The sequence below is a fragment of the Rattus norvegicus genome, chromosome 12 (genome assembly GCF_036323735.1).
Source record: "Rattus norvegicus strain BN/NHsdMcwi chromosome 12, GRCr8, whole genome shotgun sequence".
Taxonomy (NCBI): Eukaryota; Metazoa; Chordata; class Mammalia; order Rodentia; family Muridae; genus Rattus; species Rattus norvegicus.
Genome location: NC_086030.1, coordinates 20,981,235 through 21,092,805, shown reverse-complemented (window position 1 = coordinate 21,092,805; position 111,571 = coordinate 20,981,235). Strand labels below are relative to the sequence as shown.

The following is a 111,571-nucleotide window of genomic DNA, read 5'->3' as shown; positions in this document are numbered from 1 at the left end:
ACTCATGAAAACAAGCATCCATTTTGAGTGTCAAGCATTACAAAGGCTGGCATGTGGCCCACTGTCAGACCATCCGTCGTGTCACTTACTCATCCTTTCAAATTCAGACAGGAAGCCTGCGTTTCCCACATGCCGAAATTAGGTGCAGTCAATTGATAATGCTCTCTTTGGTTGCATTCAGTAAACTAAATCTTAATCAATTTATTTTTAGTTTATCTTTGTATGCATGTGTGCAGTATATAATTCTTGTGTGCAAAAATAAATAAATAGAGCATGCACGTACCACAGCATATGTCTGGAAGTCAGAGGCAGCTTTGGTGGTATCGTTTGCCTTCCCCTTTGAGACAGGGTCTGTGTATACCAGACTAGTTTATCCCGCAAGCCTCTGCAGACACTCCTGTCTCCACCTCCAAGTTCACCATATGTCTTAGGATTTTATTGCTACGAAGAGACACCACAACCAAGGCAACTCTTATAAAGAAAAACATTTAATTAGGGCTGGCTTATAGTTTCCGAGGTTTAGTCCATTATCATCATGGTGGGAAGTTTAGCAGCATCCGGGCAGACGTGATGCTGGAGAAGCCAAGAGTTCTACAACTTGACCAGGAGGCAGCAGAAGGAGACTGTAACGCACTGGGTGTAGCTTAAACATAGTAGACCTCAAAGCCCACCCCCACAGTGACACGCTTCCACCAATAAGGCCACACCTCCTAATAGTGCCACTGCTGTGTGCCAATTACATTCACACTACCATGTCACGGGAGTGCTGAGATTACAGATGTGCGCTGTCATACTTTCCACCATGATGATAGTGGACTTAACCTCTGAAACTCTAAGCCAGACCCGATTAAATGATTTTTATTTATAAGAGTTGCCTTGGTTGTGATGTCTCTTCACAGCAATAAAAGCTGCATCCAGCTTTACATGGGTTCTGGCGATTCAAACTTGGGTCCTCGTGGCAAGCACTTTACTTACTGAGTCATCTCCTTAACCAAATTTTTTTGTTTGTTTGTTTTGGTTTTTTTAATTTTGGTTTGATATTTTAGTTGAGGGATTGATATATAGCCAATTCTGTCTTCAAACTCCTACTATAACTCTAGATAATTTCAAAGTCCTGATCCTCCTGCCTAGCCTCATATGTATTTGAATTACAAGCAACACTTTGCTTGACAAAATAGTTAACTTAGTACCTGAGCATTTAGAGACGATTTTGTAGGAACCCATGTATCAGAAAGCTATAGAAGAAAGGATCAATTCACAGAACTTGATGTTGTGGTTTTCTTTCTTATTTTATTTTATTTTATTTTACTTTTGGTGTTTGTTTGTTTGAGACAGGGTTTCTCTCTGTAGCCCTGTCTGTTCTGGATCCCTATAGACCAAAGTTCTATGTTTCAAACATATAGAGAGCCACCTGCCTCTGCTTCCCACATGCTAGGATTAAAGGTGTGCACCACCACTGCGTAGCCCGATGTTGGTTTTCAAACAGACTTGTTAATCATGGATTTTGAGTCACAGTTTAAATTATAGAAAAGTTCGCTAACAAAGAACCATAAATGGTGTTCTTCTGTTTCATACATGCAGGCGCACACGCACACACACGTGCACGCTCGCACACACACGCACACACGCATGCGCACACGCATGCACACGTGCACATACACGCACACATACATGCCCACAAATGCACACACGCACACATGTGCACACACGCACGCACACGCACACACGCACACACACATGCATGCACACACAAATGCACACATGCATGCACACACAAACGCACACACGCACACATGTGCATGCACACACGCACATGCATGCACACACACGTGCACACACGTGCACACAGGCACACACACACACGCACAGCTGTGTCTTATCATACTGGAGGCTGGTAGTTGACACTGAATTCCAATATACAAGCATGCAATTAAACAATGAACATTCCACATACCATCCCATACATGCCTTGAAGGAACCCACTATTACTGTAAGACAATATATATACAACAAACATTGCAGGAGGTATGAGTCTATCTCCTTCAGTGATAGGGTACATGCTTTTACATGTGTGTATCCTCAAGTGTACATATCCATCAGTATACATATGATAGATAGATAGATAGATAGATAGATAGATAGATAGATAGATAGATAGATAGATATGACAAGACACAGCTCAGTGTCTAAAACATCATTTACGATGGAGAGACCCAAACTAAAACTGGACAGGACTACCCCCTGAACCAGGATCCTGTACTGTATAAGAAGAAAAAGTTGAGCTTGCACCCATCCATCACTCTGCTTTCTGGTGTGGATGCAATGTGACCAGCTGCTTTGAGCTTCATCATGGCGAACTGTACCTTGAACTATAAGCTTTTGTCAGAGTACTGTATCATAGCAATAGGAAAAGGCTATTATTATAACAATATTGTTACAGGTTAAATTATGTCTCAAGATATATGTTAAAGTCATTGTCTCTAGTTAAAGAGAATGTGACCTTAATTTGATGATCAGTTAGAGAGATAATGTAGGGTGACTGGTCATTCAGTGTGAACGGAATCCATATATACAGAGGAAAACACTATGTGATAAGAGACCAATGAGAATGACAAAGCTACAGCCCAAGTATTACTGGGAAATAGAATACACCTGCAGCCACCATAGAAAGACAAATTTTTATCCTGTCTCATGGGATGCAAGAGACAGTAAAAACTTAATTCAATTTCTGTATTTCCAGTTTGTAAGAGAATGTGATAACTCTCAAGGGAAAGGATATAATGTACATTTCCAGTTAACAACAGAAAATGGGTGCCAATCACAGGAAAGTCACTCTTTCTCTAGAAGTGAAAGTGACTTTACTAAAGCTGAAGTTGCTACGTGCAGATATTGCAGATGTTTTGCAGTGAGTGTTCTGGGGTTATCACAGCTAACCAGAGCACTGGAACAGTTGAGACCCATCAAATGGCACACAAACCAGACTCTTAACCTTGGATTTGTACTTTAAGAGAGAAAGGGGCCATGTTCTGGGAATCTCAAGTATGGACCTGGCCAGTATCCAAAGACCTAGCCAGTATTTAATAAAGCTTGCTTCAAATGTGGTGAAGGGAGAGAAGGGGGGAGGAGTAGGAGGAGGAAGAAGAAGAGGCAACAGCAGCAGCTTGGTGCTGGTGGTCCATACCTTTAATCCTAGCACTCAGGAGGCAGAGATAGATGGATATCTGAGTTCCAGCCTTGCCTGTAGAATGAATTCCTGGATGGCCATGTCTACACAGATAAACCCTGCCTCAAAAATAAGTAAATAAATAAATAAATAAATAAGTGGTTGGCTTTCAAGAGTTCCCTGATATCAGTCATATCTGTTGCTTAGTAACTGGCACTTAAGAATGTGACTTCAAATTCATCATAAAATCTTCCATGTAACTGGATTTCTCCATTATATTTCTTTTTTTTTTCTCCAAAGGCTGTATCCTAGCTTTATTTTCAAAGGGCCTGCGCCGCAGAGTCAATATAAAAACACAAAAAGTCCCATCAGTTTAATAACAATAAAAAACCCCAAAATGGAAAACTGAGGGCGAGGGAACGGCCCCTAGGCGGGGCACAGGGATCCCTGCCCATGGCACCAGGCCTGGCTGCAGGGTCCCCCAGTATTGCTGTTGCTACGAGGTTGGGGGGCAGCGATTGTCCTGTGGGAGCCATGGTCATCTGAGTCAGGACCCTTACTTCTTCTGGGGTGTGCTCAGCTTCTGCATGCCCCGGATCTTGTCCAGCAGGCCAGAGATGAAGGCCTCAGTGGGTTTGTAACAGTCAACTAGCAGCTCCTTGACTCTAGCAGCCCGAGTATCATCACTTTCCACGTCCAAGAGTTCATCCACATCGATCTCCAGCTCTGGGATCTCCTCCTCCTGGCAGTCGTAGAGTCGCGTGAGCTGTTCTAAAATCCACTCCTCCAGGTTGAGGCGCTTCCGCAGCTCCTTGCGGTCGTACTTGACGGTGACCTTCCCTTGCCGTCTCACCGGGCCATCATCATCCGCGCCCCCCGGGCCTTCGCCTGCGGCCCCAGGGGGACTCTGGAAGTAGACTCGGGGCCCTGTGCTGCCACTACCCGGTCCGGGGGCCGGGGCAGCCAACGCCGCGCCCCCCGCGGGGCCGCTATCGGCCACAGCGGCCGCCGGGGCCACGTGCGCGCTCGGGCCCCTCCCTGCGCCGCCGCCTCCCGGACGCCCGCCGGCTGGCTCCGGGCCGCTGGCTCCGGTTAGCTCGCCGGCTCCGCTCCGCGCAGCTCCGCGGCGAGGGCGGCGGCGGGGGCGCCCGGGGGCAGCTCTCCATTATATTTCTTAAGCAATCTGAATACTGGTATTGCTTGGTGTCTTTGTGAGGTATTTAAAGCTTCTTAGTATGATCCCTGGTATGATGGTACATGTCCAGAATACCATCATTTGAGGAGTGGAAGTTCAGAAGTTCAAGGTCCTCCTTGGCTACAAGGGACATTCAGGACCAGTCTTGTCTACACAAGACCCTTATGCGATAGTCAACTTGATACAATTTAGAATCACTGGGGAGAGGAGCCTGAGGTGACTTTGAGGGACTGTCTTAACTACATCAGTTGATGTTGGAAGATCTACCCACTCTATTTTACATCATGCCCTGTGCTTGGGAATCCTGGACTACATAGTTGTGGGGACAGGACTAAGGACTAACATATACCCATTCTTTCGTCTCTCTCTACTTTCTGATGTGGGTGTTATATGACCTGTTCTTGGAGCTCTGCCATATGATTTCCAGGCTATGAAGAACTATAACCTGGAACTATGTGTTAAATAAGTCCTTTCTCCTGGAAGATGGTTTTGTTGGAATATTTTATCACAGCCAGAGAAGAGACTAAGACACACTGCCTCAAAAACAAGTTCTCTAGTGTCAAGACCAATGTCAGTTCTCACTGATGCCCTTACTCCTCCTCCCATGGTCCCTTGCCTTGCCTTCATCACCCAAACCATCCATTTCCATGTCACTCTGGAGTTTACATCTTTGGTGTTCACACTGCTGTTTTGCAACTCTCAATGAGACAAAAGTCACCAAGTTCAGCGTACTAAGTATCTAGATATTTTCCTTGCCAGCTACAGATGGAAGGGTCATGATGGCTGGCCATAGTGTTATCTGCCTTGATCTGTACTGCCATCCTGCTCAACTGAATCCTTTGACTGTAAACGCTACATTACTAAGTTGTTTTTATGGTGCTGGCAGTCAAATCCAATGACTCGGACATGATATGCTGATGCTGTGCCATGGAGCAACATCAATTCAGGTGGGTTATCCTATGAGGCCCAAATGAAAACACACGTAGCTTCTGAAAGCAGCAAACTATTTCAGTGACGCATTCCTGGATGTAGCTCAGTGACAAAGCCTGGGTCTAGGTATGTGGGAGATCCTGCGTTTGATCTAGAACCACAAATATATGGACCTAAGGCTGCATCAAATCAATGATTCTGGATTCAGTTCCTAGCGCCTACCGAAACATACAAGACAATAAATCTCATGTTTCTTTATTTAAAGAAGCTCTGGTACTCAACACTGAGAGTTTCTCTCTCTTTCTTCAGTCTGCCTGCCTGAATAGCCCCAGCTATCCTCAAATTCACAATCCTCCTGCCTCAGCCTTTCCAGTATGTGCTAGACTGACAAGTCCTAGGCACCAAGCTAGGGAAGACATATTTGAAAGCCATTTTTGAAAATGAGAATGGTATAGCTAGATCATCCACATCTCTGAAGGCAGAACTCAGGGGGAAAGATAGCAATCACAAAAATGAATTCAAAATATATGTCATGGTATAAGCTCATTTCAAACCTACATATAAAGTAATAATTAGTTAATGAATTAAAATAACTATGAGGTATAGTGGCTCACTTCTTTCACGGCAGCATTCAGGAGGCAGAGGACCACTGAAGTTCTGGCCAAACAGAAACAATATCTCACAAACTGTGTTTGCTATGTCAGGGCTGTCATCTCAGTCACTCTGATGACTGAGGAACTATTACAACTGATCTAGATTGACCTTAAGGCCAGCCTTATGCAGAGATTGTCAAACGGGACTCAGATAAAAATTAATGACAGAGTAGCACACATCTCGCACCACATGTCTGGCTAGAGGCCAGGAAAAGATGGTAGGTCCCATGGAACTGGAGTTATAGAAAATTAGGGGCTGCCATGTGGGTACTGGGAATGGCATTTGGGTCTTCTACAAGATCAGCCAATGATCTTAACCTCAGAGCCATTTCTTCAGCCCATAAGGAAATAATTTAAACATTAGTTTTATCATAAGAAGAAGGCTCCTGATCTAGATCCCAACAGTTTGCTCGCTGTTTGCATAAGTTTGGGCTTAGTAGGCCAGTTACTGTGTTTTAACTATCTCCTGGGGCTAGCAGGATGGTTCAGTGGGTAGAGATACTGCCAGCAAGCTTTAATCCCTGGAATCTATATGTTAGAAAGAGAGAATTGACTCCTTCAAGTTGACCTCTGGTCTCCACATATGGGTCATGGACTGTGTCTCCCAATCCATACACACAAACAGGATTAATTATTTTTCTGAAGTCATTTCAGTCATTTATTCAATAAAATCAAGTTAGTGAATGTGATCGTTTTTTCATTCCCCTTTGTCATATCTTTTCTTTTTTATCAGTATGAATTTTTACTCACTTTACATCCTGATCGCTGCCCCCTTCCCAGTTACTCCCTCCCACAATCCCTCCTCCTATCCCCTATGAGAGGGTGGAGGCACCCTGGCTCATCCCCCAACCCTGGTACATCAAGTCTCTGTGGGACTAGGGCAGCCTCTCCCACTGAGGCCAAACAAGACAGCCCAGCTAGAAAGGCATACTCCACACAGGCAACAACAGCCTTAGAGATCTCCCCCCTCCAGTTGTTTTGAGACCCACATGAAGACTGAGTTGCACATCTGCTACACATGTGTGGAGAGGCCTAGCTCCAGCCTGTGTACCCTCTTTGGTTGGTGCTTCGGTCTCTGAAGGCCAACGTCCATGACTTTGGTGGTCTTTCTGTGGAGTTCATATCTCCTCTGGGGCCCTCAGTCCTTTCCCTGACTCTTCCATAAGAGTCCCCAAGCTCCGAGGATGCAGAGAAAGAGGAACACTCCTCCATTGTTGATGGGATTGCAGACTGGTACAACCGTTCTGGAAATCAGTCTGGAGGTTCCTCAGAAAATTGGACATTGAACTGCCTGAGGATCCAGCTATACCTCTCTTGGGCATATACCCAAAAGATGCCCCAACATATAAAAAAGACACATGCTCCACTATGTTCATCGCAGCCTTATTTATAATAGCCAGAAGCTGGAAAGAACCCAGATGTCCTTCAACAGAGGAATGGATACAGAAAATGTGGTACATCTACACAATGGAATATTACTCAGCTATCAAAAACAATGACTTTATGAAATTCATAGGCAAATGGTTGGAACTGGAAAATATCATCCTGAGTGAGGTAACCCAATCACAGAAAAACACACATGGTATGCACTCATTGATAAGTGGCTATTAGCCCAAATGCTTGAATTACCCTAGATGCCTAGAACAAATGAAACTCAAGACAGATGATCAAAATGTGAATGCTTCACTCCTTCTTTAAAAGGGGAACAAGAATACCCTTGGCAGGGAATAGAGAGGCAAAGATTAAAACAGACACAGAAGGAACACCTATTCAGAGCCTGCCCCACATGTGGCCCATACATATACAGCCATCCAATTAGACAAGATGGATGAAGCAAAGAAGTGCAGGCTGACAGGAGCCGGATGTAGATCGCTACCGAGAGACACAGCCAGAATACAGCAAATACAGAGGCGAATGTCAGCAGCAAACCACTGAACTGAGAACGGGACCCCCGTTGAAGGAATCAGAGAAAGAACTCGAAGAGCTTGAAGGAGCTCGAGACCCCTTATGAACAACAATGCCAAGCAACCAGAGCTTCCAGGGACTAAGCCACTACCTAAAGACTATACATGACTGACCTTGGACTCTGACCTCATAGGTAGCAGTGAATATCCTAGTAAGAGCACCAGTGGAAGGGGAAGCCCTGGGTCCTGCTAAGACCAAACCCCCAGTGAACGTGATTGTTGGGGGGAGGGTGACAATGGGGGGAGGATGGGGAGAGGAACACCCATAAAGAAGGGGAGGGGGAGGGATTAGGGGGATGTTTGCCCGGAAACCGGGAAAGGGAATAACACTCGAAATGTAAATAAGAAACACTCAAGTTAATTAAAAAAAAAAAAGGAGGACAGAGATAAACAAAGAATTCTCAACAGAGAAATGGCCAAGAAACACTTAAATGTTCAAAGTCCTTACTCACCAGGGAAATGCAAATGAAAACAACTCTAAAATCCCGTCTTATACCTGTCAAATGGCTAAGATCAAAAACTCAGGTGCTAGCCCATGACGGTGAGGAACACTGATGGCAGGAGCGCAAACTTCCACAACCACTTTGGAAATCAATTTGTCTGGTTCTCAGAAAACTGGGAATAGTTCTACCTCACGACCCAGGTATACCACTCCTGGATATATGCCCCAAAGATGCCACACTACCACAGGGACATTGGCTCAACTATGTTCATAGCAGCTTTGTTCGGAAGTTGAAAAATAGCTGTCCCTTAACTGAAGAATGGATGAAGAAAAGGTGGTATGTCCACACAGTAGAATACGAGTCAAGACTTTTGCAGGCAAGTGGATGGAACTAGAAAACATCATCCTGAGTGAGGTAACCCAGACTGAAAAGGACATGCATGGTATGTACTCACTGATAAGTGGGTATTAGCCAAAAAGTACAGGTACCCGCAGACCAAAAGAAGCTAAATAAAAAGGAAGGGATGCTTGAATCTCACTTAGGTTAAATAGTTGTAGGAGGGAGATGGAGAAAAGGAACTGGGTGGAAGACAGGATGGAGAGGGAAATGGGGGTGGGGGTTAGGATCAGGTTGGGGGAGGGACAAGAAAGATGGCCAGGAGAATAAACGGGAATCTTTCTGGAGGGTGGGGAGGTGGGGGACATATGGAGGGCACGCCAGAGACCTGTGATAGCGAGGTGCCCAAGAATCAAAGGAGGCGACATTACCTGGGACCCACAGCACTAGGGATATGGAACCTGAAAATTAATTTTTAAAAATCACGACCTTTCTGACCAGAGTTCTGTGCTGTGTGTAAAGTCTTCCCTTTTGGGGAGAGACTAGGCATGGAGTTTGGGCAACCTCCTCTGGCAAACAGGTCTTCTTGCAGTTGTCCTGAGGAAATGAGGAGGTATATAGCAGGCCTGGCTGGCCACCTGGAGTGTGGCCTTTTTGTCAAATGTCATTGGTTGAGAAAAAACTGTAGAATGATTCCTAGGTGTATATTAACCTGAGAAAGTTCCCACAAAAATCCCTTCTTTTGCTCCACAGCCACACTCCCCAAAGGAGAACTGTGGGAGCTGTCGAGATGGCTCAGTGGTTAAGAACACTTAACTGCCCTTACACAGGATCTGAGTTCCCAGCACACACATCAGGCCACTCACAACCATTTAACCAGGAGATCTGACACTTATGACCTCCTCAGGCAGCTGTATTCATATGCACTCATGCACACACAAAACATGTAGTGTGTGTGTGTGTGTGTGTGTGTATACACACACATACATACATACATATATTTGTGTGCACATACGTGTGTGTGTGTGTGTGTGTGTGTGTGTGTGTGTGTAAAACTGTGGTCAGGGAAGAGCAGCACCATTGGCATGGGAAGGAGATCAGTTGCACTGCACGAGGCAGCCTTTCTACTGTGTGGTCATACTTTGATGTGGTGGGAGAAAAGACTTGTCCCTGTTTATCCCCATCACCCCCATGAAAGTCGATCAGCAAATGACCTCAAAATCCCTGCCCTTCTGGCTTTGTAAGTTCCTTCCTAGTATTGTGGAAAGTGTTGAATGGGATGGGACTACATTTGAATGTGGCTGGATGAGGAATGAAGGACTAAAGATGTGGGGGGGAAACCCTGCAAACAAGTTCTCTACACCAACCACCCACACCTCCACTCACCCATTCACCCATTCGCCTGATCACCACATCCACAGCCACAGCACTGCCACTGTCAGTAGTAACTCAGCACTGTGTGAAGTATAGCACCCACATACCTGGTATGTTTAAGTGTGCAAACATGTGCAGATCCCCACATATGCAGGCACATTATATGCATGCATGTACATGTATGTGGAAGCCAAATGTTGACTACTGTTTTCCTCAGTGGACTGGCACCTTATTTTTAAAGATGTTTCAATACTACTTTTAATTATGTGTAGGTGTGTGTGTGTGTGTGTGTGTGTGTGTGTGGTGTGTGTGTGTGTGTGCGCGCGCGCGCATGCGCGCACGCGCATTTGGGCATGTGCATGAATTCAAGTGCCCCAAGGCACTAGAGGTATCTAGCTTTATGCATAGATACTCAGATCACTCCAAGAGCTATATGTGCTTTCTTTAGGTTTATTCTGGAGCTCATATACAACATATCAGATAGTATTGCACATATGCATATAGATATGCATCTTATATAAGCATGACATATAAGACCTAATTATGTGATCTAAAATACAGAGGACAATGATGCTTCTATGTAAACATTGGGCCTCTACACATTCACACATTATGGCCTGCACACAGGTGCCCTCTGAGCACTGCCAGGATCATTTTGAGATCCACAAAGGGCACTGTGAGCTCCACACAAGGCACGATCACTTCTGTTCATCTATCAGTTCACACCGAGATCTATTCAAGGAGCTACGAGTTATGAGCAAGTGCACACGGAGATAGACACAGAGTTCTGTGGTTTCTATGTTGGCACTGTGACATTGTGCTCTCTTCACAGAGGCAATGTAACCTCAGCAAAGGTGCACTCTGTTCTACACAGGGCACTTAAGCTTTAGATGGGTACATTTTGGGAACTATACAGAGAAATGAGCTCAGCACAGAGGTTTTTACAGAGAGCACTGTAACGTCTAATTTTGTACTATGAATTCTATGTAGACAAACATGGCCTCTATGAAGTCCATTGCAAGCTGCATACAAGACATTATGCTTGCTATACAGTAGATGATCATGCCCAGGAAAACAAGTGCACAAATATACCTGTTGAAAGGTGAGTTAACTGCTAATGGTGTGACTTTGGTTCAAAACACTTCCTTATTTTTCATTCAGAATTAAAACTTCAGTGGAAATATACTGAGCTCATGAGACCACTGGTTAGCCAAGAAAGAACTCTGGCAAGCCGCAGAGGATTTGAATGTGTGTGTGTGTGTGTGTGTGTGTGTGTGTGTGTGTGTGTGTGTGTATGTGTGCATGTGCGTGTCTTTGTACCCTCATAAGCACCTGAGTTTGCTCCTAATCACCCCTCTTCCCTCCTGCTCACCTGCACTCTCTCCTGACCACCTATGTCCTCTCCTTGTGTCCGCAATGCTCATCAGTGACCATGACCACATCCCCCATTGATGAGCTGGGTTCCCTCCTGCTCACCCAAGCCCCTTCCTGCACTCCACAATGTTCCAGCTCACCCACGTCCCCACTTTTCTCTCCCATGCCCTCCCTCCATGCACACACCTGTGTAGGTGCTTGCTAACCTAGGTCCCCTCACACTCACGCACACAGCCTCCTGCCCACCAGTGCCCCTCCTGTTCACCAGGTCCTTTCCCACTCACGACTGTCTGCACCTGCTTCACCTTACCCCTCCGCTGCTTACCCATGTGCCCACCTACTCAGCTGTTTCTGTACCCACTCCTGCTGACCTGGGCTGCCTCTTGCTAACTTGTATCCCTCCTGCTTTCCTGTGCACACCCTGCCTCTCTCTGTCCCCCTCATATCCACTCACATTTCCTGTATTGTACTTGTGTTACCTTCTGTTAGCTTGGGTTCCTGATTACTCACCTACATGAACTGCTGACCACTGCCTCCCTACCTGATTAATTGTGCCTGTCCATTGCTACTCCATGTTTCTCCCTGCTCATCCCACGCCATACAGTTCACCTGTGTCTCCTGATGACCTCTACCCACCCCCTTGACCTATATCCTCTATTGGCTACCCATGTCCCCTCCTTTCCAACCTTGTCCCCTCAGTCTCCTCCTTGTCTCTCTTACTCTGCTGCCCCTGCCTGCTCAACATGTCCCCAGGCTTATTCACCAACGCATTCTGCTGTTCACCCACCGCCTAGCCCATCCCTTCATGCCCTTTTCTCTCCTACACACTGCTGTCCACTTCCTGTTCATCTGTGTTTTAACTTCCTTTTCTGCTGCCACTTCCTGATGGCCTGTGTCTCATCCCCACTAGTCCCCGACTACTTGCCCATGTCCCCACTCTTCTCCTGGATTCTATCCCACTCACCTGAGCCCACTGTAATTGCTGATCCCTCCTGACCTGTCCCCTCTTGCTAGCCCATGTTTCATGCTGCCTCATGTGTTTTACCTCCTGCTCACCTTTTCCCCTCCCTGATTTGTCATGCTGTCTCTGGTCACATGGGTTCTCTCCTGTTCACCTGACTCTAACCTGTTCCCCCTTCCACAAACACTATTCATGGATTCTTCTGCTCACCTGTGTCCTCAAATGTATCCCCTCATGCGCAACTCTGCCTATCCTGCTGACACTTAGACCTCCAACTCACCAGTGTCCTCTCCTCCTCGCCTCTTCCCTCTCCTGAGGACATGTCACCCAGTTCTCTGTCAACTCTGGCTCATACGTTATTGTTTGTGCAACTGTGCCCTCTTGTGTCCCTTCATGTTTATACTACACCACTCTGTCCCCTGGGTCTCCTGTGTCCCCTTCTGCACACCTCTGTCCTCTCCTGATCAATGGCGCCCCCTTCTGTAAACCTGTGTCCCCCCTCTATTCAAATATATCCCTTTCTAATTACCTGTGCTTCATCCTGTAAGCCATCACCCCTCTTTCTCACCCACCACCCCTGCTTACCGGTGTAGCCTAAGGCTTACCTGTGTCTCCTCCTGCTCATCCTTGCTTGTGACAATCCTCCCTGCCCCCCTTCCCTGTCTATCTCAGAAAATCCTAGAGCCACCTCTAGTGGACACTTAACTCAGTCTAAGAGAGGTAACCTGGCCTCTGGTCAGACAGAAACATGTCAGCAGGGGGTGCCCAAGGCCACCAAGTTACAGACTTCCCCACGCACATGTCCAGTCCACAAAGTGGGAACCCTCAGGAATCAAACAACCTCCTTATAAGAACCTCAGCCTCAGGTCAAACCTGATTTTGCAATCAGGCAAATGCCCCTGATTCCCAGGCAGAATCCCAGACAGGGAGCCAGCAAAGGAAATAAGTTTCCTCTGAAGACCAACCAGACCCCGACACTCTACAGGGTCCTATATTCCCTGTGTCTCAGGATGAGCTTAGATAACCCCAGATGTGTCAAGAAACAAGACTCCTTTCCTTTCACTCAGTACCAGTTTTTCAGTGCCGCTCACCTTTTCCGACTCAACCTTCCAGCCTCTCACTGGCATTGATGGCAAACCTCAACTGGCCTGGTTTTATACCCCCTTTGACATGCATAGTAGATAAATATCTATTCAGGTCCTACTTTACGGTCCTAGCTAGCTGCCAATGTCCCTCCTGTGGTGAGATACCATGTTTAAAATTCAGCCCTGGCTGAGTGTATTTGACTCTCTTGAGGCTCATGGTATTCCAGACATCAAATGGTCTGTCCTGGAATGGCCTAGAACAATATAGAGGCATCAGAGATCCTCCCTATAGTCTCTGTCATAGATCCCTACTTCACCCATGATCCCCCTGAAATCCATAGGATAGGGCTTAGGTGCCCAGGGAGGACCCAAATTCTATTATCTCTGTGAAGTTTGTGATTTCCCAACAGAAAACTACTGCCTCAGGTGACCTCAGGTTAAGGTGTAAAATCCTACGGATCAGACCTAGCACCTACAGGATAAGGTCAATTGTCCACATAGAGGAATGCTACAGAGAGTCCTCAGGGATAGAATCTGACAGTGGGCTAGAGGGATTGCCGTCCTGGACAGTACCCGGAGGGATCCTCCCATGGACAGATGACCCAAGAGGCTGCAGGCATGAAAGGAAGCACAGTACTGAAATCACAACCCTTCCAGCATTTCAAAATCTCTTCATGGTCGCCGTGTACCCCGAGCGCCGCCGTGTGGTCTCAGCGAGGCAATGCATACACTAGTCGGTCCTGCCGAGAGTTTGTGGAGCACGAGTGAGGTTTGTGGAGCAGAAATGAAGACATTCTAAAGAGACCCATGCATCTTTCCTTCTGGCTATCAGACTTTTCAAACAAGAGACCCCAAAGAAATGGAAATTTCCCCCGGGATCTCATGCTAGGTGAAGGGAAAGGCACCAGCCTGAGAAGGAACTTGCTTCCTGGAAAGCAATTTCACATAATTCTAACAACTCGTCAGACCACCTTATAGCATAAGAGTGAAGCCATGGCTTAGCCAGGACTGCTTAAATGTGCATAACCCTTGGCCCTCTGTGTAAACTTTCATTTCATTTCCAATGACTGGGGGGTGGGGGAATCTCTGAAGCCCTTTGACCCTTCCCAATGTGGCCACATTAAATAAACCCCCCTTTTCTTCTTTCCACTATTAATTTGACCCTTTCAATTGGCCTATTGAAAATGGGTGGAATGATGTTACAAGTCAATTTGCAATGGAAAATGCATACCCAGTTAAGATATGCATACTGTCATTTAGTGAAGCCAGACTAGAAAGAGATGTGAGGGCCACCAAACTACAGCTGTCATTTATAGATATAGAACTGGATGCCGTTTACTTCAGTAAGTAGTGTTTCTTAGTGAGAGGGAGGGAAGAAACAAAGAAATAAAATGTGTAGTCTAACCTGGCTTGGGACATCAGGCTGTGACCCCAAGTTCAGTATCACACATCTGGCTGTCCTGAAACTAGAGGGAGACACACAGCTGTCTCCAAAGTTCCCCCAGTACAAATGTGCAGTCATTCGGAGTCACGCATAGAAACATCCTCCCACGAACACCCATCCACACACTCACAGCCTCTGTGGCTCCGGCTTGCCTCTGTGAACCAGAACAGCCTGGCATAAACTGGATCACATGGCCATCTCTGTGGAAAGGGTGGAGAAACAGTCCTGTGGTTATGTCCTGGTACCACCTGGATGGCTCGAGGAAGAAGTGACTCTCTCCAAAAAAGCCACCCCTTTCAGGACACATGCCTATTCTCAGCAATATCCCAGAAACTAGTCTTGCCTCAGCTACACTGCGACCCAGTTACTCACAACTGGCTAGACAATACCCATCCTGTGCCAGAGAGAACCAGCTGTGTGTCTTCCAGGAATGAGGCCCAGCCCATCTTCCTGTGTCCAAAGTCTATCCCTGGCACATGCACCTGGAATATCAGCAAGGATGAAGCTGAAAACCAGATGGTGAGGACCCTCCGTACAAGACACCTCTTCAGATGCCAGCTTCTGTAATGAGCCGCCAGGGCGAGCCATTCACTTTCAGTGAGCTAGCTGGCTTTATGAGTATGAAAAGAGTCCGTCCACATGGAGGAAGAAAGAAGAAAGAGGTGACTCAGCTGTGATACTTGTGCAGAAATGTCTGGTGGTCAGACAGAGTGCAATTCACCCTGGGTCTCACCATAGTGTGTGTGTGTGTGTGTGTGTGTGTGTGTGTGTGTGTATGTGTGTGTGTGGTGTGTGGGTGGTATATGGTATGGATATGGTATATGTGGGGGTAGTAGTATGGGGCAGTTCCGGGTGTATGTGTAGTATATGTATATGCATGATATGTGATGTGTGTATTATGTGTGTTATGTGTGGTATGTGTGGTATATGTAGGGTGTGGGTGTGTGTATGTGGTGTGTGTGTGTGTGTATGTGTACATGTCTATGTGTGTCGTGTGTGTGGACTGTGTGTATGTGTATGTGGTATGTAGGGTGTGCGTGTATGTGTGTATGTAGGGTGTGTTAAATGGTGTGTCGTATGTGGTGTGTGTATGTGGTATGTGCATGGTATGTGCAGTAGAGTGGTGCTGTGTGTGTATATGGTATGGAATATGGTGTGAATATGTGTGAATGTGTGGTGTGTGTGTGGTATGTGTGGTGCATGTGTGTGTGTGGTATGTGGTATATGTGGTATGTGGTGTGTATGTGTGTATCTGCACACTCGAGTGTCTGTAGGTGGAAGTCGGAGCCAACCTCAGCTGTCGTTTCTCAGATGCTCTACTTGTTTTACAAGACAGGGTCGCTCAGTGCCTTAGGACTCACCAAGTAGACTAGAGTGGATAAGAATCTGCCCATCTCTACCTCCTCAGAACTCATATTAAATAAAGCGCCACCACCTATGCTGGCTAATTTCACGTCAACAAGTTATAGTCATCTGAAAGGAGGGAACCTAAATTGAGAAAATGCTTCCAGAAGACTGAGCTGTAAGCAGGCAAGCCTATAAGGTATTTTCTTATTTCATGATCGATATAGAAGGGCCCAACTCACTGTGGGTTGTGCGATCCCTGCACGGGTGGTCCTGGTATCTATACAAAAGCTGCCTAAGCAAGCCGGTAAGAGGCACTTCCCAATGGCCTCTCCACCAACTTCTGCCTCCAGGTTTTTGCCCAGTGTGAGTTCCTGCCTTGGCTTCCCTTCCTGCGGTTAGGACTGTGTAAACCCAGCAATTCCATTCCTCCCCAAGTTGCTTTTGGTCATTACAGCACTAATAACCCTAACTCAGACACCAACCATCACTCACAGCTATTTTTACATGGGTTCTGGGACTTGAACTCATGTCCTCCTGCTGGCACAGCAAGTCCTCTTACCCCTGAGCATAGTCCCAGTCTTTTCTCTCTATTTCAACCTCAGGTCAGTGTCCTGGAGCTCTTTTTGGGGTAGGAGTGTCTCTGGACCTCTTTGTTCCTCTTCCCAGTGTGACTACAGTGAATACATCTCCATTCTCTGCTTTTCACCCTTGTGTCTTTAATTGGCGTACGAGGTAACACTAGAAGGCGCTGCCTGCTGCTGCCAGTCTCACTGCTAGAAACTGGAAAGCAAAAGCAGCCAAGTGCCAGGATCATCTTGCTCAAAATCCAAGTTTGTAAGTCTCCAGCATGAATGCTTAAAGTCACAAGCTTCTAAATCCTGGAACAATTGCACCCAGATTCCCATGGCTTCGAGCTGTGACCTGCTGGGCCTGCTGAGCCTGGGTAGAGCAGAAAGATTGTGGCCAGATGATTGATAAAGCTCACAGGGCATTTTAGCATCCAGAGCCTCCCCTCCCACCCACAGGCAAAACCTCCTCCATTGGAAAGGGCCCTTTATGTTAGCCTTCCCCCTGCAGTCTGCCTGACAGCTCACAGGTTTGTATTCTCCCACTTCAAGAGTCAGGAGACAGAGTGTTTACTGCTTTACCCTGTGCCCCAGTGTGTGTATCGGAGTGTGTGTGTGTGTGTGTGGGTGTGAGAGAGAGAGAGAGAGAGACAGACAGACAGACAGACAGAGACAGAGAGACAGAGACAGAGAGACAGAGGCAGAGAGAAAGAGCATGAGATAGTTCCTCAAACTATGTTTATGTAGGTATCTGTGTATCTGTGTATGTGTGTATAACAGTGTTTCTGTTTCTATCTCTATGTCTGTCTGTGTGTATCCATTTGTATCTGTGTGTATCTAGTGTTTAAGTCTCTACATATGTGCATATCCATGGCACATGTCTATGTGTGTCTCTATGTGGGTAACTAATTGTCTCTGCGTGTATGTGCCTATGTGTCTTTATGTCTAGTGTCTGCATATGTGTAAGATCCTGTCTCTGTGTAACTGTGTTTCTGTGTATATATATCTCTGTGTATATATATCTCTATGTATCTGTCTCTATTTCTTTGTCTCTGTGTCTCAGTATGTGTGGACCTCTGTGTTTGTATATTTCTAGGATCTATATATGACTCCATGTTTCTATCTCTCTGTGTCTGTCTTTGGGTATATATTTTATATTAGCATGTATCTACATGTCTTAATATGTATCTATGTGTCTGTATGCATCTCAGTATGTGTGCCTATGCGTCTGTGTCTCAACGTCTGTTTCTGTGTGTTTGGCTCTAGTGTCTACATGTGTCTCTATGTTTGTGTATAATTCTTCCCACAGGACAGTCAGAACTCAGGGCCCACCCATATCTATCCTTCTTTTAGGGACACAAGATAGTCAGTGTCCTCAAAAATAAGCAGTAAGTGTCTCTGACTCACAGAGCCACTTCCTCATGCCCACACACCCACTCAGTGGTCAGCACAGGCACCCACAATGCACAGCCACAGAGTGACTCACCCACCTGATAATCTCTAGTCAGTGGTTTTCTGGGATGTAAAGTGGAAGATATGGGAAGACAGCCTGGAGAATGGGGCTCCAGGGTTTCCTGGACCTGTGCACAGTCTGGTGGACTCCCTTTCCTAGAACTACACTTGGGTAGGAGGCTCCAAGACCTTTTCACCTCAGTCCAAGACTAGCTGGTAGGACCTGAGAGATAGCATACCACCATGAAGCTAGTGAGTCACAGACAGGGACCCAGCTTTGCCTGTCAGACGACATGTCACCAAGGCCTGGGCCTGAGTCAGCTAACTTCTCAGGGGCTGTCTCTTGTGGAATGCCCTTGCCTACCCAGCCCTCTTCATCCTTCCCTGAGTTTATACAGTCTTACTGGACCCTTTTGAAGTATTTTTAGCATCTGTCCTTTGTCAACTATCTTCCCAGTAAATGGCTTCCCTTTTTCAGGTTTTGTGGGCTTTTGTTCTGTTTCGATGCTCTCTTTAAGGAAGTTTGTGTGATGTTTTGCTTTGTTTTGAGACGAGTTTCATATATCCCAGGCTGGCCTTGTGAAAATTTTCTACCCTCAAGGACAGGACTTAGCACTATGTACTGCCCATCTAACTTAGGGTTTCTACTGCTGCAACAAAACACCATGGCCAAAAACCAAGTTGAGGAGGAAAGAGTTTATTCTGCTTACACTTCCACACTTCTGTTCATCACCAAAGGAAGTCAGGACATGAGCTCAGGAAGGACAGGAAGCTAATACAGAGGCAATGGAGGGATTTTGCTTTCTGGCTTGCTCCCCATGGCTTGCTCAGTCTGCTTTCTTACAGGGCCTAGGACCACCAACACAGGGATGGCCCCACCCACAATGAGCTTGGCCCTTCCCCTTCAATCACTAATTTTAAAAAATGACCTACAGCTGGATATTTTGGAGGCATTTTCTCAATTAAGGCTCCCTCCTTTCAGATAACTGTAGCTTGGGTCAAGTTGATAGAAGACTGGCCAGCATATCCTCCTAATAAGGCTCCGGTGACAAACTAAAGTTCACTCTGGGGGAAGTGCTGAGTTGATTAAGCTTATTTACAGATAATGACTGAAGAGTTATGAGCAGAAAGATGAGTGACCTTGAATCACCCTCTCTGGAAAGTCTACCCGGAGAGGATGATAGCTTCCCCATGGCTATGTAGATAAAGCTCCATTCTCCTAGTCTTCTCCGCCTCTGTCTTCTGGTCTTTCCCAGAGCCCACTAAGGCCATGTGGGCAGAATTGCATTACACTGGCTGGAGTGAGGGTCCAATCACAAATACACACACACACACACACACACACACACACACACACACACACACACACACACACACACACACATCTTCCTACGGCTTGCTTTCTCACTAAAGCAGAACAGTCATTAGTGTGGTCTTCCACAAAGAGGATAGGATGATTCTCTTCCTTGTGGTAGACAGAAAAATAAGCCAACAGATCCAGGAGAAAGCAGTGGGCTGTTGCCCCAGTGCCCCATTGTAAGCCTCATACATCTGCAACACAGGATCCCAGGATGGCCTTGACTTTGAGTTGACTTTCATGAACTTTAATGTGTAGAATAAACATTTAGGCCTCATCTTGTAGTTTACCTAAGTGTCCTCAAACCCAGGTATGGGGCTTTCTTGTTTTCCTTATATCAAAAAGGAAGAGGAGGGCAGAAATGTCTAACTTGCCTGAAACCCTCGTATTGAGGTATTGAGGTTTATCTGTTGATATGTATCATGGTGCTAAATTCTGTACCTGAAGGTCTAGGCCTACCCGTGGATTCTCACATTTACAAGCTTTTGTGGTTCAAACCCTGCTCCTTGATTTAAAACTATTGGTTAAGTAAAATTGGCTACAGCCAATTACTGAGGAGATTAGAGGTAGATGGGTTTTGAGTTATCTGGTCAGGGGTGGAGAAGTGAAGGAGGAGAGAGGAGACCAAGAGAAGGAGGAAGCCGCCCTGAGGGGAGATGGACCATGAGCACATCATGGCCAGGAGAAACAGCAAGCATTTGGGGAACTCTGCTAGGGAGATAGCTAGGCCAGCAATTAGATAGAAAAGTAGATTAGGGATTTGGGGATTTAGCTCAGTGGTAGAGCGCTTGCCTAGCAAGCGCAAGGCCCTGGGTTCGGTCCTCAGCTCTGAAGGAAAAAAAAAGCAGATTAGGGGTGACCTCCAGGAGTTGTCAAAGCCAAATAAAATAACCATAGTCTGAGTCTCGTTTATTTGTAAGCTAGCCAGGGATTAAATTAAGCTTAAATTGATTGTATTACACCCGGGTTTCCCTCTCCAGCATCAGGCATGGTGGTCCACATCTGTAAAACTGACTCTGGAGAGGCAGAAGCTGGAGGGTCAAGACTTCAAAATCACAGGCTACAAAGCAAGTTCGAGGACATCTTGGGTTACATGAGACTTTGTCTTTAAAAAAAAAAATTAAAGCAGGCAGTTGGGGCAGCAGAATGAAGAAACATGTATGGTTGTTCACGGCAGGTATGTTCCTCTGTGTCTGAGATTTGAGGAGTGATGTGTGTGTGTGTGTGTGTGTGTGTGTGTGTGTGTGTGTGTGTGTGTGTCTGTGTCTGTGCCTGTGTCTCTGTGCCTGTGTGTACTGTGTGTGTGTCTGTGTGTGTGTGTGTGTCTGTGTCTGTGCCTGTGTCTCTGTGCCTGTGTGTACTGTGTGTGTGTCTGTGTGTGTGTGTCTGTGTGTGTGTGTGTCTGTGTGTACTGTCTGTGTGTACTGTGTGTGTGTGTGTGTGTGTGTGTGTGTGGGTGGGTGGGTGCACGTGCACACCTGTCAGAGTTTTTTATGTGTGTCTGTGTTGTGAGCATTCATATGCCTCTGCTTTTGTACTTGATGACCGATCTGGTGATGCTGAGATAAACGTATGTCAGGGGTGAGAATGTACCACCACAGGCCCTAGTAGGCTTCTCCCCAAGAGTGTGCAAAGACCGTCCACATTCACTGGAAGTCACGTACTGAGGGTTTGAGCTAGTGCAGCTAGGAGCACCCTCAGTTGGGATGTCTCTCTGGGGAACACGGTAGGTACCTTCCTGAACACTCTTCCTATGGAGACAGATTCTGTTGGGTCACCAGTTCTAGAGGGAGTTGGAGCATCTCTGGGCAGCTTGTCTGGTGCATATATAAAGGTACCTTGTTCTGTCTCATCCCAAGCTCCAGTGGGCTCAAGTACTCACCAGTAACCATAGCAAGCATCCCTGTTCCACCCTCAGAGGCCTTTCAGCCTTCCGGGGGTAGTCTAGGCCACTCCCTCAGGGTCTAGCTGTCATGTCAAGTGAAAGTTCCCATTCACAGGCAATAGCTCACTCATTAATCCACTTATTCTTAGAGTTGGAGGAGTTCCCTGGTGGCCAGCCAGACTCAGACTGAAGCTCAGTTGCTCCACTGCCAAGTAGGAGATACGAATCTCCCCAGTCCCATTCACTCCTTTTCCAGGTAAGGCAGCAATGGAAACCTGCCACACTTCATGAGTGTTCATTCATAAGTTCCTAGGGCTGGGCATGAAATCCTGAGCTGGACAGGATCCCCTATATTGGGCATGAGCCCCTGGGCTAGGCTTGAGTCCCTGGGCTAGGCTTGAGCCACTGGGTTAGACTTGAGCCCCTGGGCTAGGCATGAGCCACTGGGTTAGACTTGAGCCCCTGGGCTAGGCATGAGCCACTGGGTTAGACTTGAGCCCCTGGGCTAGGCTTGAGCCAGTGGGTTAGACTTGAGCCCCTGGGCTAGGCTTGAGCCCCTGGGCTAGGCTTGAGCCCCTGGGCTAGGCTTGAGCTCCTGGGCTAGGCTTGAGCTCCTGGGCTAGGCTTGAGCCCCTGGGCTAGGCTTGAGCTCCTGGGCTAGGCATGAGTCCCTGGGCTAGGCTTGAGCCCCTAAGCTGGGCAGAAACCCCTGGGCTGTTCATCATGCCATTCTCTATTCGGAACTCCTACAGAGAATTAGCTGAGAGAAGGAATTGTTTGAGGCTGGTCTTGGCCCACAGCCCAATTCAGGTCAATTACTCCATTCTTAATTGAGCCACCCTCTGTTCTAGCTTCCTTTCTGTTGCTATGATAAAACACTCCTACCAAAAATACGTTCAGGGAGGAAAGGGTTTATTTCATCCTAAACTCCCAGAGTATTACAGTCCTTCAGTTGAAACAAGTCAGATCAGGAATTCAGTGCAGGAATCTGAAGACAGGCCTGCTCACCGTTCTGCACTGTATTATCTCTGACCAGGGACTTTCCTCACAGCTAAGGAAGTACAGCAGGAATCGTCAAGGATGCTGCTCATTAGCTGGGTCTCTGGCTCCCTCTCTCCCTCACTCAAGTTTAATTAGCTTTCTTGTACAGTGGAGGTCCACCTGCCTAGGGACAGTGCCTCCCACAGTGGGCTGGACCCTCCTCCCTCAATTAATAATCAAGATATTCCCCCACAGACATGCCCATAGGCCAATTTGGTCCAGGTGATTCCTCAATAGGGGCTCTTCTCTCAGGTGACTCTAGGCTGTGTCAGGTTGACAATTAAAGCTAACTAGGACATCCCTAAAGTGTCTGCTCCGTACTAGAGAAGGCATGAGGCTGGATGTGCCCCTAATGAACTGTTTACTCTTAATGCCTTCTACCTGCCAAGCCACTCGTGGAATTAAACCCTGCACTCAAATGTGGCATGAAGAGGTGAGCTCTCTTAGCCAGCAGGATGCTGGAGATCCAATTAAGTTGAGCATTTTAATTCTCTTGCCTGCTGCTTATTGCTGAGGAGGGAGGGGAGATGTGCAGCTTTCTATCTACAGAGCACAGAGGCCAGAGTTTCCATGCTGCTGATAAACAGAGCAGAGATGCTGGAGTTGGAGCAGAAGGCATGACATTAAAAATGAGCATCTCTAAGACTGAACTTTTGAAAAATGTTGACGGAACTTTCTGGAATAAGGAGATTAGCTTGTGACCAAAGAAGAATGGATTGTGTTGAGGAAGGTCTCTGGTCACCTGCTCTGGTCAATGCAGGGTCCTGTGACTCAAGAGACCAGTCCTGCCTGGTTATCCCAGCAGGTCAGCAAGGAAATCAGCTGTACTCAGACCTCCTTTTCTAATCAGCATTGTTGGCTTGCAAGAGTTGGTAAACAGAGTGTATAGCCGTGGGCACGGGGTTTGCTGGAAACCCTGGAGGGAACCCAGTGCTCATGAAAGGCTTCAGGCTGTGCCCTTCATCCAGCTGAGGAGGAGACTCCCCATGGAGAGTTCTGTGGGTAGAAACACATCACCCTGGTACTCTGAAGTGACTCTCAGATAGACTTATGGACTTAGGGGCATGGGTGACAGACTTGTTACAGAGAGGGATCAGAAAGGGGGAGCAGGGAGGAAGGAAGAACAGTAGGAAGGGGAACAGAAGAGAAGAGAGGAGAGGAGAGGAGGGGAGAGGAGGGGACAGGAGAGGAGAAAGGAGGGGAGAGGAGGAGGGGAGAGGAAAGAGAGAGGAGGGGAGGAGAGGAGAGGGGAGGGGAGGGGAGGAGAAGAGAGGAGAGAGTCAGAGATAGGTACACAGAGAGATAGAGACAAGAAGACAGAGAGACAAAGACATGGCAAAAGAACGAGAGAGAGAGAGAGAGAAGGGAGGGAGGGAGGGAGGGAGGAAGGAAGGAAGGAAGGAAGGAAGGAAGGAAACAAAGAGAGAGACAGAAAGACCAACAGACAGAGACGGTTTGGACAATGTTCCCAAGGCAACCCTGACTCTCCTTTGGGCCTCTGCAGGCTGACCCTTCTTGGTGAGCCCAGGCCTGCTGTCAGCATCTCCATGGTGTGCTCAAAAACTGCTGTTTCTCTGGCTCTTGGAAGGCCAGGTCCTTTTGCTTTCTTTCTGGTCCCTCTTCCTTGACAAAAAGACCCTCCTAGGAGGCAGATGGTGTCCTTCAGACAAAAGGCAGTGTGGGCTGCTGAGGTTGCTCTCTGTTCCTGTCTTCAAGGCCCCTAGGATGCAAGTGAGCTAGGTCTAGAAGCTTCCTCTGCTGGCTACTAGTTTTATATCAATTTAACTCAAGCTAGAGCTCTCTGAAAGGAAGAACATCGACTGAGAAAATGCCTCCCAAAGATCTGGCTATAGATAGGCCCATAGGATATTTTCTTAATTCATGGTTGATGGGGGAGGGGCCCAGCCCATCCTGGTTCTATATGAAATATATGATCCTGGGTTCTGTAAGAAATCAGGATTAAAAAAGGCCATGATGAGCAAGTAAGTAAGCGTAAGTAAGCAGCACCCCTCCAAGGCTTCTGCATCTCGCTTCCAAGTTTCTTCAAGGAAACTCCAAGGATGGACTTAAGGTGTAGAGCCAAAAGAAAATCAACTCTTTCCTCCCCAAATTTATCCATGGTGTTTCATCACAGCAACAGAAACCCTAAATAGGACATCGTCCGCATCCCAGACCCTCAGTTGGATCCCAGACCTCTGAGCAAAGCCCACATTGGGTTCTCCATGTAGGTAGAACAGCAGCACAAGTTGGACCTTCTAAAACAGTGGTTCTCAGCCTTCCTAATGCTGCAGCCCTTTAATACAGTTCCTCATATGGTGACCCCCCAACCATGAAAGTATCTTGTTGCTATTTCAGAACTGTAATTTTGCTACTGTTAAGAATTGTAATGTGCAGGATATCTTATGTGTGACCCTTGCACGAATCTCAACTCTCAGGTTGAGAACCACTGTTTTAAAATTTGAGACCCTTAGCTTCTAAGGGAGAGTTGGCAGAGAACATGCCTTGGCCTCCGTGATACTGTATGGTCCTCTTGACCTACTAGAGAACAATATGCCAACTCCAACCCAACCACTGGAAGAGGAAATGCCTAGCAAGCCCCAGACTTACTGGTGACAGCAGTTACTATAGGATCTGCAAGTAGAATAGGTTCCTTCACAGCCCAGAATGTTGGTCCTCCATGAAGCTGAGAGGTAGACGGGGCCCTGCTAGCTTTCCTCAGACCTGTTGCATAGGCACAGCTGAAGGAGAGGCTGAAATCTTGGCAAGTTTATCTACACTGTTGCTGCCAGTATTAAATCAAATGTGCATGAACGTCTTTGTGTGTCTGTGTGTGTCTAAGAATCTGTGTGCACCTGTGTGTGCATGCACACCTGTGTTTCTACATTTGCCTATGTGTGTGAGAGAGAACATGCATGACTGTTTCTATGTGTTTGTGCATGCATCTTTGTTTGTCTGTGTATCTCTGTATGTACCAAGAAACTGTGTGCACCTTTGTGTATGTGTGTGCCTCTGTCTGTCTCTCCCTCCCTCCCTCTCTCCTTCCCTCCCTTCCCCCTCTCTCTGTGTGGCGTGTGTGTGTGTGTGTGTGTGTGTGTGTGTGTGTGTGTGTGTGTGTGTGTAAGGAGGGAGGGTGAGTGGAGAGTCTGAAAGTTCTCTTTCCTCCTTCCTTCTTTGGAAGCTCCCATTCTGGTGACCACGACTTCCTGTTTCTGGTTTCTGTCCTTAAACCCAGAGGTCTGTGCTTTCCCCAGAGGTGTTTGTCTCTTGCCACAAGGCTCAAGATGTAACCTGTCCAGTCCCTAAGTTACAAAAAAAAAAGACACAAAGTCCCAGAATTTACAGCTGCTCCCACCCAAAGCCCCAGCCCATAGCTCTCTGTTCCCCAGCACCCCAGCACCCCAGCACCCCAGCACCCCAGCACCCCAGAAGCTCTGTTTTGCAATGTGCATAGGTTTCTCTGATGTTTTCTGTCGGGGAGAGGATCTTTCAAAACCTTCCTGGGGAAGCAAAACCAGCAATTGCCTGTCCCATTTTAGAACTGCCCTGGGTATGACCCTCACCTCGTTTGAGTCACAGCTAAGGAAAGCATGTGGTTCTGACAGTCCGTGGCTTCCTAGCAGAGAACTTGAGAAACAAATGTCTGTCTTCCACAGGGTAGACAACAGTGCAACCAGGAGCCTAGAAACGCTACAGGACTCACCTGTGAACCTGGTTACTAGAAAAAGAGGAGGTGAAGAGGACCAGGGAGAGATGGAAGGCAGGAGGGAAGGAAAGGAGAGATCCAAGGGCAAAAATATGGAGCTGCTGTTACACCTAGGCCCTGGCCACCCACTAGATCCTCTGTGCCTCCTGATCTTCTCTGGGGTGGGGAGGAGATGCCCTGTGTACATGAGTATCTGGCACCCCTATGGGAAACCCAGCCCTTCCCTACCCAGTCCTGGTTTGCACCAGAACTACATTTCCATCCTCTCAGCCATGCCTTTGAGCACAGATGCCCATAAAACAGCAAGAAAGAATTTTCTTGTGTCTTCTGGGATCACGAGGGCATCCCTAGTGGGGTAAACACAATGTAGATTCCAACCGGGGCAAAATCACCCTTCCCTCCCCTGATTCTTCATTGTCCTCTATATAATCCAGACTGATTTGTACCCATCTCCTCTTACCACAATTCATAGATCCATAGTAAGGCAGAGCTGAGTTTACTCTCTCTCTCTCTCTCTCTCTCTCTCTCTCTGTGTGTGTGTGTGTGTGTGTGTGTGTGTGTGTGTGTGTGTGTGTGTGTGTGTTTAAAGTGTCAATGGGCAAGCATAAGGCCTGGGTTCAGATCTCTAACACCCTGGCATGGCATCATATGTCTATAACCACAGGGTTGGGGGAAATGAGGAACAGACAAAAGGATCCCTGGGGCTCACTGGCCAGATAGTCTAAACCAGACAGTAAACTCTAGGTTCAGTGAAAGATTCTATCTCTAAATATAAGGTAGAACATAATGGAAAGAGATAAGTCATGTGAACCTGTGGCCTCTAATACATGTACACACCACAGAGAGAGAGACAGACAGACAGACAGACACAGAGAACCTAATGGGACAGTGAGAACAGCCCAGGAACTCATCAGGACTGGGGGGAGGGGGGCTGGGAGGGGAGGGGAAGGAGGACACAACAGGTATGTGGAGAACCAGGCTGGCTTAAACTGGGAGAGCTGGGAGAACCTGAGGCAGGACAGTGCTCCAGAGACAGTGACTGGAGAACTAGTGGGCAGGGTCTCCTTACACTGAATCAACCACTCGGTTCCACCTGCAGGGCCTCCCAGCCATCTCCGTGAATAATCATGCAGGGATTGATAAAAAAGCCATCTGTCCCTCATGAAGTGCAATGTTGTCTTTCCTCAAAGCCATAAGCAGCCCTGGGGCTCAGCCTAGGAATGGTTTCTAAAACCCTGGATAACGACCTTGTGCACACCTCTCAGCATAAACGCAACTGAGTATAGCTGTTTGCTGAGGAGGTGTGAAGACGCTTCATGCCTGGCCTTCTCCATGTTCACAGTCTACTGTCTCTTCAGAGACTGCTGGGGACAGAGCACTGGTGCATCTATGGAGAACTCCTGCATTTCTGCTACCTTAGCACCTGTCTAAACAGGAACTGAAACTACGAGCTCCAGAGGTAGCGCTCCTCCCTTGATACGATCCACTCTGTCTCCTCAAAGCTCCTGAAAATGGTCTGTCCAGCCACCTGCCTCATGTGCCCACTTCCTGGTACCCCTGTTGCTAAGGAAAATCCTAAACAAGACCAATTGTTTCTCTGAAAATCCCTGTAATTGAAGCCCCCAGCAGGCTGAGAGCAGGTCTTTGCCTTCTCTGGAGAATATTGTCTCTTCATTATCAGAGCAAAGTAGTCTTCCACTGTCTTCCCTGTTCTCCTAGCAAAAGGTACCTTTTGTATCAAATCCACTCTAGGATTGACTATTCTTGGCAAAGGCTAGGAGTGACCAGACTTCCCGAAGCTTCTTGGGGCATAGAAGCAGAAGTGAAGTCTCGTTAGGGTTAGCGGTGGACCTTTATTGTAAGCACTCAACTTTATAAATATTTTTTCTTTCAATCATGCATCCTCAACCTGTGGCTTGCAACCATCAGAAAACACATATTTCTGGTGGTCCCAGGAACTGAGTGAGACACTACTCAGCAAAATTACAGTCGTAAAGTAGCAACAAAAATAAATTCATGGTTTGGGGTCCCTAATGTCATCAGAAGTACGTGTTTTCCAATGATTGAGACCCACTGCTTTAAATAAAATAAGATTGGGAGCGAGGGAGACCAGGACAGTTTAACCCTCTGATAGCTGTCACAGCCACCATAGTGCTTAGCTGCTTTAAGTGGAGGGCTGTCAGCCAAGAAGTCAGCTGAATGGTCTCATGGCAGTCCAGTTGCTACTAACACTACACTACACACACACAGCCACACAGCCACACAGCCACACAGACACAGACACAGACACAGACACAGACACAGACACACACACACACACACACACACACACACACACACCCTGAGGAAACTGCACAGTGCCTACAGCTGCCAAAACTGCTCTAGAAATCAGTCTCAGCCACGCTTTTGTCCACACAGCTTGCTCTGGCCTTTTGATATCGTAAACAAGAAAAACGAAGGGAAATGATTTCAGAGCAATTGGGAGGAGGCATTAACTACCCAGGAATTGTTTTTATTTATAATCATCTCCGTCTTCAAGTCCTTCTCATCGAGTCAGTGTCTCCTGGACAGCAAGTGAAGCCTTGGAGTTCATAAGCACATGGCTTACCTCAGGCCTTTGGTGGGTTTTGCTGATACCTGAGGATCCCAGCTTGCCATCTGTGACAGAGCCGTGTGCACACACTTGCGTGTTGAAGGTGTCAGTGATCTATCTGCCCTCAGCACAGCAGAAGGCATCTGACCATGGCTTCTTTCCTTTTCTGCCTGTGTATTTATCTGTATTTATTTTTACTACCCAAGGACTAACCACCATGCTAGCAGCTACCACTGTGGGCCTGGAATTTCCCTCTTTCCCCATTAGCCTAAGAATAAAGTAATTGTGGAACAAGACACATCACCAGAGCCACTTTGGGAAAGCCCCAATCCCATACTCTTTCTAAAATTCTTTCTTGAATTTTTTTGTTTGTTTTGGGTTTTGAAGTAAGGTTTCATTCTAGCTTGCCCTCAAGTCTCAGAGATCCACCAGCCTCGGCCTCCGAAGTGCTAGGATTAAAGGTATGCACCACCACATCTGGCACCACCATAGTTGGCTTTCTCTGATTTTTAAAAATGTGCGTGTGTGTGTGTGTGTGTGTGTGTGTGTGTGTGTGTGTGTACATGGGTGGTACATATACATGAATGTGAGTATCCCCAAGTTCACACATGTAGAAGCCAGAGCAGAGGGTGTCCAGTGTTTTCCTCTATTACTTTCTACCTTATTACTTTGAAGCAGGTCTCTAACTGAACCAGAAATTCTCTGGGCTAGGCTGGGTAGCCAATGAGTTTTTTGGATCTTCCTGTTTCTATCCCCCAAGGCTGGAGTTATAACCACACATAATCAACCCTGGCTTTCTATGAGGATGCCAGGGATTTGAACTCAGGTCCTCATATTTGCAGAGTAAGTGTTCTTACCCATTAAGCCATTTTCTTAGGTCTATGGCAACCCCTCGTGTTTGGTTTTAGGGGGTGCTGGGGATTGAACTCAGGTCCCGTACTTACAAGGTAATCACTGACTGATTTCATCTTCCCAGATAATCCCGCACTCCTATCCATCAATACCAATTAATTATGAAAATTGGCATTTGAGGTAGGCATGAGCCCAATAAGGCAGTGCAAAGCCACAAAAAAAAGAGAAGGAGGAAGAACTTCCAACATAGCCATCATCCATCCAGTGACAATGTAACTATTAGCCACCTGCTGCTTCGGCTGTTAAGACCGGGGGCGCACAGCAAAGCAGGGGCAAGCTAAGGGTTCTGGGTTCCTCTTGATGGTAACAAAACGTTCTGAAGCTACCAAAGGTAGCCAATATATGGCTCAGAGTGCCCAGTACCCTGAGGTGGGTCCCTCGGAGGGCTCTAAAAAGATGTCTGAGGTAAATGTAGTAGCTAAGGAGACAGCTCAGTCAGTAAAGGGTTTGCAGTGTAAGAAAGACAGAGTGAGTTCAAACGCTGGCACCAATGTCAAAAGCTGAGAGTGGTGATGTGGGCCTATAATCCCAGTTTGGGAGGTAGAGACAGGCAGACCCTTCCCTGGCCTAGCCTGATGAATAAGCTACAGTTCTCAGTGAGAGACTCTGTCTCAAAAGCCAGGGCAGAAGGCTCCTGAGGAATCACAGCTGAGGTTGTCCTCTGGCAGGCGCACATGCGCGCGCGCGCGCGCGCACACGCACGCACACTCAAATCAACCAATAAATAAATATTTGATAAAATGTCACTCCCATGGGCAAAACGAAGACAACGAGGGGCAAATGTGTGCACCTAAGCACCCGGGACTTCAGCTGACTCAGTAGCAAATATCATTTATCCTGATTCATCCCCGCCTCTATCCCCACTCCACCCCACCTCAGCAAGGGCTCCGACGGTGAACAAGCTGGCAACACAGCCTGCCACAGAGGGTGGCACCAGCCATAAGTCTTGTAAGGCTGTTAAGGGATGACTAAGATTTCATAAGTACCATCCTTCCAGTAAGTTTACTGGAAGATCAACAAGGTTACAACCAGAAGGTGAAGGGGAGTGTGGGAGCCAGCCAGGAGGGCCTGAGGGAAGCAGCCATCTCTGAGCTGTGCCCTGTGTCCCTGTGTGAAGCCAGTTAAGCATCTACAAAGGGCGGGCAGGTGTCTTCATCCAAGTCATGGCTGCTTCTCTACAGGCCCTGCTGCTTCACCAAGAAGGGAGATGGCTTTTAACCCTAGGTATTCATAAAGGAAGAGGGAGTGGATATCACCAGAGAGACCAAGGCCCCTCCGTGAGTTGCCAGCCCATCTCTCAACTCAGATCCTCGTGCTGGGTCACTAAGCTCTCCATCCTCAGCTTCTGAGCATTGCAGACATGGGGTAGCCCTGTAATAACCCACACACACAACCTCTGTCACCCACATGTGTGTTTCCTTCCTAGACAGCAACTACAGTGAGGCACGCTGAAGCCTAGAGAATCCCTCCTCCCACATGGATGGCTGGGCTACTCCATGCATAGCACAGCCCTGTGAGGCCCTGTGTCTCTCAGCCCTCTGGAAATGTGTAGATGTGGAAGGTCTCTCTGTCCCTCTGTCTCTCTCTGTCTGTCTCTCTCCATCTGTCTCTCTGTCTCTCTCCATCTGTCTCTCTGTCTCTCTCTCTTCTCCTTTCTTTTCTTCTCTCCCCCATCACCACATACTTTTCTTTGTTGGTTAATATTGAGCATCAACTTGGCAGCATCTAAAATCACCTAGGAGACAAACCTTTGTCTGTAAGGGAGTTTATAGATTAGGTAATTAAGACCCACCCTGAATGTAGGCGGCCCCATTCTGTCCTAGTTAGCTTTCATTACTAATTTGGACATAGCCTAGAGTCTTCTGAGAGGAAAGCCTCCATTAAGGAATTGTCTAGATCAGATTAACCTATGGGCATGTCTGAGGGGCATTGTTCTGATTATTAACTGATAAAGGAGGGCACAGCCCACTGTGGGAAGCGCTGTCCCTAGGCAGGTGGACCTCCACTGTACAAGAAAGCTAATTAAACTTGAGGGAGAAAGGGAGCCAGAGACCCAGCGAGGAAGCATCCTCCTCCACAATTACTGCTATACTTTCTTAGCTGTGAGGAAGATCCCTGGTCAGAGATCATGCAGTGCAAAATAACAAGTAGGCCTGTCTTCAGGTTCCTGCATTTGAGCCCCTACTCTGACTTCTTTCAACCGAAAGACTGTAACCTGGGAGTTTAAGATGAAATAAACCCTCTCCTCCCTAAACTTGTTTTTGGTCAGAGTGTTTTATCAGAGCAACAGAAAGCAAACTATGACCAGCTGCCCCATCCTCCTGCCATCATGCCTGCCCTACGATGATGAGCAAAAATCAAGTCTTCCTTCCATAACTGCTTTTATTCGGCATTTTGTCACAGCAACAGGAAAAACAATTCACACTGCACCTTTTTCAGTCAGCCTGTTTTCGTAAACTCTGTCTTTCAGGAAAAAAAGGGCAGTTCTTGTTTGTTTGGTTGGTTGGTTTGTTGGTTGGTTGGTTGGCCGACTGGTTGGTCGGTTAGTTGTTTGGCTGGTCGGTCGGCTGGTCGGTTGGTCAGTTGGTCGGTCGGTCGGTTGGTTGGTTGGTTGGTCAGTTGGTTGGTTGATCAGTCAGTTGGTTGGTCGGTCGGTTGGTTGGTTAGTCAGTCGGTTGGTTGGTTGGTTGGTTGGTTGGTTGGTTGGTCGGTCGGTCGGTTGGTTGGTTGGTTGGTTGTTGCATCTACATAGTGGTAAACTTGTCTCTAGGATCACTGCAAGGGGCAAGTTCCATCACCACTGAGCCTGAGCCTGCTTCCCAAGCACAGCTCTTAGTAACCAAGAGATATTGTAGCATTCACCGTAGGGAACTGCTGCCATCTCTAAAGTTTACCTGGAAGGAGTAAAGTGTCTTTCTGCATACTGTCTGGGCAGGGCCTCTGATGATCTTCCTGTGATAGAGTCCTAAAGTAGAATCACTGGGCCAATGGCTGCATGTGTGTGTATATGTGCTTATGCATGTGTGTATGCATGCAAGTGTGCATGTGTATGTATGTGTGTATATGTAGGCATGAATGTAGAAATGCATGTGTCTGCATATATGCGTGTGTGGTGTGTCTGTGTGTGTGTCTTTGTGTGTGTGTCTTTGTGTGTGTGTGTGTGAGAGAGAGAGAGAGAGAGAGAGAGAGAGAGAGAGAGAGAGAGAATCTTCAAGCTACAGAAAAGTTACAAGTACCAAGGAAGCAGGGATTTTTTTTCTTTCTGACAGTGCTAACTGATTTAGTTTTGGTTTATATGTATATTGACTTTGATTTTTGAGGCAAAAACTCACTATACAGTTCAGACTTAAACTCATTCTAATGCTAAGAATGACCTTGAGCTCCAAATCCTCCTGCCTCAAATTCCCAAATGCTGTGATAACAAGCTGTACCACCATTCCTGGCTTCAACAGCTATGGATACCAGGTCCATGACTGGCAGACACTTCAGACAGTACCTAATTTTCACAAACTAGAACACACCATTATATTCTGCTTTCTGTTGCTATGGAAACACACCATGACCAAAAGCAACTTGGGGAAGAAAGAATTTATTTTACTTACGCTACTACATTCAAGTCCTGAGCCTGGAGTAAGGCTGATGGCCAGCAGGTCCCGTGATAGATCCTCTCAGAGATGAGGCTACAGGTGTTATAAGCTCACTTAGCTTTCTACATAGGTGTTGGGGATGGGAACTCTAGCCTTCATGATTGAACAGCAAGTGTCCTTTCCCACTGAGCCATTTCACAGCCCCAAGTCTGGCCCCTCTCCCACCTCCTTCTCTCTTCCTTTTCCCTCTCGTTCTCCCTCTCCCTCCCCTCTTTTCCTGATTAGGCATGGTTCATGACCTCGTCTTGTCTCTTGTGATCTGGGCATGCTGGAATAGCCAGCTACTTGATATAACCTCCTTCCATGTGGACCTGATGACTCCTCATTATGTCGTTGGCAGGAGCATTGCAGAAGCACTCCTGCATCCTCCCCATGCTCTACCGGGTACCACACACTCAGTGGTTCATCTTCTGATGATGTTGTGCTCCATTGGCCATGGCTGTAGTGATGTCTACCTTGTCTCCCGTTGCCTCCCTTGCATTCAGTGTCAAGAAATAGGCTTCTTTGGTAGCATATAAATGTTCTCTTCCTCACTGTACTTCAAACTGAGACATGTCTCTGTTAGCATGGCTACTGTCCCATTCAGCTCTCTGCTGCCTTTCGTTTGATGTTTGGATTGTCCTGATGTGGTTGTGGGGTCCTCTCGTGCTGGCTTGTGTGTCATCTGACCTTACCATCTTTCTTTAAGCATGTCATTAGCACATGTGTGTGTGATATGTGCATGCATTTGTATGTGTGTGGATGCACATAAACATCTGTATGCATGCATGTGGATGCACAAAGCTGCCGTTCTTTACCTTATTCATTGAGGCAGAGTTTCTCAAGGGAATCCAGAGCTTGCTGAGGTAGTAGTCAGCTTGCTCCAAGGATTCCTTGCTTCTGCCTTCCAGCACAGAAATTACTGTGAGATTCCATGCCACCCAGCATGTTTGTGGGTCTGGGGATCTAAACTTGAGGTCCTCACACTTGTGCAACAAATGCTTTATCAACTGAGTCATCCTTCCAGCCCTCTCCAGAGATTTATCACACTGGTTCTTTGACGCCCTGTCCACTCTGTAGAGACTCTCATTCTTACAGCATAGTCCATGTGGTTGCCCACTTCCTAATGGATATTCCACACTGCTATGTGATCCCCTCAGCTCCAACACCCATCTCTGTGACTCTACCCTCTGCTATTCAGATGCTTGTTTCTGGTTGGCTCTGAATTTCTAGACAAGAAGACAGTAGACATGGAATATCACAGCCACCTCCACGAATGCCTGAAGGCTGGTAGATGTCCCACCACTTCCCAAAGTGTGAGAAAACGCCTCACCATTACTGCTGCTGTCACTCTTTCAAAACGTTGTAAGGGCTGGGAATGTGGCTCAGTGGTCGGAGTCTACATACACAAGGCCCTGGGTTCCATTCCCAGCACCACATAAAAAAGTTGTGGCGGCACATGCTTGGAAGCCCAGCACCCTGGAGGTGGAGAAAGTGAGGTCAGAAAGTTAAGTTGACTCCATAGTGAATTCAAAGCCAGCTTGGGATAAAGGGGACTGTCTCAAAAACAATAACAACAAAAAAGTCTTAAAACCATAGCTTCTTGTTCATATTTGCTTTAGTCAATAAACAGTACTGGATATTTTCCTAGTTTTAATGACAACTTCTTGCATTTTGTCCATTTTGCCCACTTTTCAGTAGAAATGGAAATAATTATTTCCAAGAAATTCTTACATAGATTGGGGGTGTGCTAGTGTGTTAAATCATTATAACTACCGCCTCCTGTGTTTTTTATCTTAACTTATAATGTCAATATCAACTAAATTTATTTTTCTGTGTTTTCTCACATTGTTTTCTAAAAAATGTCAGTGTAGGACATTGTTTTATCTTCCTAGCCTTTTTGAGGGTGTGTGTGTATGTGTGTGTGTGTGTGTGTGTGTGTGTGTGTGTGTGTGTGTGTGTGTTTATGCATCCGTATGTGCAGATGTGCTCATCTTCGTGTGCACATATGGAGGCCAGAAGTTAAGTCCAGGCTGGCATGATGCCAGAGGAGCTGAGAGTTCTACGTCTTCATCTGAAGGCCACTAGGAGATGACTGGCTTCCAGGCAGCTAGGAGGAGGGTCTTATAGCCTATGCCCACAGTGACACACTTCCTTCAACAAAGCCACACCTACTCCAACATGGCCATTCCTCCTAAGAGTGTCACTTCCTGGGCCAAGCATATACAAACCACCACAGTAACCAAGAATGGCTTTGAACTCTTTTTTTTTTTTTTTTTTTTTTTTGGTTCTTTTTTTCGGAGCTGGGGACCGAACCCAGGGCCTTGCGCTTCCCAGGTAAGCACTCTACCACTGAGCTAAATCCCCAGCCCCGGCTTTGAACTCTTGATCCTCCTGCCCCCACCTCTAGCATGCTGAGGGGAGAGGTGTGCACCATCAAGCTGGACTCTTAGTCTTTGTGGTGGTTTGAATAGACATGACCACCCCCACCCCACCCCCATAGACTCATGTGTTTGAAGGCTTGGGCCATGGAAAGTGGCACTATTAGGAGGTGTGGCCTTGTTGGAGTAGGTTGACCTTGTTAAGGAAAGGTCACTGTGGGAGTGAGCTTTGGTGTCTCTATGCTCTAGCTCTTTCCAAGGTAGAATGCCAGTCTTCCTGGCTGCCTTTGAATCAAGGTGTAGAATTCTTGTCTTCTCCTGCAGCATGTCTGCCTGCATGCTGCCATGCTCCCCACCATGAGGATAATGGACTAAACCTCTGAATTTGTAAACCAGCCCCAATTAAATATTTTCCTTTATAGAAGTTGCCTTGGCCAATGGTGTCTCTTCACAACATTGGAAACCCTAAGACGGTCTTTATGTTATTTTCCAATCATAACTATTTGGGATTCAGTAAGAGGAAATTCTACACAATGTTGTGACTCCACATCATGATTGAATCAATCTCTACTAATTGAAGTCAATACTCTCATGAACTAGAGGAGCCCATGAGACTACTGTGGCCTGTGTGTGGTTTTTTTGTTTTGTTGTTGTTGTTATTTTCACTGATGTCACTAATGAGTCTCACAGTGGTATCTCATTACATTACAGCTTCATGCGGTGGTTCATGTCTCCTTGTTACTTTCCAAAACAACTTATGACTCTGTGTGGTCCATTGCAACGCAGCGATGAACCTTTGAACCCTGACAGAGCTCACCTACCTCCTGCTAGGTCTTCACCTAGTCTAGGGTCATCATTCTTCCCTCAGGAGGGTGTGACAGTGTGACTGTCTCCAAACAAAGGCTCAGCGTTTCCTGCGGGAGGTGGGGGGTGGGGTGGGGCTCATTCCTGGGATGTTACTAGACCTAGACTTGCATTTGTCTATGTCTCAACGGCATGTGCATCACTGAAAGACAAAATCCTACCCAGTGTTAGCAAGAAAGTAACAGCTCTCCCAGACAGAGGCAACAGCTGCTTGGTCTCCTGGGCTGTCCATCATAGGGGACTGTGTACTCAAGGCCTTAGCTGCCTTTCAGTGTGGATTGAACTGTGTGGATTCCATAAGGTGGCAGTCACTCTTCTTCCTAGTTAGATGTGGCCTTGTTGGAGGGTCATGGTCACTTCCAACCACAACCACCTCCCTTCTGCCCCTATTCACCTTACAAGTCCTGGGATCCTGGACAAGCATGAATACAAAACTGAACTGGTCCAGGACAGACACTCCCAGTGTCCCCAGGTGACCTGGTGCCTCTGTGGAGCAGGCAGGAAGTGTTGTTGCCTGGCCACCCAGCCACCCAGCCACCCACGGCCATCTGCTCAGGTCCTTGGAAACACCGCTGTGGTCTCCGTGATTACTCAGCAGTTTTGAGTTTCCTGTGTGGTGGGCCTGGTTATGTCCCTTTTGGCTCTGTTTGTTTGCCTTTTTACATGTGTTTCAAAATTTCAAATGGCGCAGTGAAAAGGAGTAGGAGGGATGGGCGGAACTGAGCATTATTGGTCAGTGAAGTGACTAGGCTCCAAGGTTAGGGCTTTTTCCCTCCCCCAGGCTTCCTGTGGTGAAATTAACCTCCAGCTGTGAGACACAGCTCACTGAGAGAGAGAGAGAGAGAGAGAGAGAGGACTTAATCCCATTCTAGTGGTTAGAAATGGGGCCTTGAGAGTAGATAGGATTTGATGTTGTCATTGGGAGGAGCCTCAGGCATGAATCCTTCTAGCTTTATTAGAACCCAGGGAGACAGAAGGCATGCATATACATGTATGCACATACATATACTCACAGGGAGTTTTGCACCATTCGACCATATGCACCATCTGGGGACTCTATAATGTCACCAGAAAATGCCACTCTTAATTTTGGAACAAAGTCAGGACGAAAATAAACCTATTTATTGACTCAGTCATTCATTCATTCACTCATTCATTTGTTTTTGAGACAGGGTCTCCTGTAATTCAGGTGATCCCCAAACCCCTTTTATATGGAAGAATGACCTTGAACTGCTGATTTTCCTGTATCCACTTCCTGAGTGTTGGCATTAGCTGCCACACTTGATTTGCGTTCCACTGAGGATGGAAGGCAGGGCTTTGTGTATGTTAGGCAAGCACTCAGTCAACTGACCTACATCCCCAGCCCAGTAAACCTGCCTTCATTCAAACCTATGTAATCCGTGGACAACAGAAATGGGACTCATGCCCTTCTTCAGATGGCCATTTGAGAGGGCCTTAAGAACAAATGAACTGCCACCTGTGACTCCGTGACCCGTAACTTAGACCAAAAACCTGGAACTGACTCCCTTCTTTGGAATTTTGCCTATTCTCCAAAGTAAGACTGGATGCCTATTATGTGTCTGTCATGAACTGCCATCACTTCCTCATCTCTGGGGATGAACATACCTCACTTGCCCTTCGCCTTACTGGCCACAAACGGACTTATTTCTCCTGGCCTAAGCAACAAGTTCCCAGAACTTTTCTGGGTTCCAGGGATGCTGCTCCATTTCTAGAAAGATCTCACCTACCTCAGTTAACTCAATCTAGAAACGTCTTCATAAACACACCTGGAGGTTTATCTTCTAGGTGATTCTAGATCCTGTCTAGCTGGCATCAATAGTATACTGGTTAAGGTTTTATAAATATATACTAAGGGGGTTTATTAAGGTGGTTTACAGTCTGTGGTCCAGCTAGTCCAACAATAATGGTCTACCAAGGGGAAGTCCAAGACTCCTGTAGTTATTCAGTCCATGAGGCTAGATGTCTCAGCTGGTCTTTAATATACACCAGAATCCTGGAGAAATAGGCTCTAATACCAGCGAAGGGATAGACATTGCAACAAGAGTGAGGGCAAGCAGGCAAAGGACAAAAGCTTCCTTCTTCTGTGTCCTTTATATAGGCTGCCAGCAGGTATGGCCCACATTCAAGTTGGATCTTCTCATCCAAAAGATCCAGAGTAAAGATGGGTCTTTCTACTTCAAGTGATTTAATTAAGAAAAATTCCTCACAGGTGTACCTTGGGTTTGAGTTAATTCCAGACACAGTCAAATTGACGACCAAGAATAGCCATAAGAGGTGGGCATCCTTGTCTCTGCGTGAAGGGAGAGCATGGGTTATCTTCAGTCCAGCATACCTGCAGTGGTATACCAGCGTGTGCACACACATCAAGACACTGTTGGATCACCTGCTCACACTCACCCTCCAGAAGTGGCATCCCTTAGAGAGTGCTGCAGAGTTGAACATTCAGACACCAGAACAGGGGCTGTAGATACAGCTCAGTTGATAGCCCTAGTAATCCCACCACTCAGAGGTAGAGGCAGGAGGATCAGGAATTCGAGGTCCTTTAGAGCTACATTAGACCGCCTCAACAAAACCTACCATAGGGAAAGAGTTTTAGAAGATTAACTGAAGTCGATTTCACAGAAATATTCTAGAGTTGCTCGAAACAGAGACGTTATTCTTTCTTCAGAACCCTGATGTGTCAGAGGGCATATGTCAGAGACCATAGGCAGACCCCCACTCTCCAACTGATCCTTCAGGCACAGTGGCTCCTGGGACCAGGAGAGGTTCTAGAGTTGGTCTCCCTGGAATGACGTCTATTCTAGATTCATGTCCTTGCTGGTTCACTCTTCCAAAGTACAGGCCATCACTGTCACCGCGTTCACAATAGGAACGTGTGATTGAAGACTTATTTATTTGGATTATTCAGACAGGCAGGCCTAGCCTTGCATCTGCCACAGAGAGGCTTGGGCTTCAGAGTGCAGCTAGCTGAAAGAACACGGAGCTCATTACTGACTTCTGCCTCCCCTTTTGCTCTTATTCTGAGGCTCAGAAGGACATTCCTGGAGGGCTGGAGAGATGGCTCAGTTGGCAAACTGCTCGCTGAGCATGCGTGAGGATCTAGGTGTTACGCCTGGCCCTTGTGTAAAACAAACAAACAAAACCCACAGCAGACATTGCACCCCTATTACCCCAGCGCTGGGGGTGGGGTGGAGACAAGAGGATCCAACCACTCTAGACAAGCCCCAGGCCTAGTGACAGACCTTGTCTCAAAAAAGTGGCTCAAGGGAGTGGGGAGTGCTTTTTCTGGAGCCTGCCAGACAGTTCAAACCCAGATACATAGTGCTGATCTGGAAGGGGTTCTCTAAAATGCACCAGGCCATAAGGTAAGGAATGGCTGGCTACTGATCAGGGATTCTGGTTGTTATTCTGTGTCTAAAAGCCAGGATCTCCTTGGACAAGGCCTCTGAGCCAGTGCCGGGCCCTCAGTGACTCAGGTTGACCTGGTCCCATGGAGCAGAGGGTAATGGTAGGAGATAAGGTTCTGAACCTTCTCTGCACCTGTATCTCATGGGAAGGGTCTTTTGGAGAGAAGGTTCTGCTCAGCACCCTGGGACTCAGGCATGAGAGCTGGGGAACATCTGAGACAATGGGGCTCCTGTTGGAGAACTTGCCTCTTGCACAGCAGAGTCCTAGGTGTTCAGAATCTGGGCCAAGAATCTGCAAGGGCTGTGTGCAGACGCCTAGAGATAGAAAGCCCTTCTGCCAGAGAGGACTGAGGAAAGAGGACGCCAGAGGCCCTGCTCAGGGACAAGAGTGCCGACCATGGCAAGGTTTTCTTCCTGTGCCGGAAGTTCAGAACCTTGGATACTCTCTGGGCTCTAGGGCTGTGCCCACCACCGAGCCCTTTCTCAAACAGAACAAGGATGTCACACATGGCCCACCCGTGCCATCCTGGTCCATTTCAGCTGATTCTTGTCAAGCATATCTTAGGGCATCTCCCTTTGTTTCCTGGGAGAATCGGAGGATCAGAGGCTCCCTCCGATGCTGCTCTTGCCCAGTGGCTTAAGGAACGAGTGCAGACCCGGGATGACCAAACGAATGTGTGGTCACCCCAGATTAGGACTATGGCGACCTAATCAGGTCAAGAATATGAACCAGTGAGTCTATGCTGGGGAGTGTCTTCTGCCTGAGTGCTTACATAACCTAGGGGGATCATTGTGATTCCTCTACAGTCTTAAATGGCTGTGTCCTCCCTTAATGAAGGAAGGCTTCAAACCCAAGAAAATTGCTACAAGCATACCATACAAGCAGACCCAGGAGGCCTCATGGGGAGAAGGAAAAAATGGTTGAGGAAAACCCTATTGCCAGGAGCCAGGGGCACTGTAGCAGCCAGCTCTTTTCAAAGACCTCAACTCGGGCAAAGGTGGGATTCTTGTGTTTTATTTTGCTTTGCTTTGCTTCTCATAGTTAAATCTTGCAAATTTTATTCTTTTCTTTTCTTGAAAATATTTTTCCTATAATATATGAAATATGCGTATATGATATATTTTATAAATGAATTTATATTACAGTTTTCCTTCTCTCTTCCTCCTTCCTCACCTCCCTTCCCTCCTTTCCATCCCGCAACCTCCTCTTTGTCTCTCATTAGAAAACAAACAGGCTTCTAAGAGATAATAACAAAATAAAGCAAGCAAGCAGGAATAGGAGGAAACAAACAAAAGGGAAAGAAGCCACGAAAAAGCACCGGAAACAGATTCAGATTCAGAGACCTATGTGTTGGCACACTCAGAGATCTTATGTAAACACAAAATCAGAAGCTATAAATATATGCAGAGAAAAATTATAAATAAGTGAATGAATGAATGAGTAAATGAATGAATGAAATGAAATGAAATGAATGAATGAATATAAATAAATGAAAATGCCTGACACAACATTATGTGGCAAGAACTTCCAAAGATGCCATTGAGTTCATTTTCTGTTGGCATCTACTGCTGGGCAGGCAGGCTGGAGTGCAATTTGTTTTCCCAGAAAGACTCCTTTGGAGAACACTAGATTTTCACTTGCAAGTGGTTATCAACTGGAGAAAGCTTCTGGGTTAGGTCTAGGGGCACGTGTCCACTTCTCTTTTCTGTCCTAAGACACTCCCCACCCCAAATTTGGTGCAGACCTGTGCAGGCCATGTGTACGCCGCCTTAGTCTCTTTGAGTTTATATATGTGTTGATCCTGCTGTGTTTAAAAGACCTTGTTTCTTTGGTGTCCTCCAACCTTGACTCTTACCTTAAGATATTATATATTTTGAGGCTATTGTAAAAGGTATTTTTCCCCTGGTTTCTTCCTCAGTCTATTTACCTTTTCTATAGAGGAAAGCTGACAATTTTCTCTAGCTGATTTTGTATCCAGCTACTTTGCAGAAAGAATTTAACAGCTGTAGGAGTTTCCTAGTAGAATTCTTAGGGTCACTTATGTATGCTATCATATCGTCTGCAAATAAAAATAGTTTGACTCCTCCCTTTCCAATATGGATCTCTTCGGTCTCCTTCAGTTGTCTTACTGCTCGAATGAAGACTTTAAGAGCTACTTATATTGAATAGTATGGAAAGAGTGGACAGCCTTGTCTCGCTCCTGATTTTAGTGGCCATATATACTCAGGCCTTAAACACTGTTCCCTGCTTTTAACATTTTATGTGAAAATAGCACTAAATGAAAGGTATACTGCCTCTGTGTAGGCAACTTTCACAACACATGTTAACTGTGCCCTGGATTCCCCGATTCCTGGCTGAAGAGAGGGTTCTACCAGACTCCAAAATGAAGACCTCTTTCCTCTCCCCAGCCCTATGAGCTTTCTCTGCTCTGCCTTTTAATGCAGCCGTGCTGTCATAGAGCGCATGTGAGACCAGCTCACACCCAACAGGCGTTACAGCTGTTCAAGGCAAGTGGGTTCTGACCTCTCTACATCCACCAATTGACCAACCCTGAGTCAACACAGAATTGCCAGACCCAGCCACCACAAAGACGAAGGAAAGCCAAAGTGAACTGAACCCCATGTGGAAACCATGCAAGTGTCAACACCTGCCCAACACGTGAAGTTGGTCTTTGGGGGACACAGAAGCTCACACCTGTCCTCAGTCCTTTCCTGAGTCTGAGATCCCCAGTTTCCATCCCCTGTCGCTCCTTCACATTCCAGCTAATTCCCTCGGTGTTTATCTCACTGTACCTGAGAAGCCACCACGGATCCATTTTCTCATTTCCTGGGTTGCTTTCCTCAAAGACATGCATCCATTCCGGTAATTCTCAACGGCTGGGTCACAACCCCTTTGGCCGATGGCCTAAAACCATCAAAAAAAAAAAAAAAAAAAAAAAAACAAACCCACCAGATATTTGCACTGTGACTCATAACTGTAGTAAAATTGCAGTTATGAAGTAGGAATGGAAATAGCTTTATGGTCAGGGTCACCACAACATGAGGAATTGCATTAAAGGGTCACAGCATTAGGAACCTCTGCCCTAGAGGGTGTTGGCAATCCGTGTTGTCCTTCTCACCCAGCACAGCTGAACTGGCTTATCTGCCCAGGGAAGAATGTGCCTTGCCTGCCACCCAAGTAAGCATGTGTGTTCCTTCTCATGCCACCCAAAAGAGGCTCCATCCCCTTTCCACGAAGGTTCAATGAGAATGAGTGGGACTAGGGATCATGTATAAGTTATAGATAGGTTTGGTGAAGCTGGAGCTGTCCACTTGAACAGTATGTGTCTTGTGAAAGAGTGAAGTGCTCACACGGCTGAATCATTTCGACACTGGCCCTTGGTCAGAGCTCACAGGATAAAGGAAATTTTATTAATACCACAGATACAGGAGCTGGTGTTGGGCCAGGCTCCCCTCCCTCTTCCTGTAACTAAGCTTCATTTTCTGTATTTGCCAGCCACAAAATCCAAGAGAAGATTAAAATGTGACTTCTCCCAGGCAGTACTTGAGACAGACATAGGCTCTTCTGATTGAAGAATGCTTCTGGTTAAACAACCACCTGGCCAGCAGCTCAGTGGGACTGGCAACTCAACAGATCAAAATAAAACCAGAACACACATCAAAAAGAACACACTTCAAAGACAATAAAGGTTTAACCTGGAGCCAAATATAAGTGACTTTGACCCAGAAATATGGGCTCGAGATGCTCTAAATATCATGTTACACCATGGAAACCATTTCATGAAGTTTTTTTTATTATTATTATTTTTATAGGCACAGAACAAAATGTCTTAAGTCAAGGCACTTTCAAGTACATTGGTAGAAACATCAGACAGGCAGGCCACACCCAAGCAGGGAAGGCTCTGTTGTAGGCTGTATCTGATGGCCTCTGTTATCTGATGGCCTCTGGGATTTGGGATCAGTAGAAGCCAATGGTCTAAATGAAGACATCCCATCTAGACCATTTACCTTTTATCCACAGAAATACTAATCGATCACAGAAACAGGCAACAAACAGCTTACTAGGCCTCTAAAATCGTGGAGAGTTGGAGTGTTTCAGATCCAGACCCAGTTCTGGGGGGCTCTTCTTAGTACTTCTGAAAGCCACTCAGCTCCCACCAACTGACCTGACATCCCATGGCTGTCAAGACTTTTATAGCCACGCATGATAGCCCACATCTTTGATCCCAGCACTCAGGAAGTAGAGGCAGGCAGATCCCTGTGAATTTGAGGCAGCCTGGCCTACAGAACTAGTTCTAGGCTATCTAGAGCTACATAAAGAAAATCTGACTCAAATAAATAAATAAATAAATAAATAAATAAATAAAAACACTTTCACAATCTCGTCTTAGCAGACCACTAGCTTCTACCAATCCAAAAGCCAAAATGTCATCAGATATAGACTCTGAAACCTATAGCAGAGATTTCCCACTTTGTTGTGATCTCCCTACCTGTGATCAGTTCCGATATGTGTAGTAAATACATTGATCTATGACTTCCTTTGTTCTGTGTCTAATAAAATTCACATAAACATCTCCACATTGTACTAGGTCCCTTGGATCAGCCCTGGGCCGTTGTTATTCACATTAGGCTCAAGAGTGAGCTATCTCTTATTTCCTTTGAGGCGAGGGCTGGGTTTTACATCGACATCACAACTCTAAGAGGGACATAGATGCCTTGAGATACCTGGAAGATAAAAGTGCGTGCTCTGAGATGAGGCACACAGATTCCTTGGTGTTCAGTTACGAAAGCCATCAAGCGCACAGCAAGATGGGAGCCTACTCAAGTAACTCCAAGGAAAGACACCCACGCGTCCCAGCTTTTAGAACCACGCCCAGGGGAGGAATGGAATCCAGAGGGAAAGACAACACCGCTAACTGGACTCTGGGGCTGCCACCCAGGAAGTTAAAAGGCATTTAATCCACCACCTATTGAGACAGATAAAACAGCCTGACACTCCCTGAGGGTATTTGGCTAAGAGCAGCATTTAAACACTAAAACGGTGTTTTAGCCCTGTAAATGTACAATAGGCCTTTGCCAGGAGCCACCCTTTTGATGTTTACTTTTCCTTTAAATAAGCTAAGACTGTTTGGGCCCGTGACTTAACTCCCTAATTAACAGGTGTCAGGCCCTTCTCTAGTGTACCGCTTGCTGTCCTCGCACCAGAATGGCTGCCATGAACTCCCCACAGTCACCCCCCAGAGGCCTTAGATTGTCCAGATTTTTTGTTGTTTGTTTTTTGAGACAAGAGCTCCTGTCACTTAATTCTCGATGATCCCCTGTCCTCCATTGCCCAGATGCTGGGATTGCAGGAGTGTACCACCAACTCTGCTCTCCTGATTACTTTTGATCTTTAACATTATGAATGCAGTGGGCTGGGCCGCTAACTTGAAGCATCACAACCAGAGTGCACACTGTAGGGTAGCTGAGGCCCCTAGGCCTGGTCAGGACTGTAAGACTAGGAGACCATTGCTAGTGTTCAGCGCTACAGGAAATCCAAGGTTAACAGGGTTGCAGCTGCAGGTAGCTAAAAGTCCAGGACAGCGAACCCGACACTTTTCTGGAAGCCAGATCAATAGGCAAGCATTTGCTGCCGCCCACAGCCCTGGAGAAGGATGGCTGGGTGAGCAGACTGCACAAAGGTGCAGGATGCCACCCCTCGCCTGGCTGACAGGTTCGCCCTCCCCCTCTCGTCACTTCGCCTGTGCGCAAGCGCAAAGCCCCCACCGCGCTATCTCCTGGCGCATATCCCGGAGAGCCACCACCCACAAGACAGAAAAATAAATAAATAAATAAATAAATAAATAAATAAATAAATAAATAAATAAATAAATAAATAAATCCTTCAGTTCGCAGAACGTGGGTTTGGGTCAACCTCCACTTGACTTCCTAGCGCCACCCACGTGGGTCACGTACTGGGCTCTGCCCCTGCGTGAGAGGCCCTGGGTGCTAGCTGTGAATTGTAGCTGTCCTCACCTCTTCCGGTTTTTTTTCCCCTCCCCAACTCTGTGCGCAGGCAATGGCCTTTACCCAGGCGTTCCTGGCTCCGGATTTGAGTGAGGACAGCCCAATCCGGCTTGAAGGGCTTGTGGTTTGTTGCTCTAAGCATAGGATTTTGCTCTTTAACAAGGAAGTCATGAAAACTAACTATAAATGTCAACAGTCTGGCTGACCATCCCCAAGCCTGGTTCCTCCTGGAGCCTGGGATGCCTCGGACTGAATGAATGAATGAAGGCTGGGCACAGCGCTGTGACCTGCTTGCCTGGAGACTCTGCAGGACCAAAGTGTCTCAGGTTTCTTGACCAGGGTATCTATCCCTAGTATCTGAGGGTGACATGGTGGCCCATTGTGCCCAGGGTGGGACCAAAGCACTGACCAGATGTCAGTATATGACGACTTTTCTCTTAAACTGGCCCAGAAGGGGTTCCTGAAAAAAAAAAAATCTGGGGCTGAACAGGCCAAGGTCAGGGGCTGATCTAGAAAAACCCCTGCGTAGGTAGACACGTGGCTAAAGAGGTGTGTCACTCCTGTCCTGAACAGGACAAAAGCCAGGATGGGTTGGTCCAGAGAAGGGCTGGAACGCTAAAAACATCTGCCTCTCACCCCTTCTGTCCCCACTCCAAGCCTTTTACAGAACGGGCAAGGTTAGACCAAGTAGATTACCCTTGGCCCAGGAGAGCTGTTGGGAAAGGCACCAGAATTGGGTTTTTCGGTTTTGTTTCTGCCTTACCTATCTCTCATCTTAAAAGTAGAATATATGGGAGTTGGGGATTTAACTCAGTGATAGAGTACTTGCCTAGCAAGCGCAAGGCCCTGGGTTCGGTCCTCAGCTCAAGAAAAAAAAAAGTAGAATAGGTGGACAGAGACACGGCCCATGAGGGAAGGCACTTGTTTGCCTCGCAAGCCTGGCAACCTGACTTCAATCCTCAAAGTTAAGGCCAAAGAGGAGAACTGACTCCCGAAAGTCGTCCGCTGACCGCTACACCCAAGCACGTAAATACACAATATTCACATACATGAACATGTCAGTAACCGTCTTTAATGGAGTAAATGGTGCTCTTACGGCCGTATAGGTTCTGGTTCAGGAAGATGACCGTATATTCAATTTCGATTTAGCTGAGGAGTGGTATCTGGGGTTTCTGGCAGTGTTGCAAGACAGTCTCCACCATGCTGCAAATAGAGAGTGAGGTCAAGCTTGAGTGACTGGATGTCCTAATTGGCCTGCTGACTGTCTAGAACCCAGTAGATCTGAGTCACTCACTGGTCCTGTGTAGGAGGCCTCTGGCCACAAGTGTGACTTCCTCAGCTCCAGAGCCCCTCGCTGGATTCTGAGTTGCCAAGAAGAGTAAAGATGAAACACCTTCAGTGTAGCCTTTTCCAAATCCAGCAATCCACGCTTTAGGTTCCCAAGCTCCAGCAGCAGCAGCATGCCTTCAGACCTCCTCTGGCTTAAAGCTGTCATGCAAAGTTTTTCTCCCTCGCTGGAAGACCTACTCAGGGGTACAATTACTTTTACCTATCTACATCCCAATAGCAGAGTTTTGTTTGTTTCTTGGCTTTTACTTGTATTTATTTGCTTACTTATGGAGACAAGGGTGTCTTAGTTACTTTTCTATTTCTGTGACCATGACCAATACAACTCATAAAAGGAAGCGTTTAACTGAGGCCTTGCTTACAGTTTCAGATGGTTAAAGTCTATGACCATCGCAGTGAGGAACATGGATGGCAGCAAGCAGATATGGCATTGGGGCAGTCACGGGAATGATAGGGATTTTTGAAACATCAGAGCCCAATCGCAGTGACACACCTCCTCCAAAATGGCTGCACTTCCCAACCCTTTCCTATTAGTTCCAACAACTGGGCCACCGTCATTTAAACCGGTGCTCAGAGTCTCACTATGTAGCCCTTGCTAACTGAAACTCACTATGTAGACCAGGACAGTCTCAAACCTGCCTCCCGCCTGCTAAGTGTTGAGATCAAAGGTATACAACACCATGCCTTGGCGGTGTCCTTGTTTCCACTCTGATCTTGGTTGATTTCTGGGAGTATCCTATAAGAGACATAAGAAAATGACCTTCCCTGATGCAGGTCCCAGAATCCTTGTGGCTGGAATCTACCGTGATGCCGAAGAGTGGAACGTGGCATCTTTTAGGTGAAATTTCACTGGGAAACATTTTCTATTTTAGCTATAATCCCCGGCTTATTCTTTAAACCACTATTTCTAACACTGCCTGAAAGCTTTGGGATAAATGGATTTTAATAAAGAAAAGCTGTTTTATAGCATCCCACCATGGGGGCGGAGGTGGAGGGGTAAATCAGCATGAAATAAAGGAGACATTGAGAGAGAAGCATAGCCACCAAGACAAGACAGGGCCACAATTACAAGACAGAGGCCACCAGAGAGGGCAGACGGGGCCACTGTGACAAGACAACCACCAGAGCAGAGGCCATCAGACAAGACAGCAATCATCAGGGCAGAGAGTATCATGACAAGATGACAGCCACCAGGGCAGATGGGGCCTATCAGACAGGGACTCTGGAGCCACAGGGACAGGCATAGGTGAGTGGACATCTCCACAAGCCAATACTGATGTTCCTGAGAGATGGAGACCCCCCTGTCCTCTGCTGTTGGATGGGGGCAGGGCTGCTTTCCTTAGTGATATTGGCTCAGTTTCCCGAAGTCTGCTTCTCCCATCAGGTCTTGAATGTCTGGGGGCCCCTGTGTTCAGATCCCCCGCCCCTTTCCCTCTCAAACCCTATCAAATGAGTACCTTTATGTTACAATCTGGATACAACCCTACATGCTGTGTCCCATGGCTATAACTAAATGACCCTTGTTCAAGGGGCACCATCTGCGGGGCCCAGTGTTATACCAGCACCAGGTCCTTAGAAGCCTCCTGGCATGTAAAATGACCACCTGAAGAGACCCTTGTACTTCCCTGTCGTGGGGCACAGTCCTCCAAAATTAAAATCTTCCACCTTGGAGAAAAGCTCATTAGGATACAGGATGCTCACAGGAAACGGAAACAACACTGTGTTCTAAGGGGAGACGGAACATTCCATCCTGCAGAGACTCTCCTAAAGACAGGAACAAACCACTCCCAATAGTTTCCTCAAGTCCTTGAAACAGACCAGACTCACCAGGCCTCTCGCTCCCCAAGCAGGTATGTAAGCTGTAAAGGCTTTCGAGAGTGAAGTCTCTCTCAGCTCAGAGAAGCTGCAAAGTAAACTCAGACAAGTTAATCTGCCTAGAAGAGACTCAGAGACACTGGGGAAGGATGCCCTCCAACCCGTTGAGCTACCTGCGAAGTACTTCAGGCATCCAGTCTTTATGTTTGTTCCCTGTGCTGGGGTGGGCTTTGGTGATACCAGTGTCTTTGAGTCACTGCTGCTCCTGTAATTAACCCCAAAACAACATGCGGTTCTTCCAATTGACCTGTGATGGCTGTGGCGGTTTGAATAAGAATGGCTCCCCTAGACTCATGGGTGTGAATCTTGGCCCTTAGGGAATGGCACTATTAGAAGGTATGGCCTTGTTCGAGTAATTGTGACTTTGTTGAAGGAAGAATACCACTATAGGGGTAAGCTTTGAAGCCATATATGCACAAGCTAGGCCTAGTGTGGCATTCACTTCTGCTGCCTGAGGACCGAGATGTAGAACTCTCAGCTTCTTCTCTGGTATCAGGCCTGCCTGGATGCTACCATGCCCCTGCCATGATGAGAATCAACCAAATCTCTGAAACTATAAGCCAGCCTCAATTAAATGTTGTCGTTTATCAGAGTTACCATAGTCATGGTGTCCCTTCACAACAACAGAAAGCCTAAGACAGTGGCACCCTTGCTTTGGGCTGTTGTTAGTTCCCACATATGAGTAGACATTTGCTCCCGTCTTCCCAGTAATAAACAGTGTCACACAGACCTCCCTTTAGCTAACAAACCATTGAAGCCAATGGACCTCAAAAACTTGGAATTCCCCAAGAATATCGTCCTAAGAGAAAGTGAAGTTGAAGCCTGGTGTCAGCCAGAAAGACAGCTTGTCTCCAGGGAATGGCGTTCACTCAGCTCTGACAGCTTATCAGACCACCTAGTAGGAGAGACTGGAGCTGAGACGGCGATGATTGGTGAGACGAGACACCTTGACAAGACTGCTTGGCTATGTGCACCTCTTGCCCTCTATTTAAATCTAAACCTCACATCAGGACCCAGAAGATGGACATGGGGTCATGACTCTGTTTGTTCCTTTTTCCCCAGTGTAACCACATTGAATAAAACTCTTTGGGTTTGTTTGTTTGTTTGTTTGTTTGTTTGTTTGTGTGTTTTCACTATGACTTGTGTAGTTGGTCTACAGAGGCTAAGCGGCAGAGACTGGCTGTTAGAGCAGCTGGGAGGCCCAGGCTATGACACGAACAGCTCTAAATGCTTTGTAGATATTGGCAGAAGCTATGGATCAAATTGTGGCTTAGTGCTCTGTGGACTGGCTAGACTTAAATCACCCATAGAGAAAACGTTAATGATTGTCTTAGTGAGGGGTTCCATTGCTGGAAAGAGAAACTATGACCAAGTCCATTCTTATAAAGGCAAACAGTTAATTGGGGCTGGCTTTCAGGTTCACAGGTTCAGTCCATTATCATGAAGGATGGGATACATAGCAGCATCCAGGCAGGCATGGTGCAGAAGAAGGAGCTGAGAGTTTGTTCTGAAGGGAACCAGAAGACTGCCGTCCTCAGGCAGCTAGGAGTAAGCTCTCAAAGCCCAACCCCAAACGAACACACTTCCCCCAACAAGACCACCTCTACACCAACAAGTCCACACCTCCTAATAGCACCCCTTCCTGGGCCAAGCATATTCAAACCACCACAGTAATAAATGCCAATGAAGTTTATCAGAGCTGAAGCCATCACATTGTGAATAGCACCATCAGTAAGCGAAGCAGATGTTCCATTTACAAATGGTCTCCAGGAGCTAAGCTGGGCTCAGTGGGTAAAGTACTTGTCATGCAATCATGAGGACCTGAGTTCAATCCTCAGAATCTACATAAAGCTGGATACTGTGGTATGTGTGTCTGTAATCTCAGCACTCCTACAGTGAGGAGAAATAGAGAAAGGAGACTCCAGAGAAGCTAAAGGACCAGCTAGCCTGGCATTCTCAGTGGAAAGCAACAAAGAGACCCTGCATCAAACAAGACAGAAAGTGAGGACCAACACTCAAAGTTGTTCTCTGACCTCCACATACATCAAGGCATACAGAGATTTCTTTAAAGATTGATTATATTTTAGTTATGTGTGTGTTGAGTACACACATGTTAATTACAGGTACTCTCAGAGAACAGAGGTGATGGGTCCCCATGGAGCTGGAGGTTGTAAGCCCCCAACATGGGCATTGAAAATCAACTCCTGGATATTTTTTTAAAAGATTATCAAGTGTTCTTAACTACTAGGCTATCCATCCAGCCCCTCAATAATTTTTAAATAATAAAAATTAAAATAAATTAATATGAACAATCTCTAATTAAGGATTCACTGGGCAGCAAGAGATTTGTCTGATATCCCCACTATTTTGTTTCCACCTTTCCAATTTCCTCTAATCAAAACATCTCCCATCACATGTATGTGGACCCCCCCCCCCTTCGTAAAGGTCAGGTATAGCCAGGACTTCCTGCAAACTCAGCCCCAACAGTCAGCACAAGAATTTTCTAAGGGTCAGATAGACTCATGAACATTACAGTACTGTCTTTTGAATCACTCACAGACCATTTACTTTGGGTACTTTTTGAAACAGGACCTCATGTGACCTGGACTGGCATCAATTTGCTATGTAATCGAGGACAAACTGAACTTCTGAGCCTTCTGTCTCTATTTCCCTTACAGTGAGGTATTCGTATTACCTCACTAAACCATATTACTATCTCTACTTACTTTTTACCATAAAAAATGCCCGCTTCATTTATTCATATTCATATTCATATTCATATTCATATTCATGTGTATGTACCTGTCTGCCCCTGAGTTTGGCTATTAAGTGTTCTGTTGTCACCCCACAGGTAAATCTTCACCCTTTAATATGTCACTTCTCACAGCTTTTTTTTTTTAATCTGTAATTCCCAAGGTGTTCAAGCATTATTTACACATTTGATTGGCATGACCATTAATTGGGCTGGGTCTAGAACCAAGTGGGAGATACCTCTGGGCCTGTCTTCGAGGGCATTTATAGATGAGGGGGAGCCACTCTGACATGGACAGCACCATTTCCTAGGCTGGAGATCGAGACTGAATAAATCGGAGAAAGCGAGCTGAGCACCGGCCTCCATCCCTCTGTGCCTCCTGACTATGGGCACAGCGTGATCCTCTCTTGCAAGCTGTGGTCATCATGCCTTCCCCACCCTGACAGACTGTGTGCTCCAGAGTGGGCTCTCCCTGCCTTAAGTTGTTTTTCTCAGCCATTTTGTCACAGCATTGAGAAAAGTACACAATACACTTGGTTTCTAGGGAGAAAGGTTGTATGTAACAGCACTCCTGGTGCTAAATGGCTTGGGTAGTTTCAGTAATGGTAGCTCTTTAAAACCATAGTGGGGGGGTGGAGGTGGGATACAGAGACAGCTATGAGGATGAAGCCATTTGCTCTTCTTCTAGAAAACCTAGGTTCAATTCCTAGCACCCACTTGGTGGCTCACAACCCTCTGTAACTATGGTTCTAGATCCAACACCCTCTTCTGGCACTGAGTGTACATGAAGTCCACAGATACACATACATGCAGGGAAAACATACATATAATAATAGCGTTTTCATATTTTAAGTCGGGATACGGTAACACTTGACTTTAATCCTAGTGCTTGGGAATGTCTACATGACAAGCCCCAGGTCAGCTAAGGCTACATAGGAAGACTCTGTCTCAATTTTTTTTTATTATTTTAAATTGTAATAAGGACCGGCGGCTCACTCGGTAACGTGTTTGCACACACAGGGTCGTGTGCTAGTCCTCTAATCCCAACACTCAGAAGGTGGAGATGAGAGGATCAGAAGTTTAAGGCTATCCTCAGCTACACGGATACATTTGACCCTGTCAAGAAGAAGAGGAGGAGGAAGAAGGAGACGAGGAGGAGGAGGAAGAGGAGGAGGAAGAGGAGGAGGAGGAGGAGAAAGACAAGAAAAAAAGAAAAGGAAAGAAAAATAAAAGACCCACAGTTCATGGTATTAAAACAACGTGTAGGGCTGGAGAAATGGCTCAGTGGTTAAAAGCACTGACTGCTCTTCCAGAGGACCTGAGTTCAATTCCCAGCAACCACAACCACATGGTGGCTCACAACCGTCCGTAGTGGAATCTGATGCTCTCTTCTGGTGTATCTGAAGACAGCTACAGCATACTCATATACATTCAATAAATAAATATTTTTTTAAAAAAGTGTACTGTGAGCTTTCCTGAGCACTGAGATAATGGCATGGCAGATAATAAGTTGTTGGGCTAGTGATTTTTTTTTTTTTTTTTTTTTTTTTTTTTTTTTTTTTTTTTTTTAGCGCAGACCTGGGCTTGTGGAGCATAGGGTCTTGTAAGCAGAACATTTGTTCCTCAGGGCATCCAGCTGTAACTGCCCACTCTGAGCCTCAGCCTCAGTGGATATAATTAAAGCCAGTTTGCACAGGTTGTGTGAACAGGGCTTAAAAACAGACACTTCATTTAGGACCAGGGTCAGGTGTAATTTGTTTAGCACCCAAAATCACCAAAGCTGGGGTGGCAATCTATTTAAATTACGGTCTCAGTTACTGTTCTGTTCCTGTGAGAAGATGCCATGACCAAAACAACTGATAAAATAAAACCCTTAACACCCTGGGGGTTGGCTTACAGTTTCAGAGGGTTACTTCATTATCTTCATGACAAGGAACAAAGCTAGCAGGCAAGCGGAGTCCTGGAGAAGTATCTGACAGCTCACATCTGTTCTGCAGGTGCAAGCAGGCAGAGACTGGGCCTGTTCTCAGGTTTTGAATCTCAAAGCCAACCCAGTAACACACCTCCAACAAGGCTGCATCTCCTAACCCTTCCCAAACAGTTTCTACATAGTGGGAGCTAAGCATTCAAATACATGAGCTTATGGGAGCCATTCTCATTCAAACCGCCATAGTTTTCTTATTGATGTGACTAAATCATGACAAAAGACAAGTTTGGGCTCCCAGTTTGAAGGTACAGTCCATCATGATGGGGAAACCACAGCACAGGAGCCTGAGGCAGCTAGTCACATGGTATCCATGAGGAAGCAACGAGGCATGAATACTGATGCTCACCTCACTTCCTCCCTTTTATTCCTTATTAGGCCCCAGCCTGAGGGAAGCTACCACCTATGGTTAACGTGATCTTCCCAGCTCAGTTAACCTAATCGAGAAACTGCTCATGGGCCTGGCCAGCAGCTGGTCTTTACATGATTCTGCACCCTGTGAACAGTCAATATTAACCATCAGACATACCCACCCCAGAAGGCTGTCAAGAGACAGAGTAAGGAGGTCCTGCTACAGCTAGCATTCACAGACCTGGCCAAGATGGCAGCTGTCCTGTTACTCTTTAGGCCAAAGCTTTTTTTTTTTATTGCTTATTTTATTTATTTACACTTCAAATGTTATCCCCCTTCTCAGTTTCCCCTCCACAAGCCCCCATCCCCTCTTCCCTCCCCCTGCCTCATGAGGGTGCTCTCCTACCCACACACCCACTCCTGCCTCAGTGGTCATCAGGCCTCCACAGGACCAAGGGCTCCCCTCCCAGTGATGTGACATAAGGGAATCCTCTGCTACATATCCATCTGGAGCCATGGGTACCCCCTGAGTACTGGTTGGTAGTTTAGTCCCTGGGAGCATTGGGGGTCTGTTTGGTTGATATTGTTGTTGGCCAAATCTTCTTAAACTGTGAGACACAACCCCACTGGGGAAGCACAACTCAATGTGGGGACTATGAAAAAATTGGCATTAGCAAAATATTTCTGAACATGAAACAATCAAAAATTATTTCCAAACATGGACTGGAAGGATGGCTAAGGGGCCAGGAGCACTCGCTTCTCTTCCAGAAGACTGGGGTTCGGTTCTCAGCACCCACAGTTTAGCTCACCAACATCTTTAACTCCAGTTCCAGGGACTCCAACTCCTTCTTTTGGTCTCCATGTGCACTGCATACGTGCAGACAAATACTCATAGACATAATAGTAAAAGTAAATAAGCATTAGCTAGTGTGGTCATGCATGTCTTTTAATCCCAGCACTGATGAGGAAGAGACAGGTAGATTCCTTGTAAATTCAAGGCCAGCCTGGTCTGTATAGTGAGTTCCAGGGCAGCCAAGCCTACATAGAGAGATGATAGCTCAAAGAAACAAAATAAAATATAGACAAATCTTTTAAAAAAAATACTCAAGAAGAACCAAAAACATTGCAAAGGTTAGAGTCATATCTCAGTTGGTAGAATGCTTGCCCAGCCATGCACAAAGCCCTGGGTTCTGTCCCAGCACAGCATAGACAGGCATGGTAGCACAGTCTACAGTCCCAACTCTAGGAGGTAAAATCAAGAGGTTCAGAAGTTCAAGATCATCCTTGGCTACATTACAAGTTTAAGGCCAGCCCAGGTTATGTGATGCTGTCCTTTAAAAGAAAAACAATCAAATGCACTATGAATTCAAGGTGTTACTAACAGCGTTCACCCAGACAACATGTGATGTCACACACACAGTACATGCAACAAATGCTGCCTCAAATGCCTTGGCTAGGATTTAAGACTGTTGTGTTATGAACTGCAGTGATTATTTTTTTATTGTACATACAAAATTTTCTGCTCTTAAAGAAATATAATGAATTAATTACAGAAAATGAAGACTTCCTATATTTTTCTATCATCATTTCTTGGCATGCAGGCATGAATTAGTAGTATTTTTTTTAACTTGATTGGATTAAACAAACAGAGTCATTCATCCATCTCATTATGTAAATTTGGTTTTATCTTTAGTAAATTATAAGATTATATATTTTAAAGCCAATTCTTTATGATTTTATATCACTAAATGTTAGATTTATGTGCCTGACTTTATACATACATACATACATATATGTATATGTGTATATATATGTGTGTGTATATATATACATATATATATATATTTCTGAATTGAAATATTCTACCCTAGAGGGATGCTCATTAAGACTCAGGCAATAGCTGGACAGTTGTGGTACATGCCTTTATTCCCAGCACTTGGGATGCAGAGAGGCCATCCTGGTCTACAGAATGAGTTCCTGGAGAGCCAAGATTACACAGAGAAACCCTGTCTTGGAAAAACAAACTGAAGAAATAGCAACTCACAAGTCACAGGAAGGCCCTGGCACCAAATACACAAAGTCCCTCCCTCCTCCAGGTCTTTAAGCATTAAGGACTACAGAGATGACTACTGCCATGTTGAGTGGGTACAAGCCATGCAGAGACCTCCAGGGCTCCAGATGTCTTCACCCATGGTGGGGTGAGTTCTCTGTGATGCAGCCTCATTTAAATGATGATCCTGTAAGAAACCTTTCAGCCACACTCCTGCCAGTAACCTCAGTAAATTCATTGGTCCACCTAATTGGACTTTAGAGGTCTTGTTACTTTGGTTTGTTGTTAGTTCCCTATCTGAGGAGAGTAGATGTTTGCTCAAGACTCCCCAGGAGCAGTGCCAACACAACATAAAGTTACACAGAAATTTCTTAGGGAAAGTCCAGGGAGATGGCTCAGTGTGTACAGCCCTTATTGTTAAAGCATGTGGATCTGAGTTTGACTCCTCAGACCATAAAGTCTGGACACCCACAGTGCAAATGTCTTTATTTCCAGCATTCCTATAGGAGGATAGAGTGGAGCAGAAGAATCCCTGAACGCTTCAGAATAGTTAGCCTGACTTATGAGGAAGAAAAAAGATATCTTCTCTCAAACAAGGTGACCTGCACACATGCACCAGGCATGTATACAACCATGCATGTACATGAACATGTACACATCACACACACACAAACACACACACACTTCACACTTCCTTCTCAGTGGAAAGGGATCTCAAGTAGGAAATTGTGTGGGTGTCACAAAGCTTGCCTCATTCTTTCTGTGGAACAGGCAGCTTGGAAGGGCTAAAACCTAACCAAAGGTAGGCCTGGAATCCTGACCTGGCACGGCCCACTTTGGTTTCCAGACACCACCGGATGCTGACCGTGCTACCTGGTTGATTTCTCTGAAAACGATGAAATAAGAATATTTTTTTTCCTTCAGGCTAATGTAGTTGGAAGCACAAAACTAAAAACTGAACCAAGTCACTGGCTGCTGGGACCCCAGCCTTTAAATCTGATCACCAAGTTTGGAAGGAAGGTTCCAGAGTCAGTGGGTGTATGGGTCCTACACCTTTGAGTGTAACACTGGGCAGGGACACTTCCAGACGCTCTGACGCAGCATCCCAAGGTTTGTGCCCTGTGAAGCTGGAGTGAGAGTAGTGTTGGCAGAGGAGGAAAGGTGGGTGTTTTTAGGAGAAATTTCTCTGTCAGACCGCACCTTGCCAGGGTCATTTGGTGGCCCCGTGATTAGCTTCAGCTGCATAAACAAGCCCACACCAGCAGAGGCTAAAAAAAAAAAGTGTTTTGTCTGAGGCACAGGAAACATGGAGGTTGATGTCACAGCTAGAGTGATACTCTCCAGGGCTCTTTCCCTATCACCTCCTCGCTCATGGTTTCTACCTCCTTCTCCTCCAAAGAAGCTGATGGATCTCTAGCTCCTGCATCTCAACGCTGAAATGGAACCATTTGTTTCATTTTTCTGTAGACAGATCTTTTGGTCCTGTTAGGTAGATCAAGTATTCTGGAAGTTGAGGAAGGAGGATTGGAAAGTAAAGGCTTGCTAAACTACAGTTCAAGGCCAGCCTGGGCAACTTAGTGGAATTTTTCTTAAAAGATAAAAAGAGGATTGGGAGTTTGGCTCAGCACCTGCCTAGATTCCCCCATTGAGGGATTGGGGGTGGGATTCAGTGGTAGAGCTCCTCCCTAGAATCCCTCAGTGAGGGGCTGGGGTGTGGCTCAGTGGTAGAGCCCCTGCCTAGAATCCCCCAGTGAGGGGGCTGGGGAGTGGCTCAGTGGTAGAGTACTTGCCTAGTAGCCCCACTTAAGGATATGGCTCCTATAGTCTCATAATAATAGCTGTAGTCATATCATACTATAAAATGTGTTTAGTCCAATGTCTAGAGTCGTCACAGTTTTTCCAGTCTCAGCACTGTTTAAAAGTCCCAGTCTCTTCTGAGGCTCAGGCAATCTCTTAATTGTAACCCCCTATAAAATCAAACCAAGTTACATAATTCCGACACTCAATGGCACAAACTATCCATTACTATTCCAAATGAGAGAAGTGGCAGAGTAAGGAGATACTGGACCAAAGCAAGACTAAACCCTGCAAGGCAAGCTCCAAAGCCTGTAGTTCCGTAGTACATGTCAGAGGATGGCTTTGCCCCTCCAGCTTTGTTGCCTGCAAAGATACATCTCTCTTGGGCTGGTTCTATTTTCTGCATTCAGGTCTCCTTGGTAGATAACCCACAATTCTGGCATCTCCAACATCTTGGGGTCTCCAACACAATGTGGGCTTCGTATAATGGCTTCCCAGTATCTCTTGCCCTCTTAGGGCAAACGTTCAGGGACTGCCTGACACATGTTGCCTAGCTTGGACAGCCCTTTCCTCTTCATGGAAGAAGATGCTATGACCTATTTACTCACAGATTCTTTATGACTCTAAAGCCAGCATCACAAGGACAACACTGCTAAGTTTGGCTCGGGATGGATTCTGGCCTCCTAGAATGCCTTAGCAGCCGCTTAGCAAAGTGAGGTCTTATGTCGAAGGGACCTCCTTTATTCTGATGCAAATTTGCCCTCTCCCAAAAGGCACTAATCTCTTTACCAGGGACAGCCTCTCTTCTTCGCAAGCCTTCACTATAACTTAGTCTATTTTGTTTTTAATTGCACATGTGTGTATATCAGTGTGGATGCCCTTAGAGGCTAGAAGCATCAAACGCCCTGGAACTGGAGTTATAGGTGGCTATAAGCAACCTGGTGTCAGTGCTGGAAATCAAATTCAGGTCCTCTGGGAGAGCAGTAAAAACCACTTAATGACCGAGCTTCCTCTCCAAGCTGATTGTAACACTTAGTTTGCCAGCATTCTTTTCCTCTCTGAACTGTACATTCTGTATTTCTTTCTTTCCTGCTTGCTGTTTTTCATTGTCGACTTGTGTAAGAGTAATTATTAATAACCATGCAACATAATCAATATTAGGCTATATTGAAGTTTCCTCCTCCAAAAATTTAGTCCATTAATTTTAAATTCAGCCTCAGGCAAATTCTTCAGACAAGGGCAGAAGGCAGCCACATTCTTTGCCAAAATGTTCCAGAGCGGTCTCACTCCAATGGCTAACACTGTTACCCTTTGAAACCTCTTGAGCTGGGGGTTCCATAGTCCACCTAGCTTTCATCACGACTGTCTTCCAGGCAACTCCTACTATGGTCATTATGCTTACCATGTTCAACTGCTTTTCTGGTCCAAAGTCCTGAAGTCTTTCACAGTACTCAAAAAAAACCACCACATAAATCAGGTCTGTCACAACAATATCCCACCTTGGATACCAAATTCTATATTATGATATGAGGCTATGGGGGGGGGGAGTGAAATGTAGTAGTTTGAATGTGATCCTCCCATAAGTCTCTGGCATTTAGAGATACGGTCCCCAGTTGTGGCCATTTGGGGAGGATTAGGATGTATGGCCTTGCTGGAGAAAGTGTGTCCCAGGACAGAGTCATGGTTTCAAGTTAGCTCTCTCTGCTGCCTGTCTGTGGGTCAAGATATGCCTGCTACCTATTACCTCCAATTCCCCGCCATAGACTCTTGTCTCTGAAACCATAAGCCCTGAATAAACTTCCTTCTCTAAGTTGCTTCTGTCGTAGTGTTTTATCACAGCAATAGAAGAGTAGCAAGACACCACTGTCTGCAACTTCAGCAGAAAAGCACTCGATTGGCTTAATGAAAGATGTCAGGTGCTTTAGAGAACACTTCTTCAGAACATGCCCAGGTTTTCTTTCATATATATAATGTGTACAGGTGTTTTTCTGTCCACCACATATATGACTGGAACTCATGTAGGCAAAAAGAGGGCATCAGATCCCTTGCAACTGGAGTTATAGATGGCCACAAGCTGCCATGTAGGTGCTGAGAACCAAACCTGAGTCCCCTGGAAGAGCAGCCAGTGTTCTTAACCATTGAGCCAAAGCCCCAGTTTTCTGTTTGGTGCTTGCTTTCTTTCTTTCTTTCTTTCTTTCTTTCTTTCTTTCTTTCCTCCTTCCTTCCTTCCTTCCTTTCTTCCTTTCTTTCTTTCTTTCTTTCTTTCTTTTAAGCTATCGTGTATCAAAGGTTTAGCATCACATTAGCTATGTGGACAAGGATGGTCTTGAACTCCCAATTCTCCTGTTTCTGCCTCCAGAGTGATGGAATTACAGACATGTGCCACCGTGCCTGGTTTATGTGGTGCTGATGCTCAAACCCAAGGTGTATAGCTGTGGAAGCCAGAAGACAACCCCTGGTTTCGTTCATTCCTTAGACATTGCCTGGCTTAGTATTTGAGACAGAGGCTGCCAGTGAACCTGGAGACCATTCATTAGGCTCAGCTGGCTGGCCCGTGAGCCCCACGGATCTGCCTGTCTGCTTCTCCCCAGCATTGAGTTTATATACCTGTGCCGCCATGCTTTTTGTTTGGGGTCAGGTCCTGATACTTGCTCAACAAGCATTTTACTTGCTGAGCTATCTCCTAGCCCCTTCTTTGTAATTTCTGGCACATGTTGTGGTACATCAAGAGCCTCGGATGATGTTTGCACAGTTTGAAGTTGGGGTCAACGTCAAGCAGGAGGTCATGAGCTCTGCAGTGGAAGAAGTGGCTGGGTGCCATAGGGAGAGACATATGTGCGAGCTGGGGACTGAGAATGCTGTGCGGCAGTGGGTCAGAACGGGTTAGCCCTCTCTGCTTGGTCCTGAGTTGCATATGACTCATGAAGTGTTGGGAATTCAGGCCAGCCTGCAGTGCTAATTAACCCCCAGCCATGCAGCTTACCACTGCAGAGGATGCAGGCAGGCACTCATGGATGCTGGGCTGCCTAGGGGATTACCACGCAGACACATGTCAATCTTTAGCAGTACACTGTTCTTGAAACTGTTGGAAAAGACCATAATCGCTGAGTGCCCCCCCACCCCGATTTCTAATTGGACAAAGGCATGTGTGGGTTACTGTGGGGACTCCCGAAGTCCAAGGTCTTAGAGGATGCTGAGGTCCATTAGTCTGTGAGGAATACCCTGATGCATAGGGCTGGGACTCAATGAAGACCCATTGGTGTGGCAACTCCCATTATGGTGCTATGGTGAAGTTCACAATATTGTGGATTAGTTTTACTTCTAAACCCTCAGGAGGTTTACTTTTTTATTTATTTGAAACTGTATAAGGCATCGGATGCCACCAACCTAAGGGGGTATCAAACTCGAGAGAATCTTTCCAGAGGGAAATGAGCTGAGCTCTCCCCACCTGGGGAAGGAGCTGAGGCAGCAGAACCAAATGAAGCTCTCACTGAGATGAGACCCTGAGGTCAGTTCTGATCTCCTGAAGAGACACAGCCTCTGCCTTCCCTCCCCTCTCGGAAGAATTCGTGGGTGGATGGTGCGTTAGGCGGCTTTGGGCGCAGCCGATCCACATGGTGTGGGCTCAGCCTTGCTTTTAATAGCACCACTCATTTCCAGGAGGAGGAAATGGGACCACTTAGACTGTGCGGAGAGAATTCCATTAATGTTCGCTCTGACCTTACTAACTCCAGTGTCATTAGCGATGTATACATTTTCAAAATCCCCTTAATGCCAAAAACCAGTAATGGGTATCTGTTATGCTGGTTAATGAGCTGTAAAATGAATCAGCCCTGATTTGTTTCCCCTGCTGTCAGCCCCCTGGTTAAGTAATGGCCAGGATGGGAGGAAGGCCGAACATCTCCCCAGACTCCAGCTAAGACATCAGGCTTCTCTAATCACAGTTGATTAGAAGATAAAAATATTTACACACACCTCATTCTCCATTATCTCAGCTTTTTTTTCCCTAAGTAATTAGTTTCTTCTGCATCCTTTCGGGAGAATGTTCACACCATCGATCTTTGTTGTTGTAATTATGAGCGGCCTGGGTCAGAGGCTGAGCTTCGTACAAGCATCTCACCTTCAGGGCACCATCAGCTGTTTCTGCCATGGCTCTAACTGTCCTCCTGGGCTGGGCTCCGTTCTCACCACCATCTGCTCTCACCCATATCCTGCAGGATGCTTGTGGACTCTTGCTTCTCCAGGCCCCAGACCTCCACCATGTGAATAAGACTAGCTAGGCAAATTTGAAAGCAGGACAAGATAAGGGACATCTGTAATCCTACACACTCATGAAGCAGAGGTGTGAGAATCCAAAGTTCAAGACCACGCTCAGCCACATAGGGAGTTCAAGGTCAGACTGGGGGTCTATGAAACCCTCCCTCCCAAGACAGTTTTACTTTTCAGTAACTACACACACCCACATCTATCATACAAGCGCCTTCTGTTGGTCAATCTCGAACTGACGCAGGCACGAGTGTGCAACTTCTAAAATTCATAGTCGGCACCATTTCTTCGGGAACTGGGTCATTTTGAAATCTAGCTTTGTGAATAATTACATCATATTCTAATAGTTTCCATAAGTCATCATTTATCTTTATACCCTCAAATGCTGAAAACAGCAGTGAAAGACCCCCAGACTTGGGGAGACTCTCGCTCCAGTCACGGGTTGAGGTACCCCCAGGAAACACGAGAAGCCGGTCTTGATGTAATCAACAAGAGGCAGTTTTATTTACGAGATCTCGGGCTGACACGTATCTCACACAGGAGATTGAGTCAAGCCCGGAGCCTCTCTAGGCAGGAGCTTATATAGGGAAAACCAGGGGTTTCGTGTGAATACACATAATTGGCTAATACAAAGGGTGCACAGTTACTTTTGGCACGGAGTTACATCAACAAAGCATACGTGTAATCTAGCATCTCAGCAATGTGGGCAGGGCAACTCATCTCACTGCAGCAGGGGGATGACCCATCCTCAGGGAGTGAAGGAAGGGGAGGGGGTGGCTCCAGATAGCCAGTGTCCTTGGGAGTTGATAGTCGGGCCAGTGAGCCCTATCTCAAATTCTCTCAGGCATGTCTGGACTTTGTTCATGACTAACTTTTAGAAATTTTAACCCTTCAGCAGCATCTTTAGAGATGGAAATTCCGTGTGTGTGTGTGTGTGTGTGTGTGTGTGTGTGTGTGTGTGTGTGTGGCCAGAGATCAAACTTGGATTTCCTTTCTCAGAAGCTATCCACGTTGATTTTTTGAGATGTATCTCTCACTTGCTTGGGGCTTACTAATTCATCTAGGCTGTATGCCACTCCCAAGCCTGAGATTATAAATCTGTCACACCAGGCTCAGCTTTTCGTGTAGGCTCTGGGGATTGAACTCAGACCCTCAGACTTTCAAATAAAGCACTTCACTATCTGAGCTGGCCTCCAACCCAGAAACAGAAGCTTCTCTGCCCTTATGCTTTCTGTTTGTCTCTCCATCACACAGCCCCTACCCTTGCAGGTAACAATAAACAGTGTCTTAGGGTTTCTCTTCCTGCACAAAACACGACCAAGAGCCAAGTTGGGGAGGAACGGGTTTATTCAGCTTACACTTCCATGTCCATCACCAAAGGAAGTCAGGACTGGGACTCACGCAGAGCAGGAACCTGGAGGCAGGAGCTGATGCAAAGGCCATGGAGGAGCGCTGCTTACTGGCTTGCTTCCCCTGGCTTGCTCAACTTGCTTTCTTATAGAATCCAGGACCACCAGCCCAGGGATAGCACCACTCACAATGGGTTCTCCCACCCTTGATCACTCATTGAGAAAAAAAAAAAAAACTACTACAAACAGCTTTGGGGAGGGAGTGTCCTGGTAGTTTCAATGCCTCAGGCACCTGTGTAGAGTGACACCTTTGTGGGTTTCCTCAGAAGCCCATGGGATGATGGAGCCAGGGAAAAGGGACCGGAATGATCCTCTAACCTCTGGGCAGGACGCCTAGGCTGTTTCCTTCATTGTGTCGCGCTTCCCCATTTCCATCTGTCCCCTCATCCCTCAAGTAACACTGTTCTGATTTCTCCCACCACAGACTGCTTTCCAAGCTGATGGGAGCCTGATCTCAGGTGCAGGCATGTGCATGTGCGTGTTTGTGTGTGTGTGTGTGTGTGTGTGTGTGTGTGTGTGTACAAGTACACATGTGTGTGTAAAGGATGACCTCAGGTTCCATCTATCTTTTCTTACCCACCCCCGCTTCCTTCCTCCCTCCATGTTTCTTTCTTCCTTTTTTCCCTCTTTCTCTTTAAGTAGGGACAATCAGCGGCCTATAACTTCCCACATAGGCTAAGCTAGCACCCGTCTTTGCTTCTCCAGTACTGGGATTACAAACACTATGTCATTGTGCCCAGCTTTTCTAAAATGTGGTTTCTGAGGATCCAACTCAGGTCAGGGTACTAAATCATCTCCTGAGCCCTTTTATTTTCGGAGACTGAGTCTTATATATCTCAGGCTAGACTCCAAGTTGCTACTTAGATAAGACCTTGAACTCTGATCTGCTTGTCTTTACCTCCGGGTGCAGGGATTATAAATGAGACCATCATACCTGGTTCATGAAGTACTAGGGACCCAGTACTCTACCAACTGGGCTCTTTGTGATCAGGTCTCAGCCCCACTTACCTCAGCAGCCTTTGGAGGAAGTAGTGAAGACAGGCTCTGCTAGCGCCTCCTAGTGGCCCATCCCAGGGCCCTCTGTCACACTGGCTCCATCATGGAGGTCAGGAGTACAACACAGGCCGTTAGAAATTTAGGAAATCAGAAAGAAAAAAAAATTCACAGACAAGAGTAGGTCACAGACAAACTGGGCAGACAGACTCCATCCAGGTCAACATCCTGGATGCACAGAAGACAAGGGACTCCCATACCACCAACTCTGCAAGCAGCCATTCACTAAGGACCCCAGGGATAACAGGGCACTGGGCTAATAGTTAAGGAACATTTTCTCCAGTCATACTGGGCCAACACTTTCTCCCAGGAAGAAAGACAAGATATGAACAAGCAGAGCAGGGCGGACCAATGGAGCTGTGTGGTGTTCAAGAGTTTCCTTGCTGTGAACAGACACCATGGCCAGGGCAACTCTTATAAAGGAAAACATTTCATTGAGACTGGCTTACAGTTTCAGAGGTTCAGTCCATTATTATCGTGACAAGAAGCATGGAGGCCTGCAGGCAGACATATTGCTGGCAGCAGGAACTGAGAGTTCTCCATTTTGATCCATAGGCAACAGAAGGAGACTGTGTGACACATTGAATGTAGCTTGAGCATATATGAGACCTCAAAATCCACCCCTACAATGACATCCTTCCTCCCACAAGACCAGAACTTCTTAGCTACCCTATGGGCCAAGCTTCAAACACATAAGTCTATGGGGTCCATACCTATTCAAACCACCACAGTCTGAGAGGCTCCTGGCCCTGCTGTGCACAAAGGGCAGCCATATGGACATGGATATGCAGCCATGTACATGGCCCTGCTCAGTGACTCTACACCATAGGTTCCCAGGTCTAAGGCAGACTAAATCTCAACCACCCCTGAGGCACAAAGGATGACGCCTATCTACTGGACAGAAAGATCTCTCGGCTAGAGCTTCCTGAGGCTTTTGGAGAAGTTTGTTGTTCTGGTTTTCTGGTAGTGGCTAGCACACCTACAACACATGCAAGTTCACATGCGAACATACCTAGGCACACTTCACAAGTGTTTAATGCATGTAAGTGCATGGATGCCTTCATACGTGTGTATGTCTAGAGCAAAAGTGTGACAAACAGAGCCTGCAAGTGCCTCCTACATTCCTATCTGCCTTCCAGGATATGTGGTAATTTCTTTGTGCTGAGGTCCTGAATGGTGCCCAGTGGCAGGGTGGGTTACTATGCATTCCCAGAGGTTATGCAGAAGATACGCTAACATGAAGAAACACTGGGCAGTAGAGCATATAGAATACACAGGGATAGTGATTGCTTGTCCCTATAGCTCCTTCCCCTGGCCAGGTTCTCAGGCCTCCATTTGTCAACCACAGTTTACAGCCCTCATTCTGGAGCCCTTACTCATCCCTGGAGCCCTTACTCTGAACAGCTGAATGATCAGAGATTCTATATTCTCTACTGTCCAATGTTGCCGGGATATCGTCCGGGCAGCCTCTAGGAAGCATCCTCACCCCACAACTGGATACAAGTCAGGGTCACATCAGATACTCTGGAAGGCAGATAGGAATGTAGGAGGTGCCTGTAGGGTCTTCTTGGCATGTTTTTGCTCCAGACATACACACGTATGCAGGTATACATGCATTTGTGTGCATTAAACAAGGGGCTTCCCACACCAAATAGCTTTGATCATCCTCTGCTTGTCTAGCCTTAGTTTTATTCATTTGCCTTCTTTGGCCATAGATCAGAGTAGTGCCCAGAGCCAGTTTTAGCTCAGTGGGTAGCATTTGTTGAAGTCCTGGCCACATTTTCCCTGCATCCCGTGGTTTCCTGACAAAAGGGAACACGTTAGCTCTCCAAATGGTCTCACCTCTTGCTATTTTTGCAGAAGGCCTGAACGCGATTGTTAAAAATAGAAATAACGAGGGAAAGCAAGGCTTCTAACCTTGAGTCACAGGCCAGGACAGCTCCCAGCATCCTCTCTGGGCTAGATGATAAATGATCATTGTGCTGCATTTGTCCTTAGCTAATTTATCCTTGGCCTGGAGAAAAAGTTTCTGACTTTTTCTTTTCTTTATAAAGGAGAGCTGGAAAGGTGTCTGTGGCAAAGAAAAAAAAACCCTCTGCCTAGTTTTTCCTATGTGTCATGCCCTGGCAGGCACTTTCTGCAGTCTAGTTCAGGTGCTCTGCAGCCTAGCATGACAGCTATCTGGGAGCAGCATAATGCACCATTCTCAGGGTACAGGCCCCACACAACTCTGTTCTAAGCTAACTGCATCCCACTGAAGGGTGAGAAGATCCCTGGGAGACAAGGTGCCTTGGACACTTGGTGTTAACTCTGATGGTTCTAGGTGCCTCAAGGTGAGACTGAATGGAGGTGGGCGGGACTCCAGCTTCCCGGGAGCAAGAGCTCAATTCAAGATAAGGTTGGAAGACGTGACTGCATTGAGAAAGCCTTGGCCTCCCAGATACTATCTGCCTCAAAGTTCAAGGGCAATGCACCTCCTTTTACTAAATCATACCCACCATTGTCTGTGCTCCAACTGGAGTCCCGGGCCATAGAGAGAAGAGGGCAGGCGCCATCTCTGGCACCTGGGACTGAGTTGAAACATCACCCTTGGTCTATAAAGATTTTGTCTTGCACCTCTTCAAACACCAGGGCACAGCGTAGACTCGGAGCCAACCTCTGCCTTCAGGTGTGACATGGTAGATTTTCCTCAACCCCAGTTCTCTTAAGAATCATGAAAGGGCTTACTTAAATCACAAGTGAGGCTGAGGCTGGGAGCCCAGGACATAGGTCAGCTCAGTATATAATGGGGCAGCAGCAGAACCACCATGCAAATGCCTGGAGCATCTAGAAATAAGGCTTCTATATGTTAATTGTCTTATATATGTTACTCCTGCAGGCTCTTAATAGTCTCGAGGCTGCCAGAGACACCCGACTCTCCCGAACCTCTTGTTTAGCATCTACATACATAAGACTGTTGTGGCTGATGGGTATGTGTGGCTCCATGTGTCTGTGCAGAGAGGCCATAAGCATGCGCAGATGTACGCACATATTTGACGTACACATACGTACACACAGAAGTGCACATAGGTCACGTCTATATATATGCATGTGTATTGTATGTGTTCCTTTGCACAAACATACAGGTGTGAGTGAGTGTGTGTGTGTGTGTGTGTGTATGCATATGCCTGATCAAGTGCAAGCCCCATGCCATCCAGTGTTGGTCAACATCCTTCACGGAGCCCCAGGGAACACATTCTTGCCAACTCCACAGCACCTGAGCATCGTTCACAATCTTGTCACAAGGAAATGACCACATTCTCCTATGGGAGGCAGATGAGGAATACAGAAGACACTTGGAGGGGCTTTCTTGGGCACATGCTTGCGCTGGGCATGCAAGTGTTTACATAAATGGAGTATGTGTAGAGTGTACCTATCCATGCAGTGTGCTAGCCTAAGCCACTCCCTGAGAACCTGAATGTCTAGTTTCTCCACTAAATACCTTAGGAGAAGTCTCTCAGCTGGCTATCCCTGAAAAACCAAGAGTCTTTAAAAGTAAGGGAAAGAATTGGGGCCTGTTGCAGTCAAGGTTCTATTGCTGTGAAGATATCTCTCTCTCTCTCTCTCTCTCTCTCTCTCTCTCTCTCTCGTTAATTAATTAATTTATTTATTTATTTTTCTCCCAGGAGGACTGCTCTAACCAGGGACACAGGTGAGACTCCCACCTCAACCCCCATGCAGGCTGGGATCCCACAGAGACCAGCAGTCATGGACTCTGCCCCGCCCTGTCAGAGCCTCATCTCCCTTCTGTCCACACCTCTGCCTACACTTGATGCAGATGGGTGTGTTTGCCCCACCCCCCACCCCACGACCCAGCTCTGCCAGTCTCCCAGGAGGCCTGCTCTAACCATGGCAACTCTTATAAAGGTAAACATTTAATTAGGGATGGCTTACAGGTCCGAGGTTTAGTTCATTATAATCATAGCAGAAAGCATGGCAGCAAGTGAGCAGACATGCTGGAGAGGTAGCTGAGAGCTCTACATATGGATTGGCAGGCAGGAGAGAGAGAGAGAGAGAGAGAGAGAGAGAGAGAGAGAGAGAGAGAGAGAATGACAGAGACTGGGCTTATGTTGAGCATCTGAAATCTCAAAGCCCACCCACCTTCAGTGACATAAATCCTCCAACAAGGCCACATCTACTCCAACAAGATGACACCTCCTTATAGTGTCACCCCTTGTGAGCCTATAAGGAGTCATTTTCATTCAAACCGCCACATGGCTCATAATGAGATGTCATGTAGCCACGAGACTGTTATTCTAGAAAGTCCTCCCAGGCCAGACCTCGGTGGTACATTCCACGATCACCATGGAGGGAGGCATGGCCTCATTGCAAAAGTTTGCAGCAACGGAAACAGGCGGTGTGAGGTCCTCAGGGCTTCCCCTGAGGTGGGAACATGAAATAAGGATGTACCATGTGCTCGAACGGTACCCAGCCCTGCACACTCGTCCACTCTGCTCAAAGTACTTTTCCTTTGTATTTTCTAGACAGTGAAGTCCATTTATTAACGTAGAGACACAAACACCTGCCATAGTGACTTCAGCTTCTGTGCTGGCTCGGTGCTGATAGAACTACTGTTCTGCTTAATCCCAGAAGAACCATGCAAGTCACTGAGTCACTGTGATTCTCATCTAGAACAGATCCCCGGTCTTCGAACCTTCACCATCAGGCAGTTTATCTTGCTCAGAGCACTGCTCATTGGTGGCATGACAACTGCTCCTTTCACTTTCACTTCTTTTTTTTCTCCTTTGTTTCCCTGGTCAAGTCAGTCAACTCTACCTTAAGGCTGGTAAATGCAATTCCAGCCTCCCAGGAATCTTTCCGGTACCTTTAGAAGCCATGGCCGTGGCAGCTTCCTGATCCCCAGCAGGAAAGAACAGCCATGAAGAAGGACAGGAGTGGAGAAAACTCTGCCCCGCACTCACAGCTGCGTCTCAGAAAGCTGGTGTTCCTTTAAGACAGAAACAGGCACGCCCTGTCAGTGTAAGGACCTGAGTTTGGTCCCCACAACCCACATACAAGGCCGGGCAGGGTGGTGCTCACCTGTAATCTGAGCCAAGGGGAGATATAGACAAAATGATTCCCCGGAGCTCTCTGGCCAGCCAGCATAGGCTAATTGGCAGACCTCATTGAAGAGAAAAATCTTTTACGTACTATATGGATGCAACACCTGTCAATTAAAGCTGATTGACATATCACCGAGGCAGGAGATAGAAGGTGGGACATTCAGTAGGCAGAAAGTATTCTGGGATAGAGCTAGGCATGGACACCTGAGACGTGGAAGACAGATGTGAGAAACTTAAGCAGCTAACCAGCTATGGCAGAACTTAGAACAAACAGGTTATTAAGTTATGAGCTAGTCTGGGAACAAGCCTAAGTATTTGCAAATATGTTTGAGTCTCAGAGTTGTTATTTCTGGGAACAGGGACTCAACTTACAGTAAACACTTCACAACACCCTAGGTCCTAAAGAAACAAGGATAACTGCTGTCCTGAGTGACAATACCTGAAGCTTATCTCTGGCCTCTATATGCATGTGCACACGTGGCACATATACCCACATCCATATATATGTGCACACATGGCACACATACCCACATCCATGTACATGTGCACACATGGCACACATACCCACATCCATGTACATGTGCACACATGGCACACATACCCACATCCATGTACATGTGCACATATGTATACATTCACACAAGATTGCCTCTCTCACAGTCCATGGTGTCTGTTTAGAGAATGATTTCCCAAGGAAGACTTAAATAATGTCAACTCCCTTCTTAGTTCTCAAGGGCAAGTCAAGGTATAGTTTCACTGAAGTTTACCCTAGGGAACTAATGAGGTCATCAGGCTTACAGAGCGTAGGTAAGGAGTTACTGGCTGGAGAGTGGATGACCCTGTGTCAGTTACCTTTCAATTTCCATGTCAAAACACCATGACCAAAGCAACTTAGAAAAGAAAGCCTTTAGCTTGGGCTCATCGTTCAGAGGGTTAAGAGTCTGAGGGCATTATGGCAGGAGCATGGCAACTGATAGGCAGTCACAGTGCTAAAACAGTAGCTAAAAGCTTACATGTTGAGGGAGGAAAGGAGACAGAGAGAGCAGAGAGAGACAGAGACAGAGAGACAGAGACAGAGACACACACACAGAGAGATTTAATTGGAAATGGCTTTTGAAACCTCAAAGCCTACCCTTATAACACACCTCCTTTAAAAGGCCACACCTCCTAATCCTTCCTAGACAGTTCCACTAGCTGCAGACCAAGCAGTCAAATATATGAGCTTAAAAGAGTTGTGATGGTTTGTATATGCTTGGCCCAGGGAGTGGCATTATTAGGAGGTGTAGACTTGTTGGAATAGGTGTGTAACTGTGGATGTGGGCTTTAAGATCCTCATCCTAGCTACCCAGAAGTCAGTATTTTGCTAGCAGCCTGCAGATGAACATGTAGAACTCTCAGCTCCTCCTGCACCATGCCTGCCTGGATGCTGCCATGCTTCTGCCTTGATGATAATGGACTGAACCTCTGAACCTGTAATCCAGCCCCAATTAAAAGTTATCCTAAGAGTTGCCTTGGTCATAGTATCTGTTCACAGCAGTAAAACCCTAAGACAAGATTCATTCTCATTCAAACCACTATGCCCCAAATGATGGCTTTTCCCATAGCCACATTAATGCAGCTCCTAGCTTATAGACTCTAATATCTCTTTCAGTTAGAGAAGGATTGCATACAAATGGCTGGAGGGACAGCTGGACTATAGGTGAAGGCCCAGCAACTCTTCCCATATCCTCCATGTCCTTTTCCTATGGAGGAATGTCAACAGTTTATAGGCCAGATTGGAAGACGTTTCTGGAACCAAAGGCAACTTATCTGATGAAGATAGTGGCTGTGCTGCTCAGAGGAGTCCATTCTACAACAGTGTCCTCACTGTAGATCATGGCTGGTCAGTCGGGGAAGCTGGGCAGCTCCAGGGAAGACTGGTTCAACCAAAGCCCATCGCAACACACTCCCTGCACCAGGAGCTTCCCAGAACCCCAAGACACTACTGGTGCTGAGGTGCAGGCACTTTGATCATTTGAGCTCTAAGCAGTGTTCTCAGAGGTACGCAAGCCCTGCTTTAAAACTAGTATCAAATCAGTAGGGAGGCAGGGAGGCAGACTATGTGATACCTAGGAGCAGATGGCTGCTGTCATCACCCCAGCTCCGACCCACAAGCAATCAATAGCCCAGATCTGTGCTGAATCCTTCTTTCATATTTATCCAAGCCCTTAGAGGACAAGGACAACTATTGAGGTACCCAATAAAAAGTGAGCTCATCACTATTGGCCAGGAGACAGAAAGGAAGGGGAGGAGCTTGTGGCCCTTGAGGGGATAGTGTCTGTGGCCTGTCAGCTGTATATACCCAAACTAGGCAGAGCCCACTCCGTGCCCTGAGTAACCTTTCTAGACTCCTGGGAGCTCTATCCACAGTCAAGACATAACAGGAAGTGGCAATTGGGTGGTTCCCTATGGTATTATTTGCCTGGGTCAAGAGGTTATTTCCTCAAACCACCCTTGTGTGGAAACTGCGGCTGTGCTGTGGTGATAGGAAACATTTTTGGCCAATCAGCCTAGCTACCATGAACCAAAAGAGGGGTAGAGGCAGGACACACTCATGTATCCACGTAAAGGAGAACATGGCGGGAATGTAGAGACCTTCACACAAAGGCTGAAGGTGAGCCAGCCTGCGGGGTAAAAGAGAAGACGAAGTCAAGGTTAATTCCTTGGTGGCAGATTTGGCGACAAACACAGCCAGGGTCTGAGGTCCACTATGGCCTCTCCTGGTCTCCAGTAGCAGGTGTGCCCCTGTCCATTATGAAGGTGGCAGTTAAACTCTTTACTTAGTCAAGCTCGGTAGAGTTGTCCCCATTTACACTCTGTGGCTGTGAATCCTGAACATCCCACCTTGCACTTTAGTGACAGTGTTCCTGGGATGGGAAGCTAAGACTGGACTGAGGGAAAATGGAGGAAGGTGATGAACCACTCCAGGAACCTGTGTGTCATGTGAACTTTTCCAGATGAGCAAATGAGCATCTTCTTACTCCAGTCAAGGTACCAATGACAGACCAGCATGTGCCTCTACCCAAGTCCAACATAGTGAGCAATGACTGACCCCAATCAATGGGTGACCCCAAAGCGGCCACATCAATCTCACCTCAGTATGGATTATAACTTCTGCATGGCTACCTAGATGGAGTTCCTCCTTTTTGCTAATCTTCCAACTTCTACATACTCTAACACTCCCCCATATCATATAGAGATAAGTCAGATTTACGCTGATCTAGAAGTGTTATAGGATATTTAATCATATTGTGAACACTAAGACTAGAAAAACCTTGCTGTGGTGTGGTTCAGCCCTAGTACACACTAGAACTAAATAAAGTCAATGATAGGTCAAGGGGCAGAGCAAGCAACCAGTTGACAGGGCATGAACATAAGAAAACCCAGGAAAGAGAAAGGAGGGACATTGAGTTGAAGGGAATCTCAGACAGTGTGGAGAAGGAGAACGAGCTTTTTCCTTCTGGGATGTTGGCTGAAGAGGAAGATCAGTTGGGTTCTTTCTCTCTGAGCTAGCAGGCTTTCACCCCAGCATTTGGCTCCTGAGTCTTCACTGGTAAAATTGAATGGCTGGGATTTTTGTTTTTTAAAAAAAAATACAGATTAGAGTAGCTAGAACTGTAGGTGATGTTTGTTGCATGACCTTCCCCAAGCCTTCCCTCAGTGGCAGAAGGCCAACAGGACAGACCTTGATGATCTCTTAAAAGTAGTCACAGCTGCTCCCATGGAGATGGTAATGGCTGCTGTGCTCATCAAGAGGTACCTGTGGATGTCACAACATTCACTAGTGCTAGAACTGAAGCCGCTGCTTGGGAACAGAGACCTCTAAGTCCCTCGGTTCTGACACATACCCTATGAACACAAAGAAACACAAGTCTGCAGCTATCGAATGCAGGGCAGCAGGTCCTCTGTCATTAATATGCTCTCTGGAGTCCTGATCTGTCTATATAGATCTATCTACATTTTGAGTAGGGGAGGAGAAGCTCTCCCAGGGCTGGAAGTTCAGGGCTCTTGAGTACCTGAATACGGGCAAAGCCAGCACTGTTGACAGTTCTGTGATGGATAATTTTGGTTGTAAACTTGATTGGATCTGGAACTAACAGATGCCCCTCTGGGTGGGTTTTTGCCAGGAGCATTAACCAAGGAGGGAAGACCCTTCCCATGAGTGGGCCCAGATATGAAGAGGTCTGAGGAAAAGCAGTATTACTTTTGGCCTGCCCACCTTTGCTCTTGCTGGTGAGTACATCTACTGCGTTGCTGTCACTGCTGCTGTCATCTTTTGCTGACATCAAATGAGATTGAGTGTGTTCTGGGCGATACAGTCATGGATCTTCACCAACATCAGAATCCAACTTCTTTGGGCTTCCCATGTAAACTGAAGAGCACCAGCTCACCAGGAACCTTGTAGGATTTCCATACCTGATCAGAAGTACTAAGGCATCTAGCCTCTTGAACTGAGCAGCTACCATTTGTTTTTTTTAGCCTCTCTGGCATGCGGACAGCTATTGTTGGACTACCCAGCCTGTATCATGGAAGCCGATCTAGAAAGTTCACATTCTATTAATTGTTCTTATCCTCTAGAGAGCCCTAACACAGCCCTAACTTAGCACAGCACCAGACCCTGAGAAGTAGAAGTCCCTTGCTCTCTAGGCTTTAGAAGCCATGAGCTTATGCCTCAAGGTGCTCAAGCTGGAAGTTCGTTGCCCTGGACTTTAAACACTAGTCCCTCTGGCACTTGGCAGCTACTGTAATCCTCAGCTTCCAGCAGCAGTGAACAGCAGCATCTCCTGGTATCGATGACTCCCCAAATAGGCCTCAGGTGCTGGGACCCTCAGCCTTTGGCGCTGAAGCCTCGCAATCTCTCTGGCACTCTCCCAGCCACAATGGTCTGCAGCTTCTTATCTCTGGCTGTTCACAGTCACCCATCCTTCTTCAGCCTTGGCTTCCTGCCCTCTTCAACTCATTATCTCCACCACCACACACGGTACCACTGCCTCTGCTGTTTCAAGCTCCTTAGCCACTCTCTGGGCCCTGCTTCTGGAGCTGCTCTGTTGTGTCTACTGTTTTCTCTCCATGCTACCAACCCAGCCCACTCCACTAGTGACAAAGACTAAAAGCCCACCAAAAAGACCACTGGCCTAATGTTACAACACTACAGGGAAGCCCAGCATGCACAAGCATTCCTCTGTGTGTGTGTGTGTGTGTGTGTGTGTGTGTGTGTGTGTGTGTGTGTAGTTAGAAAGGGAGTGTGGTTCTTTGCACCAATCACAATTGTCCTACTTACATACTTAAGTATCATATTTGTAGCAAGCAATGCCTTTGACGGGGCACCGCAGCTGACATGCCTCTCCTTTGGTGTGGACCAAAAATGGCAGCTAGAGACCAGGGAGGCTTGTAAGGTCAAAGGCTGAATGTAAGCTGTTTGAACCAGTCATGGCTAGGGCAGTATCATCTGGAGCCGGAATTGTGCTTCAACAGCAAGCAGCTACGGTTGTATTTTAGCTTCTCCAAGGCGCTGGTGAAGTTTTCAAAGGTATGGGGCAGCCATACTGCTGTATCTTCTGTTTGCTTGGTTGCTGGTTATCAGCGCTAGGGCAGCTAGACACCACACCCGGGATGGACTTAACTGCTTCCTTTGGGAGTCAAATCACCTTGGGGCTGACATCTTAGCTAATTTAAGGGAAAGTAATAACAAAAGGAGTGCTTAGCATAAAGAGCTGTCCTTAACACTAGGACCAACACTTTAACCCCTGGGGAATTAGCTTATTTGTGTCTCAGCAAAATCAGGGCAGCTGGGAAGTGGGCAGGAAGTGGCTCCGTGATGGGGGGGGGGGGGGTGTTACAGGAGCTTCCTCTAGGAAGCCCCCTTGGATTTCCTCACCTGGGAAGAACTCAAAATCATTCACCTTCACATTCCAAGCTTTTGCACCCCTCAAGCTTTCGGTTTCGCTTTTGGTCTGGGGTTGTTTATCTGTTTATTTTTTGTTTGTTTGTTGGTTCGAGGTCTCCTGCAGCCCAGGGTGGCCTGTAACTCACCATAGAATTAAAAATGACCTTGAATGCCTGATCCTCCTTCCCAAGCCTTGTGAGGTTGAGACCAAAAGCACGGGCCAGCACATCCAGTTTGTGCAGTGCTGGGAATAGAACCCAAGGACTTCGTAATACCAAGGACACGAGTTCTACCAACTAAGCTATATATCCCCAGACCCTAGACCCCCTCATTTAACTTTGTACCAAGCAAGAGGAAAGGATATAGCTGCCCAGGAGGGTCACTTTTCCTTCTATTCATTACTGGACTTGTGGAGTCTTGGGAATGGGATGAGAGCAGTGTGTTCTTTCTACCTTTTTCTTTCCTAGAGGGGAATGTTTCACGACAGGAACTTGCTGAGCCCAGGTTGACCTTGAACTCTCTCCATCTTCCTGCCTTAGTCCCAAGGACTAGGATTACAGTTGTGTACCACCATGCCCGACTCCCACAACTCTTTTCACTCTTTTCCTGCTGTGGCAAATGGGCCATGAGCACATAGATGCCCTTGGCCAAGAGAGAGATGGACGGGAGAGGTGCAGCTGCTCGCGCAGTGAGGGCCCCATGTAGCTGAGCCGCGGAACTAGAGTGTAGGGACAGCACGGAGCCTGGGGTCATCAGAACAGTTCCACTCCCTTCACATTCACTCACTGTAGAAAATAGCTTTTGTCTTCGGATCCAGCTGGCTCCACAGGCATCTAAAACAACCCTGGCCACAACCCACATTCTTGCTTTGTTCCCAATTTTTAACACTAGAAACACTGAAAGGTTGAGGCGTTCACTGTGGCTCTAGGTTCTGGTTCGCAGTTTGGCTCCTCCATCTCCAGAGTCCTCACAGTCACTGGACAGCACTAAGATCCAATGAGAGCCATGGAAGGCGAAGAGGCTTTATAAACTGCATACTTGAGGGTCATCTCACTGGGATTTGGGAGAGAGTCCAGCTACAAGTAACATCTGGTCCTTAGCTGCTGGCCTGAGAAAGCTCAGCCAACCCAAGTCCTCTCTCCAGATTTGGGAAAGGGAAACATTTCAGATCTTAGCTGTATCCCAGAGAGGCAGCAGCCTTATTATGGGATCCGGAGCTCCTTGTCTGCCCTGCAGAAGGAAGGCCCGTGGGGAGTCCATGGGGTCAAACACAGGTCAGAGGGCTAGGATCTGTAGAAGTGGAATCATGTCCAAAGTACGTGTCGCCTGGCAGTACTGTGGGCACCCAAGTCACTCCTGTGCTCAGGTTCCTGTTTTTAGAATCTTGACTATTACCTTTCTGGATGCTATTTAAATCTTTGCACCTGCAATTGGATGTGGCAGGCCACAGTGGCGTGAGCATCTGTGGGAAAGAATGGCCCAGCAACGAGAACAGAAATGGAACCTAATGTAATGTAAGCTGAGAGGCATCCCTTGGGGCTCTGCCACTGGAGCAGTCTGGTGGAGCCTGGGCTGCCCCCAATTGGGGCTGGGTCCCTGAAACTGGTCCTCACACTCCTGCCTCTGCTTGGTCAGTTTTACTCAGGCTCTGTATCCTTTGTAAAGACTACTGCCACTGGCTGGTCCCAGCACATCACTGGGCCCAAGATAGAGGGGGAATTCAACGGCCTGCAGGGAGTTCGAGTCTGGAGTGGGGAGAAAGTCTATCATTTTTGAATGAAGACATTCCAAAGGGACTCTTATACTCTTCCATTTGACTACCCAACTTGTGAAACACATTCCTAGGAGTCTCACACTGGGAGAAACGGGAGAGTAGAGTTTGGGGCTTTGTGGCAACCAGAGAACTAGAACCTTGTCCCTAGGAAAGAGACTTTACACAATTCGGAAAACTTCTCAGACCACCTTGCAGGAAAGACTGGAGCTTAGACAACAGTGACCAGGACTGCTTAGCTATGTCTACCTTTCGCTCTTTTAAACTTGACCAGCGTGTCCAAACCCTGAAGATGCATTTGAGAGAGGGGGTATCACTGGACCCATTTGTTCCCCTTCCCAATGTGGCCACGTTGAATTAATCTCCTTTGCCTGCTTTTCACTGTTACTGTGTCTTCATTTGTCCTGTTAGGGACATATGACCAAGCCTGATTCGTTAGGGAGGTAGATGCTGACTTTAATACCCATGATAACAGACTCCCTCACTAGCCTCCTTCGTAGGGGTCTCTCAGTAGGGAAGATGATTCTCAACCTACTGAGCCTCTCTCCTCAGCAACCCCTCCATTCCAGCGAACACTTAGAAGAAAACTTCTTCCCCAGCTCCCCAGGGATTCTTGGGTCCAGGGAGAACAGGTTGCTGCCCCATGTGTTGTCTGCTCATTTTTGCTACAGAAGTCTACAGAGTACCCCACTATTCTGCATCTTCACAACTTTGTGAAGCCTCAAGCAGCTGGCCCGCAAAGAGCCAGGGTCCTTGTTCGGTAAAGGACCTGCTGTGTGTCACAGACTGACAGAATCCGTAAGAAAGCACTTCGTAGCTCACAGGAGCTCCTCTCAGGAGCAATTGGGCATCCAAGGCACAGTAGTATAGGAAGAGCCCAGCTAGCATCTGCTGTAGATCTTCACATCAAGATGGGCTTGTAGGACCCTAAAACATCTTAGGTGGTAACTTCAGAAGTGCACACAACTAGAGGGGATGGGGCTGTAGCCCAGCGGACTGACTCCTTATCATGTTAGCCTAGCACCACGTATATGCAACATGATTGAATATGCCTGTAATCCCAGCACTTAGAAAGTAAAGGGAAGAGGATCAGAAGTCCAAGAACATCCCTGGCTAGACAATCAGTTTAAGGCTAACGATAAGACTCTGCCTTTAAATGCAAACAAACCCAACACCAGCTGGGGTGGTACCACCCTGTGGTAATCCTGTGTGGTATAAGAAAGCAGTTCGAGCAGGCCAGTAAGCTGTGCACCTTTATGACCTCTTTTTCAGTTCCTGCCTTTAGATTCCTGCTCGAACTCCTGCATTTCTTCCCTCCACAAGGGACTACAAACTGTAAGCTGAAATAAATCCTCCCCACCCCAAGTTGTTTTAAAGGTCATGGTGTTTTATTAATTGGTAAAATCCTTTCTGCACATGCATGAGAACCTATCCTAACACTGACTTATAGGCAGGCATGACCACATGTAACTGTGATTCCAGCACTAGGAGGTGTAGACAGGGGGATCTCTGGAGCTGGCCAGCTAGTCCAGTCTAATCAGCAAGTTTTGGGGTCAGTGATAGAACCTCCCTAAAATAACAAGGTAGAGGGTGATCAATGATGATGTCTGATATTGGACTCTGGCCTTCATAAGCACCAGCACACACACACACACACACACACACACACACACACACACACACACACACAAATAGAATAATTCAAAAACCCAAAACACAGAGGTGTGGCTTTTCTCCTGAATCTGAGAAAGAATCTGATTTCAAGAGCTGCCTAGGACAGCCCTCAGGCTACTCAGAGGTAAGATTATTTATTTAATCTATGAGAAATAAAAATGGTACAGAATCTTATATAGCGCAGGCTGGCCTCAAATCTCTAATTCTCCCGCCTCCATCTCCCCAGTTCTGGGATTACGAGCATGGAAAACCATTTTGTGGTTTACACGGTTGAGGATAGATCTGGGGTGTCCTGCACGCTAGGCAAACATTCTACCAGCTGAGCTACAATACCAATATAAAATGGACTTTAAAATTTCGGGTCATGGATCTCTTATCTAATAACTTGAATATGTCAGTTGGATCCCTGCTACAGTGTCAGGACACAAGAGTGACGAAAGAGGCTCTCCCTGCCCCCAGCCCTACTCATTCAACCCTAAAAAAGGCTTTTCCTGCAAAGCCCACCCTGCCCCATGATCCTTGGTGGAACCCCCTCATCATCTCGTCTTCCTCAACTTCCTCCTCTTCCTCCCATTCCTCCTCTTATTCTTCCTTTATCCTTAGCACAGGGAAGTCATGTCTTCCTAAAAGCTAAAAACCCAAATAAACATATTCCTCAAGAATCCCTGCCCTGCTGGCACCCCCACCCGATTTGACTCTGTCTCTAGTCTGTGTCTGGTATGCTCTGCTGAACTTAGTCGGGCACTATGGATGCCCCACAATGGCACAAATGGCCAGATCCGGCACCATTCTCCTGACCATTCCAACCTCACATCCTCTTTCCTGTTCCTCCCATCCAGTGCAAAGTTGCATAACAGCTGAGGTGAACTCAGAGGACTCAAATCCCCGCAGTGGCCAGTCATCCCTTCACGTCCATCTTTCCATCTTCTGTCACCAGATGGAGCTCCACAGAGCTGGGCTACGTGAATTTAATGTGGCTTTCCCACTTAAATAGCTTCAGCACACAGGCAGTGTCTATCGATCATGAGCAAAGATGAAGAGGGGAGAGGGAGAGGGAGGGTGGGAGGGAGGGAGGGAGGGAGGGAGGGAGAGAGAGAGAGAGAGAGAGGATTGCCACCTGCAATCATGGTGGGTCTTCTGCCTCAAATTTACCCAGTCTAGAAACTCTCTTCGAGACACGCCCAGAGATTGTTTCCATAATCATTCTAAATCCCATTAAGTTTACAATCAAAACCAACTCTCACAACTTCCCTCCTAGGTTTAAAGGCACTGCTGAATTCTGGGTATTCTTTCTCAGTCCAATGTGTTTCTCTGATGCTATGATAAACTGATCAGAAACAACCCAGGGAGGGAGAAGTTTCTTTCAGCTTATGGGTCACAGTCTGTCACTGAGGGAACTCAGGATAGGAGAACAAGACAGACTCTGAAACCAAGACCCTGGAGGAACACTGCTTATTGGCTTGTTTTGATAGCTTTTTTACATAGCCCAGTACCACCTGCCCATGGTGACAGGACCCACAATGGACTGGGCCCTCCTACTTCAGTTAGCAATCAACAAAATGCCTTCCACAAATATGAGGAAGCCAGTTTCTCAACTGAGATTCCTTATTCCCAGGCCTGTCTAAGCTTGTGACACAATGACAAAAATCAACCAACAGGTCCTCCTCCCAGAGGCCCTGACACCTCTCTGAGAAGCTTCATTCACACTGTACCACTATGGGTGACTTTTCTGTCAGTGGACCTAGGGGGCTCCAGGACTGCGATGTGTCACATGAACTTTAGAAAATACCCTAGCTCTCATGATTTGAAATATCCAGAGCTTCTGCCATTGCTGCAGGGATGGAGTGCTGTTTGAACCGTCACTGGAAAATGCAGTTCCTCCTCCCAGCTCTGACTGTCCCTCTGGTCCACTCCCAACAAGCATCATTTCCCATCTACAGTTCCAGAGATGGTATCCAGTCTGATGGATTTTTGGACTCTGGGAATCTGGATGAAATTGTAGAGTACATGTGGCCATGCTCTCTGGGTCCTCACATTATGCCAGGACCCAGCCAGGCAGATTGTTCCCACCAAAGGCTGCAGGATGAATGGTGCAGAGGGCTCAGACCATCTCAGAGGTCAGTGGTATAAAGCAGCACCATGTAGGGAGACAGTGAGAGAGGTCCCCATGTGTGTAGCTTAGAGACCTCTCAGGAGCCCTGGGGTCTGCATGGTATAGACCCTGAGATTCAGTGAGATGGTCGACGTAAGAGTGAGACATGTGCCCCTTGCTCTTCTGAGCTCGCTGTCTGCCATATTGCCTTTTCTTCAAAATTAAGATTTATTTATTTCATGTGTCTGAGTGTTTGGCCTACATGTATGCATGTGCTCCACATATGTGTCTGATGCCCACAGAAGTAAGAAGATGGTGTTGGCTTCCCTAGAAATGGAGTTACAGAAAACAGAATCTAGGTATTCTGCAATAAGTGCAATTAAAGCAATAAGTGCTCTTAACCACCAACTTATCTCTCCAGCCTGCTCTTGTTTGTTTGTTCGTTTGTTTGTTTGAGAAATGGTCTCATGTTTCCATGGTTCCAGTTCATTACATAACTGAGGATGATATTGAACTTCTGATCCTCTTATCCCCCCTCTACCTCCATTCATCAATCTGCTTGACTTACGCAATGCTGAGTGAAACCAAGGGTTTGTACAAGCCAAGCACGCACTCTATCAACTGAGACCCAACCCCAGCTTCCAAGGCAGTCTTTCCTTGAGCCTTAGAAGCAGAAGAGGAACAAAGAACCATAGCTTGCATTGGTGTTTAAACTGTTGACTATTTCAGCCTAGCAAATTGAACTTGCTTTTCAAATTCTGTTGAGATACCAGAAAAGCTGTACCAGGCATATCTAAGCAGCTGTTACCCTGAGCCCAAAAGACTGTTCAGCCTGCATCCAGCCAGACTGAGGCAACAGAAAGGACTGGCCTTTACTGCTTGACGTGGCCTAAGTGGGAACTCAGGCTTCTGATTGACCTTCTTCAAGGAGAGTAAGGCCTGGGCAAGGAAGTCCACAGAGGTGCTTTACAGCCAAAGCGATAGAACACGATGAAACCAGCTCAGAGACATAGTTGAAAGTGGCCTTCCCCAGAGCTAAGGAAGCCTAAGGCACAGCGACAAGACCATGGCCATGAGTCACTCGGCCAGTAAGACAGGGTCCCATCTCTGGATAGAGAAGCTCTGTCCATGGGCACCTACTCAGGTCTCACTTGCAGGAGGCCCCCAGTCACATCTCCATGAATAATCATACAAGGTGTGATAAATGCCATCTGTCATTCATAAAGTGTGATGTTGCCTTTCTACAAAGCCATAAGCAGCCCTGGGGCTGAGCCAAGGAATGGCCTATAAAACCCTGGATAATGACCTCATGCACGCCTTCCAACATAAACGCTATTGCAGGCAGCTGTTTGCAGAATTTATCTGTAGGCAATAATTTCACACCCAGCCCTATTCCAGCGACAGTGCCCGGTCCCCTCTTTGGCACTAAAGCATCTGTGTCGTGCTGATCAATTGTAGAACTTGCTGTCTGATGATGAATAAGAGGACTGCGCTCACCCAGACCTTTGCTATCAGACACATGCAGGTGGCTAGAAGCTGCGTCCCCCCTCCCGATCCTCTAGAGAAAGAGGAAATGTTTCAAGCACACAGTTGCTTGTTTTCTCAGGGGGAAGGGGGTATTGGCAAAAAGCAAGCTCTCCTGGTGGAATGTGTATCCGTAACTTGCATGTGCTCAGCCCTCTGGTCCTGATCTCTCACGGTACAAGAATGCTTTCATGGTTTGGCAGGGGGAAGAGAGCAGAAAGGGGTGGCTAGCGAGTGGCTGTGGGGCTGCAGCTGGACCACCTCTCCCCTCACCTGGCAGTGCATCCACCAGTGCTTCAGTGGGAAGGAAGAGTAACTGCGGGGCACAGCCCCACTCCCCACACACCAGACACCTGTGCCAGCTCCAGGTCTGACACACAGGCCACGGGTGCAATTCTCCGTGATTGACTCACAAACTCACACTCGACGTTTGCGTCTGAATATTCTAGCTCATTTGTCTGATATTTGCATTTTCCTCTCTAATCACCAAACCTTCAGACTGCGTTCATGCATAAAATGAGATGCAGCGAATGCCTTTTAATTTTTACCAAGTGCCTCCTTCTGGGGTGATGCTGGCGCCTGGGGCAGGGAAGGAACGGTATCATGAACAACTTGAGATAAAGTGTTTTATGAGTCTTACCCACTTTGCCAGTCAGTGGGTGTTGGAAAACGCTAGAACTCCCTGTTAAGGATGGCAGTGACCTATGTGACATCTTCCATCCTTGGGTCCCCACCCACACACTCTGGCCCTCTGTGCTGCAGGGCTACAACTTCTGCAAGATTCGGCGACTCCCCCAATACCCTTCGCATGTCTCCCTGATGGGTCGGAGGTGCCTCCTTGCATGTTTACGGGAAAGACTATACTGTACAGGCTGCCGATGCCTGGGAAGTGGAGTTCCCTTTGGGGTTCTCAGTCTCTTCAATGAAATAATTTAGACAGGGATCTCCAGGATCCCTGTTGTTTCAGAGAAAAACAACAGGGGAAACAAAATGCAAATCCTGTCGCTTGCCAGAGAGGAGGGACAAGGCTGAGAGCCTTTAAGTCAGGCACAGAGGTCAGAGTCAGTCAGGAGAAAGCCCAGGCTGTCAGGGAAAGCATGTTTAGGCTTTTAGCCAGCTAAGGGGGGAAAAAAAAGAAAGATAAGGAGAAGGGAAAATTTGCTTAGTGTCTGGCCAATTGAGTCTCGAGGGCACATGACTCCAGGCTCTTAAGTCCCAGGACAAAGATTATAACCAGAGGCTCAAGGTTAGAAATCAAGAAAAAATATATTAAAAAGAGAACATGCTCCCTAAAGTGGGCTGGTGGGGGAGGGGAAATCCCCCGAAAGCTGTAGGCTGGGATGCATGTGATCCTTGATTGGCTATTTTCATGGCACCTGCCTTTCTTGAAGAGATGGGTTGTCTCACACGAGCTCTCTTTAGTCACAAAGCCCAGGTGAAGGCCTTCTAGCTTTTCTTTGTTGTATGAAACCCACATGGGGAAGGACCTCTCTCTCTCTCTCTCTCTCTCTCTCTCTCTCTCTCTCTCTCTCAACTGACTTCCTTTATATGTCAATACTACAGTTTCCAGCCCCCACTTTGTGCCATACTTGAACTCACACTGCCATAGTGAGGGTGAGTCAGACACCGGGAATCCCAGCAGCCAGGCACGGATACTCACGGGAACTGCTGCCTCTGACATCCACCAGGTCAAACCGAGGCTCTCCACCTGCTCCTCAGAGATTGCAGTTGCTCTGTTCCAGTCTGGGACATGTCCACCCTCTGCTCTCTCCTCTCTCTATCCTCAGGGCTTACTCTTCGCGTGGCTCCTTCCCCTCCAGTACTTCTAGTTCGATGACTGCTCACTGGGAATTCTCTGAAGCAAGACATAGAATACACTAAGGCCCGGCTCCTCGGCCAGTACCTGGCACTTGGCTGAGAGTGGAAATGTGCCTTTGAGGGAATGGAGCAGTCTGTGGGCAGCAGACTGTGGTTACTGGCCACTCACCAGATACACCTGGCCCTTCAGAGCTCGGATGTGCCACTTTGTGATGAAGAGTGGACCCCAGCAGCCCTGGAATGAGAGTGCTAGCCCAGATGTCCTGTAGGAACCTGAGTACAGGAAAGCCCAACAGAGAGAGCCTGACAGAGAGAGTGTGGGTGTTACTATCTCACTAAGGGAGCTATTCTAAAGAGATACGTAGGTCCTTCCATTTGGCTCTCAGACTATTGAAACAATGGATGTCAAGGAAATTAAATTTACCCCAGGAATTTCACACTGAGAGGAGGTAAGAGCTGAAGCCTGGGCCAACCAGAAGAGAATCTGTCTCCCAGAAAGAGATTTCACACAAGTCTCACAATTTGTCAAGTCTCTGTACAAGGGGACCAGCACAGAGACAATGATGAGGGACAGGACCACACCTTGATAACCACTACTTCTCCATGTATAGTTTTTCCTCTTTATTTAAATGTGACCCTCATCTTAGGACCCCAAAGATAGACTTGGCAGGGGACTGCTGGCTCTCTCTGCCCATCTTCTCAATGTGGCCACATTGAACATACCTCCTTCACGTTAACATAGTAACTCTGGTAACAAGGTGAGCTGAGGGCAGTGTTCATGGTAGTGATCCCAGCGCGCCCAACTCCAGCCCTGATCTCTGGGGACCCAACGTGGTACCTGGCAGAAGCCCCAACTGTCCAAAGACCCCTGTGAGCAGTTGTGTGATGGCCATGCCTCAGTCCACACCTTGGCAGGAAACTTGCTTTCAAAGGAGGCAACACCAAGGTCAAGAGTCAGCCATCACTTACGGGGGCTGGATTTGTCCCCGAGGTGCCATGTTCTCTAGTTAGCTCAGACCTTTCCAACTTTACAAACCTTACCCTGATACCTTTTCTACCAGAGTCTGAAAGGTTTGACTCCTCCTCATTGCCTTCCTCCCTCACTTGCTCGTCCTGTATGTCAGGAGGGCAAAGATAGCAAAGCAAAGACATCATGTCTATGGGCTGATCCAGGCAAGACCTGGCCAACAGAGCTCAATTACAGGCTATGCCCCTTCTGACCACCATCTTGCCTGGTAAGTCAAGGCCACAGAGCTCATCTGTCCTGCTCTGCCTTTTCCAAACCTGCTCTGGCCAGAGTGTCTTCAAAGCCTTTGGTCAGTTCTAGCAAGGGAAGGAAAGGGACCTTGGCGGTCAGTGTGACGCCTACCATATGGTTCACAGGAGACAGAGCTAAGCCATCAGAGTGGTTCAGTCACTGCCGTCCCCACAGACCAGCAGAAGCAGCTCTAAGAAAACAGAGAAGGGCTGAGAAGATGGCTCAGTCAGTAAAGTACTAGACTTGCGAACATGAGGAACTGGGTTCAACTCCCAGAATTCACATTAAAAAAAAAAAAAAGGTGTGGCAAAGGCATGCTTAAATGCTAGGGCTGAGATGGCAGAGACAGACAGATCCCTGGGGCTTGCTGCTTGGGTCTAGCCTGGTTGATGAGCTCCAGGCCGAAAGACTGTCTCACAAAAGCAAAGCCGTGACACCTGAGGTTGACCTCTGGGCTTGGCATGCACACATGCATGTACACACACCCCTCCTCTCTCGTACCTAAATGCACATGTGCACATGCACAGTACAGACACTGGCCCCTCCCCTCCCCCCTCAGCACACAACACACAACCTAGAACCGAATTCTTCCCATCCCCCTCCGTCAAGGCTAAACCCAAGGACTTGTGGTCTCATGCGCCACCAGGCAGGACCCACTATGCTTGCTACTCACCAACAAAGGCCATATACTTCTACAATATCCTGAGGATACCTGACTGTGCTTTTTCAAAGGGCCTGGAGCAATGTAGCATGGGGGGCAGGGGAGAACATATGGCCTGCCCACCAGCAAGCACCAATCTCCCCAACTAAGGCATCTATCTGCAGCTCACTTCCCTTCCAAAGAAAGGACGAAAGCAAGTATCAACCAAGCCAATCCCTGAGGAAGGCTGACCTGTGTTCTCTGTAAGGTAGACAGTGGGAGCCACATCCCCTTCCCAGCTCCCAGCCTGTCAGATGCAAGGGAAGTACATGTAAGCTACCACATACGTAATATGTGAAGGAAGACGCGGATCGTATCCATGGTTTAAGTACTGACGGTGAAGGCATGAGAACCATGACGCCTAGGAAGAGTCAGAGAGGGTCCTGAGGGGGGAGTAGGGTGTGAGAGAAGAGCCCTTTAGTAAAACATAGATGAAGATCTGTTAAAAATGACGGAGCATGCAGCTGCCCTATGCAGAAAAGCTGCTCCAGGCAGGACCACAGCTGCACAAAGGTCCCGGGTTAGGAGCCTGCCTGCCCAGGAAGCAGGAGAGAAAGGCAAGTAATTTGGGAAGAGAGGGTGGTCTCAGGAGTCAAGAGCAAGGATTTCATTCCAAGGAGTTTAAGTACTGAACTCGGAGTAGCCTGTTCAGTTCATCTCTCAGCGAGGCTGCCAGCTGCATGCAAAAGGGATGAGGGTCCTGGTTGCATGAGAATCCAAGAAGTTGTTCAGTGGCTGCTGTCATTGACCCAGAGTGGGAGGATGGCCGTGCATACTGGAGTTGGTGAGGCTTGCTGGCTTGAAACAGGTTTTGAAAATTGAGTTCACAGGGGAATTCGTCAAGCATGGCTTTGTAGCTTGGCAATCATGGGCTAAGTACACTAGCACAGGCTAGTAGAGCATGGAAGGAAAGCTCTGAGAGCGCAGCCTTGGACGTGTGGAGGCGCCATTGCTGTCCCGCGCTCAGCAGTGACCAGGTTTGACACAAACACAGAGGGTAGCTGGGAGTAACCACAACTTGTTCATCCAGAGCAGGAACAAGGATGGAAGTCAGCAGAGAAACATGAAGGACAGCAAAGGTGCTCTTGGGACTGTGCATGGTAACACACACTTGCTATCCTAGCACTCTGGTGGTTGAGACAGAAGGGTTCTTGCAAAGTCTAGGTTGTCCTGGGCTACCTAGAAGTCCTGAAACAGAAGTGTTAAATAATTATGGGTGAAGCTCAGTGATGCTGTGCTTGCCCACTGGACACGAGGCACCAGATCCCACTCAGGAGAGACCAGTACATGCAGACAAGTTCACCATTAGAGGTTATCTGTCAAAGGGAATGCCCTAGGAAAAGTTCCTCAAGGAGCAAGGACATGCCAGGGAGATGTTCCCTTCCCTAAGAAGCAGCATGCAGAGAGCCTCACAGGCCCAGCCTCACAGGCCCAGCCTCACAGGCCCAGCAGATGCCTTAGCCACAGCAGGATGACCCTGCTTCTTCCAGTTTGTTGAAACTCAACAACGATGGGGGCTGGGTATTAGCAAGATTTCTTCAGGCCTGATTGAACATCAGGTGCCCTCTTTGCTCTGTGAAGGGAGTGAGGCATCTGGCTCTCCAGGGCCCGTCTGGACTGGGTACAGAAGCCTGGCTCTGTATCTGCTACTTCTTTGCATTCCTTTTGTGAGGCCCATGCTAGCTCCCAACTTGCTACGTAGCCGAGAATAACTTTGAACTCCTGACCATCCCGATTCTGTCTTCCCGTGCTAGGATTACAGGTGTGTGCTATCGTGCCTGGCTGGCCTTGGCTTAAAATTACATTCTTAAAAAAGTGGGCCCGTGTGCACAGGTATGAGCACTCATGTGTGTTTGCAACGCAGCATGTCTGGAGGTCAAAGGACAATCAGGTTTGGTAGCAAGAGCCTTTAGCCATCTTTCCAGGCCCCGGCCTCCACGTTTTGCTGTTTTGGTTGTGAGCCTAGTCTTTAACAGCTGGGCCGTTTCTCCAGCGTTGGCCTACACTTTTCTAACCAACCCCACCACTTTTTTTCTTTTCCTTTGCGTTCTTTCCATCTGTTCTGTGTCAAGCCAGCCCTTCTTCATTTGGGCATATTTTACTGCTTTTTCTACATTCTCAGACTGAAAGCTCAGTCCATTCATTCCAAGTCATTATCACTTCTAACAAATGAGGCCTTCCCCCCTGGCTTTCCCCCAGTCCCTCTGCCGGCTTCTTGCAGATTTTAATAGGTTCTGCTTCTGTCTGCGTGCATTTGTAAGTAGGGCTGTAATTTCCTTTTCAGGTTCGCTGATGGCCTAAAAACTTGTGGTCTTTATTTGTGATACCAACTTCCAGGTAGAAATATTTCTAAAGCTCAACGATATCACAGGGCCTCCCTCGGGTTCTGAGAATCACATGAGCCCACCAAGGGAGTCTGCTGGGCGTGCACACCTTTGCAGCACATGCCAGCATGAATGGACACATGTGCACCTGCTCAGTGCTTATGTGGCATGCATGTGCCCCAGGTGGATGCACAAATGCCAGGAGAATCTGCAGTGCATACTTAATAATGCACATGTACCTTCCAGATGCATTTCTGCATAGCTCAGTGAGTAAAAGTACCAGCCCTTTGGAATTCCTGGACATTTTTACTATGGTCCAAAGGCTTCAATAACTACTTCCTGAATGATGGGGGAGGGGATAAAAGCTGTATACAAAAAGTATAAAATGAAGTCAAGCTTCTCAGTTGTTCTATTTATGTGATTCTGGGTTGTTATTGGTGGTGTTTTCTTAAGCCAAGTTACCCTCGGTGCCACAGTAGCTCAGGCTGTTCTGGAACCTCCTCCTGCCTCTGCCTCCCCAGTGCTGCCACCAAGCCTGTGTCCCAAATCCCTCTTTGGTTTCTGGATTTGATCCTTTTTTCACTTAAAGCTAAGGAGTCCTGTTTTTCAGAGTCTTCAGACTGAGGCTGAGGAAGGACGTCTCAGATGCTGACCAATGGGCTACCCAATGGCCTCAGATGGCCACCGTAGGAGCTGTCATGCCCATATCCCAAATCCTTGTCCCTCAGACTCAGCCTAGAGGACTCAAATGCCGTTGAGGTCTTCCCCATTCCCAAGGACTTTGACTAGATTTTCAGGGTGAACCTGATACCAGGGCCTGTTTCCCCAATAGTTATGAGATTTTATGGGAAAGGAAACCTCAAAGAGCCACCAGAGTCCTGTAAATGGAGGGCTGTCTTGGTCTGACCCAGTGGGCCTATTGCTGGCTGGGCAGCTCCAAGCCTGACCAGGGTAGGGAGTCCAGGAGACAGGACAGCTCTCAGATTATACTTCTTCATCCTGGGCCTATCTGGACTGTCCTCTACCTGTTTGATGGGAATGTCTGGCACTCCATACCTGATTGGTCTCAGTGAGCCTTGGAGAACTGGGGGGGTCCCTCTACACATGGACAGTGTATCCAACACACACAGCCCCAGCCCATTATACACTGAGACTTCCCTGCCCAAACTTCCCTTTGCTATGGTGTCATCCGTGCCCGATAACCACTGCCTGGATTTTTTTTTTCAGCCATGTTCCATTATTCTAAACAACCGCACACACCCAGCTTCTTTCTTTGTCACATGGAGGCAGGGTTCACCTTAAGCAGCGTTGTTCCTAAGGTCAGCACTTGACCTCTAGGACAGCCAGCCAGGGCTTATAGCTTTTGCAGATTTCAGTGTACACAGCATCTCCCCAACTCCAGCAGTTCCAAGAGCAATAGGCAACGGGGGTGGGGGGGTAGAAGTGGAGAGACACTTGTCAGCCCACTGCTCTCAGCTGTCCCCGGGGAAAGAGTCCTTTAAAGCCAGGCTCTAAACTTGTATATAGTCCATGTCTACCCACAGGGCCTTGCTCTCAGTTCACAGGACTCCCTCAAGGTGCCTGTGCTCCTTTCACAATCCCACAATCCTTCTGGGGGTCCTCATGGCCCCGAGCCCACCCTCCCCACTGCTCTGTGCCTAAGCAGCACAGGTCTTCCAAGGCAGATCTCCTTGACATAAGATGGTGGACAGATGGGTGATAGAGAGAGGTGCTCATGAAAGTTTCTTCAGGGATTCTGCGAGCTCCTGCGTTAAGAGCCCATGATTCGTCAACCACCTAGCAACTGGAAGTACGTGGTGCCAGCATCTCCACACTGAGCCCCACTTCCCCACTCTCTCTTACATGTAGAAGTCGGGATAAAATGGCAAATATGGCTATAGGACACAGGATGTATCCACATCTAACTGTAGGGGTCCAGGATATGCCCCATATGTCTGCAGGGTATGTCCCTATATAAGTACATGGCATGAGGATATGACTGCATGAGATTACAATAAGCCTCCACTGTGCCTCTTTGGCAAATTGGTTATTTTGTGCTGCTTGGATACACAACAGGCTCATGGGAAGCTCCAGAAACAAGAGAAGTCTTTTCAGTGGGAGATTTCTGTGGATCAAGAACTCTCTCTCTCTCTCTCTCTCTCTCTCTCTCTCTCTCCCTCCCTCCCTCCTTCCCTCCCTTCCCCTCTTCTCTCTCCACCTAGAAAAAAAGCAAGATTCCCTCAGTAAAGACAGGTTCAACTTTGCATGCTGCCCTGATTGGCCTCTCCACGCTCTGTCATGTTTGGGGCATACTAATATTCCACTCTCTGGGCTCTGCTTCCCTGTTTTCCTTCATCCCTCCGTCGTCCCTCAGCCACTCATATTGGCCTGCTGTGCTTCGTGACTTCCTAGAGATGCGTTGAGCTCTGGGATTTCTTGCTTGGAGTTATTTTAGCTGTATTCCCAACACAGTTCCATCCCTCTTAGCCTAGCCCACTTCTGAGGTCTCTAGTTTTTCTCAACTGCTTTGGTTCCTGGGACCAAACCTGCCTACAACAAGTGGAAATCCCCAGTCCACTGCGGATTCCAGCCCTATCTGTGCCTACAGGTGTGGTGACTCAGTCCTCAGTTTCTGGTACCCCGCTTTGCTCACCCTATAGACTTTTCCCCTTTCTGGGACTTTCTCTACCCCTCCGTGGCCAAACCACTAACAACAGCTAGGAACATGGCCTCATTCCAGTTCTGTCCCTACCTTCCCATGGCCTGCCTCAGTGGAGTCACTGTTTGGGCCTACCAAGGGGCCACCCCCAAACTGTCACTGCTTCAATCTCCCTCCAGTCCCTCGAACTCCTCGCTCGGCTTCAGCTCTGTAGGCCTTCATGCTCAGGTGTGCCTTTGCGCAGCAGTCCTCCATAGACACCGTATGCAGACTGACAGGAAGGGTATTCCCTCAAGCACAAGTCGACATTAAGGGTACTGCCTCAAGGGCTTCCCTGGCCAGCCTGATAAAGTACCGGGCTCCCCTCAGCTAAGCCTGGGCACTTGACATGTTTTACAATGGCTTACTAGAGCTCCAGTTTGGTGGCAAAAACTATTCCAGAGCTATGCCCCGGGTTCTGCCAGGTGCTGTATGCCAACATCAGGGTCCACTTTAGGCAGGCAGAGTTGGTTATTTGCCCAGACAGCCATAAGGTAGAGAGGCCTAGTGAGCCTCAGTTCTTGTGTGTGTGTGTGTGTGTGTGTGTGTGTGTGTGTGTGTGTGTAGTTGTGCCTGTACATCTGTGTGAGTATGTCTATGGACACTTGTAAGGTCATGTCACTGGTTTTCCTTGTATGTCACCTCTGTGTGTATGTGTGTACCTGTTTCTGTCTCTGTGTCCGTGTCAGTATGTCTACATGCCCCTATGTGTTTGTGTATCTGTGTATCATTTTCCCTCCTGTTCCCAGATGCCTGTCATCTGTATGGGTCTCTGTGTTAAATTCCTCCTCAGCTCGGAGTACCTGGGGCACAGAGTGTGTCCCACCTTCCTCTGAGGGAGAACGATACCTTCAGAAACCTTTTCTGCATGAATCGCCTTGGCCTTCCTGGGGCCTCTGGGCGAGGCCATGAGAGCAAAGCCTTGTGTGTGACCCTCTGGGAAGTGCCTGGATCCTAGGGAAGCACAGAAGGGAGAGAGAAACAAAAGAGAAGTGTGTTAGCAGACAGCAACGAATGCTGCTGCAAAAACAGCTCTACTGCATTTAACTGGCTACAACACCCTGCTTCCCTAGGGCAAGAGCTGGAGAGCCAGGAATTCCCTTAAGGAGTCACACCGCTGTGGTGTGTGGAGTGTCCAGGACACCAGGAGACAAGGGGAAGCCCCCAGCAGCAGGTGCCTCTGCCCCGATGACATTCATCTATCTCCAGAGGTCCCAGGTTATGGGTGCTTCCTTCCTACTCCCACCTCAGGACCACCATCTCCACACACAAACTCATTGTCTGTGTAAGTGGGAGGGTGCGATGAATGCAGAATGTCTCAGTTTCCTTGTCCATACCTCCTTGGGGAGTGCACCTCTGTTTAGACCCCACCCACTGCACTCTTGGGTTTCCACTATGCTATGCTGCCCAACACAGGCATCAGCTCCTGTTACAGAAGTGTGGAACTCCACTCTGTCTTCCTTTCTAATGGCCTAGGCTGCACCTTTGCTGACCAGCTAACTGGCTGTGAGCCTCTTCTTCCCTAACAAGCAGCTAGTGGGCGTCTACTGAACGTCAACTAACACAGACTTGTCACCGAATCTTCAGAAATAACAGGAGCTGTGTACTTGGTTCATAGGGAACTCAAGCTCACTCAGTGCATTCCAGGGCCAGGGAGCACAGCCAGGAGGGCATGACAAAGAGGGGCTCCCTAGCGCCAGGCTCCACCTCTCAGTCCTTTACACAGCAGCTGGGTTGGGCTTCGGTGGAAATCTGCAGGTGCTTGAAGCCAGGAGGTCTGCTCAGCTTGTGGATCTGTGGGTGACCCTCTCAGGATTACCTTCCCAGAATTTTAAACGGAAATTCCCATGGATTCCTACTTCCTACTAGGGGTTGGGGATCCAGAAGCCCTGTGGCCGCAGATGAAGCCACGTGGTGGAAGCAGATCTCTCTTTAGTGCGCACCCCGATTTAGCATCCCAGAGGGCTGGCAGCGAGACGCGCCCCGCCCACCGCCCGCGCATCCGTGTCACTCAGCCAGGCCCGGCGCAGCGCCGCTAGGGTTAAGGCGCAGGCGTGTCCCCTGGGGTGGGGTGGGCCCGGCAGCCTTGCCGAGCTTCTGGCGTCCCCTCGGATTGGGGCCCACTCCCCCGCCGTTTTCTCCGCCGCGTGGCAACGTCGTCCCTTCGTCCTCCACCTAGCGGGCTGCGGGAACCCGAGGTGTCAGGACACCGCCCGGAGGGGAGCTCGTCCGGCCGCGCAGACGCCCCGCGGGCTCCGGGGAGGGACTTGGCCTGCTTTCTGGTCTCCAGTCGCCGGGGAGGAGTCGTGCGGCTGCAGCTGGCGGCGCACGGAGCTTCAGGGACGTAGGCGACCAGGCCGAGAGCCGCGCGCACAGGGCCGGAGCCCTCGCTGCCTGCAGGTTCCCAGCCCGGCCTCTCCGGCTCCCGGCTCGGCGAGCGCCGAGGAGGCGCGGCGACACCGCGGGGCGCGGCCAAGGGGAGGAGAGAGCGGAGCGCGGGCTAGCGCCCGGCCGGCCGGGCCTCGCGGGGCCACGGCTCCGCCAATCTGCGGGCGCTGACGCGGGGGGCGGCTCCGGCGCGCTCGGATATCAGCGGGCCGGGCGCGGGGCGCCTGGAGCTCGGAGGTGCGGGCGCTGCGCTCCGGGTCGGCCGGCTGCACCTGCCAGATCTCCGCTTCTCCCTGCGCGCCCCCTCGCGCTCCCCTTCTCACCTCGGTCTCTCAGCCACTACCTGACAGCGCAGAGGAATCGCTTTGTTGCCCGCCCAGCACCAGGCATGGCCCAGCGGGAGCACCACGCTCTGGATCGGCTCAGTCGCGCCCTGGCGGGGATGAACAGCCGCGCCTTCTGCTTACACGCCCAATGAGTGTGGTCGCCGTCCCGGAGACTCTCGTCCGCCTCTGCTTTCTCTGTCACCACTGCCACCCACTCCACCGACGAGTGTCACTGGCCGACCCCCGAGATGGCCTGGAGAGCCGGTGCTTTGGTGGCGGGTGTCCTCCACGACGTCCAAATCTGGGGACAGCCCCCGAGCTGGTAGCTGCTTGTACACCGAATGGACCTTGACCCGCGAGTCGTTGCCGGCTTGGTGCCAAGCTGAGGGGCACCGGTGGAGCGCGCGTCCGGAACCCCCCAAGCCCGCTGGCCTGCGCGGTCATGAAGATGATCTTGGTGCGCAGGTTTCGCGTGCTCATCTTGGTGGTATTCCTACTGGCTTGCGCTTTGCACATTGCTGTTGACCTGCTACCCAAGCTGGACCGGCGCGCCACAAGATCCCCGGGGGAGCCCGGCTGCTCCTGCGCTCAGCCGGCAGCAGAGGCAGCTGGTCCAGGCTGGGCCCAGGCAAGGAGCCGACCGGGAGAGTCCGCCGGTGGCGACGCAGGCTGGCCCAACAAACACACACTGCGCATCCTGCAAGACTTCAGCTCAGATCCAGCCTCTAACCTCACCTCCCACTCCTTGGAGAAGCTGCCTCCTGCAGCGGAGCCGGTGGATCACGCTCCGCGGGGTCAGGAGCTGGGTTCCCCGCCACCCCGTGACTCCGCGCACCGGCCGCTGCTTCGAGACCCTGGGCCCGGACCGCGGGTGCCGCCCCATGGCCCCAGAGGGGACGGATCGCTCTTAGCCAAGTTGTTTGAGCACCCACTGTACCAGGGGGCTGTACCTCCTCTGACAGAGGGCGACGTCCTGTTTAATGTGAACAGCGACATCAGATTTAACCCCAGAGCAGCAGAGAATCCTGACTGGTGAGCACAGAATAGAAGGCTGGGGTGGGGCTAGCGCGTCCAACCCTTCGGGAATTAAAAACACCCCCCCCCCACAAAGCTATTTCACATGCCAAGCATTTTGTGTACCTTTGGGGACCCTTAGAGGAGGCTGGTAGGGACGCCTGGTGGGCGGGGCAGATGTGCTTCTTGCCTTTGTCTCTACAAGGATTCTAGGGAGAAGGGCTGATGGGATTTGGGAAGCTCCCAGTACCCTGGTGTGGGAAGCTGGCGCCCCACCAGAAGCCAGGGAGCCCAGTGCTCCACCTACAAGGAAGCCTGCTGGCCAGCCCTGGCGATGGCTGAGGAAGCAGATGAATGAATATGTTGGAGAGGCAGCCAGGGAGAGTGGGAGCCGCCTTCCCCTGGGAGGGGTTGGGCTTCTGGCTCCGAGAGCGATGGGGTGAGCTGTTCAGGGTGGACATCTCCAGAAGGCCTGAATGTACCTAATAAGTCTTTTAAATTCAGTCACCGGGGACAAAAGCAGCTGAGGAGTGATGTTGGCAGCGTGGAGGCCTCCCTTTGTGACCGCTCTGCCTGGCTGTAGAGAGGAAGGCGAACCATCCTGGAGTTATCTTCGGAGCTTTGTGCCCACCCCCACCCCCACCCCACCCCCACAGCTGCACAGATCCAAATAAGCCCAGCAGAGTGAAATATTAACCACCAGCTGGCTAGAACAAATAACCTGCAAAGGTCCCGGGCAGCAGGGAGAGAGTCACCCGTCCAAAACAACCTCAGAAATCCTTTCTCCTCCTGGAATATGACCAGGCCCTGTGCCTTGTGTCTGCACATGTGAGCCGTTTGGTTGCTTCTGGTCTTGGCTGGCCAGAAACCATCCAGCCAAGGCTGCTGAGAGAGCAGTGAGGGTGTAGTGTCTTGGAGGGCCCTAGCCCTCCTTTCAATTCTAGTGGGGACAGACTGAAGTTGAAGGATCCTCACCTGTGAGTGAAGCAGAGCTTAAAGCTGTCCCTCTTCCCCTCCAGCCTAGCAGACTCCCGGAGGGTCTGTTCCTCCTTCACACAAGCTCATGGCCAGAGAAAGCAGGCGGCAGGTCTTCCCTCTGAACCTGGGCTGGACGACTCCATCATCCAGCCCTCCCCACCTTACGGCTGCCCTCGTGAAAATCAAATTTAGGCCTTTGCATCATTCCTGCCCCTGTTCTTTGGAACAAAGACAGAAAACTGGGGAGGTTTCTGGCTGACTGGGTGAGCCTATGACTTCCAGTTTGTCTGGTCCCAGGAGGAGCGGACAGTCCCTTCCCACACACTCCCACCTGACACTGTTGTTGTGGGGGGCACTTTTGGTGACCCCGGGACAGAGGTGTTGGGATAGCGCTGACGCTTTGGGTCTAGGCTAGTGGTAGTTAGGATTGTCTGTGGCATCTCTAGAGGGTAAATAGGAATTACAGGCCTTGAGGTGTGTTATTAGGTGGTAGAACCACAGCCAGGGAGGAAAGCGCAGACAAGGCACTGTGAAGGCAGCTTTTAGCCAACCTGTACTTTGAACCCAACATCGCAAGCCCTGACCCTCAGGACCAGCACCCCACAGTCTTTGGCCTCTTGCCTCTCTTTCTACTCTTGACCATAGTCTGCCTCGGTTTCTTGCAGGCCGCTGGAAGGTGCTGAAGGTGCAGAATTCTTGCCGACTGGTGAGGCAGCGGTGGACCTCTATCCTAACTGGCTCAAATTCCACATCGGCATCAACCGGTATGAGCTGTACTCCAGGCACAACCCAGCCATCGATGCCTTACTCCACGACCTCGGCTCTCAGAAGATCACCAGTGTCGGTAGGTAGCCACCTGCTTGTCCTTGGTACAAGAGTACCTTGGTGTGGATACACCAGAACTATGTGAAGTTGGCCTCCTATACAGGTGGATGGCAGGGGAGCCACCCTTGGTGGGGTGTTTGGGTGGCACCCTTGATGATTCCAGGAGCCAGAGGGATGCCTCAAGGCTTATTATCACCATGAAACCTCTGCCCTATTAATGCAGGGTGTGTTGACCCCTGGTAGGGTATAAGCAGATGTGTAGGCCCTCCCTCTCCTGTAAAAGAGCACCCTGATGACCCATGCAACACCTCTCTCCAGCACCTGTGCATGGGGCCACCCTTGTCTCTCCTGATGACCCATGCAGCACCTCTCTCCAGCACCTGTGCATGGGGCCACTCTCGTCTCTCCTGCAGGGGCAGCTAGATTGCATAGCTTCACCAGGGCCTGAGGCTCCCAGCCTGCTCCCTTCAGAGCTCAGCAGGGACTTGGGGATCTCACCAGGGGAGGGGAAGGACAAAGTCGGAGCCTGGGTATCCCACATGTTCAAAAGGAACATCCCCAGGATTTTAAGATCTACTAAGACAAGAAAAAAAATTTTTTAATTCAATTTTGCAATGTCAGGAGAAGAATATATTGGAAGCATTTTCTGAGCAGCTCGTTATCAGCTTGTAAGCGATTGAGAGGTGGCATAGGGCAGGCTGAGGGCTGGAGCTGTGCAGGAATGGCCCTGATGTGCCCAGCTGCACGTGCTTGGATAGCCTGCCATGTGTCTTGAAAGCAGATCTGCTAACAGGCACCCTCGGGTTATGGGCTTTGGTCCAATTGCTGACATGGAGCAGTTAGAAGCTGCCTGCCTGCCTGCAGCACCTACCTTTTTAGAGGTGTCTGGAGCTCTGCTGAGCTTTATGCTAGGCTCTTGCCTGGTAATAAACAAACAAACAAACAAACAAATAAACCAACCAACAAACCTGGACCCACAGCTTCCTCCAGCACCAGTTCACCTAATGAAAAAGAGTGAGTCTTCCACCCTCCTTCCTCCTGCCAGAGAGTGCACCCCCCATCTGACCTGTGAAGTCCATAGGTTTCAGACTAAGTGAGGAATAGTCCCTCTTAACACCGGCACTTGGTTACATAGTGCACGCCCCTTTCTTTCTCTTTGGAGCAGAGTGTGCATATTAAAGACCTACCTAAGCTGGACATGAAGGTGAAACCTGTCATCCAGCTATTTAGGAGGCTGAGAGGGGAAGATGGAAAGTCCAAAGCCAGCCAGAGTAACTAAAAGATCCTTTCTTAACATTAAAACTGAAAAGAGAACTGGGAATTGAGCTTAGTAGCCCCAGTGAGGGGCTGGGGCGTGAGTGGCTCAGTGGTAGAGCCCCTGCCTAGAATCCCCCAGTGAGGGGCTAGGGTGTGGCTCAGTGGTAGAGCCCCTGCCTAGAATCCCCCAGTGAGGGGCTGGGGTGTGGCTCAGTGGTAGAGCGCCTGTGTAGAATTTTCCAACGTGGGGCTGGGGGCATGACTCATCAGGAGAGCAATTTCCTAGCTAGTCGAAGGCCCTAGTAGTGAGAGCAGCTCTCAGAGGTACTGCTGCCTCTGTGGATCACACAGCCTAGGAATAAGGAGCGTTTACGACAGTGACCTTGAAGAGGATGACACGCTTAGAGATGTGCAGCAACAGCCTAAGATGCTCGAGTGCTGTATGATCCCCACAGCTGGCCAGACCCCTGAGGCTGCTTGCTTAACTTGTTGTTTCCTTCTCTCACTGATGCCTGGTCTATTCAGATGTAAGGGGTATCTATTTAAAGAGCTCAGAAATTAGGGGAAACTGGAGTTCCAGGGCCTCACCTCAGGGATTTCTGTATATCTTTGTGTGCTTACCTTTGAGTCCTCTACTCCAAGCCCCCGTTTCGGTCTGATTTACTCAGGAAGAATAGTACTTAGATGCCTGACCTCTCAGGGGATGAGCAGCTCTGTGGCTGGTGGGGAGCACCCTAGACTGTGGCTGGGCCTTGGTCTGGTGGGGCATCCTGGAGCCTGTCAATGTTCTTCTGGGAAAAGCAATCCTACACTGATGTGCTAGACCACAGAGGGAGAGAGAATTCTCACCCTGTCCCATCATGGGCTTGCCGGTCCCTCATTCTGCAGGTTCCCCGCAGCTCAGCAGCTTGGTGTAATAGATTGGTGGAGAGGGCCATTACCCAGGCAAACAAAGGACCTTGTCACTGCCACCTGAGCCTGAGGCCCACATCAAGCTACAAAACCTGATCCAACCTAAATGTGTCTGGGGTTGAAACATGAGTTTGAGATCCTTGTAAAGAGATGGCTTTCTTCCCAAGGTGAAGTGGCACGTGTTTCATGGCCGGGATTGTTGGTTGCAAGATTCTGACCCACTAGCTTTGGGGATTCCAACCAGCACGGTGTGCATCATGGGAATATTTCCTTTCTGGATCTGGACTCTGACACCAGCCTCCACGTGGAGGAGGCTTCAGTGTGTAAATATGAGTCCTCAAGACGAGTCCATAGCTCCTGCCTGGGGCAGCTGCCTGTAGTAACCACACTTCAAGGCACACCGAGCCTCTCCACCCAGGGACCTGCAGTCAGATAGGCACCTATATCTCCTCAGAGCCTCAGAGTTTATGCCTGAAGAAGTGGGCCGGGCCCAGACATCTTGCTCTGTAGGGAGTAGCCTGAATTGGGTGGCCATGGCCGCAGTGCAGTGCCCTGGAGTGTGCACACTCTCCTGGAGGCTGCCCGTGGGAGGCAACTCCCTGCTGCTGTGGCCAACCTGACTCATCCTGACCTACCCCAAAGGTCACTGCGGGGGTAAAGGTCAAGCCAGAGCGTTGAGTGGACACCTGACTCCTTGAGACATAGCCTCTCCTGGGCATTTACCTTAACATAGCCACGGGGTAGGTGACCACCCGGGTGCAAGTGGACAGGATCCGCTTCTGCCCGGGTGCTGCTGTGACCAAAAGTAAAGTGGAGCGGAACCTTCCAGCTTCCTCCCACAACTAGGGAAACCGAGGCTCCACCGAAGGGAGATTTTGCTCTTGGCTCGGGGTTCCCTCTGGCCCACCAATGATAACTTGGTTTTTACATTTTTAGTTTTGTGTGTGTACATGTCCATGTGAACCTATATGTATGGGTATGTGTGTTGTTTGTGCTTGTTAACATCTATGCACATGTGTGTACAGGGGTGTGCCCACAGGCAGATGCATATGCACATACGTGCCCATGGTGCGAAGGCCTGAATTTGGCATTAGGTGTTTCGGTTATTTTTCAATTTTACTTGGTGGTTATTTTTCAATTTTACTTGGTGAGGCGGCGTCGCTCACTGGATCTGGAGCTCTCCAGCTCTGGTATCCTAGTTAGCCAGCTTGCACCGGGGATTCCCTGACTGCCCCATTAGGGCTGGGACTACAGGCCGCCACCCCATCTGCACAGCTTTTTACTTGGGTCCTGGGCTTACAAACTCTGGTCTGTATGCTTGCACAGCAAGCACATTATCCACTGGGCCATCTCCCAGCCCCAGGAGTAATAACTTTCATCTTCAAGTTATTCATCTCGCTATGAAATATGGAGCTGGGAAATACTGTTGTGATGGAAAAGGACGCCAGAGGGGTTCCACGCCCTCTTGGAACGGTTCCATTAAGTCTCGCCTGTTTAGAACCTCTTGCTCCTTTTCGTGAGGCTCTGTGTGGCCCACAGCGCAGCTGGCCAAGGCCAATAGAGATTTATTTTTAGCCAGGCTCCAGGCTGCCTGGTAATGGCCTACTGCTGCCTTTAAAGAAAGACTCTGCACACATCCACCTCTGCTCAGCTGCAAATCAGACCACCACACCTTGGGCCGGGTCCCGTGATAATCAAATCGCTATCCATGTATAGTTATGAATGCAAACACTACACTTAAAATTGCTTGAGGAAGACGTCTCCCTGGGAGTGGAGGGTCCTGGCAGCCTCTGGCCTGAGAAACGACCTCTAAAGTGGCTCCATCTAGGTCAGATCAAGTCCCCACAAATCCAAGAACAAGGCAGAACAAAAGAAAAACAATTCCGCAGGACCGAAGGCCTTGTCACTCATTGATCTGCCGAAGGGGGAGAAGGGAGAGAGAGAGAGATGGGATCTGGGAAAATTGGCTGTGAGCTTCAGGGAACAAAGGGCCCAGGACTGGGGCACCCCTGGAGATTCTGCCTGTGAATTAGGGTGGGGGGGAGAGCCCATCTCTATCTGACAAGACAGAACTGTAGCTCTCACAAGGCAGGGCCAGACACAACAGTGTCACAGGGCCTCTGACTCAGGGCACAAAGTGGTTGTGTTGGGGTTGGGGGAGTATTGGGTGGGTGTTGACTGCCAGTCTCAGACTCCAGTGGTAAGCAACCTCCTGACATAACAGGGGACCCAAGATCAGATGCACCAGGGAGGCATTAAAGCTATCCTCTGCTCAGTGCCATGGGAAGGAAGGTCAAGAGCAAAGGTGCTGGGGGTCTCCAGCAGGTACCTGGGTGCCCCACTTCTCACCTCTCCCCCATTTTCTCCTTGTGCAATGGTTGAAGCAAGCCCTCACTCTCTTTGGCACTCTGCAGCTCCATCGGGGTATTTCTGGTGTTTCTTATGACTACCACTCTCAAAATAAAAGTGAGCTGTCTGGCAGACAGGATGACATAGTAACACCAGGCTGGAGGCCACTGGGGCAGAAGCTGCCCCACGTGTGTCTGGCCTGAGCCAGTAACAGGTTTAAAGCCTGAAGGCCTCACAGCAGGCCGGGAGCTTGAAGACATGGCCACAGCCTCTGTCAACTCCTGCTCACACCAGCTTGTCCAACCTCTTGTGTCAGGACTGGTTCCTGAAATGCCACCCTCAGGAACTCTGCCTCTAGCCTCCAGAGAGATGTGGCCCATTCCCATTCTCTCAAGTCCAGGATTGGCATGTAGAAGGGAACTCTGTACATGCCCAGCATCTGAGCTATAGGTAGACTTTCTCTCCTGTTCGGGGAGATGTGAGACAGGCCTGGAAGAGCTGAATGGTAAATTCTCTGAATGTGAGCCTTCCCTGGGGAGGCCTTCGCTTACAGTGCAAACACCTGCCGCCATTAATCTTCTAGGACAGACTTCCCTCTGCCCCTTAAAAGGCAGCTCAGGATGTGTGTGAAAATAGTCAAGCTTCTGCTTTACTGACCCCAAACAGAATCACCAATCCCATTTCCTAGATGAGACAGCCAAGGCCAAGCCCAAATAGGCGAGGGTCCCCAAGGGCCAGCAAGCCACATCTCAAGCGTGACCCACTGTTCTTTATTGGTTTCTTTTGAGATAGATTCTTCTGTATCCCAGAGTGACCTCAAACTTGCTGGGGAGTTCAGGATGACCTTGAACTCCTGATCTTCCTGCCATCACCTCTCCAGTGCTTAGGATAGAGCCTCGGGAGTGCTAGGCCAATTAACCTGCACCCTCAGTCCCCAGTGGTTCTTTTAAAAGTCAAATGATTTTATTTAAAATGTGGTCTCGGTCCACCGGAATCCACAGAAGTCCCTGTTATGACGTGCCCTACCTGGAGCTTGTGCCTCTGCTTCCTACAGAACCACCTCTCTGCTTTAGTAAGGAGCGGGAGGTTTGCTCTAGATATGGCCTCTCCATCTGTTGCCATGAGAAAACACATGCTGTACTGGCCCTGCCACCTCTTAGCCCCTCGACCCTGATCACACATTTATGACCTACTTCCGCAGTGCCCAGTGGGGATAGCATAGTACACAAACTGGTGGGTGTTCATGTCTGTTGCTCACCTAGACAGACACCTAGAGCCTTTGCTGTAACAAAGCAGTTGGCATCAGATATATGGGGTCTGGGTCCTGAGCAGAATACCCCTTATTAGCTTCAGACAGCTTGCAGGGCTAAGGGTGAGTTGAGTCAGGAAAGAACCTTAAAAACTGTACCTTAGTCACCTCAGAGCCCTGTGTGCTAAAGTTCCTGGTTGACTCCTTGGGAGAGCTGGTCACATACCACATCAGAGCCATAGGGAGGCAGATCGGAGCCCCTTAGAAAAAAACTGACTGTGCTGGGATGTAGCCCAGTGGTTAGAGTACTGGCAGCATGAACAAAGTCCTAGGTTCCATACCCAGCACTGCACAGACTAATCTTAGCATTGAGGACATGGAGACAGAAAGGTCAGGAGTTCAAGGTCACCCTCAGCTATATAGCAAGTTTGAGGCAAGCTTCAGTTACATGAGAGCCCTATTCAAAGCAAGAAAAGCAGGCGGCAGTGGAGGGGTGGGGCGAGACCAAACTGACAAGATTAACACAATATTTTGCTATTTGAAAGCCAGGATTACAAACCTTAAAAAGAGCCCAGTTCATGAAGGAACCATTAAATCCAGCAAGTCTCTGTTATTAAACGGAAATGGAACATGCACCAAGACTTAACTGTGCCACAAACTCTTAATCGCTTCCTTCTTTCTCACCTTAACAGAAATGCAGTGAAATGTTCATTGTGCAAATTTAGAAAGCACAGATAAGGAAAAACAGAAAATTAAACTCCCCCCACCAGTCTCCCAAGGGAGAGGAACAGGCTTGCTGCCCGTCTGTGTATCAGGGCTGAAAAGGAAAAAAAAATCCACATGTCCTGTCTTTAGGGGGAAAATGAGGTTGCTGCAGTGGGAATGTTTCATAAGAGCTGCTTGCTTAATAGTTAGATCCAAGTGTTTTGCTGTGCACTCGGGAGGAAGACTGGGGGTAGCCACATATCTTTCAGGGTCACCACCAACCACCTGCCCTTATGCTGTGCTTACATCCTGAGTTTGAAAGAGAGCACGCAATACATGAGGGCCAGAGGAGGGCAAAGTCTTCATACGGGCCGATCTGATCAAGTGGATCCCAAAGTCAGTCTTAAGTCCTGGACACAGCCTGTCATACACAGCAAGCAGCCAAGTTAATGGTTGGGCAAGGTCTAGTCCCAGAAATGTCCCTCACTAATCCCAACAGAGGGACTGTCGTCACTGTCTAGGTGAGTCCAGGCCACTGCTGTTCTTTGAGCCTGATCCTCTCTACAACCTAGTGAAGTAGGATTGTGTGACTTTCTCCGAGAAAAAATTACCTGCTATTCCTATAGAGAGCAACAGTGACAGGTCAAGGCTAGCTTAGTGAACCAATGAATGTGTTTGGGTTACTTTCTAGAGCATGAAATGCCCCAAAGGCAGCTGTACCACAGGAAAGGCCACCGTAGTATGAATGAGACTTATGAAAGCTGCATCTCTAGAGCCCCCTGCTTGACCTGCAGGGAGTTTGGCCTGTGAAGAATTCTCTTTGCCCCATCCACTGTTACTGCTTATATAAACTAGGAGGGGACCTTGTGAGTTTTGTAAGTTTCAGGAACTTCCTAAGTTATTTACTTGCTAAATCTTAATGAGCCTCCCACCAGGAGTAATCTTTTTGGTGGGTGGGTCGGTTGGTTGGTTGGTGGGTTGGTCTCAGTGTTTATGATACAGGGTCTTACTATGTAGCTGTGTCTTTCCTGAAACTCACTGTGTAGTCCAGGAGGGCCTTGAACTCATAGAGATCCACCTACCTCTGCCTCAGACTCCCAAGTTCTGGTATTAAAGGCATGTGTAACCAGACCAGGACGAAATATTTTAATTTGGAGGAAATATTTACACAAGGATAAACCAGCATCCATGATCCCATTTTATAGAAGGGGAAACTGAGGATAGAAAAACAAAAATTCCTTCCAGGATGCCCAGCCTGGGGAATCTAAGAAGACTTGAGCATGAAGATCAGACTGGACCATCTCTGATTTTCTTCCACTGAACATTTTGGGGTTTTGTTTGTTTGTTTGTTTGTTTTTGTTTGTTTGTTTGTTTGTTTGAGGCAAGGTCTTATTATATAGCCCTGGCTAGCCTGGAACTTACTCTGTTGACTAGGCTGGCCTGGAACTTATAGAGATCCATTTACCTGTACTCTCAAGCACTCATATTAAAGATGCTCCACCAAACATTCAAACTTACTGTTCTGTGGTATTTAACACCCACCTACACACACACACACACACACACACACACACACACACACACACACACACCTGTGAGTATGCCCCACTGGTCCCACCAGCCACAGTCCTCTGCCATCCTGTTATGCCTGGGAACCAAATGGTGAGAGCATATCACCTAACTGTCTTCAGCCTTGTTAGAGGGATTCTGGAGACTCCCAGATAACCTTTCCATCCCTTGCTTACCTCAAATCCTCACCAGGACCTATGTCTGCTCTTTTGTGACCAGCCCTATGCCTCTCTCCCCTAGGAGTGGGTCTGGCGATGACCTCAGGCCCAGCACATGCCTGCTTTGCCTCTTACACCAAGGAATCTAAAGTTACCTTGCAATTTGCAACTTCCTATCTACCCACATGTCTGATGCAAGCTCTGGCTGTGTTACATCTGTAACATTATCTCTTGCCCAGAGCCTGCCATAGATACACGATGCCTCTACACTACACACACCAGGCAGGTTACGACGTGTATGGGCATGGCCACACTGTGCCGTGTGATAGCCCTTCCATATCCCTGTACCTGAACAACCCGGGAGTCCTTCACAAGGCTAGACCTAGAACTGGAATGCCTCTGATGGTGTTCCTTCCATCTCCTTCATCAGAAAAAGGGAAATCCAAGGTTGGGGGAAGAAAAGTCTCTTTTCAAATGCATTGGATTCCCAATCTGGTGAGATCCCAGAACAATGTGACTTTTAGAACTATCTGAAGCTTTCATATCCTTCCACGTCCTGATGATATAGATGCTTGGATCTCTTCAGAGTGACCACTCAGACCATCACTAAATCCTAGTAGCTTACCTGTGCCCAGCCAAGCAATGGTGTGTGTGTGTGTGTGTGTGTGTGTGTGTGTGTGTGTGTGTGTGTGTGGTGTAGATGTGTGTTTGTGAGGGTGTGTTTAAGTGACTGTGGAGGTATTTGTGGGGTTATGGGGAGTAAGCAGGTGTGTTGGTAGAGTATACATGTGTATGAAGGCATGCATGTATGTGGCTGCACTCCTGAACTGGCAAGCAGCTGCATTTGCCATCCCCTGGGCCTTTTGTGGGCTCACACTATGGAGTTGGCTCAGACCCTACTGCTACATCAGAAGGGGCCCCAGGCAGCTGGAGCGTATCATTGCCGAAAGCCCTAACTTCTCAGGTACAATTGGGATCCCCTAACCACACAAGGAAGATCTGGCTCTACTGCCCAGGAATAGTCAGGGACCCGAGGCAGCCACTGAGTCACCCTGTTTGTTCTTCCCTCCCTCCTGCAGCCATGAAGTCAGGGGGCACGCAGCTGAAGCTCATCATGACCTTCCAGAATTACGGGCAGGCGCTATTCAAACCCATGAAGTAAGTGCCTGATACTAGGGTGGACATAAGGCCGGGCTGCAGTGTGCAGGTATCAGGCCAGGTGGGGAAGGCACCATTTATCTGGGGGTGAACTGCGGTGAGGGTTAAGGGAGTACCCAATCTGTCTGTACCCTCCTTGTCTCTCCCCAGCCTTCCACCACCATTACATACCTGGGGATGGTTCTCTATCTTGTTCTGTGAGGCAGAATGCTTACATTTATCAAGGGGCTGACAATGTTGACATGCAAGAGACCCCTGGATAGGAGACTACATTTTCTAGCCAGCTCAGGGGCTATGAGGGACTCCAGACAGGGCCGATGTCGCTGTCTAGAGCCTTGCAGGTGGTATGGCCTGTTCCTCACTTAGCCTACTGTCCAGTCCATGTAGAAATGGAACACACTAAGGGATCTGTGGAGAGCTATCAAATCTTCATCCTAGGGAGCCGGAGAGATGGCTTAATCAGTAGAGGATGAGACCCAAGCTGGATCTGTAGCACCCATGTAAAATGCCAGGCATGGTATTGTGTGCCTGTCATCCAACGCTGGGGTGACAGAGACACTCACTGGCCAGTCAGTCTAACTGAACTGGTGAGCTCCAAGTTCAGAGGCAGACCCTGTCTCAGAAACTAGGTGGGAGTATCCATGCATGCACACACGGTCTCATCACAAGATTGTCGTAGAGTGGACTCTCTACCCCACAGAAGAGGTAGAAATCTTATCACCATAACCAACGTGGGTGTAGCACTTGACCACCCGGAACACTCAGGAATTCCTAGAGCACACCTATCACCACAGGCTGGCCTCTCTGAGCGTGTGCGAGCATGTATGTGTGCATGTGTGAGTGCATGCATTTTTGTGGCAGACAAATCACACTCTTTACAGCATTTGCAGAAACAAAGGTCAAGGAAGGCATGCAGGTTGCAGGACTGAGGCTGCAGTGCAGTAGGCTGCACTCTGGATCCCCAAGGACAGCCCAGCTGTACGTTGGCTGAACAGATTTCATTTCTCTGCCCTGATTTTTTCTACCAATCCAGCTTTCCCTGTTTAATCCTCAAAATAAAATAAAATAATAAAATAAAAATGCCAATCAGAAACCAGTGAAAGCACTTTGCTGTTCCTGGTTATCCTGTGTCCCTAGGCAGACCAGGATGGGTTTTGGAGGGGAAAGTAGGACTACCTGGGTTCCCAGTGAGAACAGTCAGCCTGTTTCATATACAGGAGCCCAGACCTGAGAACCAGCCACTCCCACAAAGCAAAGGAAAGTCGGGCCATAGGGCTTAAACCGGGAGACCATGAGGCCCGTGTTACTACCTGTGGGGTGGAGTGGCCGTTGGTACCTTGTGGCTACATGGTGATGTGGCTAAGAGCACAGTATTTCTTTCCTTCTTCAGCATGAAAGTGGAGTTTTGTATGTCCCACAAGCATCTGCCCCATGCAGGGAGTGGTGGCAGCTTGGCATGAGAAGAGCCTTGAGCTGAGGTCACCACTTGAGAGTATCGTATACAGTCAGTTTAGCATTGGATGTCCCTGGCCCTTAGGAGCAGAGCAAAAGGTCCCCACATAGCCTGTAACCTCTGTGGTCATCCCAGGATGTCCTAGAGGGCCAGGTGCCTGGGAGAAAGACATAGGTTCGTGTGGTTTCTCAAGGACGCTTTAGCTGAGATAGAATCTCACTGTATACCAGGCTGGCCTCAAACTCACAGCAATCCTCTTGCCTCAGGCCTGTCAGAGTGCTGGCATTACAGATGCGTACCTCCACATGTTACTTAAAGGAGGCATTCTTCCTCCCTCATCTCTCCCTTTCTTCCTCCTCTCTCTTCCTTCCTCCCTGTCTCTCTTATTCTCCTTCCTTGGGTACAGCCATGAGCCTACCCTGGCCTCAAACATGTTCTGTAACTGAGGATAACCCTGAACTTCTGATTCTCCTGTGTCTGTATCTATAGTTCTGGGATTATAGGCAGGTGCTACCACACCATATTTATGCAGTATTGAAGATGGAAGGAACCCAGAATGTTATGCACACTAAGCAAGCCCTCTACCAACTTAGCCACATTTTTAGCTCCTGAAGCAGGCTATTTTAAGACCTCTGTTTTTAACAAGGACAGTTCCTTGAGAACCTGCCTGTGTAGCAGCCAGGGCCAGTCCAGGTGACAAATGGATCAGAATAGCCTGCTGCTAGCCAGGACCTGGGGACAGTAAATGAAAATGACAACATATACACCTCCTTTTCAGCTGAGTTCCAAGGGCATGAGATCCAGGAAGGAGGTGGGTTTGGGCTTCTTGTCTGAGAAGCGTGTCTTCAAGCCTGGCAGAAATGTACAGACACATCCAGAGCTGTCCAAAGAGACTCCTTATGGACCAGAGCTTCAGGACAGCAAGCCCTAGAAATCCAGATGTCCACATCAGTGGAGATGGGGGTGCTTCTGGGTTCTGACTCTTGCCCCATCTCTGTGTGAGTGGCTGGGAGAGGATGCTATGTTCAGCTGTGGACAGCTGCAACCGCAGTCACTGACAGGCACTTGAACAGCCTGTGTCCCATGGGCTCTGAGAGAAGAGCGGGGCTCTGTACTCAGGGTTTTTGTGTTTCGTTCCTGCAATGCAGTGTAAAGACAGGCTGATCATAACCACATACAAACAGGGAACCTGAGATGCTAAGTGGTGGTGGGGATCCAGAGCCCTATAATGAGGCCCCACCTGGCAGGCACTACCACGTACCTGGGTGCTCACATAAAGGACTGAATTTGGAAGCCCATTGGGAATCCTAACCTTTCCATCTTATCCAGGGCTGTGATTGGAACAGTTAAAAAAAAATAGGAGGGGTTGGGGATTTAGCTCAGTGGTAGAGCACTTGCCTAGCAAGCACAAGGCCCTGGGTTCGGTCCCCAGCTCCGAAAAAAAGAAAAAAAAATAGTGTATGGCCTGGATGGCCAGTCAGGTCAGGGTGTTGCTGGGGAAAGAGGTTGAGGAAACTAAGTCTCAGGAAGGAAAGGGATTTGTTTAAGGCTAGTCTGAGACAGAGCCTCAGGCCGTGCTTGATTTTCTCTTCCAAGTGGGCATGGGGAGTATGGGAGGGGTTCCCCATGCCAGCAGGTTTGCTGTAATTTTCCACACTGTCTGTCTGAGTCATTTTGCTCTTCCTCCATGGACCAGGTCTAGACATTTTTGGGCACCCGAGACCGATAGACTCCAGCCCTCTTTCCAGCAGTTGATAATGCTGATGACCTTGGTCAGGACCCTGGACCTGATGCTACACCCATTGTGGTTCAGCCCCTCTGAGGCTGTGGAATGATATAGTTGTAGTTCTTGTCAGTGGCCTTAAAAACTCAACACCCATGATGGGAAGTGAGGTGACTGTTCAGTCAGTTAAATGCTTGCTGCACAGGTAAGGACCTAAGTTGGACCTCTAGAACCTACGTAAGAAAGGCAGGTATGGTGGTGCACACTTATAATCCCAGCAGTGGGCAGTGAAGACAGGAGGACACCTAGGACTCACTGTCATTCCGTATTAGTAGTTGTGTGGTTTCGTAGGCACTGAAAGATACATACCCTGCAGGCATGGTGGATCACGGCTGTGGCCCCAGAACTTTGAAAGCTAAGGCAGGAAGACTGCCATGAGGTTTGAAGCTAGTCTGGGATGCAGAGTGAATCACTGTTGGAGGAGGAGGAAGAGGAAGAAGAGGAGGAGGAGGAAGAGGAAGAGGAGGAGGAGGAAGAGGAGGAGGAGGAGGAGGAAGAGGAGGAAGAGGAGAAAAGGGAAAGAGAGAGGAGAAGGAAGAAGGAAGAGAAGGAGGGAGGGGGAAAGAGGAGGTAGGTGGAAGAGGAGGAAGAGGGAAGAGGGAGGAGGAACACACAGCCAGCAGTGCAGCCCATGAGCTCTTGGCAGGAGGAAGGGCTTCTTGCTTTAAAGCAGTGCTTCTCAGCCTTCCTAATGCTGGGACCCTTTAATACAGCCCTGTATACTGAGGCGACCCAACCATACAATTATTTTCATCGCTACTTCATAACTGTAGTTTTGCTACTGTTATGGATCGAATGTAAATATCTCTTTTCCGAGGCTCTCAAGCAACCACTATTAAAGGGTTATTCGACCCCCCCCAAAGGGGTTGTGACCCACAGGTTGAGAACCTCTGCTTTAAAGTATTTAATCCTTTTAATTTTTGCTATTAGAAAATGTGGCTTTCCTGATACCAAATGCACACCATGCCTTCCAACCCGCTCAATTGATTCCCATAGCTTCTGGTTCTGATTGACTCGGGGATATGTTACTACTAGCTTTCATTGTTCTAAGAGGAAACTCCTTAAAAATCCAGCTGACTCTCCCCACCCCTCCCCCAGCACCCGACAACCACTAATCTCCTGTCTCGCTGTGTGGATTTGCTTATTCTGGGTTTTTGCAGGCCTGGGATCCTGCAGTGTATGGTGCTTTGTGTCTGGCTTACAGTGCTGTAGTCCTTTCAGCGTTCATCCATGCCAGAGCGTGTGTTAATGCTTCCTTTCCTGTTTATTGATGAGTAATAGTCCATCGCATGGCTGGACCACACCGTGTTTATCCATCCAACTGCTGAGGGACATGGATTGGTCTCATAGTCTATAATGAATAATGCTGTTTGAGCCTTTCCATGTGGTTGCACGGACATGTTTTGGGGGTTCACATGTGTGTGAATGCATGTGTGTTGCAAGAATACGTTCCCTGGAGGGAGATAAACAATGTATATACCCTCCTCTGATAGTAAATAAATAACTTGACCGAAGTTTATTTGTTGTTGCTGGGGAACCAGTACATTTATTGGGCTTTCAGAGCATGGATGAGGGAACCCTTGGCTGTCACAC

At 48.1% G+C, this 111,571-nt stretch overlaps 1 protein-coding gene and 1 pseudogene across 3 annotated transcripts in view; one reads left to right on the top strand and one right to left on the bottom strand.

Moving 5' to 3' along the window:
* Window positions 1-3,521: 3,521 nt before the first annotated feature.
* On the bottom strand, window positions 3,522-85,654 carry Ppp1r14b-ps2 (protein phosphatase 1, regulatory (inhibitor) subunit 14B, pseudogene; annotated as a pseudogene).
* Window positions 85,655-93,733: 8,079 nt separating this feature from the next.
* The window catches only part of Fam20c (FAM20C, golgi associated secretory pathway kinase), a 58,419-nt gene continuing 40,581 nt past the window's right edge, over window positions 93,734-111,571 (top strand). Inside the window, exons 1-3 of one of the 3 annotated variants that reach the window (XM_039089396.2) lie at window positions 93,734-95,600; window positions 97,226-97,404; window positions 106,664-106,742. In XM_039089396.2, coding sequence (XP_038945324.1) covers window positions 95,011-95,600; window positions 97,226-97,404; window positions 106,664-106,742 — 848 coding nt within the window. In that variant the 5' untranslated portion in view covers window positions 93,734-95,010. 3 annotated transcript variants of the gene reach the window in all.